At 61.7% G+C, this 117,360-nt stretch overlaps 6 protein-coding genes across 14 annotated transcripts; 2 read left to right on the forward strand and 4 right to left on the reverse strand.

The window, feature by feature from the left end:
• The first annotated feature begins 8,896 nt into the window (after positions 1-8,896).
• SBNO2 (strawberry notch homolog 2) lies at positions 8,897-49,359 on the forward strand. 3 transcript variants are annotated; one of them, XM_027085859.1, is made up of 32 exons: positions 8,897-10,049; positions 17,982-18,173; positions 22,646-22,719; positions 23,314-23,422; positions 35,163-35,324; positions 36,500-36,583; positions 36,875-36,971; positions 37,299-37,453; positions 37,561-37,694; positions 37,775-37,865; positions 37,964-38,107; positions 39,672-39,789; positions 40,077-40,182; positions 40,579-40,732; positions 41,461-41,637; positions 42,126-42,223; positions 42,968-43,050; positions 43,951-44,142; positions 44,389-44,558; positions 45,111-45,242; positions 45,704-45,839; positions 45,913-46,025; positions 46,161-46,232; positions 46,344-46,452; positions 46,558-46,632; positions 46,720-46,866; positions 46,944-47,038; positions 47,111-47,203; positions 47,361-47,492; positions 47,709-47,785; positions 47,886-48,076; positions 48,188-49,359. In XM_027085859.1, exons 2-32 carry the CDS (start codon positions 18,021-18,023, stop codon positions 48,664-48,666), a joined length of 4,152 nt encoding a protein of 1,383 aa, XP_026941660.1. In that variant the 5' UTR covers positions 8,897-10,049; positions 17,982-18,020; the 3' UTR covers positions 48,667-49,359. The 3 variants fall into 3 exon arrangements, with proteins under 3 accessions (XP_026941660.1, XP_026941661.1, XP_026941662.1); XM_027085860.1 differs by having other exon boundaries at positions 46,723-46,866; XM_027085861.1 differs by having other exon boundaries at positions 47,116-47,203; positions 48,188-48,253.
• A 1,114-nt stretch (positions 49,360-50,473) lies between these two features.
• Positions 50,474-52,869, reverse strand: GPX4 (glutathione peroxidase 4). Of its 2 annotated transcripts, none has more exons than XM_027085992.1 (7): positions 52,739-52,869; positions 51,632-51,726; positions 51,410-51,554; positions 51,152-51,303; positions 51,017-51,041; positions 50,798-50,857; positions 50,474-50,725 (listed from the first exon to the last, which is right to left on the reverse strand). In XM_027085992.1, exons 1-7 carry the CDS (start codon positions 52,820-52,822, stop codon positions 50,693-50,695), a joined length of 594 nt encoding a protein of 197 aa, XP_026941793.1. In that variant the 5' UTR covers positions 52,823-52,869; the 3' UTR covers positions 50,474-50,692. The 2 variants fall into 2 exon arrangements, with proteins under 2 accessions (XP_026941793.1, XP_026941792.1); XM_027085991.1 differs by lacking the exon at positions 52,739-52,869 and adding an exon at positions 52,060-52,458.
• A 5,642-nt stretch (positions 52,870-58,511) lies between these two features.
• On the forward strand, positions 58,512-67,236 carry POLR2E (RNA polymerase II, I and III subunit E). Of its 2 annotated transcripts, XM_027085994.1 has the most exons (7): positions 58,924-59,050; positions 60,800-60,974; positions 64,415-64,530; positions 64,964-65,044; positions 65,488-65,546; positions 65,652-65,730; positions 65,857-67,236. In XM_027085994.1, the coding sequence occupies exons 1-7, from the start codon at positions 58,994-58,996 to the stop codon at positions 65,920-65,922; spliced, it is 633 nt and encodes a 210-aa protein (XP_026941795.1). In that variant the 5' UTR covers positions 58,924-58,993; the 3' UTR covers positions 65,923-67,236. The 2 variants fall into 2 exon arrangements, with proteins under 2 accessions (XP_026941797.1, XP_026941795.1); XM_027085996.1 differs by lacking the exon at positions 65,488-65,546 and having other exon boundaries at positions 58,512-59,050; positions 65,593-65,730.
• Positions 67,237-69,518: 2,282 nt separating this feature from the next.
• ARHGAP45 (Rho GTPase activating protein 45) lies at positions 69,519-83,885 on the reverse strand. 4 transcript variants are annotated; one of them, XM_027085873.1, is made up of 23 exons: positions 83,353-83,885; positions 81,142-81,472; positions 77,979-78,122; positions 77,702-77,786; positions 77,553-77,625; positions 77,304-77,370; positions 77,076-77,213; positions 76,871-76,935; positions 76,578-76,688; positions 76,423-76,503; positions 74,577-74,765; positions 74,205-74,342; positions 73,921-74,111; positions 73,677-73,801; positions 73,514-73,597; positions 73,276-73,380; positions 73,000-73,172; positions 72,474-72,662; positions 72,242-72,379; positions 71,783-72,009; positions 71,490-71,700; positions 70,670-70,778; positions 69,519-70,298 (listed from the first exon to the last, which is right to left on the reverse strand). In XM_027085873.1, the coding sequence occupies exons 1-23, from the start codon at positions 83,479-83,481 to the stop codon at positions 69,937-69,939; spliced, it is 3,465 nt and encodes a 1,154-aa protein (XP_026941674.1). In that variant the 5' UTR covers positions 83,482-83,885; the 3' UTR covers positions 69,519-69,936. The 4 variants fall into 4 exon arrangements, with proteins under 4 accessions (XP_026941674.1, XP_026941672.1, XP_026941671.1 ...); XM_027085870.1 differs by lacking the exon at positions 83,353-83,885 and adding an exon at positions 82,323-83,233 and having other exon boundaries at positions 69,937-70,298; XM_027085871.1 differs by lacking the exons at positions 73,514-73,597; positions 83,353-83,885 and adding an exon at positions 82,323-83,232.
• Positions 83,886-84,015: 130 nt separating this feature from the next.
• Positions 84,016-102,307, reverse strand: ABCA7 (ATP binding cassette subfamily A member 7). The gene is given in 47 exon segments (XM_027086030.1): positions 84,016-84,210; positions 84,311-84,551; positions 85,007-85,085; positions 85,394-85,501; positions 85,559-85,718; positions 86,304-86,445; positions 86,669-86,799; positions 87,836-87,898; positions 87,973-88,093; positions 88,165-88,291; positions 89,011-89,152; positions 89,245-89,389; positions 89,671-90,479; positions 90,481-90,657; positions 90,743-90,920; positions 91,034-91,066; positions 91,306-91,593; positions 91,770-91,837; positions 91,839-91,869; positions 91,952-92,076; positions 92,298-92,452; positions 92,529-92,633; positions 92,841-92,901; positions 93,160-93,351; positions 93,652-93,750; positions 94,028-94,212; positions 94,391-94,528; positions 94,702-94,856; positions 94,957-95,088; positions 95,453-95,674; positions 95,857-95,923; positions 95,926-95,961; positions 96,245-96,446; positions 96,538-97,335; positions 97,836-98,507; positions 98,697-98,813; positions 99,067-99,203; positions 99,288-99,317; positions 99,320-99,476; positions 99,706-99,786; positions 100,086-100,162; positions 100,319-100,422; positions 100,508-100,517; positions 100,520-100,648; positions 100,837-100,872; positions 100,875-100,896; positions 100,975-102,307. Coding segments are annotated over 47 exon segments (7,515 nt in total). The 5' UTR covers positions 101,056-102,307; the 3' UTR covers positions 84,016-84,063.
• A 1,276-nt stretch (positions 102,308-103,583) lies between these two features.
• On the reverse strand, positions 103,584-113,088 carry CNN2 (calponin 2). Of its 2 annotated transcripts, none has more exons than XM_027085956.1 (7): positions 113,062-113,088; positions 107,314-107,435; positions 106,728-106,794; positions 106,487-106,624; positions 105,443-105,559; positions 105,144-105,290; positions 103,584-104,586 (listed from the first exon to the last, which is right to left on the reverse strand). In XM_027085956.1, the coding sequence occupies exons 1-7, from the start codon at positions 113,071-113,073 to the stop codon at positions 104,311-104,313; spliced, it is 879 nt and encodes a 292-aa protein (XP_026941757.1). In that variant the 5' UTR covers positions 113,074-113,088; the 3' UTR covers positions 103,584-104,310. The 2 variants fall into 2 exon arrangements, with proteins under 2 accessions (XP_026941757.1, XP_026941756.1); XM_027085955.1 differs by lacking the exon at positions 113,062-113,088 and adding an exon at positions 111,174-111,307.
• Positions 113,089-117,360: the final 4,272 nt, after the last annotated feature.

Below are 117,360 nucleotides of genomic sequence, written 5' to 3' on the forward strand. Positions count from 1 at the left end.
TTCTCACGGTCCGTCCACGTTGTAGCGAGTGTCGGGGCTTCACCCCTTTTCAGGGCTGAGTGATGGTCCCGTGTGTAGAGGGACACATCATGTGTATCCATTCATCAGCTGAAGTACATTGGGTTTGTTTCCACTTCTTGGCTGTGATGAATCGTGTTGCTGTGAATTTGTTTTTTTAAACAATTTTTACCATAAAGTCCCCAAGCTCATACTGGTTCATGACAAATTCTCACAAAAACCCTCCAAGGGAGGTACCATGATTTTTCCCATTTTATAGGTGGGGAAACCGAAGCATGTAGAGATTAAGTAACCTGCCTGGGGTGACCCAGCCACTGGCAGAGCTGGATTTGAACCCAGGAAGTGTTAACCTCATGGTCTGCTGCTGGACCTCCACTCCATTCTGCTGGTCATTTTTGCAGCCCTGGGGACATGACACGACCATCAGAGAAGGACAAACACCCCAGACCAGCTCCAATAGCCACCCCCAAATTCTCACCCATTGGAACCCAGATTCCTGGCCTCACCCTGCAGATTCTGATGGGGACACCTGACCCAGGGCTGGGGAGTCTGGCTTCTCCTTCAACTTAGGGGATGCAGGAGGGTGGGATTCCACAAAGTTTTACAAATGCCCCCAGTGCCCCTCAGCAGCCTGGCCGCTCACGTGCCACTGGGGCCTGGACGTGAGTCAGCTTGGCCCCGGCTGGTTTGGAATTTCCCCGTGGGTCCGGGCAGATCCAAGGTGAAGGTTCAGAAAGTTCCAGCGCAGGTGACATCAGTGTGCAGGGCTGGCTGTGGTCTACACCCGAGAGGACGGGCCGGGGCAAGGAGAGGTTTGGTCCACCTGCTCAGACCCTCCTCTGGCCCTTGTGTTGCAGGGACTTGCCGGGAAAGGCCAGCATAGCCGTGCCCTGTGCTGCAAGGGTGTCCTGTTCCCTTGTGACCCAGGAGCATAACGGGCGTGCCCTGCTCTCTGTTCCATCCCTTGTGCCTGGCCCAGGATGATAAATGTTTAATGGATGAACATGTGGCCTCAAACTTGCGGTCAGCCTCGTCTCTGTGCCCTGCGGCAGCCCACCCACCTCCCTCCCGGGGCCCTCTCCCCTTCCTATGTCCACCCTTGCCCTAGCTGCCTTTCTGCTGGTGCTCTAAATCCTCCTATTTTCCTACTGCCCTGGGGATAAAGCCAAGCCGAGTCCCCCTCTGAAGTGGGGTTGGGGGTGAGAGCACATCCTGAGGGTCCTCACCTCTCTCCAGCTCAGGCCTAGCTCACTGCTGGCCTTTGATAAAAAGAAATTCAAAGTTCGGCTCCTTTGGCTTTGGGACAGCAGCTGCACCTCCTCCAGTCTCCATCTTTCCACCAGATGAGCTTTGGAGAGGTGGCCCCTCTGTGCCGCCCTGTCCAACATATGTGGCAGATGGAGTGACCTCCAGCCCCACCCTGACCATACCACACCATTGCTCCATAACCTTCAATAGCTCCCTAGTGTCCCCAGGATAAAGGCCTCGCCCTAGCTTTCCACGCCCCCCACCATGCCACCTCTCCCTTCCCAGCCTCGCTGCCTGTCCCCCGCCCCCCCCCCCCGGGGGGGGGGTTCCTAGTCAGGTGTCACATTTAACCCCTGCTGCCCTTGTGTCCCAGGCTCCGTGCAGAGGCAGGAAGCCCTGTCTGGGGCGGATCTCAAACCCGTTAGACAGGTTTGCTGTTCCCTGAAGTGGCTCTGGCTCAGAGGCAGCCCTGCCCAGGCCTGGCAGGATCCCGCTCTGGGCTCAGGCCAGGCAGGAGGGAGCCGTAGGGCCCTGGAAATCGCCAGCCGGCGCCACCTGAGGACACCTCCGGGCAAGTGGCAGGTGGGCCGGGTACAGGGAGGGCGTGGTGGCTGGACTGGACAGAATAGGCTCCAGGCTGGAGGGCTAGTGAGAGCCGGAGATAGAGGTGGGGACAGCGACAGAGACAGACAGAAAGACAGAGAGAGAGGCGGCAGAAAAGAAGGAAAGTGACCAGAGACAGAGGCCGGGGAGGGCACAGACGTGGCTTGTGGGACCTTGCTGCCTCTGCCTCAGTTTCCTCTTCCACACCCTGGGGAGGCCTGACTGGGACTCGAGAAGGAGAGAAAAGAGGGGAGTGGGACAAGGGATGGGAAAAGATGGGGAGGAGGGGGAGAGGGGAGGGGTGGGGTAGGTGAGAACCCAACCTGCTGAGCCGGGGGGGAAGTGGGTGTGGAAAGGAGAAGTGGTGAGGGACCCAGGCCCTGAGGAACAGGGAGGGAGGAGGTGCTCCGTGGCCCGGGAACGCCGGGGCTTTCCAGAACGTGGAGAAACAGGAAGTGGCTAGTCTCTGCCCCCGCTGGCTGGATGGGCCAGGCAGGGCCCACCTGCCCCGCCTCACCTGCCCGATCCCCCAGGGTTCCTCCTCCCTGGATGGGCCTGGCCCAGGAGTCCTTCCCAGGAGGGAAACAGAGGCTGGTGGGGGGGGGGGGGGGGTTTCTCCTAACTGAGGGTTAGCCCAAGAATCTCCTGACTCACAAGGAAGCCCCCAGGGATCTGACCTCTGTCAATCTGAAGTTTTCTGCTCTTTAAAATAATGACCTGCACAGTAAGCTTGCCTGTATGTTGGTGCTAGCATCTCGCCAATTTAGCAGGCGGAAACACCAAGGCTCGGAGAGAGGGAGCTGCTCGCCCGGCCCCCTCCTGGCTTGGCTCATGGGCCCCATTTCTCTCTGTGGTCTCCCCATGTCGGGTCCCTTAATTTCACTGATAAAAACACTGGACTCCCAAACGAATTAGATGTGAATTTCAGATACATGGAGGCTACTTCTTTAGTATAAGTATATCCCAAATATTGCCTGCGATATACTTGCACTAAAAAGTTATTCTCCGTGTACCTGAAATTCACATTTAAGTGAGTGTCCTGCATTTTATCTGGCGACCCTACTTCCTCGAGCCTGGTCAAAGTGCCTGGGGTACAGTTAGGGGGCCCCTGCATGGGGCGGGGGCAGAGGGAGGGCTTGAAGAGGAGGCTTTTTTACCTCAAACAGCGCTTCACCAGACAGACCTGTGGCCTTCTGTGAGCCCTTTTCTCACCGGACGAGGAGCCTTGGGCATTTCTGCCTATTGAGTGTTCACTTAGGTGACCAGATCCAGATGTTCACCTAGAAATATTCATAATGGCTTAATACTAGGCACTATTCATTTAGCTGTCTGAACAGCCTTGGAGATAGATACTATTATCCGTGGGAAACGGAGACACAGAGAGGTTGACTCACTTTTCAGGGGTCACACAGCACCCAGCCCAGAGCCACGCCTCGAGTTCCAGAGCTGCATCCTTTCTGCTCTCCCAGGCCTCCTCTTGCGATTCCCTGGAAATCCCCAAATCTGACTAATTCCCTAGACATCCCCAGACTTGGCTGTTTCCTCCATGCTGAGATGGCTGGACCCACCCCGGCCTGGGCAAACTGCCCCCATTTCAGGCAGAGTTACCCATAGAGACCCTGTGTTTACCCGAGGTGGACGTGGTGGAGGTCGAGTCCACGCTTCCCTGCAGCTTGCTCCCTGACCTGGGCCAGCTGCGAAACACTTCTGTGCCTCACTTTCCCCACCAGCAAAACGTAGGTAATACGGGTCCCGACCCCAGAGGGCCACAGTGGGAACAGGGCCCGCTTCGGGGGCGTGTGACTCAGGACCTCGCCCAGGCCTGGCGCTGGGGCGGTGGCAGTGGTGCTCTGCTCAGTTGAATGCTCTGCGGTCTCCAACTTGAAGTTCTTAATACTTTTTGAACAAGGGGTCCTGCGTTTTCACGTTTCACTGGGCCCTGCAAATTGCGTGGCTGGTGCTGTGTAAGTGGAAACAGGAAAATGCCACCAGATACCCTGTAAATCAGTTTATCCACCCTTTCAAAGCTTAAGTGTCTGTTGCTCAATTTGATTTCTTCTCATTAGCTGTAAAAAATAGTTCCAAAGTCAAGGTTATAACCCAATTGCCGAAAACTACACATGCCAAAGTGAAGCTTGCTCTGGATAAATCACTTCTCTCTGGGTCTCAGTTTCCCCATCTCCTCCCTTGTGCTTGTGGGTTTGGGCATAGGGGTCCTTGGCCTGAATTTTTTAGGGCAAACAGATTTTAAACAGACCAGGCCTTTGAACAGCTTATAATTTGCCCTTCTTGGGACTTCCCTGGTGGTCCAGTGGTTAAGGCTCGTGCTTCCAATGCGGCGGGTGCGGGTTTGATCCCTGGTTGGGGAACTAAGATCCCACATGCTGCACAGTGTGGCCAAAATAATAATAATAATAATTTCCTAAGTTTAGCTGCCTGGCAAACTCCTACTTGAACTTCAAAGCCCCAGCTTCAACACCCCCTCAACCCCTCCTTCCACGATGCCCTAGGCAGACACTGTACTCCTCCCTGGGCTCTAGGCTTGATCTTGCAGATGGAAGTGTCTGGTCCTGGCCCTATTTCCCCTAGCCTGGGGGCTTCCTGAGGGCGGGGTTGAGAACTGAGTCCTCTCTGGGGCCCCGGATTTGTCTCCAGGCACGTAGCAGCATCCATAAGAATTCACTGAATAGATAAGTAAGTGGAGAGGTGATCTCTAAATTCAAGGGGTACAGGAGGCCTCTGGCTGGTGGTGAGGTGGGTCCAGGGATATGGTGGTATCTTCATTCCTGCACATCCTGCTGGGGAGGGGATGGTGCCTCCTGCCCTGGCTCTGCCTGAACCACCAGGCCCACCCCGTGGTGGGCCCAGTGGGCTCTAGTCGCAGGAACACAGCTTGTCTGTGCCAGGGCTGAGTCCCATCCTGTTCCTGGCAGTAAGGCAAATCCCAGCATCATCTGCATCAGGCCCCTAGAAGCCCTAACAGGGAGGGAGCCAGGAGGGGAGCCACCCAGACCCCGTAGCCCTGCCTGAGAGGATCCAGCTTTTTCTCCTGGTGGCCCCTGGGGCTTATCAGACGCCTTGTGTCAGGCTCCCCGTTGGGGTGGGGGGTGGTCCCAGGACTCCTATTCTGGGGTGGAGACAGATTCATGAGCAGACTACTTTCGGTGGGGAGGCAATAAAGGGAGGGGGCATGACTGGGGGACCCAGGGCCCTTTCAGATGGTTTCGAGGCCAAGATCTGGGTTGTCCAAGAGCCCCAATGGCTGACAGGTCAGGGTCGGAGTGCACCAGGGGAGGGCACAGCCGTGCAAAGGTCTGCAGGTGGGGGTGATTCCTCATGCTACAGAGGAGGAAACTGAGGCTCGCGAGGGTAGCCAGTAACAGTCAGGACGGGATTCAAATCCAGGACCCAAGTAGTCTGAGCCTCTCCCTAAGGCGGAAGGGCCTCAAGGGGCTCAGGGGCCGTCGCGAGATGGCCCCGCCCAAGACCCCGCCCACCAGAGGCTCCGCCCCACGGCATGACCGGAAGTGCGCGGGGCCCCCAAGATGGCGCCCGAAACCCGGAAGTGAGCGGGGCCGCGGCGAAGCTCGGAGGAACGGAGGCGCCGCGGGCTCCGCGCCCGGCCGGACCCGGGTCCGAGGTGAGGTGCGCCCGGCCCCACCCCCCGGCCCGTCCCCGCCGTCCCCGCCCGGCTGAGCCGCGCTCCCCGGCCTGCGCGGGCCCTGGCACCCCGCGGCCGCCAGCGCCCCGTGCCGGGGGTTCCGGGGTTCCGGGGTTCCGGGGCAGCGGGCGCGGGGAGCGCGGTGGCGTGTCCCCGCCCTCCTGGGCGACCCCCGACAACGTCCTCCGCCGCGATCCTGCGACCGCGTCGTCCGTCGTGAACTCTCTCTAACCGCGTCCTCCTCGGCGACCCTCGACCTTGCGCTGCTCCGTGACCCCCGCCCGACACTCGCCTTGGCGTGAACCCTGAACCCAGGCGACTCCCCAGCCTTTTCCTCTCGCCCTCCTCGGCGATTCCCTGACCCCTCCCGTCTTGGTGATCCCCGGACTTTACTTTGGTGACCCTTGACCCCGCACTTCTCTGTGACGCTCCTGCAGTTGGTGACCCCCTCCTGACTGCTCCTCCGTCATTCCCCGATCCCTCTGTTCTTGTGACTTTCCAGCTCCATTACCTTAGCCCCCCTTTTCTGGGTGACCCCTGACCCCAGGCTGCTTGCAGATTCCTGCCCTTCCTCCTCAGTGTCCCCTCTCCCAGGACCCCTCCTGTCCTGGCTTCTCCACCCTGGGGCTGTTGTTCCCTGTGTTTCCACTGGTGGGATCCTGTGGCCTTGGGATGGGGGCCTTGCTGGTATTAGCTGAGCTGGCAGAGCGTGTTGGGTGGGAGTGTCTCCTGGAGCTGGCACTGGAAACAGCCCCCAAGGATGTGCCGGGGGAGGTGGTGGGCAGAGGGCTGCCGGGGCTTGGAGTGGGTGGAGGAGCAGACTGTGACGGTGGATGGGGACAGTGAGGCCCCCTCCCAGCACCCCAGCACTGGCCGGGAGAGGCCGGGGTGGGGGAGCAGAGGCGTGGACAGCCAGGCAGGAGTGTCTCATAGCATCGTGTTGTTAACGTCCTGGGAAAGGAAAAAGAACCGAGCGTGTGAAGTGTGTCTGCCCCCCCTCGGCTTCTGCTTCCCGGAATGCGCCTTGGTCCCGCCTGCCCTGGACATCCTTTCTGCCTGTCCACTGCCTGGCCCGGCCAGGTTTGTTACCATCTGTTTGCACGAGGGGCGGGCCTGGATGTGGCCTGGGATGGAGCTGCTGGCAGTCGCGGGGTGGGGGTGGGGGGGTGCGAGTGAGTGTTCCACGTGTGGCGAGGGGGCTGGTGTCGGACGGACTTTAGGTGGGAACCTGCCTACCTGCTGCCGGGCCAGGTGATCCAGCCCCGAGCCCACCATGGTGGGTCTGTCCCAGTACGAAAGGTTCGAGGGATCTGGGGCTGGTCCCCAGGGGCTGGAGAGCCCGGAGGGAAGAAAGGCCACCTGTCAGAGGCGTGAGACTCCAGACAAGTCAGTGGATGTGAGGCCCGCCCTTCCTCCAGGCTGGGCGGCCAGGGCTGGACCTGACCCTGTGTTTCCGGTCCCTGCCCTGGGCTCTTCGTGCTTGGCTGTGTGGGGAGCTCTGCCCTCAGGGACCCTTGTGAACAGAGGAGAAGCTGCGGGCTCCTGTCCTTGGGGCTGAGACCTGGGGCTCTTGGGCAGTCTGGAGAAGCCACCGCCAGCCCAGCTGCACCTTTTCTTCCAAGCACCCTGGATTTTCCCAGGGGAGTCCCCACAGATGGGTAATGGATGTTTAGGGCTGTCTGCTTGGACCCTGGGTGGGTGGTCTGGGGAAGGGTGGTCCTGGGACACCCCAGGGCCGGGGAGATTCAGGCAGGCACCTGACAGACCCTGGGGAGCCTGGCGAGTGTGAGACACTGTCCCCAGGGACAGCCAATGGGGACCCAGGGGAAGGCTCTCTGGGATTTTGGAGGGCTGGAGGGCCCTTAGTTTAACTCTGTGAGATGTCTACTCACACCTGCCTGGAGCGGACCCACCCTGTGTGTGTGTGTGTGAGCGCACGTGCACGCACACACTGGGGAGGTGTTTACACTTTGGCGGCAGGATGGTGGGCCCCGGGGCCCAGATGAGGGGCCTGATTTCCAGGGGAGCCTCACGGCACAGCACAGAAGAGGCAGTTGGCTTTGAAGTCCAGGTGGGGTGGGCCTCAGGTGTGCAGCCCAGGGCCAGTGCTCTCCGGCTGCCTGACCACCTCGACCTGGGTGGGGTGGGGGAACGGAGCTGGCCCCCACTGGGAACATGACCAGCCCAGCTGGCCCAGCTTGGTTCTAGCAAAGTCTCAGACACCCCTCCAGCAGGGGCTGGGCCGGAAACGCTGACCCAGCACAGGGCTCTGGCCACGTGAACAGCTGGGCTGGGAATAAAGAGGCAACTGTGCCCAGTCTCCAGAGGCCGCCTCCCTCCCAGGACGGCCTCCACCCTTGAGGCTTTTACAGAGGCTGCTGGGGGCGGGGATCTGCTTGTTCTCCGTGCAGGGGGGTCTTGTCATCAAAAAGAGGCATCTGGAGGCTGACACACAGAGTGGGGAGACAGGCCCCCGGGGTGTCAGCACAGTTCCAGGGGGTGCGTGTGTGTCTGTGCACGTGTGCGAGTGCATGTGTGCAGATTCGTGTGCAGCAGTGCACATACATGCCAGAGTGTGCACGCGTCACGTGTGAGTGCCACGTGCACACGTGTGCATGCGTGTTGCACGTGTGCGTGTGTGTGTGTGTGTGTGTGTGTGTGTGTGTGTTGAGTATGTGCAATCCGTCAGTGGGCAGGCTTGGAGCCTCTCCAGCCACTTTTCCACAGCCAAGGGCCGTGTGTTCAGATGCGGGGAGGGCTGGTTACGGAAGGCTGCCTGGAGTAGCCGAGAGCGAGGTCATTCAGGCCCGGTCCAGGCCTGGCCAGCCCTGCTCACCCACCATCTCCCCATCTGCCCAGCTTGGGTGCGGCCTGGTGTCCGTGGGCCCCCTCTCCCCTGAGTGGAACCCCAGTCCCCATCCCTTGGAACTACCCTCTCCTCTGCTGCTGGCAGGTCAGTCCCACATGGGTGACCTGAGCTGGGCTGGGGAGGACAGCAAACTTCCTTCATCTTCCTGCCATGGTGACAGCCACCAGCTTCCTCACTGGGAGGTGGGGCCGCCCTGCCCTCAGGCAGGTGACTCAGGTGAGGGCGATTTCTGAGGCTCTGGGCTTGCCAGCCCCCTGGGGTGGGGGGCAGAACTAAGGACTGTCATTTATGTACAGCAACAGGGACTGACTTTGAGAACCAGATGCTCAGTGAGAGAAGCCACACACAGAAGGACACACAGTGTGTGATTCCATTGGTGGGAAACGTCCAATCCAGAGAGACAGGGTTAGTGGTTGTCAGGGGCTGGGGAGGGGGTGGGGGGGGCCGCTGATGGGAGTGAGGTTTCTTTTTGGGGTGGCGGAATGTTCTGAAACTAGATGGAGGTGGTGGTTGCGGAAGTCTGGATGTACTAAAGGCCACTGAATTGTTCACTTTAAATTGGTGAAGGTATGGCGTATGAATCGCGTCTCCATAAAGCAAAGAAGTGTTAAAAAAAAAGAGAGAGAGCAGGGCCTGACTGAGCCTTCAGATGCCCAGTGCTGCGGCCTGGGGTGAGCGGGCGTCAGCCGGCCCAGAGCGTGGAGGTCTGTCTTCTCCCAGCCCCACAAGGAGGGCAGGGGAGGTGCCATCTGCCCATCTTATGGTGGGTGAACGAGGCTCCCCTGGGAGCCCCCAAGCCCCAGCTCTGCCCTGACTGCCACCGGCAGGAAGCGGTCTTGAGGGGACGTGGGCTCTGGTGTCTGGGCCTTGGTGCCTGGGCCTTGGTGCCTGGGCTGTGGTGGGAGGCCTGGGAGCCCCTCCCTGAAGCCCGGCCCTGTAGGAGGTGGCAGGCCCTCCTGTAGGTTCCCCTGATTGGCAAGGACACCCCCCCCCCCGCCCCTGCCTTCACCTGTTAGGTGACTTGTCCCCTCCTGGGTCAGCTCGGCGCTCCCCCCGTGCAGCCCACGGGGCAGAAAGGGTGTCCCCCGCACGGCAGGCAGGGACACCACCAGGGAAGGCATTGAACTTGGCCCCGCTGTGTGCCGGGGGCGGGGGGGGGGCGGGAGTGGGGGCAGCGGTCACCCCGCGCCTCCCTGGGTCCTCAGGCACCCGCTCCCTCCAGGCAGCGACCGCCCCGCCTTCCCCGCTGGCGCCTTCCCCCGCTGGCCTCGCCCCCGGGCTGCGCCCTCTCTCTGCGGGCAGGTACCTCCCTCCGGGTTGGCCTCCGTCCCCATTGCAGCCAGTCCCCAAGTGAAACCGAAAGAGGTCTCGCCGGCCTCGCTGCCAGGTCCGCAGCTGGCGCGGGAGCCGGGCCACATTCCGGAAGGCCGGCGCCTGGCATTTCCCGGGAGCCGGGGTGGGAGTTGCAGCCCCTGGGTCAGAGGCTGACACAGGAAGCGGGATGGAGGAGGACGGGAGGAGGGAGCGTCCTGGGGCTGCTGGCGCAGTGAGCCTGTATGGCTGTGACTCATCGCCGGATGGAGATGGGGTGAGAATCCTGCGTGGAGTTGGCCGGGAGGCGCCAGGAGCGGGTGTCCCCCAGCACCTGAGGTACGGTGAGGAGAGGCTGGCGCAGGAGCTGGGACAGTGGTGGGGGCAGGGCGAGCCTGAGGGATTGGCCCCTCAGCCCTCAGCCCTCACCTCTCGCGGACCGGACGAGGGACCGGACGACGCAGCCCTGTGGCGTTGGGGGGCTCGGAGCTCGGCAGGGGCCGCCAGCAGAGCCGCTCAGAGTGTCTGCAAAGCTCTGCGTGGCCTGCACGGCTTGGGGGCGGGGCTCGGCCCTGGAAGCTTCACAGTGGGGGCGTGAGACCCTCCCCACCACCCACTCCTTGGCCGGCCATGGTGCCACAGGGCGTGGGGGCCCTCCTGGTGTTGCCTGGGGTATGTCTGCGGGCCGGGGCATTTGGGGGCAGTTCCGTGAGATTCAGGCCCTCCAGAGGCCCAGCCACCGTCCTGGGCGCCGGGCTCAGGGTAAGTGAGCCTGCAGGTGGGCGTCGGGTGGCGCTCAGGAGGACCCTGGGTTGGGGGGGAGCTGGGTTGTAACTGGAGAGTCTGACAGCTCTGCCCCCAGCACCGTGGGCACCAGGAGGAAGGCACCCCATGCTGGGACTGCACCCCAAAATCCAGACCTGCCACTCCCCTTGCAAAACCACCCCATCTGGAAGCCCCGGGCCGCATCCCTGCGCAGAGGAGGCCCCGCAGCCCCTTTGTGGCCCTGAGGAGGTTCCCTGGCGGCGTCACCACCTCCAACACCTGTGGGGTGGTACTATGCACAGGGTCAGGCCAGTCCCAACCAGGCTGCCTGTCCACTCGTGGGCTGTGTCCTAGCTGGGTTCAGGACTCTGCTCAGTAACGGCCCCAGAGATGCCCCCGTCCTGGCCCCAGGACCTGCAGACGTGTCACCCCACACACAAAGGCACTTTGCTGGTGGGGTTAAATTAGGGGCCCTGAGATGGGGAGGACCCTGGATTCCCTGGGGGGCCCAGTGTCATCACACAGTCCTTATAAGCAGAGGACTTTCTCCATGGAGGCTGAAGGGGACTGAGTCGGAGCTCAAGGGGCCTCCATATGCTGCTGCTGAAGCTGGGCCGCAGCCCCACCTTGCCGACAGGATCAGCACCAAGCCGGGCCTCCGGAGACCCAGAGGCGAGGGCCAGCGAGCTCGCCTGGGCTTCTGACCTGCAGGCCTGGGAGAGGGCCTGAGTTTGTGGTCCTTCATCTCGACAGGAGAAGGGGACGTAGGCTCCATCTGCTGTGATTTGGGGGCGGGTGCCCTTTGGCTTGGGCAAAGGTCTCTTAGGATGTTCTTGGGACCAGGCTGGACCTAAGGAGCCCAAGGAGGGTACTGACAGGTCTGACCACTCGCCTGGGACTAGTGCGACTTGGCTGTGGGCAGCACCAGCCACTGTCTCGCTCCGGACTCTCTGAGGAGCTGGGTGGAGAGACCTGGCATGCCAGCGGGCCTGAGACACTCCTGTCATCAAGCAGCAAGCGACAGGAGGGACAAACCCTTCTCCCCACAGAGCTTGGACAGACTGGGGCACGTCAGTGTCAAAGGACTAGGAAGTTGGGCCTGCTGAGATTTGGCTTTAACATCCACTCAGGGGAAGAAGACCTGGGGGTCAGAGGAGACCACAAGCTCAGTGTGTCTAAAGCCTTTTATTTTAATTATTTTTTATTTTTGGCAGTGTTGGGTCTTCCGTTGCTGTGTGCGGGCTTTCTCTAGTTGCGGCGAGTGGGGGCTACTCTTTGTTGCGGTGCGCGGGCTTCTCGTCGCAGTGGCTTCTCTTGCGGAGCACGGGCTCTAGGCGTGCGGGCTTCAGTAATTGTGGCTCGCGGTCTCTAGAGCACAGGCTCAGTAGTTGTGGCTCATGGGCTTAGCTGCTCCGTGGCATGTGGTATCTTCCCAGACCAGGGATCGAACCCATGTTCCCTGCATTGGCAGGTGGATTCCCAACCACTGTGCCACCAGGGAAGTCCTTCTAAAGCCTTTTTTTTTTTTTTTTTTTTTTTGCGGTATGCGGACCTCTCACTGTTGTGGCCTCTCCCGTCGCGGAGCACAGGCTCCGGACGCGCAGGCTCAGCGGCCATGGCTCACGGGCCCAGCCGCTCCGTGGCATGTGGGATCTTCCCGGACCGGGGCACGAACCTGTGTCCCCTGCATCCCAACCACTGCGCCACCAGGGAAGCCCCCTCTAAAGCCTTTTAAAGACCACGAGTAATCACAGGCCCTGAGCACGCGCTTCCCAGTGGAGGAAGCCCGCGTGAAGATGCCCTGCCGTTGTGGGCAGCCGCTCCACACATGTCCACGTGGACGTAGGTTGGAAGGTCCGCCACCAGCAACGGTGGGCCAGTAGGCACCACAGCGGGAGCTTCATCCTGTGGGCTCTCCCCTGGTAAGGCTGGACCACACCTGGGAGTGGGGACCAGTGGTCGGGGCCCCAAGACCCAGGCACAGTGTCCCCAGCTGTGACTAAGGAAGCTCCCGGTCTTCAACCCCATTCCCCACTTGGCCCTCGGGTGGATACAAAGGGCTACGTGCCTCCAAGCTGTGCCGTGAGGGCTGGCGGGGGCGCTGACTGTCCTTCTGAGGGCTGTAAGGCAACGACAGGCCCTTATGGATGCGGGGCGGCCGCTCTGGGTGTGTGAGTTGCTTTGTGAAGCACCCGCCCTGCCGTGGGCCATCAGAGCACCCCAGGCCGGCTCTTCTGTGCCCACACGCGGATGGGTCTGTGGGCGCGGACACAGCCAGTGCAGGTGAGCCCGGGTTGGTGCCTCTGGGACTCAGCCTGAGGGTCTCCTTTTCTGCATAAACATTCAGCAAATACCGTTCTGTCACCTGGATCTGGGGTCGGTTCTGCATCCCAGGGTGCAGTTTCTCCTAATGGCTGGCCTTGCCCTCCTGGCCTCTGGTCTGTCCGAGACGCGTGGGGGGAGCCCTGACACCCGCCACCTGCTTTTCTGGCCGGGGCCTATCCTCAGGCATGTGCCTGCCCCCGTGGTGGCTCCTGGGGTAGCGGCACCGTCCCTGGGTTGGTGTCCGGGGTCACCGTACGTGTGCCCTGTGGCCGGCGCCCATGTGGTCTGGCTCTGCTGTGGTTGCCCTCCCCCCAGGGCCTCCTGCGTGCGGCCTGGTGTTGACTGTACCAGGCCGGGACCGAGGCTCTGATGCTGTGGCCCCATGATGGGGGTGGGGGCCGGCGGGGGGTGGTCTGTGTCCCAGTAGGCCGGGAGGTTTTGCAAGAGACTGCTTGTCACTTCAGCCACCTGCTGGCAGTGAAGTGTGGGCGCTGGGGAGCCTGCAGGTCCTCCCCCCACTGGCAGCAGAACTGGAAGTTGGACCCCTGGCCTTCTCCGCGGGCCCACCTCGTCCTCTTTGTTCCAGACCATGGGGCTCCCCGTCCCGCCCGATGGGCGTGTGCTCAGTGGCTGGGCCCTTCCCACCGCTGGCATCCCAGGGCTGCTGTGTTCCACAGGCCTCCTGGGAACCCGTGGAGGTCCTGGGTCGCACGCTTGGTGCCAGCCTCGCCCTGGTCAGCAGTGCGCCCAGCCCCGGGTGGCAGGAATTAGAGCCCAGTGTCAGGGTGGCTCCTTGGCTCTGCTGAATGAAGCGACCGAAGGAAGCCCCCCCCCGTCCTGTCCGAGTGTCCGGGGGTGGCCGTAACAGCTGACTGCACACTTGGCTTAAACCAGAGATTTATCCTCTCCTGGCTCTGGAGGCCAGCCATCTGAGATCAAGGTGCAGCAGGGCTGTGCTCCCTCCAGAGGCTGGGGTGGGGGGCGGCTGGGGGGTGGGGATCCTTCCCGCCTCTTCCAGCTCCTGGGGCTCCAGGTATCCTAGGCCTGTGGCTGCATCACCCCAGCCTCTGCCTCTGTCTTCCTGTGGCTTCTCCCTGTGTCTCTGTGTCCAAATTTCCCTCTTATAAAGGCACAGTCTTTGTGTTAGGACCACCCTGCTGCAGTACGACCCCATCTTAACTGATTTCATCTGTGAAGACCCTATTTCTAAATGAGGGCCTATTCCCAGGTTCCTGGTGGACATGAACTTGGGGGACACCAGTCTCTCCAGCACACCTCCTCTGTCCCACCACCTCCCTCCTGCACACTGGGTTCTGTCCACCAAATCCCCATACCCCCATCGCTCACCAGCTGACCCTGTGTCCCCATGCGTCCCACCCGAGTACCGGGCCTGGTCAGTTGGTGGGGAGGCCCCTGAGGCTTCCCTCCCTTTCCGGCCTGTCCATGGAGGTGACTGTCCAGTGGCACGTGCCCTCCTGGGGGTCCTGACACAGCCGAGCGGTGCCAGCCAGCCCAGGTGGGACCTCAGAGCGTGGCCGGTGCCCGCAGGACAGGGCCCCATCCCCTTGCCCGAGCATCCCTGTCCCTCCATCCCTCCGACTTCAGCACGGAGCCTCTCCGGGCGCCCCCACTGGGGACTGACCCCAGGCTGGCTCTGATCAGCAGGGCGAGGAGGGAGCTCCCCACTCCGGCCCTCCCCCAGATACCCCGTTCAGCCCAGTTGGGGCCTGGCCAGGCCTCCCGATTCCACCAGGGCCTCTGTCCCCACGCGCCCCCAACTCTTCCCCCCGTCCCAGGATCCCAGGGCTGTTGCTCAGACCCCAGTGGAGGGGTGACCAGAGGGCTGCCGTCCTGTGGCCTGGAGGAGGCCGGCAGGTCCCTGATGCCTGGAGACGCAGTTCCTGGGGGGCCGGATAACAAGTGGCCAGCGGGGCCAGGCACCACCCGGCGGCCGGTTCTGAGAGTGCTTGGGGGGCTGAGCCAGTAGCACGCATCGTGGGTGAGATCCAGCGGCCTGCCCTGGGGACACCGGCCCCGCGGTGAGGTCTGGCCAGGGTGATGGGGTGAAGTGGGCTCAGGCAAGAGGCAGGGGTGGCCGCGGTCACCTGCCAGCTGGGCGCATCCTAGGGGTCCGGCTGTCCCAGATCTCACCTCTTCCCACATCCCCCCCCCCCCCCCCGCCCCCCCCCCCCTCGCGCCCCGTGGCCCCCCCGGGGGGGGGCCCTGTGCTGGTCGTCTGGTCTGGGCCACCAATTCTTTGATCTTTCTCTTTTACAATGACTCATTCGAAACCTGATCTCAAAAGGAAATCCTGCAACTCAAAGCTGGGTGAAGCGTGGGCCCTTCCCTGAGAGCACCTTGTGGGCACCCACGTGGCACGTGTCATGGGGCTCACGTCTAAAAATACACTCTGACCCGGCCTCCTTCAGCCCCAAGGCCCCGCCTGGTGGGGTCGATCCTAGGCGGCTGGAAGCCCCCCAGGGACGTGGTGAGGTCACCCTCTGCAGCTCTGGGGCTGGCGACAGGGTCTTGAGCCCGGGCCGGGGCGGGGCTGGTGGGGCTGCTTAGCAGAGGTCAGAAAGTGAGGGGATGGGTGGGGGGACTGTGTTTGGGGGCTGCCCCAGTGCCAGCACTGGTGGGACGGGGGAGCAGGAAGCCAAGACTGTGGAGGTGGGGGCGGGGAGATGACCTTGGGCCTGGGCATCGAAGGACAGGGACACCATAGGGGTGGCCCTTGGGGGCATGGGGATGGCGGTGGGCACAGTGTCGACCCCTCCCCAGCCCCCGACAACTGCTCTCTGTCTGTGGATCTGCCTGTTCTGGACGTTTCCCATCAGTGGAATCACACCCTGTGGGTCCTTCTGTGTCTGGCTTCTCTCACTGAGCACCACATTCTCAGGGTCCGTCCACGTGGTAGCGAGTGTCAGGGCTTCACCCCTTTGCGTGGCTGTGTGATGACCCCGTGTGTGGAGGGACCACGTGGTGTTTATCCATCATCTGCTGGTGGGTACTTGGGCTGTGTCCACGTTTTGGCTGCCATGGTGACCGTTTAACCGTGTGAGGAGCTGCCGACCCCCAGGTGGCACCACGTTCATTCCCACCCACCGCGTCCCCCCTGCCCCATCCCGGATAATGGTGCCCTGCAGACGCCTTGACTCGCAGGCACATCGCTCCCCTCCCCACACCCCCCTCCGGGTCCTGGTCTGAACCCCCGCTTGGCGGGGTCCCCAAGGCATGCCCCCTGCCCCGTGTCTTTGAGAGGACAGGATGTACAGGCTCCGTTACAGGAACTCCCACCCAGTCATGGAGCCTTCGCTGCGGGGACAGACCTCTTGCTGGGGGAACGTGATGCCCTGGATGGCAGGTGACGGCGTGGGGCCTGAGCCTGCTGGGGCTGCTACTCAGAATGGGGGCCATGGGGGCGCGCAAGCCTGGCCTACAGCTGGGGGGTTCCTCGGGCGCAGCGCACCCTGGGGACGGCCTGGGGTCCCCCTCCCATGCTTTTTGGCCGTGGGCTCTGGATGGTGCTTCCCAAGAAAGCAGCCCCGCCCTCCGCGGCTGCAGAGCCTGGAAGTGCCCGCGAGTGGGACGGGGTCGGTGGTGCTCGGGGTGTGGCTGCCGAGAGAGGGACGCTGTGGCAGCAGGGGTGTCAGTGGGGTTAGTGGGGGTCTCAGGCAGAGACACATGCCCTGCACTTGCTGCAGACAAGTGACCCAAGGGACACAGCGAGCCAGCCCGCCTTCCATCCCAGAGGGATCCGCTGAGGGGTCCCATGAATCGAGGAGCTTCCCGGGGCCTCCGCGGAGGCAGCGGTCACTGGAGTGGCTTGGGATCGCGGAGGCTCTGGGCTCCACTGCGCGCCAGGTGAGCCTTGTGCTCACACCCGAGCAGCCCATCCTCCCGATGACCAAACCGAAGCTCAGAGGAGCTCAGGCGCCCCGAGTTGTGGGAGGTTCTCCGACCCTTAGACGCGGAGCTGGGCTTTGACCGTCCTCCTGACCGAGACCGTGGGTCCCAGAGCAGCCTCGCATTCCTCCTCCTCCCGCCGGGTCTGGCCTGCAGGAGGCTGGGGGCCGTGGCACTGGCGGCCGGCCAGCAGCTGGAGCCCAAGGCCTGAGCAGAGCGGGGCGGCCCGGCCTCCACTCCCTTCCTGAAGGGCTGGACGCAGCTGTGGGCTGTGGCCCGGCCCCCGGGCCCCTTTCCTTCTGGGTCGCAGGGTGAGGCGCGCACGGGCCGCCCAGCCGGTGCAGGCGGCCCTCCCCGCCCCCACGGGATTGCACAAGCTGCCGGTGTGCGGCAGTGATTACTGGAAGTCCCGAGGATTTCTTCACTCTGGGCTTGGCCGGGAGTGCCAGCCGCCTCCCCTTCCTGCCTCCCTGGGTGATTAACGTCCTGGGGCTGCTTCCCAAGGTGTGCTCCGCCAGCCTGGGGTCCCTGCTATCGGAGGCGGGCGATGGGGCCTGGGGACTGGGGTCCCAGGCCACAGGCGGGTGCGAATCGGGGGGATCGCGTGGGGCTAGGTTGGCCCCTGCAGCTTTTCCCGGCTGGGTGTCTGCCCTCCTTCTCAGTGGGGACCCTGTGTGACGTTAGCCCCATCTGGGTCTGGGAGCTCTTCCCCACTCAGCTTGGCCCCAACCACCCGGAGACCCTCGGCAAGCCTGACCTGGTTGCAGAGGTGTGGGGCTTCCCAGCCCCGGTGGGCCCCCCAGCTCAGAGCTGCTGGCTGGTCGGGCTTCCTCTCTGCCAGACATGCTAGGTACAGAGAGCCAGGGGTGCGCCCCCCCGCGGCTCATGCTGGGCTCGCTGGGCTCCCAGGGCTCGAGGCCCACTTTGTGGGTGGAGGGAGCAGCCCCTGGCCAGCATTATTCAGGGGCCTGAGAACGAGGGTGGGAGAGCGGTGGGGCCTGGCCACCCGGAAGGGGTTACCCTCACCCTGGCGGTCCCAGCCCGGGTCCCCAGGAGGGGGTGGCCGGACAGCAGGAGGGCCACCCCGGCAGCACTGCGATGCTGGGAGCATCAGCTTGCCCCCTGCGTGGATGGGGCAGTCAGAGGGGCTGGGGGGACATCTACGGGGTCCCCTGGGGGTCCCGCCACCCCCTAGCCTGCTGACCCTGTCCCTGGAGGGCGCCCTCCCCTGTCGGGATCAGAGGGCAACCTCAGGACATGCGTGTCTTTCCCCAGGTCATGATGCCACCACCACGGAGCAAGAAGCCCAGATAGATGCCCCTGCGGCCCGGCGTGTGGAGCCCCCCGATGCTGGCAGTGGGGCCCACCATGGATGGGGAGTTCCCTCCGCACGAGCCTCCACCAGCCGGCAGCGTCCTGTACAGCCCGCCGCCCCTGCAGACCCCACTGTGCGGGCCCAGCGTCCAGGTGAGCCCCAGCCCTCAGGGTCTCCTCCCGGCCCCTCGGCGCTTCTCTGGTGCCTCAAGCCCATATCCCAGCTCCCAGGTTTGCAGGCAGGACCCTCCAGGGGCTCCCGTCACCCCCAAGTCCCTCACGTGTTAGCCGTGAGGTTTCTCCTGCCAAGGCCTCGGCTGGCCCTCGGGACGCTCGGCCCAGGCGGCTGCCCTCACCTGCGGGACGTTGAGGGCTTGGACCACTGTGGCAGGTCACACTCGTCTGCTCTGCTTCATCACTTCTTTCTTCTTACTTTATGAGACTTTATTTCTTAAGCAGTTCTAGGTTTACAGGAAAATGGCACAGCAAATTCCCGTACACCTCTCCCCCCCGCCACTTCCCCACTGTTAACATTCTCACACTCGTGGGTGTGCTGTGTTCCAACCTGGGAGCCGGTGCTGACCCAGCATCGTTACCTGAGGGCCACGGTGACGTTCGGTTCACTCTTAGTGTTGGATGTTCTGTGGGTTTTGACAGATGTCAAGATGACCCGCATCCACCATTACGGCGTCACACAGCGTAGTTTCACTGCCCTAAAACCCCTCTGGTCCCCACCTGTCCATCCCTCCTCCCCTCAACCCCCGCATTGCTGATCCTTCCCCTGGCTCCAGAGACCTGCCTTTTCCAGAATGTCCCAGAGTTGGAATCACAGTGTGTAGCCTTTTCAGATCTGCTTCTTCCGCTTAGCGATGTGTATTTAAGGTTCCTCCGAGACTTCCTGGCTTCACAGCCCATTTCTTTTTAGCACTAAACAACTTTCCATTGTCCACATGTCCCATGGTTGCTTCCACCCACTGAGGGACATCTCGCTTGCTTCCGAGCTCTGATGACTGCAATAAAAGTACCACGAGTGGTAAAACGACCCTAGGGGCCAGGCCTCCTCATATCACAAAAGGTACAAGAGGCCTCGTGAAGAGAAGTGTCCAGAGTCCTCCAGCGAGTCAGGCCTAGAGCCAAACAGGGGCTCTTTCCCTGCAGAAAAGAAAAGAAGCCGAGTTTCTCTGTGTGGAGACTCGAGCTGCCGGGTGGGGAGACCAGATGGGGTGCGGGCACCAGGGGGCCGCGTGGGCTGCGGCAGTGATGCGCACACCTGCGTGGGGAGAGAGAGCAAGGATCCAGCTTGGGGTTGGGAGAAGCCGGGCCCTGGGCCTCGGGACCCAAGTGGAGCTCCAGGTTGAGGGTCCAGAGCTGTCATGAGGCATCCCAGACCCCAGAGTGTAGCATCAGATGGGGCTGGGAGGTGCGCGCGAACCCAGGACTCACTCCGTGCCTGGCTGTGCCCACAAGGCACCCTAACGGGGCAGAGCACAGTGCCAAGCCACACTGAGCGGGCCTTGCCAGTCGGCAGGGAGGGAGCAAAAACGGGTCACAGCTGCAGACCCGCCCGCAGCTTCCAAGCCTCGGCTGATGGCCAGAGCCTCCGGCCAGGGCCCCGGGCACACGTGTGCCAGGCCAGCTGTACCCACGGGGCCCCTGCCCTCCTCAGCCCCCACCTCCCTCCAAGCCTCTGGCCGCCCGCGCCCACCCTGAGGCTCTCGGATGCCCCGGTGCCATCCCACACGCGGCACAAAGCGTGCTCCTTCCTTGGGTGCTATGTCGCCCTGTTTTGCAGGCTCGGAGCACGCGCCTGTCATTCTTGTCTTTGTTTTTTTTTTTTTTGCGGTACGGGGGCCTCTCACTGCTGTGGCCTCTTGCGTTGCAGAGCACAGGCTCTGGACGCGCAGGCTCAGCGGCCATGGCTCACGGGCCCAGCCGCTCCGCGGCATGTGGGATCTTCCCGGACCGGGGCACGAACCCGCGTCCCCTGCATCGGCAGGCGGACTCTCAACCACTGCACCACCAGGGAAGCCCGCGCCTGTCATTCTTATAACGCCTCAGGGTTCCTTCTTCTCAGCATCCCATCATTTGCCTAATTATTTTCCTGTTGTTGGGCCTTTGGGGTGACTCCAGTTTTTTCTGCTGCTATAAATAGCGCCACTGCGTTTTCCTCCCCCCTCCTGGATGAGTCCCTGGGGGTGTGTTTCTGGAATAGAATTCCTGGGTCAGAGCGAGCCCCAGCTTGGGCGGGTTTGCAGAGGATGGAGCTGTTCCACAGGGAATGGGCTCCTGCCACGTCCCGTGGTGTTGACCCAGGAAGCTGACTGAGGGCCAGGACATGAGCTCTGTCTGGACAGCCCGTGTGGACCAGAGGGGCTCAGATACTGGAATTGGGGGAGGGATGTTTGGAATAAGACAGAGACCCTTTTACAAGGGAGGTGCCGCGTGGAGCCCGACCTTGGCTCCGAGCCCCACTCCGGGCAGTCAGAGCCAGCAGGGCAGGCTCCTCAGTGCCCTCCAGGGCTCAGGCTGTTCACAGAGCCTGTTCCTCTTGGGCCACCGAATGTGGGGGTTGCCCCTCAGACCACACTGGGCCTGGCCCAAGAGTGACCAGAAGCCCGCGCAGCCCGTGGAGGCTGGGGCATCAGTGTTGGCACTGTGCTCCTTACTTCTCTCATGTGTCCTGGCCGAACCAAGCTTGTAAGGAGGATCCCAGGGTGGAGCAGGCAGGGAGTGGAGCTGGCCCAGGACTGCCTGGCAGGAACATGCCCCCAGGACTGTCAGTGTCCCTAAGGTGGCCAGATTTAGCAAATAAAAATATAGAGCCCGGTGAAATTTAAGTTTCACATAAACACAAATAAAATTTTAGTATGTGGGTGTTCCATACAGTATTTACACTAAAAATTACCTTTTGTTTATCAGAAATTCCAATTCCTGTTTTTTATCTGGCAGCCCTATGTTATCTGCCGCCCTTGCTGCCCTAGCAGGAATGTCATCTTCCTTCATCAGTTTGCACATGGCCTAGTAAGCTTCTGGCTAATCTCCCAGGGCCTGCTCCTTCCCAGAAGAGGGCCAGCCTCTCTGTCTCCAGGCAGGCTCTGATTGGCTAGCTGGGGTAAGGGCCCATCTTTGGACCAATGTGGTCCCACAGGCCTGCCCTCTGAAGGTGGAGTCACCCCTCTGGCTGCAAGTGTAAAATCCCGAGGAAGGCTCTGATTGGCTGGCCATGCTGTACCACCCCTGTGAGATGGGGCTGGATGTCCTTGGTTGGCAGCCTTGCCAGAGCAACATGCTGGGGGAGGAGGTTGGGGTGCTGGGTAGACAAAGTCATGAGGGACCCTCCCCAGCCTGAGGCCTCCCCAGCTTGAGGCCTCAAACTCCTCAAGGACCTGGGGGTCCCCTGGTCTGGGAGCTCCACAGGGACTGCCCCAGGTCCAGTCTGGGTGCAGGTGGAGAAGGTTGGTGAGCAAGGGGCCCCTTGGACCCCTTCTCCCTGGCTGCCCCCTTCTGGGCCCAAACTACATCCTGGACTGGCCTCTAGTTTGGAGGCCAAGGGGCCTCTACCAGTTGATACCATCTCACCACATCTCCTTCATGCCTCTTCTCTGAGCTGGACCGTGGGGAAGCAGGCGGGGCCCTGTGGGCAGCCCAGGGCTGGGGGCACAGTGATGGAAAGTGGGGCTGGCAATCCCCTTGGTAGAGAGGGGCGGTCCCGGCCCCGCAGGCTGGTTCTGGGCCGGTACTAGGTCAGTGAGTCCCGAGGGGTGGGCCTTGTGTGGCCAGGGCTGGCACAAGCGGGCACGGCAGCTGCAGCCAGCGGGCCTCCCTGATGGAGCTTCATGTGGCCAGCGGCCCGTTTAGGGCAGGGACGCAGCACCCCGATTCTACAGAGGGTGTGAGTGTCCACAGCCCTACCCCTCAAGCCAGTCCTGGCACGTGCTGCCCCTGCTGACCTCAGGCTCAGCTTCCAGCCATCCTCCCTCCTCCTGGTGTTTCCTAAAGCAGGTTCTCCAGAACCCCTGCCTGTGCCTCACTCTTGGGCCACACGGGCCTGGCCTCTGGGAGCTCTGAGAAGGCTGGGCTTCAGACCTGCCTGGAGTGGTTGGGCTGCGAGAGTCTGGCTGGGACAGGGCCATCCACGGTGCTGGTGGGAGCCCTTCACCCTGACCTCAGCCCCCGCCCCTCTGAGAAGTCCCCTGCCCCTCTCCCCCACCCACCCGCTGGCAGGCTGCGCGTCTCGCTTATGGGTGCTGGCTCACGAGGGACTCTTACTGTCTTGCTTTACACAGGGTCCCCTCCTCCACTTTCTAGAATGCAGGTGTCCAGCCTGGGCTCCCCAGGCCCTGCAGGGATTCTGGGGGCCCTGCCAGTCCAGAGTCACAGCCATGCCCGCCATCCCCTCCCCGGCTGGTCCCCAGACCTGCTTGTGTACTGACCAAAGCCTTCCTCTTCACCACAGCCCTCTGGGTGGGTTCTTCTGTGCACACGGGGAAGCTCCTGGGCAGGTGGGCTCAGTGCTCTCTGGAGCCTGCCCCAGGGCAGTGCAGTGGTGGGGGGGGATGGGGGGGAGGAGGGCCAGGGACCCTGCCCTCCTGTCCTCTCCCCTGACGCCTGCCACTCTGTCTCAGAATGCCATGCTGCATTATCCCTGGTGGAGCAGCTTCTCGCCCACGCCATACCCAGCCTTCTCCAGCGAGAGCCAGTAAGTGCCCAGCCCCACTGTGTCCTGCTGGGGGGTCCCCCCTCGCAGGGGCTTCGCTATGCGTCCTCATCCCGCAGTCATGGGCTAAAGAAAACTAGAGCTCTCAGTCACGGGGGCTGTGGGCCCGGCCCTGGCCACATGGGGAGAGCTGAGACTGACCTACTGTGGTCTGTCTAGCGAGAACTCTCCAGGGAAGAGGGCAGAGGTAGTGGGGACGAGGGGGCCAGGAAGGGCTATACTGTGGGGGGCACACCAGGTGGTGGTGAGAAACTTAAGGGGTGAAAGGAGCTGGGAGGACAGTTTCCCCATGGAGGGCATCAGCAAGCTGGGTTTTGAAGGGTAAGTAGGAGTTTGCCAAGAGAGCACGCCTGGTACCAGGCCAAGGAATGGCCCATGCAAAGGGCACGGAAGCACATGTAGCCAGAGCCTTGAGGTTCTTCTGGGGCGCCATGTCCCGAGACATGGGTGCGTGGGCCCCTCCTGAGCGGAGTTTCTGAGGCGCCGGAGTTGTTTCTGCTGGCCTGTCCTGCACCTGTGGTGGGCAGGCAGCACCCCCATCACGCCTGCTGGCTCAGCTTCCTTCTCCGCCTCCAGCCAGTTCATGAACTCCTCCTTCATTGTGGGCCAGCCCTGCGTGGACACCAGCTATGGTCCTGCAGCCGCCACCCCCAGCTTCCCGCCAAAGAACAGCGACTTTCCTCAGGTAGGAGACCTCGGCTGGGCTGTGCCCCACGTGGGGTGTCAGTGCTGGGGGACTGGGCTTGTTTGGGGGACGGGCTGGTGTGACTTCCCCGCAGCAGACGGGGGTGCCGGGTCGGAGGTCACGAAACCGAGGCTGGGGGCCCAGCTGCGCTTCTGCTCGTCTGCGGGTTATGGGGCCACATCTCGAGCGTCCGATTTCCTCGCCCACTTGCTCCATCTGGGTGCCCTAGCGCCTTGGCGGGGTCCACGTTCCCGGCGCCCCCCCAGGCCGGAGTGACGCCCCATCAGGTCGAAACAGCATAGTGAGCATTTATGTCCCCGAAACGGTAGCCGCTTGACGAACGTGAGCCCCTCGAGTTGGAGGAAGGGAGGACGTCTGACCTCGATCTTTTGGGGGATGCCAGGCAGCTCAGCCCCCAGGGAGTCAGGCGGACCCCGCCTTGTAGCCTTGTCCGCGGGGTTCACAAGTGGGTCCCACACCTCTGTCCCGCACGGCAGCTGTCGAACCTGAGAGCCTCAGAGGGGGTTTGCGGGAAGGAGCCCAGCAGTGTCGTGGGGTGACCCCAACAGGGGCCAGGTGGCGCCGAGTTTCCCTTGGGAAGCTGAAACCGTTGGCAGCTTCCGTGCTGGCCTCTGGGTCTGGGCTGCCTCGGCGCTCAGTTAGGGAAGCATCCATGTGGGCCTGCCAGGGAGTGGGGTGTCAGGTGCTCAGCTCCCCTGAGCCTCAGTTTCCTTCTGTAAAGTGGGGGCTCATGGGCCCCACCAGGTGACAGGCCGAGGGAGGCCACGGCACACACGGGCCGGTGCAGACCTGCTGGACTCACTTGGACCAAGGCCAGGGCCGTTCAGACCGGCCCACACTCACTGGGGCAGCAGCAGGGCCGGGCAGAGAACCGGACCGAAGGGTGTGTGCTGCGGTGACAGCATCCCCCCAAATCCAGGTCCTCCCGAGACCTCAGGACAAGACCCTACTTGGCAGTCAGGTGTTTGCGGGTGTGATTAGGTAGACGGAGCTGAGGTCCTCCCAGTTAGGGTGGCCCTAAACCCTCTGGGGTCCCTGTGGAGATACAGCTGCGGGGGCTGGGGTCGGGGGCAGGCACGTGGCCGGGGAGGTGGAGCTCAGGCGCTGGGGAGGTGGGGGACCCCGGAGCCTGGGGGGCACAGCCCTGCCACACCGTACCCTGGACGTCTGCCCTGAGCTGCCCTGTCAGTGACCCTCTGTGGCCACCCAGGAAACAACACGGCTGGGCCTCGTGGCGATGGGAGCAGAGCCTGCCCCTTGGGAGCCCCAAGTACCCCAGGGTGAGGGCGAGGGCCGTGGGGCAGGAACAGGAGGCCCGTGGACGCAGCCTCCCTGCCTTTACAGAGGCATACGTGGTTTCCTCTGCCCGCCGCCAGCCCGTGAGGAGACCCTTGGCCTCCAGGAGAGGAAGGGCCAGTGGGTTCAGCATCCAGGGCGCCCGGCCGACGGCCCAGGACCTTCTCCCCACCCACTACGGCCCCATGTCTCTGGCTCATCTGCGGGCTGGCGGCTGACGGGCCTCCTGTCCACCGTGTCCTGGGCACTGCTCCATGTCCAGACTTGGTCCCCTGCTGGGGCGTCCCTGCTGGGTGGATGAAGCCTTTGGGGGTGTCCCGGCCCCTGCGGCCACCCGCCTGGCCTCGCTCCGCCCCCCACTCGCCCGCTCCCGCTGCTGCCCCAGCTCTGCGAGGGATCCACGCGGCTTCCGAGCCCAGCAGCCCCCGGGGCGCCGCGTCTGCTCCTTGCTGCAGGTGGGGAAGCGCGCCCCGTGTTGGAGGTTGCCCATCCACCTGACAGATGCTCGCTGAGAGCGGCCGCAGCCCACCCTCTCTCCAGCTGCCCTTGCTGGGGGCGACTTGGACCCAGATCTCCCTTTAGAGCAGCGAAACCTTCTTCAAACGCAATCTCACCTCACTGCCAACCATGGGGTCAGACAGATGTGAGACCACAGTTCAGCCAGGCTGAGGGTCTGAGGCCCTGTGGTCAGCCTCCTCCACCTCCCCCGGGACCCTGGGCCTGTGGGCCAAGCCAGGATGGAGTCCAGAGCGAGCCTGGCATTCAAGGCCCTTCCCAGCTCAGCCCTGGCCCGGTGGGTCCACCACAGCCACCTCTGCTCCTGGTTCAGACTGAGTGACGTCGCACGGGGGCCGGCACAGGGACAGCCCCAAAGACGTCCCTGTCCTGGTCCCGGGACCTGTGGATCTGTTGCCTCACGGGGCAGAGGTGACTTTGCAGGTGGGATTAAATTAAGGCCCCTGAGACGGGGGTGACCCTGGATTCCCTGGGGGGCCCAGTGTCATCACAGGGTCTTTTTTTTAAAAATACGTATATATATTTTTTTCAATTAATTAACGTACGTTTGGCTGCGTTGGGTCTTTGTTGCTGCGCGTAGGCTTTCTCTGGCTGCGGCAAGTGGGGGCTACTCTTCGTTGCGGTGCGCAGGCTTCTCATTGCGGTGGCTTCTCTTTTTGCAGAGCACGGGCTCGAGGTGCGCGGGCTTCAGTAGTTGTGGCATGTGGGCTCAGTAGTTGTGGCTCATGGGCTCTAGAGTGCAGGCTCAGTAGCTGTGGTGCACAGGCTTAGTTGCTCCGCAGCATGTGGGATCTTCCCGGACCAGGGCTTGAACCCGTGTCCCCTGCATTGGCAGGCGGATTCTTAACCACTGCGCCACCACAGAAGTCCACAAGGTCTTTATGAGAGGGAGGCGGGAGGGTCAGAGGCAGAGAGAGACGGGAGATGCTGCGCTGCTGGCTGTGAGGATGCAGGAGGGGCCGCGAGCCAGGGATGCGGCGCCTCTAGGAGCTGGAAAAGGTGGGAACCGCTGCTGCCCTGGAGCCTCTGGTAGGAACCGACTCTGACAACCCATCTCAGACTTCTGATCTCCAGAACCATAAAGTAATAAACGTGTGTTGTTTTAAGCCGCTTCACCATGTGAAGCCTTCTTGAGGCCCATGGCACACCGTTGAAGCGTTCACTCCTGTTTGTACATTAGAAGGAGTTGGAATGGGGAATCCAGACCTGGGCTGGGGGCAGGAAGTGAATAGAAGCCCACAGGCCTTAACACACTTCCTGGTTACTAAACTTGAGCCCTGAGTTTCCTAGCAGCCAAAGCAAAAAGAGAAAGGAGATGGGTTGTGTGACTCTTGCTGCCTAGCAGGAGAAGGCTTCTCCCCGACTTCCGTTTTGGGCCGGGAGCAGTTCCCTGGGGGCTGCACACGAGCCAGCCCAGGCCAGGACCTTTGGTGAGGGTCGAGCTGGCCTCTGTGTGGGGTCCCTCTAGCCAGAGGGACTCTGCCCTGGGGAAAGCGGGAAGCCAGTCCGGTCCCTGCTCTGGGGCAGCTCTGCTTCACTGGACAGTCCTGGCCATCAGACCTGGCACCCATTGAGCCCCCAGAGCCAGGGCCCTGGGTTCCAAGTGTGGGAGGGGAAGCACCCCCAGGGATTACCTGAAAATTTCAGCTCTGACGCTCTTGCCTACACATTACACGTGGCATCTTACGTAGCTGAGACCAGCGTCACAGGGCAGAAATTAGCCCTGGTGCAACACTGGTGACCACACCCATGTACACCCATGGGTGTGCTGAGGCGCCGAAAGAACCGGCCAGGTGTCTGTAGGGTGCCCCACACTGGGAGGGGGTCTGCGTCCCTGGCAGGAGGCCCACAAACACGGCACGTTGTCTTCAAGGCCTTGTCGATGCGTTTCGTTGCTGATGGGTTGACCTTGACCCCTGGTGAGGCAGCTTCCTCTGGGTCCCCCCACTGTGCACTGTCCTTCCCGCCCTCAGGTTGACACAGAGTTGCTCAGGCCCTTATACCCCTTACACCTTGAGGGGCCCCACCTGGGGTCTCCCACTGCAGGGTATGGTACGTGTTGGGGGGGTGTGGACGTGTGGCTTTTATTTCTTAATTGGAATGTGACTTGCATTTCATACGGTTCAGCAGCTTTTGTGCATTCACAGTGTTGTGCAGACATCACCTTTGTCCAAAGTCCAGAACCTTCCATCCCCTAAAAGAAACCCCATCCCCCTTAGCAGTCACCCTTCCCCCTCCTCCATCCCGACACCACAAGTCCCCTCTCTGTGTCTGTGGATCAGCCCGTTCTGGACGTTTCCCGTCAGTGGAATCGCACGCCGTGTGTGCTTCTGTGTCTGGCTTCTCTCACTGAGCGTCGTGTTCTCAGGGTCCGTCCACGTTGCAGCGAGTGTCCGTGCTTCACCCCTTTACGTGGCTGAGGGACGTCCCCGTGTGTTGGGGGACACGTGTGTATGTGTTTGTCCATCGATGGACATTTGGGTCGTTTCCACCTCTCGGCTGCTGTAAATCATGCTGGTGTGGACGTGCGTGTCGACTTCAGTGTGAGCGTGTGTTCCAGGTGTGGCTGACTCTCGCTAGGAGGGCTGTTTGGGGCCTTGTTGGAGTCGGGGTTGGGGGGGTGCCCAGCCTTCCAAATGCCCCCCGAGGCCTTGTGCCTCCAGCTCTTGCTGCCCCTGCCCCTCCAGGCCTTCCCCTGGGTTCTCCCCACCCTGGTTTCTCTGGGGTCCTGGCTGCAGGGGTGGCTGCCCCGCCCTCCTTCACTGCCCCCCAGTGCCGAGCCCCGCTGCAGCCCCCGGGATCAGGTGCTGCCCTGACCCCTCCTCCCAAGGCCCCCTGGACCCTCACGTCTCAGCCGGGCCCCGGGGAGGGGGAGGGCTCTTTTTGGTGGGCTGAGACCCCCTCACGCAGTCGCAGTTGGCAGGGCAGGCGTGCGCCCTGAGGGTCCCTCCAGGCATCTCAGGTGGGCCCCGCGTCCGCCCGATAAGGACACTTTCTGTCTGCCAGCCCAGGCTTCTGGGAAGCAGGATGAGGTGACAGCTCAGAAAAGTGCTTTGCAAACTCTGGGCAGCTCCCCACACGGAGAGGGGTCGGCGACATCCTCTGCTCCGCGAACAGATTTCCACAGGGTCAGAGGCTTGGCCTACCCCGCCAGCAGGCTCCTGGCGATTTCTGGCGCTGGCAGGGCGCGGTGGGGGGGCCGCTTCCCATGGGAAGCCCCTGGGTCACGCGGGGCCACGGCCAAGGTCCCCCGCCCTGGAGTGCGCACTCCCTCCGCAGGCTCCAGGGGAGGGTCCATCATGCTTCTCACAGCTCCTGGGGCCCCAGGCGTCCTGGGCTTGTGGCTGTGTCACCCCACCTCTTCCTCCGTCTCCACGTGGTCTTCTCCTCTCTGTCTGTGTCCAGACCTCCCTCTTGTAAGGGCACCGGCCGTCGGCTTAGGGCCCGCCCTGCTCCAGTGCGACCACATCTTAGCCGACTACATCTGCAGTGACCCCATTTCCAAAGGAGGTCCCGACATGGGCCGCGCCCACCCCTCTGTGGCCAGCCCGGGGGCAGCCTAGGGACCAGCGAGCGTCCTGTTGGCCGGGCAGCCCCACGGATCGGACGCGCTGGCCAGACAGGGCCGACCAGCCATCTGGTGATGAGATACAGGGGGCAGAGAGTCCGAGTTTAGAAACTGCTGGCGACCTGACCAGTTTCCTGCTGCTGAAACCCAATCGCAGAAAGTTTGTGCTTGTCCTTTGTGGGTTTTCTTTTCAAGCCCGTTTCCTAGTAATTCTTTTTAAAATTGAGACAAAATCACACACCTTAAAATTCATCCTTCTAATGTGTATTCACAGAGTTTTACAACCACCACCTTTATGTAATTCCAGAACGTTCCATCACCCCAAAAGGAAGCTCCATCCCCATCAGCGGTCACTCCCTCACCTCCTTCCCAGCCCCTGACAGCCAGGAACCCACTCTCTGTGTCTGTGGATCTGCCTGTCCTGGACGTTTCCCATCAGTGGAATCACACACTGTGCGTCCTTCTGTGTCTGGCTTCTCTCACTGAGCATCGTGTTCTCAGGGTCCATCCACGTGGTAGTGGGTGTCGAGGCTTCACCCCTTTACGTGGCCGAGTGATGCTCCTGTGTGTGGAGGGACCATGTGGTATTTATCCGTCATCCGCTGGTGGACACTTAGGTTGTGTCCACCTTTGGCTGCTGTGGACGTGCGTCTCCATTGCCTCTGGTGGGCACCTGGCAGTGGAATCAGGGTCATGGGGTGACTATGACTGTTTTCCGAGGATGCTGCCCCGTTTCGCGCCCCCACCGGCCGTGTAGGGGCTCTGATTTCTCCAGCTCCTCCCCACACTGGTCCCTGATGGCTTTGTGGGTCCAGCCGTCCGGGTGGGTGTGAAGTGTGTCCCGCTGGTTTCGGGTTGCGTTTCCCCGTTGCCTGACAGTTTGAGTGTCCTTCCTCCCCTTGTTGCCATTTGTATACATTCCTCACCTGCGGCAGTGGCCGCTGGCCATGTTCCCCCCACTTCCTCCGCCGGCTGTGGGCTGGAGGCAGGTGAGGCTTGCAGCATTGGGCCGAGGTCTCCCTGACCCCAGGGACCCTCCCCAGTCAGAGCTCTGGGGTGCTGGGCAACCGCAGGGAGGCCCATGGGCCCGCTTGCTCCTCTCGGCCGCGGATCCGCACAGAACCGTCCTGGAATGGGGGTGATGGAAAGAAACAAGCAGGACGGGCACCAGGCCTCAGGGCTTTGTGCCCCCCGCCACTGGCCCTGTCTGCGTCCTGCCCTCTGTTCTGGGCTGCGGGTTGCAGGGGCTGACGCAACAGGGAAGAGCAGCGTTTTGGGCACAGCCAGGCCGCTTGCCAAGGCTGGAGGAGGAAGAGCAGGGCGGGGCCTGGGGCCCCATGGGGACGGCCCTCCAGGTGTGGCCACAGCACAGGCAAAGGCCCTGGGGCGGGCCCTGTGAGGCACTGGAGGCGGGCTCTGGGACAGTGAAGGTCCAGGCTGAGGAGCTGAGGGCAGGCCCAGGAGGGCGTGGGGGGCACGGAAGGGGCAGCCAGCCTAGGTTTCCTCCCTGCGATGCAGGGGCCTCTGAACCTCGAGTCACTGCTGTGGGCATCCCAGGGACAGCCGTGGTCCCTGCCAGGCCCAGCTGGGCACATGCTCTGGGGGGACAGTGGTCTGGGGGAAACTGAGGCCGGGGCCAGGAGAGCGCCCGGGGCAGGCAGGGGGCGAGCCAGTGGCAGCCCGCGGGCGTTGCTGACAGCCGTCTGTGGTAGATTCCGCCCCGTTCAGTAATTCTCCGCGCTTTGCCAGTAATCGTCCTGACTTACCAGGCAGGCATCATTTCCTGAAAGTCAGCCGGCCTTAGGGGAAGTAGGCGCAGGCGGTGACTAAACCAACATGCAAATGCGGCCGGGCGGGCTGAGGGCTGGGGGCCGGCAGGCTGAGCCGCCCGTGGTCATGAGGCAGCTGCTGCCACCGCCTGCTCGGGACCCGGCGGCCACCATGTCCCAGCTGCGCTTCTGGCTGCAGTTTGCAGCCCTCGGCAAGGTAACCCTGGGCTCCTGCCTTGCGAGGGGGGCCGGGCTGGGAGGGCCCGTGGGAACCGCCCGGAACAGCCGGGCTGGGGGCAGGGGGGAGGGCTCCCCCAGCCTGCTCCGTCTGTCTGTTTTTGGCAGCGAGGATGACCCCGCTGGAGTTTTCCGAGCAGAGCCACGTGGAATGTGGGGACAGCCAGGGAGGGCAGGGGGCTGCAGGGGGCTGAAGCCGTCCCACCTGGAGTCTTGTGGGCGCTCCGTGTCCTGGGATGGTGGCAGTGGCTCTGTGGGGCATGGTTTGAGACGGGCTCTGATTGGACAGGCAGGCTCGGTCCCCATCCCTCCGTCTCTCTGTCCCGCTGTCCCTCCTCAGGGCCCCTGCCCAGGACCAGTGAGAGGACCTGTGTCCGAAGAATGTTTCTGGGGTCACTTTCCTGGCTGGGAGGGGGTGCTGAGCAGACCCAGAGCCAGGTCCAGTCTGGGGGCCATCCTGTCCCAGCCTGCTGGGCGGTGGCAGAGATGAGGTGGGGGGGGGTCACTGCATGGGCAGCTCCTCGCTGGTCCAGGTTCCCCGACATGCTGAGAGGCAGTAAGCACAGTGGGCAACCCTGTGCCCTCCTGGCCCCCCAGAACTGTCGGGGTAACCAGCCAGCTCCCCCGCATTGGGGCCTGCAGTGGGAAGAGCGGGGGCAGGGGGGCCTGGGATCCCGGAGGAGTTCCAGGTGGGGACGCAGGTCGGGAGGTGAGCCCGGGGACGGGTGGACACAGGCTGCCGGGTTGGGGGCTCTGGTGAGGGCCTGGGAGCTGCGGCCCTGCCCTAACTGGGCCCTGGGGACCCAGGGGAGGTGATTCTGGGTTTGGGTCATCTTGGAGGTCTCCTGTGGCTGCTGGGAGTCAGGTCCCAACACTGGCAGGCAGCCCACCAGGGGGGTCCACTCTCACTTCCATCCAGCCACCCGCCCTCCACGGTGGGGAGGGGGAGGGACCTCGGGAGCCCCACCCCCACCCCCTGGGGACCCAAGTGAGGCCCACCTCCCTTTGCCCCCAAGGATCCAGGGGCCCCCAGACGATGCCAGCTGCCCATCAGGGCATCTGGTGGAGACGGTGTCCACAGACTGGGGAGAGAGCACCCACTTTCTTAATAAATTATATTTTTTAGAGCAGTTTTAGATTTACAGAGAGACTGTGAATCAGTTCAGAGGGACCCTGTGTGCCCACGACCAGCCCCTTGGCGCCGCCCTCGTTCCAGCTGATGGGCCCGTGTTCATACGTCGTCCTCAGGGCCCCAGAGTCCACGCTTCCCCACGTCGCCTCTGCCCCAGTAACACTGTGGCACCAGGACCCCCAGGCTGTGCCGGTGTCGCCCGCTCTCCTGGGGTGGGCTGGGGCCCTGGGCAGTCGTGGGGAGCCCGGCCTGGGACTCCTGAAGGACGTCCCCAGTTTGGGTTTGTCCGGTGTTTTCTCATGGTTGCACTGGGGCCATGGGTTCCCCGGGGGAGAACTCAGAGGGGAGGTGCCCTTCCCAACCATCACCCCAGGGGTCTCTGCTGCTGAACTTGACCTGACCTCCTGGCTCCTCCACGGGGGGCTTCTTCACCTGCACGCTGTCCTCCTGGGAAGGGTCTCCGTGCTCAGCCCTCACACAGGGTGGCCCCCGAGCGCCCCTTTCAGCCCCTGCCTCTGCCATCTTCGGGGCTGGCCCCTGAGGTCCTGCCCGGCTCCCTGCCCACTGCCCAGTGACTGTTTCACCTTTGGGAAGCAGGCCCACCTCTCAGGGCTCCAGGGTCATCGTCACCCTGACCAGGCTCGGCGGCGCTCGCTGGGAGGGCCACGCTGGTCCCAGAGGGACTTTAGCAAAGACAGCTTTCCCCGACTGTACGCGGACCCCACCCCAGCCAGCCTTCGGAGTCTCTGGGGGTCCCTACCCCATGTCACTTCATGGGGTCCGGGCGGCCAGCTTCTGCAGCCCACCCTTCCCTGGCATTGTCCACCAGACTCGGGATGTGCCACCTCTGATCCCAGCTGACCGGGGGTGGGGTAGGGAGCAGGCCTCAGGGGCAGCAGAGCCAGACCCACTGCCGCCGCCTCAGTGTCCCCCGAGATGGATGCTCTGGCCTGTTGAGTCGCCGGGCTCTCGCATGGGGGTGCAGCGTGCCCCAAGGAGCATCATGGAGCACCTGTTCCCTGCTCTGGGGTTGGCATCCCCCTCCTGCTTCTTCCCAGGCTGCTGAGCTGGTCCTGCTAGGCACTGTCTGCCACGCCCCCATCTCCTCGCCTGGACTTGCCCAGTCGCCAGGTCCTGCAGCTGCAGGCGGTGGGGGGAGGTTGGGGTCTGCCCCCCTTCCGTGGGACCAGCCCTCCTTGCAAACCGCCAGAGCCAGGGCACCCCGGGCAGTGGGAGGCGTCCACAGGGGGCCCCCAGCCTTATACCAGCTGAGCGGGCCCCACCCCTTCCTGCCAGGCCCACTGTCCTTTTCGCACAGTGCTCTCAAGCCTGCCTGTTGGGGGCTGTGCACGCACCAGCATCTGAGCACGGGGTCCTGGGGAAGCTGGACAGTGTTGCCTGGAGGTCCCTGCACCCCAGGGCGTGGGGGGCTGATTCCCATGCAGATCAGTCGGAGGGGAGCCCCAGAAACACGGCCATGAGGGGCCGTGGGGCAGGACTGGGAACTGGCTGAGATCAGGGGCCTGTTCTCGGTGACCTGGGACTGCAGAGACCTGCCCTCCACCCCCAGAAGCCAGCTCAGCTGTGGCCTCCGGGCCCGAACTGGTCACATCGGGTGGACCCTAGGCCCAGGCCCACCCTTCCTCCCCAGAGTCCACTGATCTGAGCCCCTGGGGCCCCGAGACCCCCACTGGTCAGCCCTGCCCACCCTCCTGGCCTTCTCTCACTGGTTAGTGGGACACCACACCCTCTGTCCCAGCCCGCCCGGCCGCGGCCTTCCAACAGCCCTGATGGGCCGAGATGTGTGAACAGTACACGGGGCTGGGGGCTCCCAGAGGGCCGCTCTCCCTCCTCCTTGGCCCCTGCCCTGCTTGGGAAACGCTCCCGTTGATGGGCACGCTGAGGCCACAGCCCACCTGGCTCCACCCATGGCAGGCAGGCGGGGGTGGGGGGTTCCCTCCCTGGGGGGCTCGGCTGAGGGCTGCCCCGCATCTGAGCCTGGAGGGGCTGAGGGAGGTGGGGGGCCTGCACCTTCCCCAGCTCTGGGCACGGGGAGCTGTGCTGCACTGCCCTCCCCAGGTGGCAGGCGGTGTGGGCACCGTGACCCAGCGGGGCACCGCAGGGGACCCTGGTCCAGAAGCCCCAAGGGGCTGTCTCTGCATGTCCCCACGTCCAGCACAGGCCAGGCACACTCAGGAGCTCCATGCCTGTGACCAGGGCTGGGAGGGAGGGGGGCCGGTACGGGACCCCCCTGCGCTGCACCTGATTCCCTTTGTTTATTTTTATTTATTTATTTTGGCTGCGTTGGGTCTTCGTTGCGGCACGCAGGCTTCTCTCTAGTTGTGATGTGCTGGTTTTCTCTCTCTAGTTGTGGTGTGCGGGCTCCAGGGCGCGTGGGCTCTGTAGCTTGCGGCATGCGGGCTCTCTAGTTAAGGCGCACAAGCTCAGTAGTTGTGGCGTGCAGGCTCAGTTCCCCACCCAGGGATCGAATCCCCGTCCCCTGCATTGGAAGGCGGATTGTTTACCACTGGACCACCAGGGAAGTCCCCCGATTCCCTTTAAATTTAGGTTTAGAAACTGCAGCCTCCACAGCAGCAGATGTCTCCTGAAGCTGTGGCGGTCCGTGCGTCCTGGCATCCCTACACCGGTGTCACCTCCTCCATGGGGATGGGCCAGGGCAGGCACGGGGTGTCCGTCGCCTTCTCCCGGTGTCCTCTGAGTAGAGTCCAGCGCAGCGCCTGTGGGGTCTGGTTTCTCTCACCTCCACTTGCCTTTTTCCTTTTCAAACAGCTTTATTGATACAGTTCACATATTGTAAAACTGACCCATTTGAATTGCATAATTCAGTGTTTCCAGTGCATTCACAGAGTCGGGCAACCATCACCTCTGTTTAGTTCCAGAACATTCTCATGGCCCCAAAGAGAAGCCCCGTCCCCATCAGCAGTCACCCCACACTCTCCCCAGTCCCTGACAACCAGGAACCCCCTCTCTGTCCCTTTGGATCTGCCTGTTCTGGACGTTTCCCATCAGTGGAATCACACACCGTGTGTCCTTCTGTGTCTGGCTTCTCTCACTGGGCATCGTGTTCTCAGGGTCCATCCACGCTGTAGCGAGTGTCAGTGCGTCACCCCTTTCTGTGGCAGAGCAGCATCCACCGTGTGGCTGGGCCTCACAGCTGCCCTCACCCGGCCTGTCTTGCAGGACTCCTCGTACCTCGATGACCTCTCCAATGCCTCCATCTTCTCCTCGTCCGTGGACTCCCTCTCAGACATCGCAGACACACCTGACTTCCTGCCCGCCGACAGCCTCAGCCAGGTGCCCACCATCTGGGACGTGAGCACTGGCCCCTCCACCCACGACAAGGTCAGTGTGCCCCATCCTCGGCCGAACAGACACGGAGGAGGGTGTGGCTCGAGGGTGCTCATGTCTCCCATGTAGGCCAGAAAATGCAGGGGCTCCCCAGGGGGAAGAGGGGCTCCGGGGAGCCCGGCATACACTAGTGGACACTGGTGGGCATATGCCTAGATGCCCTGACGGGTTCAGTGCCCATGAAACCCCCGGGCCCTCGGGAAGCGTCTGGGCCCAGTCTGGGGCTGGCAGGGGGATACGAAGTGCCCAGAGTAGGTGCAGCAGGCGACCCAGGCCCGTCCTCGCCTCGCCAGGGCCCTCCTACCGGTTCCCAGCCTCCCGGGAACCTGAGGCCCAGGCGGGCAGCTGAAACGCCACGCCCACTGCTGCTCGGCCAGCCCTGCCTGCGGGAACCTGAGTCAGCCTTCCAGGAACCTGCGTCTGCAGCTGTTTGTTTGTTTTCGTTAATTCAAAAAAAAAAAAAAGGGAGAGGGAATTGAGAGTAGGTTTCAGACCTCCCTGTGCCTCATTTCCATTTTATTTTCATTTCAAAAAAACTTTGTGTTTTTTTTCCTTTCAGTTTTATTGAGATGTGATTGACAGACAGCAGTAAGTTTAAAGTGTACATACAGAATGGTGATTTGACTTGCATACATCATGAAATGATGACAAGTCAGTGAACATCCATAGTCTCATATAGTTACAGAATTAAAGAAATAGAGGGAATTCCCTGGCGGTCCAGTGGTTAGGACTCGGCACTTTCGCTGCTGAGGGCATGAATTCAGTCCCTGGTCAGGGAACTAAGATCCCACAAGCCACACAGTGTGCCCCAAAAAAAAAAAAAAAAAAAAAAAAATTAAAGAAGTAAAAACCGTATTTTTTCTTTGTGCCGAGAACCCCTAGGGTTTACTTTAAGAACTTTCACATATAACATACAGCAGTGTAAATTCTATTTATCGTGTTGTACATCGCATTCCTAGTACCTATTTATCTAGTACTTTATGTATCCCAAGTACTTATGTATCTATCAAATCTGGGTGGGCGGGCAACAGGAAGGAGGCCGGTGGCCAGCTGAGGGGCTTGAGGACCACAAGGCGAGCCCCCCTGGAGGCCGGGGGGCCCATAGAGGCACTTCCTCCCCACCTGTGGCCTGCAGTCTCATGCCTACTCTCCCTGCCTCTCCCCTCCAGCTGTTCCTGCCCAGCGGGCCATTTACAGGCCTTGAGGACCCTGTGTCCTCTCTCTCCAGCACCCCACTTCTCGTCAGCTACCAGGTGAGCCAGGCCCCTTCCCTACCCCTGCCCATCCCTCCTGGGGACCAGGGAGGGCCACTCACTCAGGCATCTGCTGTATGCGGGCCCTGGGCCGGCTTAGAAGCATGGTCTGACCATTATACAGATGGGGAAACTGAGGTCCCAGGGAGGCACCATGCTAGGAGGGGGGACCTCTCCCTATTGCCCCAAGTCACTGGGCTGGCTGGTGGACCAGGCTCCTGATCCGGGCAGGGAGGCTGGCGTGGTGCAGGGGACAGTACTGTCCCCAGCATGACAGCACCTTGCCCTCAGTCTCAGAGTCACCCCGAGGAGGACGACGAAGCTGAGGAGGATGAGGCAGAGGAGCTGGGCCACGCGGAGACCTACGCCGACTACGTGCCATCCAAGTGTGAGTGTGCTGTGGGAAAAGACCCCCAGCAGCGACCACCGGGCTGCACAGCCTCACGGGGTCTGCGTCCTCCGGCCAGGGGCGCCCATCCCCGGGGTCCCTGAAGGTCCCAGGGCCCCTTAAACTGCCAAGGCAGGTGTGGGAGCTGTGGGCGGGCTCCGGAGGGGCGGTTCTGTAATCGGGGTTGTGCTCCTCACTCGGCACATAGGCGGAGGGGGCAGTGGAGAGGTCAGCCGCCTTCCTGCTCTGCATCGATGGACCACGCCCCCAACCCTGTCCAGACCACGCCCCTGACCTACCTCCCCCTCCCACCCCATGCCCCTCTAGCCAAGCTTGGGAAGCAGCACCCAGACCGCGTGGTGGAGACCAGCACTCTGTCCAGCGTTCCGCCGCCGGACATCACCTACACCCTCGCCCTGGCCTCCTCCGACAGCGGAGCCCTTTCCGCCTTGCAGCTAGAGGCCATCACCTACGCCTGCCAGGTGATCCCAGGGTCTCCAGGCAGATCTGCGTCCGGCGTGGGGGGGGTCTCAGTGCCCACCCTGACCCTGCCGCACGCTGACCCCCGTCTCCTCCCCCTCTCCCGCAGCAACACGAGGTCCTGCTCCCCGGTGGGCAGCGCGCGGGCTTCCTTATCGGCGATGGCGCGGGCGTGGGCAAGGGCCGCACGGTGGCCGGCATCATCCTGGAGAACTACCTGCGGGGCAGAAAGAAGGCCTTGTGGTGAGCTGTCCCTCCCTGGGCATGGGGTGGGCCGGCAGGTGGGCAGGGGGTTCCTGAAGCCTACTGGCCCGCACCCGCAGGTTCAGCGTCTCCAATGATCTCAAGTACGATGCGGAGCGCGACCTTCGGGACATCGCCGCCCCTGGCATCGCGGTGCACGCGCTGAGCAAGGTGAGTGGCCCGCAGCCCCTCGCCTGGTAGGGGTGGGGGTCCCGGAGCGCGGGCGTGGCTATGCCCCGGCGCGCACCGATGCCTGGCCCTCTCCCCAGATCAAGTACGGCGACAACACTACCTCAGAGGGCGTCCTCTTTGCCACCTACTCCGCCCTGATCGGGGAGAGCCAGGCAGGCGGGCAGCACCGCACGCGCATCCGGCAGATCCTGGAGTGGTGTGGGGAGGCCTTCGATGGCGTGGTATCCTGGCCGTGATGCGGGGGCGGGGCCGAGCGCAGGGGGCCGGGAGGGGCGGAGCCGAGTGCAGGGGGCCGGGAGGCCTTGGTCCTGGCCGGTGCCGGAGGGTGCGGAAGCGCGGGAGGAATTCCCGGAAGGGAGGGCCTGGTGGCGCAGGCTCGCCCTCAGGGACAGCTGTTACCCGCCCTTGGCCGTCTGGCTCAGCCTCCTGGCTCCAGCTGGCCAGACCCGTAACCACAGGGTCGGGGTGGTGTTTGCTGCGACACCGCGGGCGGCGGGGCCGGAGGTCTGGGGGCGCAGAGCACTTCCTCCCCCGTCGTTGTCCGGCCCCCAAGCTGGTCCCACCCAGGCTCCGTCGGGGCGGGGCGGGAGGCAGTCCAGGAGAGCCAGAGCACAGCTAGACCAGAGGCCCCGCTGCTCTAGCTCTGCCAGCTGCTGTGGGTCCCAGGCCCTTCCTGACTGGGCCAAAGCCCCAGGCGTCTCCCTCCTTTGCTTTTCAGCCTGAGATCACTTTCTTTTTGCTCCCACCAAACTGTAGGAAACAAAGCATAGGAAAGTCCACCAGGGACTGCCCTGGTGGTCCAGTGGTTAGGACTCCCTGCTTCCGATGCAGGGGGCACGGGTTTGACACCTGGTCGGGGAACTGAGATTCCGCAAGCTGCCTGGTGTGGCCAAAAAAAAAAAAGGAATGTCCATCAAGCTGTAGGAAGAAGAAGTTTAGGGGACTATAAGCTAGAGTCTGATGTGTATCTGGTGTTAACGTTTTCTTGTTTCACACATTCCTCTTACCAGTAACAGCCTTCAGGCCAACCCCCCTCGGCCTTCTCCCCAGCTGCTCCCCCCGCCCACACACACACACAGAGGGGCCACAGCTTCCCCTGCGGAGTTCTGCAGGGGCCCTTAGAGGACCCTCGGGCTCTATCTCCCTGGGATTCACCCTTGTTCTCAGAAGTGGGGTGAGTGCACTTTCCCGAAGCTCCCCTCGCTCCCTCCGATGAGACAAGGCCTGTGGGCCCTCTGTTCACGAGGCATAGTCTGTTTAGAGCTCGCATGAGCCAGAAGAAGCAGCAGGGTTACTGATGCTTCTGGGCGCCCGGTGTCAGGTGACAGCTCAGCTCAGCAACAGCAGCATAAAAAAACAGCAATGTTAACCTCACACCTCGGGGGCGGCCACATGGCATCGGGCTAACCTCACTCGCGTTTCCGCTGATCCTCCGTCGAACCCCTGTACATACGTGTGGACACGTGCGCGTGCGTGTGGCACTCACACCTTGCCTTTCAGGTAGGTTCGTGACAGACATACTTGTCTGTAACTTGCGCTTTTTCCCCTGAAAACATTAAGAACTTTCTGTGTCTTTCAATTCCTGTCCACGTTGTTCGGGGCCTAGAGGCTGTTTCCCTCTGGCTTCGGTGGCCTCACACGCCCCAAGGACCACACCCCGTGGCCAGATCCCCCCAGGCCCCTTCCAGAGTTCCCCCCAACCAGGAAGGGACCACCTAGGGTGTTGCGGTGGGTCTGCGGGGCGGCCCGCCTTCCAGCACAGTCCTTAACCCACGCCCACCCCAGATTGTGTTTGACGAGTGCCACAAAGCCAAGAACGCCAGCTCCACCAAGATGGGCAAGGCCGTGCTGGACCTGCAGAACAAGCTGCCCCTGGCCAGGGTGGTCTACGCCAGCGCCACAGGTGAGGGGCCTGGTCACCGGCGAGCGAGCGATGCCTGCCCTGGCGCAGCTGTGTGTGGGAGAGAGTTGGGGGGGGGGGGGCGTCTGGTCTGCAGCCCAGCTCCTGCCAGGCCCTGTTCTTCAGACACCAACCCCTGTCAGGGGCCTCCCTTCTGCCAGCTGGCCGTGGGCACTTTCCCGAGAGCCTCAGGTCCCCATTCCTGGCCCTCGTGCCATTTCTGGGGCCACACCTGAGGCCCCCAACCTTCCCAGGTCGGAGGAGCTGACGGTGGCTCCCCCTTCCCCCAGGTGCCTCTGAGCCCCGGAACATGATCTACATGAGCCGCCTGGGTATCTGGGGCGAGGGCACACCGTTCCGGACCTTCGAGGAATTTCTGCATGCCATCGAGAAGAGGTGTGCGCTTTACCCCGTGCCCATCCCCCACATGATGGGAGCGGGGGCCAGGTGTCACGCTCACCCCTGCCCATGCTCCTCTGGCAAATCCTATCCTTCCTCTGCCTAGTACTTCCCATCGGTCTCAGGGCGAAAGGGCCTCCTCCCCACTTTTCCTGCTCCCGTGCAGGCCCCTCCTTGGTCCAGGCAGACTACCTTCTGTGTGTTTCCAAGGCCCACCAGGCCCTTGGTGACCAAAGGGCCTTTGCAAGTGCTCTCTGCTCCATGCACCTGGCCCTTCCTCGCTCTCCAGGGCTCAGTGCTGGGTGACAGCCCCTCCCCAGGTTGCTCTGCCCCTGGGTGGGACCTAGCATGTGGTCCCAGGCCGTTGCCCAGGCAGCCTGTGTTCACCTGCAGGGGTGTGGGCGCCATGGAGATCGTGGCCATGGACATGAAGGTCAGCGGCATGTACATCGCACGCCAGCTCAGCTTCTCTGGCGTCACCTTCCGCATCGAAGAGATCCCGCTGGCCCCGTCCTTCGAGCACATCTACAACCGGGCGGCCCTGCTGGTGAGCCTCTGACTGAGTGGACAGCCTGCATGTCCCCTTGGAGTTACGCCCCCGTCACCTTCAGCGTCTGCCCTTAAGACACCACAGGGATTAGTCAGACTGGACAGGAGGGAGCACCTGGCCCGCCCGCCTCGGTCTTTGGCAGGAGCCCAGCATCTTGATCCTGTTCAAGTTGGGGATTCTGTACGGACTGTACGCCCGCATCCCTGCCTCCCCTCCCCATGATTTCCTGAGCACGTTGCCCCCAGGACAGAACCCAGAGCTGGTGGCCGTTTTCTGTCTCTCTCCGTGGGGCCGTCCTGGGCGCTGCGGGGTGGGAGCACCTCCCTGGACCCACCTGCTCGATGCCTGGATCCCCCCAGTGTGACAGCCGCAGATGCCCCAGACATGGCCCGGTGTCCCCTGGGGGCAGGACCACCCCAGCGAGACCCTGGTCTGAAGTGTGGAGAGTCAGAGGCCGCTGGCAGGGAGCTGGCAGGGAGGGTATCCCCGCCGCCTCGGGAGGCGGTGTCCACCCGCCCCTGGGCTGCACGAGCACCATTCCACCACGGTCTCACCAGCATCACACTCGTTGTTTCTTAACATTTCCGACCGTCCAGCTATCGCCAGGGCCTCCTTGTTGCTCTACTTACAGCCCCCCTTCCCTGGCCCACATTTCCACGGGGTGGGGGCAGCCAGGGTCCGGGCAGAGACGGTGGTAGTGAGCTCAGCCAGGCGTGTCATTTCAGTGGGCCGAGGCCCTGGGCGTGTTCCAGCAGGCAGCCGACTGGATCGGCCTGGAGTCACGCAAGTCCCTGTGGGGCCAGTTCTGGTCGGCCCACCAGCGCTTCTTCAAGTACCTATGTGTTGCCGCCAAGGTGCGCCGGCTGGTGGAGCTGGCCCGGGAGGAGCTGGCCAGGGACAAGGTGAGCTGGGCTGTGCCGGGCCCCCTGCATCCCTGTGTCAGGGGCGAGTGGGCAGAACCCGGCACGCCGTGTCAGCCTCACGATCGCAAAGGAGCCTGCGTGTGGCTGGGCCGAACCCCCAAGGATGGGGCTGGTGAGGGCGATGCTGAGACCCGGAAGGTTCTGGTCCCGCCGTGCCCCAGGCTACCCGTGTGCAGGCTGGGCTGGCGAGTCCCAAGAAAGAACAGGGCAGAGGATGGGGGTGGGGGTCCGGGAGCTGAGGCTGGCTGTGGGCTGCCAGGTGGACTTTCCAGGTGGATCTGGGCTTGTCGGGGCCTGGCAGCCCGAGGGACACGGGGGTGGGAGGAGGGAGAGACTGAGGCCCGCCCCGGGTTTTGGCTGCTGGGACAGGGCCAGTGTGGGGCCTGGTGCTTCCCTGGGGGCCCCTCTGGGGCCCGCACTCCGGGGCTGGTGGGCAGGCCTCTGCTCACCACCACCCACCCCCGCAGTGCGTGGTTATCGGGCTGCAGTCCACGGGTGAGGCGCGTACCCGGGAGGTGCTGGGCGAGAAGGAGGGCCAGCTTGATGGCTTCGTGTCCGCTGCCGAGTGAGTGATGCCTGCGGCCCGGGGGGGAGGGTGGGGGCTACGCCGGGGACCCCTCCCTCTGCGACCCACCCTGGGGCCGACCTGTGGCCTGGCCCTGCCTGTATTCCCAGCCTAGGGAGCGGCCCCGGTCCTAAGTGACCTTAGGCCCATCTCGCATCGTAAAGCCAGAAAGGGTAACCGTGGGGACCCCAGGACTCGGAGGGCGCTGGCCGAGGGTCCCAGGGCTTTAGAATGAGGCTTCCCGGTGCCTGCACCCACACCCCCACGTGGGAACCGTGCCGTTTCAAGGACGGCACTGATTTTAGGGACTGGCCTTGCTGGTCCCCAAAGCCCCTGGCCTCCCTTCCCACCCTGGGTGAGGGTCCCAGCACGAGGCCCCTTGCCTGGCTCACCTCATCCTGGCCTCTCCCCCTCAGCCCAGCATCACCTCCCTTCCCCTGGGACCCCATCCTGGGAGCCTCCCCCTCGGCCAGTCAGCGCGTGTGGGCAGAGCTGTGGGCCCTTTGACGGCGGGAGCCCCACCCAGCTTCCCACCCACGCTCCGTCCATTGCCCACCACGTGGGACCCCCGCCCCCCTGTCCTTGCAGCTCCTTTCCCCTCCCACGCGCCTTCTCTGAGCCCCTGCGCCCAGACCCACCCGCGGGGCCCCCTGGCGCTGGGTGTCCCCACCAGAGCAAACCCACACACGGGACCCAACCCCTCCAGGTCTCCCAGCGAAAATAAACTCTGCTTCTCACTTTCAGAGGCGTCTTTCTGTCGCTAATTCAGAAGCACTTTCCTTCAACCAAGAGGAAGCGAGAGAGAGGACCGGGCAATAAGCGAAAAAGTAAGCGCCTCCCGCCCGCCTGGACTTCGGGCGCCTTGCGGCCTCCTCCCTTGCTCCTGCCGCCTCCCTCCGGCCTCCCCCCTTTCTGAGCCTTGATCTGGGTCAGGCTGTCACTCCCGCTGCCCCCTCTGCTGCTGGCTGCACAGCCACGCGGCCTGACCCCTGATGCCCTCCCCAGCCCTCCAGGGCAGCTTGCTCAGTCAGCTAAAAACCCCAGCGCTGCAGGATGGGGGTGTGGCTAGCGCACCCCAGGCCTCTAGCCTCACCCCCAGAAGGCGGGGCCTCGCGCTCTCCAGGTGAAAGGAGCCGGAGGCCAGAGCCACACTGGTCCAGGGACTAGGACGGAGCCCTTAAAAGCACCCCGGGATGGGGCAGTGGCCTCCTAGCACCTTCTGGCATGCACTGCCTGCTGCTCTAGGCAAAGGCTGAGCATCCTCGCCCAGGGGGGCGTAGGGCTCAGAGAGGCCAAGCAGCTTACCTGAGGGTACACGGCCAGCCTTGGGGGCCCAGTCCTGCTCCTCCCACTTCCTGGGACCGGCCTCCCGGGTGTCCTGGATGGTAGCTTAGTTACGTAGGCCCCTGGACCATCACCCCATCAGGGCCTGGGCTCATCCTCTGGCCGACCCACCCAGGGCCGCCCTGTGAGGGTGGGCGTGTGGCCTCCCCAGGCACCACCCGAGGACACACTGCCGTGTCAGGAAGTCTGGCAGGGATGTTAGAGGTGCCCCTTTACGCTGTGCCCTGGCCACCAGCAGAGCCCAGACCTGCCAAAGGTGGATGGAGCAGGGGGCTCTGGCCCTGAGCCCTGACCATCCTGGCACCCGGGCCTGTCCCCAGACCGTGCCGCCAGGACAAAGGCGTGGGGCCAGGCGGCAGTGACCCCTGGCTGCTCCCCTGCAGGGCGGCCACGGGGCCGTGGGGCCAAGGTGCCCAGGCTGGCGTGTGACGCAGCGGGCGTGATCCGCGTCAGTGACGACAGCAGCACAGAGTCGGACGGCGGCCTGGACAGCGACTTCCACTCCTCCCCCGAGTCCCTGATGGACGATGACGTGGTCATCGTGGACGCCATCGGGCTCCCGGCCGACGACCGCGGTGAGGGCCGTGGCCACCCCCACGCCCTCCCCCCAGGTCCTCCCCCCACGTCCCTGCTTCTCAGGCTCCGAGTGCGGGCGTTGGGGCGCGCGGCTGGCAAGGGCTGGTGGGGCTTAGGGAGAAGGTTCCGGACCCCTGGCTCAGCCCCGCTCCCCAGAGACCCCCGTCATCCTCAAGGGCCAGGGCTGGGAACAGGGCCGTGGGCAGGCGGCCTGGACAGTCCCCCTTGACCCTCTGGCCCCACAGGCCCCCTGTGTCCCCCACCGCGGGACCTGCACGGCCCCGGTGTCCTGGAGCGGGTGGAGCGGCTGAAGCAGGACCTGCTGGCCAAGGTGCAGGCGCTGGGCCGGGAGCTGCCCGTCAACACCCTGGACGAGCTCATTGACCAGCTGGGGGGTCCAGAGTGCGTGGCGGAGGTGAGCTCTGGTGCTCCCTGGTGGCCAGCTTGGCGGTGGCGGCGGAGCCGGGGGTGGGGGTGGGGGCGTGGGGGGGAGGGGGGCGGCGGTGCTGCGGCTGCTGGGTCCAGCGTCCCGTGTCCTGCACTACCCCTTCAGCCACTGCCGCCCAGCTCCACGCCCACCTCCCCCGCACGCCCCCCTGGGCCGGGGCTCCCAGGCCTGATCCCCGACCCCGTCCCCCACCCTGTCCCCGCTCCCGTCCTTCTTTCCCCCTGTGCTCCTGTGCTCTTTCCTGGGACGTCCCTCTGGTGCCACCTCAGTTTCATCTTGGCTCAGGCGGCTGGGTTGCCATAAAAAAACTTAGGAAGATGGCAGTTAACCATTCCTGCTGATGGCCCCGTGGGCACCCGAGCCTGGCAAGAGGCCGGGTCCTGGCAGCCCCCTGCCACACACACCCAAGAGCCCCAGGGTCCCAGGTGGGGGGACAGGGAAACTGAGGCCCACGGGGACCAGCCCCTGGGCGACCACAGCGGCTGACAGCCTGTCCCCTCGCCCCCACCACGGCCACAGATGACCGGCAGGAAGGGCCGCGTGGTGTCCAGGTCCGACGGGACGGTGGCCTTCGAGTCCCGGGCGGAGCAGGGCCTCTCCATCGACCACGTGAACCTCAGGGAGAAGGAGCGCTTCATGAGCGGAGAGAAGGTGGGGTGCGGGGCTGTGCCTGGAGGGCACCCCTGTGCACCTGCGCATGGGCTGGGAGGCACAGGTGTCCCGAGCGGCTGGCTGGAGGACCACCAGCTGTGTGGGGGTGTGTGTGCTGTGCTCCTGTGCCTGTGTGGGGCCCTCACAGCGCCCCCCGGCCAGCCCCGCCTTCAGCCCAAGTCCCACGCGCCCTGTGTTGGTGCCTGGCCCACCGCTTCTCTGGGCTGCCCCGTGGGAGCTGATGTCCACAGGGCAGGCAGACCCTCCAGGGGTGACCCGGGATGGTCCAGATTCCATTCTAAGCCTTCGGAGACACCTTCACGGACACACACGTCTGAACTTCCTGTGTGGGTCCCCCCAGGTGCAGCCGGTTGAGCCAGGGCACGCAGGGTGCGGGGCGAGGAGGAGCAGGCTGCCCGCCCTGCCGCCCCACAGACCTGTCCCCGTCCACGTCCCTCTAGCTCGTGGCCATCATCTCAGAGGCCTCCAGCTCCGGCATCTCCCTCCAAGCCGACCGCCGGGTACCGAACCAGCGGCGCCGGGTGCACATGACACTGGAGCTGCCCTGGAGCGCCGACCGGGCCATCCAGCAGTTTGGTGAGCCCCGCCCCGCCCCAGGCCGCCCCACCCCGGGGCCTGCCTGGTCCCTAAAAGCCCTCTCTGCCTCCAGGCCGGACCCACCGGTCCAACCAGGTTTCCGCGCCCGAGTACATCTTCCTCATCTCAGAGCTGGCCGGGGAGCGCAGGTTTGCCTCCATCGTGGCCAAGAGGCTGGAAAGCCTGGTGAGCCTGTGGGCGGAGGGGGGCGCTGGGTGTGGGACTCCCTGGGGAGGGCGGGGAGGCTCCCTGGGGAGGGCGGAGGGCGCAGGGAGGAGCACCACGTGGGCAACGTGTGACCGCTTCCCCCATCCCGGGCAGGGGGCTCTGACCCACGGGGACCGCCGAGCCACCGAGTCCCGTGACCTGAGCAAGTACAACTTTGAGAACAAGGTACCCGAAGTGGGAGAGCCCAGGAGAGGAGGGTCCTCGGGGTGCCAGGACCCCGAGACCTGGGGTGCCCCAGCCTCTGACGCGGCCCGCGGCCCTCACCCCTCCCCACAGTACGGCGCCCGGGCGCTCAGCTGCGTCCTCACCACCATCCTAAGCCAGACAGAGAGCAAGGTGCCGCTGCCCCAGGGCTACCCTGGAGGGGACGCCGCCTTCTTCCGTGGTGAGTTGGTGGACCCTCCCCACACACCCCAGGGGGACACGGGTCATGAGGGGGAGCCCCCGTGGGCTGGGGCGGGCAGGCGTGCGAGACTCTCCCTCCCCACAGACATGAAGCAGGGGCTGCTGTCCGTCGGCATCGGCGGGCGCGAGTCCCGGTCCGGCTGCCTGGACGTGGAGAAGGGTGAGTCCCACGCCCCCGGCCCCACACCTCCTGGGTGGGTGGACAGGGAGGGCCGGCTGGACGCAGCCTGAGGCCCCCTGTCGCCAGCAGACTGCTCCATCAGCAAGTTCCTCAACCGCATCCTGGGGCTGGAGGTGCACAAGCAGAACACGCTCTTCCAGTACTTCTCCGACACCTTCGACCACCTCATCGCCGCCGACAAGAAGGAGGGCAAATACGACATGGGCATCCTGGGTGAGCCCCGCTGGGGATGCCCTTCCCCCCGGGCCCGGGCCCCCAGACCCGCCGCTGACCCCGCTTGCCCTCCCCAGACCTGGCCCCTGGCATTGACGAGATCTACGAGGAGAGCCAGCAGGTGTTCCTGGCCCCCGGCCACCCGCAGGATGGGCAGGTGGTCTTCTACAAGGTGAGCGGCTGCACCCGCCCGCCCCACCCCCTCCCCTTACCCCCACCCCCCCTGATGCCTGCGTGTCCGCAGATCAGCGTGGACCGCGGCCTGAAGTGGGAGGAGGCCTATGCCCGGTCGCTGGAGCTGATGGGCACCCACGACGGCTTCTACCTCTCCTACAAGGTGGGCCCCCCAGCAAGCCCCCGGCGCACCCCCACGGGCAGGACCCTGGCTGGTGGGCCGGGAGGGGAGGGCAGCGGGCTGCACGGGCCCGCACACCGTGGGGACCCCTGCCCAGCACGTGCGGCGCAGCCCCAGCCTCACGCACGCCCCCACCCAGGTCCGCGGCAACAAGCCCAGCTGCCTGCTGGCCCAGCAGAACCGCGGCAAGCTCTTCACCGTGTACAAGCCCAACATCGGGCGGCAGAGCCAGCTGGAGACCTTAGACAGCCTGTGCCGGAGGTTTCACCGGGTAGGCCCCGACGGCCCCGCAGTGCGCCCCCACTGTACCCCTGGCGCGCCCGTCTTCTGCAGCCCCCAGGCTGGCCCTCCACCTCCATGCTCCGCTGCCCTGGCCGCCAGGCGCAGGATGAGCGGGCCTGGGGCCTTCGGACCTCCTGTTCCCCACCTGCGCGCTGGGGAGCATGGACAGGCCGCGGTCCAGGGGCTCAACCGGCTGTGTCCACAGGTGACAGCGGAGGAGGCCAGAGAGCACTGGGAGAGCAGCTACACCTTCTCTCTGACTCACTGCAGCCACACCACATGGTGAGGGCCCAGGGCAGCCCGGGGGGAGTGGGGGGGGGTGTTGGGAGGGGCTCGCCCACGCCCCGTGCCGCAGCTGGTCTGAGCCGTGGTCCCCGCGCAGGAACCGGCACTGCCGGCTGGTGCAGGAGGGCAAGGACTGCGCGCAGGGCCTGAGGCTGCGACACCACTACATGCTGTGCGGGGCCCTGCTGCGCGTGTGGGGTCGCATCGCCGCCGTCATGGCCGACGTCACCAGCAGCAGCTACCTGCAGATCGTGCGCCTCAAGACCAAGGACAAGAAGAAGCAAGTTGGTGAGCAGTGGGCACAGGAGGGGTGGGGGAGGGCGGTGTCCCGCCGGGAGGGGGCGCCCCCCCCCCCCCGCCCCTCGGGCCCTGACCGCCGGCCCCGCCCCCACCCTGCAGGCATCAAGATCCCTGAGGCCTGCGTGCGCCGCGTCCTGCAGGAGCTGCAGCTCATGGACGCCGATGTGAAGCGCAAGCAGGCACGCGCCCGGGGTCTCCCCGCGCTGCCGCCCGCCCCACGCCCGCTCGCGCTGCCCTGCGGCCCCGGCGAGGTCCTGGACCTCACGTACAGTCCGCCGGCCCAGGCCTTCCCGCCGCCCTCGCCCTTCGCCTTCCCGGCCCCGGCCCCCGGCCCCGGCGGCCTGCTGCTGGGTGTTCCCGACGCCCCAGCTGACCCCGCGGCACTCCTGCACCAGGGTTGCGACATCAACTTCAAGGAGGTGCTGGAGGATATGCTGCGCTCCCTCAACGCCGCGCCGCCCCCTGAGCCCCCCGGCCTGCTGGGCGCCGGCGGGGGGGCAGCAGGCGCGCCGGAGGGCAGCGGGGGCCCCGAGCGGCAGAGCGTCATCCAGTTCAGCCCCCCCTTCCCCAACTCCTAGGCCCCGGGGCATCCTTCCCGCACGAAACTTATTTATCTATAATAGGCGCCCTGTCTACACCGGGGAAGCGGGTGGTGAGCAGGGCCAACAGCCCTGCGGACTACTGAGAGGAGCAGGCGGGGCCAGGAGCCCTTCGAGGCGGGGACAGGGGCCCTTCGTCCGGCCTCCCGAGGCCTCCACTGCAGTGCCTTCCCACCGGTGCCTGGGCAGACGCTCGAGACGCTGCCGGCCCTGGGGGTGCCCTCCAAGCCCTGCCTGGTGGGCAGTGGCCATGCGCAGGCCCCACTCAGGACACTCAGGGGCCAGGCAGGGCCTGGGGGTGGGGGGCCTCCTCTGTCCTCTGCTGCCCCCTTCCAGGCCGGGGTTGGGGCTCCCACCCCACCCACCTTACCAGGCCCGGTCAGCCCTGAAATCCACAAAACTGGGTGGCCCCAAGAGCTGGAAACTCAGGAAACCCCAGGTGCTCAGGGCCCCACCGCCTCTGGGGGGCTCCGTGGGGCAGATCTTCTATTAATATATGCAACCCCCTCCCTGCTCTCTGTGCCCTAAATTATTGCCCAGCCACCTCTCCCAGGGCCTGGAATCTCCTGCGGAGCTGGTGGGTGGCCCCCTGGTTTCTATGTGTATTTATAATGAATTCAAGTGTATATATGTAAAGAGATCTTTTTTAAATATATGTGCCTTTTCACTACTTCCCAGGCTGTCTGCTGCTCTGGCCTGCAGGGACGGCGGGGAGGGGCCGTACGGTGGTCCGGGGAGGCTGCTGGCGCTCCCTCTGCTGCCTCACCCCACCCACAGCGCCTGGCCTTCTGGATGACCGGGGCCAGGCTCGGGGAGACACCCGCCCCAGGAGGCTGTTTGTCCACTGCATGGTCCTGGCACCAGGGTAGCAGGCCAGCTGCCTCTGCACTGGCCGTACCAGGCCCCAGGCGTCTTGGAGCAGACACTGCTGCCTCCTGCCCACCGAGACGTGAGCCGCCTGGGCTCGTTCAGAACCCCATGTTCAGGACTGCGGGCTCTGCCTTGGTTTCTTTCCAGGTCTTCCTCGGGGTGTTTGTTGGTTGAGGCAGGCAGGGCAGCCTAGGGACAGGAGAGCCCAAGAGCTGGGCCCAGTCGGGAAGGCAGGATTGGACGCCAGGCCCTTCCTGGAAGCTGTGGGGAGCATGCCCGGCCTCTGGCCGGGAAGTGGGAGGGGACTGCCCCCAGCCAGGAGGCCGACTGGTGGGTGGGAGTCGGGAGGCCCTGGTAGAAGCAGGCCCTGGTAGAGCAGCTCAGCCACTCTACAGCTGTGCCCCCCCCCAACTCTCACCAGGATGGCTCTCCTGAGGTGCAGGCAGGCAGGCTGTGCCCACCAGCCCTCCTGGGGGGGCTCCCTCTGCCAGGTGAAGCCCGTGGGCAGGCCTGGTGCAGACTCCGCGTCCTCACCGCGAGGCGGGCTTGGTGCCCAGCTGGGCCCGACGCCCAGCTCAGGTGCAATGGGCCTCCAGTAGGCAGGCCCACAAGGCCCAGGTCGCCTGACCCTCCCACCTGGGTACACTGGAGGAGACCAAGGCCCCCCCCGCGGGCCTAGAGCAGCGGGCCAGTCAGGAGGCGGCATCTCTGCCAGGATCAGCTCTGCCCTGGCTGGGCTGAGGAGATTAGCAGCTGGGGCAGCAGGGCAGGTGCAGCCCTCTGAACCCCGAGGGAACTCCACCTCCCACATCCCCCGCCCCCCAGCCTGGGGAGCTGACTACACCTGCACCTGAGCCCAGAGGGGCCTGGGACAAGACACCCCCCACCCCGCAAGTAAGCAAAAGCAACAAGCAAGTCAGTTTGTATTGTGTGTTTTATTCCCACAAGGCAGCAGGGGGTGGGGTTGCCGAGCCGTGAGCCGGGCCGAGGAACCTTCCTCCGGCAAGGGTGCACGCCGGGTTCTCGGGTCTGCCCCACCAGGGGCTGGTTTTCAGGCAGACCATCATGGACGCCGGGTGGAAGGCTCCGAGGGGCACAGGCGGCAGGCTCGGGTCGGGGGAGCACACTTGTGGAGCTAGAGGTAGCACGGCAGGTCCTTCTCTATCACCTGCGGGGGAAAGGGGGTCAGGGGCAGCTCTTCCCAGGGCCCTCCCGGGCAGGCTCCCCAACAGACACCTACCAGGGGCTCTTCCATGGGACCGTACCGCTTCACCACACAGCCGTTCTTGTCAATGAGGAACTGCGGGGGAGGCCGTGTCAGGACCCGAGGCCACCATGGGGCTGGGGCGAGCCAGCAGTCCCCATGCACCGCCCCATTTAGGTCAGGGCCAGGGACCCTCGAAGCAGCCCAGCTGTGGCTGGGTCTGTCCCCGTCCCCCAGGCCCCCAGCATGCCTTACCTTGGTGAAGTTCCATTTGATGGCACTAGAAAAGAAGCGTGAGATCGTGAGGAATCCCGTGGCAGCTGCAGACCCCCCATTGCCCCGGGGGAGCCATCCTGACCCCCCCGCTCCCCGCCTCGGCCCCCAACTCACTTTCCCAGCATGCCCCTCCCATTGGGCTGGACTTTCATCCACTTCCACAGTGGGTGGGCATCATCCCCATTCACACAGATCTTGCTGAACATGTCGAATTTGACGTTATGGCCAGCAGCGAACTCTTTGATCTCGGCGTTACTCCCTGGCTCCTGTGCAGACAGGGGTGCTGGGGTGAGTAGGGAGGAGCCTGTACCCCTTTGGCTCCCACGCCTGCACACAGGGACACAGGGACATCCAGGGCCAGCCATGACGCACCTGCTTCCCGAACTGGTTGCAAGGGAAGGCCAGGATCCGTAAACCACGCTCAGCGAATCGGGCGTGCAGGTCGACCAGCTGAGTGTAGTTTACCTCCGTCTTGCCTCATTGCGAGGCCACATTGGTGATGATGCACACGTAGCCCCTGGAGGCAGGACAAGGCGGTCAGGTCATGGCCGCGACCTTCCCCCTGCTCCCTCCACCAAGTGGGCAGGTACCCACCGGTACTTGTCCAGGTTAACCATGTGCCCGTCGATGTCCTTAGCTGAGAATTCGTGCATGGAGCGAGCACTGCGCCAGTCGTCGCGGGACGCGCACTGCAAGGCAAGGGCATAACGAGTGGCCGGCGGACCTCGGGGCCTGGAGCCCGCGGCCGCCCGGCCCGCTCGCCCAGCCCGCTCGCCCAGCTCGCCGAGGGAGGAAAACCGGAGTCCTGGGGCAAGTAAAAGGGGAGGCTCCATCTCCTCAAAGGCGCACGCTCCCCTTCACAGCAGGGCACATTTGACCGTAGACACTGAGACCCAGGAAGTGTTCGGAACCCCGCCAGGTACCCCAGCGGGTGGGGACGCCGCCCGCGGGTGTGGGGGCCCCGCGCGCACCGGGTCTGGGGACTCGCTGCCGCAGCCTCTTTCCCCGGCCGCGGGCCCCACCTGTCCAGGGCTCTTGGAAGTCGGCGGAAGCCGGGGGCGCGCCCTCCTGCGACAGCACGCTCGAGCCCTCCGCCTCCGGGGGGCTCGGCGCCGCCGCCCGGCCAGCAACCGGCGCCGCTGCCTGCGACGACCCGGGGAGCCGGCGGCTGCGCGGCCCATGCCCGCCCGTCTCCGGCCGCACCTGTGCCCACCGAGCGCCGCGCCCAGGGGACAAAGGGCCGGTAGCCAAGGGCGCTGGGCCGCTCCTCTGTGACGCCACCGCGCGGGACCCCGGGGCGCGCAGGGCGGGGGAGGGGCAGTGACGCCCCGTGGCGCGTGATCCCGGATTTCCACCCCGTCGGACACCCCCGCTCTCCGGGCCGCAGGCGGGGCTCCAGTGGCCAACGACGCCTCCCCCAGCTGCCCTGACGCTGCAGCTTCTGTGCGTCTGGGGCGCCCACCCGGGGGTCTCGACCGCCCAGCCCTGTCCCTGGCTCCCCCGGACGCGGCCCCCGCCCCCCACCGAGACTCGGACCGTGATCCCGGCCCGCGCGCTACCCACGGCCCCGACGGCCGCGGACGGGGCGCCGAGCGCTGTCCGCGCGCCCGAGGCCGGCGCCCCGCGTCCAAGGTCGCCGCGGCCCCACGCGCCGTAAGGCAGGCCGCGCGCCCGCCCAACGGCCAGTGGCGCCGCGCTCACCATGGTGCTGGCCAGGCCGGGCACGGCCAGGGCCCCGCAAAGAAGCGTCGGCTTCAGCAGACGACACAGGCGGTTGAAACTCATCGCGGCGGCACCGGGGGCTCCCCGGGAGGCAGCGCTCCTCCCCTCGCCGAGCCGACCAATGGACGCGCGCCGGCGCGCCTTGCCTCCCTGCCCTAGGCCACGCCTTCCAGCTCCCTCATTGGTTGGATGCGTCGGCTCTGTAGACGCGTGCCGGCGCCAGCCAATACGGGGCCGGGGTGTGTTGGCGGGGGGGGCGGCTGGGCGGGGCCGGGGCCCGACGGCGGTTTTCGTCACTGTGACTGCGCATGCTCATCGGCGGGCGGGTGGCAAGGTAGACGCCAGCGGTGCGGTGAAGGCTTGCGAACAGTTATCTGCACTGAGGGATGCCCGACAACTTGAGATACTACTGGAAACCCGTGGCGGGGGGGGAGGGGTGGGTGGGCTGGCTCGAACTCTCAGAAAACTCGCTCCAGCTCATTGAAAACTGTTTTTTTGGGTTTTTTTTTTGCGGTACGCGGGCCTCTCACTGTTGTGGCCTCTCCCGTTGCGGAGCACAGGCTCCGGACGCGCAGGCTCAGCGGCCATGGCTCACGGGCCCAGCCGCTCCGCGGCACGTGGGATCATCCCAGACCGGGGCACGAACCCGCGTCCCCTGCATCGGCAGGCGGACTCTCAACCACTGCGCCACCAGGGAAGCCCGTGGTTTTTGTTTTTAATGTAAATAAAACCACGCTGGTTGTCGGAGAACCCCCCACTCGGGCTGCGGTGTCGCTGCGAGGGCCTGGGGGTCACCTAAGGCGACAGCCCCGGACGGCGGCGTCCCTGCTGCAGGGTGCGCCGTCAGCACAGAGCCGAGTGTCGCCGCCCTTGGACACCGCCGCCTTAGCTGCTTGTATAAGTGACACGTGAGCCCTGGGGAGGGCCGTTAGCAATTTACCCTGTGGTCCCGCCCCCCTTTCTCCTGGAGGACGCGCAGGTGTGTGCTTAGCAAGGAAAGCGCCAGCCCAGAGGGATCTGTTGTCATTTGCAACGTGACACAGCGTGCGGTTCGGGATGGGGCTCCCGCTGGCTTGGTTCCAAGCTCATTTCCACTCGAGGCTCAGGCGTTTGGCCACTGCCCAAACCCACCCCATTCTCGGGACCTGAGTCACAGAATTCCACACTGGCCTGGCTGCCCCCACCCCCAGTCGTAGCTGGACGTTGACCTGCGGCCAGGAGGGTGTTGTGCTGCCCGTGAACTTCTCTCTCTCCTTCTTGGACCCTCCCGGTGAACGTTTCTGCAGAGGCTTTGGGGGCAGGACTTTCGGGGCTGGGGTCCTTTGGGGGAGAAAACGAGCCCCCTCCCTCTGCCCCAACCCAGGCCAACCCAGGGCTTAGACGGCCGAGTTTGGTGGCAAAGGGGACAGGATCCCCGGGACCAGGTTGCTACATTCCTTCCTTGCCCAATAGCCTTCACGTGCTTCTCCCTCTCAGCCTGGTCACGAGGGGCCGGCAACTTCTGAAGTCGTTTCTTGGCTGGGAGCTCCCATTATCTCAACTGGGTGCCTCACTTCTCAGGAAACCCCCTCCTCACTTCCGCCCCCGGCAGCACTGGGTGTCAGGCCACCCTGGTGAGTCTGAGTGGCCCTTGGGAAGCCTCAGCTGTTCCCAGTTTCCCTTCAGCTGGTATCTGAAACTTTGTCGTGAAGATGGCCACCGGCTTGCTATTTACTTGAGGGTTTCCAGAAAAACAGCTCAGGGCGACCTTCCCTCCCCTTGGAGCCCACCGAGGGGGAGAGATGGAGCAAGGCCTCAGCCCATTCCTGACTTCAGGCCAGTTAAAATAAGAGCAGAACTGGGCAGGATGAGCTGCCCACTGTGGTCCCACTTGCTCTGAGGTTTGTGCCTGGGTTTCACCGCTTTTCCACACTTTCCCCACTTTACAGAGGAGCAGTGGAATCCTGGGGAAGTCTCAAGGCTCCAGCGAGGCTCCCCTGTGGTGACCAAAGTGCCTGTGTCCCCCAGTGGGGACGCTGAGTTGCTTACCAACCAGAGGCCTTTCCGGAACCAGCGCCTGATTTCTTCTTAGAAAAAAAAATGTTTTTAATTGAGTTGAAATCCACATAACATAAATTCACCATTTTAACCAAAGTGTACAATTAAGTCATTTCTAGTATATTCACAACATTGTGGAACCATCACCACTATCTAATTCTGGAACATTCTCATCACCCCAGAAAGAAACCCCGTCTGCATTTGTAGTCAACCCCCCAGCCCCTGGCCCCCACCGTCTACTTCCTGTCTCTATGAAAACTTCTCTAGGGACCTCATATGAGTGGAATCAGACAGTACTTCACTTTCTGTGACTGGCTTATATCATTCAGCACCCCAAAAAGTAACCCCCTGTCCCCATTACCAGTCTCCTCCAGCCCCCTCCCCCAGCCCCTGACAACCATGAATCCACTCTTTGTGGATTTGCCTGTTCTAGACGTTTCACATCATGTACTGTGTGGCCTCTTGCGTCTGGTGTCTCTCACTGAACATCACGTCTTCAGGGTTCATCCACGTTGTAGTGTGAGTCAGTGCTTCTCTCCTTTTCATGCGGAGTAATATCCTATTATATGAATGGACCATATTGCGTTTATCCATTTGTCCATTGATGGGTTGTTCCACCTTTTGGCTTTGTAACGCTGTACAAGTTTTTGTGTGGGCATATGTGTTCATTTCTGCTGGGTATGCACCTCAGAGTGGAACTTCCGGGTCACATGGTAACTCTGTGTAACTATCTGAGGATCTGCCAGACTTTCCCACAGCCACTGGTCCATCTCACATCCCCACTCAGGAGTGTGAGGGTAGTGGCCTGATTTTTTTTTTTCTGATTTCTTTTTTGTTTAAACATTTATTTTATTGAAGTATAGTTGATTTACAAAGTTGTGTTAATTTCTGCTGTACAGCAAAGTGATTCAGTTATACATATATAACTTTTTTTTTTAATGTTATTTATTTTATTTATTTATTTATGGCTGCATTGGGTCCTGGTTGGTGTGCGCGGGTTTTCTCTAGTTGTGGCGAGCGGGGGCTACTCTTCGTTGCGGTGTGTGGGCTTCTCAGTGCAGTGGCTTCTCTTGTTGCGGAGCACGGGCTCTAGTAGTGCCCGAGCCGGGCACTGTGCCCAAGCCGGGCACTGAATGTGGTCAAGGAAGTTTCCAGCAAAAACCCAAAGGGTGAGAGGGTAGGAGCCGTGGGGATGTCTGGAGGAAAGTGTATCAGGCAGGGGTGCAGTGTGTGCAAAGGCCCTGAAGCTGGACCTTGCCTGGTTGTGTTGGCAGCAAGGAGGCCGGTGGGGGGGGAGGGGTGGGAGAAGAGGTCAGAGGTCAGGTGGGGCAGATCCTGGGAGGCCTTGCTGGTTGGGTGGAAAAGTTCAGGTTTGCAGCCATTTTCAGCATCTCCGCGGGGCAGAAGCAGGGAGACCAGGGAGGGGGCTGAGGAAGACCGTTCTGGCCAGAGATAGGTATGGCTCCAAGGGAAGGGTGAGCAGCGGGCAGGTCCAGGGTGTCCGGAGGGCAGTGCCCACAGGATCTGCAGGTGGACAGGACGTGGAGATGAGAGACGCAGAGGCGGGCAGAGGAGGGAGAGCGACTGGGGTGGGAAGGTGTGGGGCGGCTCGGGAGGGGGTCTTGGACGTGGTCAGCTTGGGGTTCCCAGGGGACCCTAAGGGGAGACATCCAGGGGGCAGTGGGATACAAGTCTGGAACTCGGGATGAGCTTGGAGTGGAGACAGACGTGGGTGTTGTGGGTGTACAGTGGAGCCAGGAGCTGGGAGCCTGGATGAGATCACTGAGCAGATCGGAGGCTAGGCGCGAGGCTTGCCTACCTTGTTCAGAGGCCGGGAGAAGGGGAGGAAAGAGCAGAAGGTAGAGGGGTGTGGCCACCTGGGCTCCAGTCCTGACTGTGTGACCCGGGCACATTACTTAACCTCTCTGTGCCTCGATGTCCCCCCCCAACTTGTAGAACAGGGACAAGAACAGCGCCCACTGCATAGGTACGTGGCTGATGATTGCAGCGCTGGCAATACTTAAGTGCTTCTTAAATAGAATAGAGGGACTTCCCTGGCAGTGCAGTGGTTAAGAATCTGCCTGCCAACACAGGGACACAGGTTCGAGCAACTAAGCCCGTGCACCCCATCTGCTGAGCCTGAGCTCTAGAGCCCGTGAGCCACAAATACTGAAGCCCGTGCGTCTAGAGCCCATGCTCCGCAGCAAGAGAAGCCACCACGATGAGAAGCCCACGCAATGCAACAAGAGTAGCCCCCGCTCGCCGCAACTAGAGAAAGCCCAGGCACAGCAACAAGACCCAACGCAACCAAATATAAATAAGTAAATAAACATTAAAAAAAAAGAGAGGGTGGGTGGAAGCCAGGTGTCCAGGAGCCCAGTGAAGCAGCTGTTGGAAGGAGGAGGGACAGAGGAGCCGTCAAAGCAGATCTGAGGATTGAGCAGGGGATTGGCCAAGGGGACACTGTTTGTGACCGCAGAGGGCAGATCCAAGGATGGGGCCCAGCTGGGGGAGGCATTTATGAGAGGAAAGATATTGGAGATGTGGATGTAGCAGGGGAACAGGGAGAGGGTCCAGAGTGGGTTTAAGACAGGACAAAGGGTGTCTGCCTAGGTGATGGGCAAATCTGGGTGGGGGAGGGGGCAGAACTGCTGGAGGATCCAGAGGGTGGCCTAGATGGTAAGGGCGGAGGGCCCAGGTGCGAGTGACAGGGGACATTAGGTACCCTTGCTGTTCTTGGGGGCAGGGAAGAGAGAGGAGAAAGGGCTCACAGTAGCAGGCGGGCCCAACCCCAAGGCCCATGACTCAGAATCCTGCCTGTGACCGTGTGACCTCAGCAACAGCACATGGAGTGTTAACTTTCTCCTTGGAACCTCGCCACCATGCAGCCCAACTGGCAGAGCCCAAGGTTCAGAAATCAGGCCACTGGGCTTCCCTGGTGGCGCAGTGGTTAAGAATCCCGCCAGTGAAGGGGACACGGGTTCGAGCCCTGGTCTGGGAAGATCCCACATGCCACGGAGTAACTAAGCCCGTGCGCCACAACTACTGAGCCTGCATGCCACAACTACTGAATTTTTTTTTCTTGTTTTTCTTGTTTTTTTCTGGCCGAGCGGCTTGTGGGATCTTAGTTTCCCCCACCAGGGATTAAACCTGGGCCCTCGGCACTGAAAGCACGGAGTCCTAACTACTGGACCACCAGGGAATTCCCTTCCCTGACCACATTTGGGACTGCAAACCTCCCGTCTCCCTCAGCCTGGTATATTTCTTCTTCCACAGCATTGTCACCTTCTAACATACTTTATCATTTACTTATTATATTCACTGTTTCTGTCCTGTCTCTCCCTGGCATGTAAGGGTGCTTGGCCTGTTTTGTTCACTGTCGCTGTGGTTGCTCATTAAACATTGAATCATTGAATGAATGCATTACTGAATGAGAAGTTACCAATGCAGAGGCACTGGGCTTGGCAAGCGTGGGCAAACCTCCTGTACGAACTCGGGGGCAGGGGCAGATGCGGACTGTAAAAACATGCAGTCTTGGGGGCTGTGGGGTATCCAGGCAGGGGCTGGGCTGGGGCTCACGGGACAGGAGAGGGGGAAGACAGAGGTGGAAGCATTTCATAAGCACCAGGAACTATTCCAAGCTCCTCCCAAGTACGACCATCTCCTTAGATCCCCAGCTAACCCTCTAAAATGGGGACACTTTATTTCCATTGTACAGAGGGGAAACTGAGGCTCGGGGGCATTAAGTTGTACGTAGCCCTGAGCCAACTGAGAAAACCCCCCACAATTGGACGCACAAACACTCATGGAGCGCCTCTTAGGCCGCCCGACGGTCCCCGGGAGCTGAGCAGACCCCTGACCCAGTCAAGGCCTCAGTTTCCCCGCCCACACTTCGCCTCTGTTCTCTGGATTCTGAACGGCCCTCCCACACCACCATTGAGCGGAAACTACAACTCCCGAGGGGCCTTGCGGTCAAAGCCTCGCGAGAACTTCCGAGGCGCCGGTGGCGGTGCTGGTCGCACGCTTCTCGCGCAGCCAACCGTCGCTTTAGTAAGGCTCGGGCTGCCTTTGGCGCTGCCGCTCCCGAAGGTCGCTTCATTCAGGCATTCGCCGGCGACAGCCCTGCAAGGGGAGGGCGACGTGAGGGGGCCTGACCGGGGCTCAGCGCAGGCGCAGTGAGTGCAAGCGGCGGCAGCCATGGACGACGAGGAGGAGACGTACCGGCTGTGGAAAATCCGCAAGACCATCATGCAGGTGAGCAGCGCGCTTGGGGAACGCGGTGAGAACGAGCCTCGCTCCCCCAGGCGAGACGGGCACGCAGCAGCCGGAGCGCGGACGGCGGGTGCGAGGCCCGGAGGTAGAAATGAGCCTCCCCACCCCCGGCCGCGCGGCTGGAGCGGAGGGGTCGGGCTCAGGCTGGGCCCCCGGGGCGGGGGTTTGCGGGGGACGGAGTCGCGAGTCCAAGAGCCCCCCGGGAGGGGGTCAGGGTCTCGCTCGAGCTGGAGAGAGGGAGGACGGCAGACGCTAGGCCGGCGCGTGTTTGTGTCCATGGAAGGTTCTGATGTTACCTGCCGGGGTTCTTGAATTCGTTAATCAGTAGAAATTGATAGCAGGCCAGACGAGAAATTTAAGCCAGGCTTTATTGGAGTTTGTGCTGCAGCGTGAAGTAGCGAAAACAAGCAACAGGTGCCGTTGCTCCAAGGAGGACGAGTTGGTGTCTTAAATGGGGTGAGGGTGGGGACGGGTCCAGGGGTCAGGCCGGAGGGGTGGCTTGGAGGGGTCTGCCCACCCCCTTGGTGGTGCTGTGTGCAGGGATCATGCCCAGTACCCTGCTTTTGCTCCTGGCTCCTCAGAAGTGGCAGTTAGGTTCTTGGCCTTTTGTTTGTTTGTTTGTTTTTTTGTTTTGCGGTACGTGGGCCTCTCACTGCTGGGGCCTCTCCCTCCGGACGCTCAGGCTCAGCGGCCATGGCTCACGGGCCCAGACGCTCCGCGGCATGTGGGATCTTCCCGGACCGGAGCACGAACCCGTGTCTCCTGCATCGGCAGACGGACTCTCAACCACTGCGCCACCAGGGGAAGCCCTTATGGGTTTTTTTGTTGTTGTTTCTCGGCCTTTTTATATCTTGGTCCTTGTTTGCCCGAACTGCGCATGTGCCTAGTTATTTCTAGTCCCTTAGATATAGTTTCTGGGTGTTTTGTTGCTGGAGGAGACATTTGCCCAGGTGCAAGGGCTACAGCAAAAGGTCCCAGGTCCCAGACTGCCTTATCGGCACCACCTCAAGTGCATATCGCAGAATCCCGGGGTCGTGGGGGTGGAAGGAACCCTGGTGGGCTTGTCTGACCGCTGTCTGGTGGCTACTTAGATGTCCCAGCCACCAACTTTGAATTACTCGGGCCGGGGCCGGGTCATACCAGCGTTCTCTGTGTGCCTCGTTCTTTAATCCACCCCGTGGGAGGGGACCAGTGTGATGCCACGGAGGCTTGCGGCCTTGATCAAGAGCACCCACTCTCCTGGGAATCCTGCTGGGCTAAGGCCGGGTGGTGGCCCCCAGCCTCTCTGCCACTTTGCAAAGCTGCCCAAAGACAGGGCCGGAGCAACTGTGCTTCTGGCTGACAGTATCAGGGGTCCCTGGGAGAGGAGACCCAGGGCTCTGGAGGGAGACTTGGCCGAGGAAAGTGGGTGCGGGCAGGGCTGGGCTGGGTAGCGATTCCAACCTTCCTTTCTTTGTCTGGGTCCTCATCTAGTGCACGCACTCAGAGCCCCAGTTTCTGAGGCAGGACCTAGAACTGCTGACCCTCAGGTCTTTGCCTGGGTTTCCAACCACCGTCTGCCCAGCCAGCCGTCCCTGTCTGCCCCAGACCCTGGGGCCTGGCTCTGCATTCAACAGCCCTCCTCACGTCCCAGCTCTGTCCCGGTCTTCCTCCGCAGTGGCTTCGCCTACCCCGAGCTCTTGCTGCCGTCCCCCCTCCGCCCTGGGGTCATCTGGTCCTTTCTCTTTGCAGCTGTGCCACGATCGTGGCTACCTGGTGACCCAGGACGAGCTGGACCAGACGCTGGAGGAGTTCAAGGCCCAGTTTGGGGACAAGCCCAGTGAAGGGAGGCCTCGGCGCACAGACCTCACGGTGCTGGTGGCCCACAACGATGACCCCACTGACCAGATGTTCGTCTTCTTCCCAGGTGAGGGGCAGCTCAGGGCCAGCTCTTAGCAGCCACCTGCCTTGTGACCCAGAGTCTGCCTGCTCTCATCCTTCTGCCCCCTTGCCCTCCTTGCTGTGGGGACTCCTTTTCCAGCTTCCTCTTCTTGGTCACCTTCCCCATTCTCTCTTCCTCAACCCTTTTCTCTGACCAAGGTTATCACAGGCCTCCCAGCTGGGCCCCTGGGTCCTCCCTGCCCTCACCCGTCAGCCCAGCTTCTGCTCCCAGCGCTTGCCCTTCCTGCGCTGCTGCAGGACTCCTGCCCTGTCTCGTCCCTGCCGGTTCCCCCCTCGCCTGCCTGGTCAGTGTCCATCCATCGTCCCTGGTGACCGAGCTCAAGTGCCTCCTCTTTGGGAACCCCCTCTGAGCCCTGGGTTGAGTGAAGACAACCCCCCCAGCACCAAGGGTGTCCCAGGACCCCTGTGTTCCTCTGTCTTTGCACGTCCTACACTGAGGCAGCCTGGCTCTAGAGGCCCAAAGGTTAGGGGGCCTTGTTGGGTCATGAGCACCTTGGGGGCCTACCCCAGCGCCGTGAATCAGAGGGGTGGGCAGAAAATGCTCGTTCAACAGACCCAGGTGGCACTTTTTAAAAAAATTCATTTTATTGAGGTACAGTTGATTTACAATGTTGTGTTAATTTCTGCCGTACAGCAAAGTGACTGAGTTATAAATATATATACATACATATATATATGTTCTTTTTCATATTCTATTTTACTATGGTGTAATCCCAGGATACTGAATATAGTTCTCTATGCTGTATAGTAGGACCTTGTTTATCCATCTTACAAATAATAGTTTGTATTTGCTAACCCCAAACTCCCAATCCATCCCTCCCCCAGCCCCCTCCCCGTTGGCATCCACACATCTGTTCTCTATGTCTGGGAGTCTCTTTCTGTTTTGTAAATAAGCTCATTTGTATCATCTTTTTAGATTCCACATATAAGTGATATATGATATTTGTCTTTCTTTTTCTGACTTACTTGGCATAGTTTGGTAATCTCTAGGTCCATCCATGTTGCTGCAAATGGCAGTATTTCATTCTTTTTGATGGCTGAGTAGTATTCCATGGTATATATGTACCACATCTTCTTTATCCATTCATCTGGACATTTAGGTTGTTTGCGTGTCTCGGCAATGGTGAATGGTGCTGTTGTGAACACTGGGGTGCATGTATCTTTTTGAATTATAGTTTTGTCTGGATATATGCCCAGGAGTGGGCTTGTTGGGTCATATGGCAACACTGTTTTTAGTTGGTTTTTTTTGTTTGTTTGTTTTTAAGATTTGTTTGTTTATTTATTTATTTATGGCTGCGTCGGGTCTTAGTTGTAGCATGTGGGATCTTCATTGAGGCATGCGGGATCTTCCGTTGCAGTGCACAGGCTCTTCAGTGCGGCACGTGGGCTTCTCTCTAGTTGTGGCATGCGGGTTTTCTTTTCTGTAGTTATGACATGCAGGGTCCAGGGCACGTGGGCTCTGTAGTTGTGGCATGTAGGCTACAGAGTGCTCTGTGGCACTGTGGTTTGCGGCACGCAGGCTCTCTAGCTAAGGTGCGTGAGGCCTCTGTTGTGGCGCACGGGTTTAGTTGCCCCACGGCATGTGGGATCTTACTCCCCTGACTGGGGATCAAACCCACGTTCTCTGCATTGGAAGGTAGATTCTTAACCACTGGACCACCAGGGAAGTCCCCTCATGTTTTGCATTTAAATCTTTGAGCCATTTTGAGTTTATTTTTGTATATGATGTGAGGGAGTGTCTAACTTCATGGATTTACATGTGGCTGTCCAGCTTTCCCAACACCACTTGCTGAAGAGACTGTCTTTTCCCCAGTGTACATTCTTGCTTCCTTTGTCGAAGATTAATTGACCGTAGCTGTGTGGGTTTATTTCTGGGTTCTCTATTCTGTTCCATTGATCCATGTCTGTTTATGTGTCAATACCATGCTGTTTTGAAAACTGTAGCTTTGTAGTATTATTGTAAGTTTGGGTGAGTTATGCCTCCTGCTTTTTTCTTTTTCCTGAGGATTGCTTTGGCAATTCTGGGTCTTCTATGGTTCCATGTAAATTTTAAGAGTATTTGTTCTAGTTCTGTGAAAAATGTCATGGGTAATTTGTGCTGGGTTTTAGCTGCGGATCCATGAATTGCTTTTTTTATGTTGAGATATATTCCCTCTATACCCACTTTCATAAGAATTTTTATCATGAATGGATGCTGAATTTTATCAAATGCTTTTTCTGCATCTGTTGAGACAGTCGTGTGGTTTTTGTCTTTCCTTTCGTTGATGTGGTGTATCACATTGATTTGCATATATTGAAGCATCCTTGTGACCCTGGGATGAATCTAGGTGGCACTTTTAAGAAGAGTGTCCCTTGTGTGTGAAACGTATTTATTGTAGACTTTGGTGCCTAAGCACGTGCCTCCCGTGGTGCCATCTCGGGGGTGGGGCCACCTCACTTCCTGGTCTTTACTGACAGTGGGGGTGTCCTGCTGTCTCAGATGGGCCGTGGCACAGGGTTGAGGTCCCTGCCTGTGTTAGTTTGCACGGCTGCTATAACAAAACCCCACAGACCAGGGGCATAAACAGACAGTGCTTCTCTCCCAGTGCTGGGGGCCTCTTCACTGGTGTGTAGACCTCTGTCTTCTCCCTGTGTCCTCACGTGCTCGTCCCTTCCTGTGTGTCTGTGTCCTGATCTCTTAAGGACCCCAGCCTCACAACCTTGTGTAATTACTTTTTTAAAGACCCCATTTCCAAACACAGTCTCATTCTGAGGTTCCTGGGGGTCAGGACTCCAACAGAGGGACTTCGGGGACAGGGCACTGCCGGTCGGTGGAGTGGGGTGTGAGGAGAATGGCGAGAGGCAGCGGACGTGCTGCACGCGGACTCCGGGGCTGCCCCAGCCGCCAACCTGCTGGGCTACTAGGGTCCAGCGTTCTCTCGTGTCAGGCCCCAGGCCCCGCGTGCTGCCGAGACCGTGAGGACCCCCGGTGCTGGCAGCGAGGAGCTGGGTGGGCTGTCGCTGTGCTGGGACCGTGCTCCCCGGGTCATCTTGCCTCCACTCAACTCTGAACACTCCAGCCCTTGTCTCGTGGGCCCCTGGACTAAACAAACTGCTTAGTCTGGGACTTCCCGAACCTCAGAACCGCTGAGGCACTGCGCAGACCCAGACTCCCAGACCCCACTTCCAGAAAGAGGTCCCTTAGGTCCGGGGCCCAGGGCACCTTTCAGCTCCCACGTGACATGCAGGCAGCCAGCACCCCGTTCTGGGACTGGCAGCCGGATTCTCACTCTGCAAACAGGAGGCCGAGGCCCCAGTGGGGGAGCGGCACTGCAGCGCCTTGGCAGGGGTGGGCTAGAACCCAGGTGCCGTGCAGAGGGCCGGGGGGGGGCGGCCAGCGTCCACCAGCCTGTACTTGGTCTGCAGAGGAGCCCAAGGTGGGCATCAAGACCATCAAGGTGTACTGCCAGCGGATGCAGGAGGAGAACATCACACGGGCCCTCATTGTGGTACAGCAGGGCATGACACCCTCCGCCAAGCAGGTGGGTGCCCGCTGACTCTGGTCCCCGGCTGTGGGTTGGACTGGCCTAAGTGGAGGCTGGTGGTTGGGATGGGCAGCTGGCGAGCACCTTTGTCCCCGTGTGAACAAGGGGACACAGGCTGTGGGGTCCAGGGAGGGGTTGCTGCACCAGCTCCCGGCAACCGTGGGAGCATTTTGACAGACGGGCCCTCACCCTTTTTGCAATGAGACCGAGGCCTCGGTAATGTGCTGAATGCCTGGGAGGGGCAGGGTGGGCCTCTCCCCAAGTGGAAACCCTACCCACTGAGGTGGGTTTTTCTGATGTGTGACACAGGACCCGCGCAGCTTCCCGGGTGCCAGGTGCCTGCGAGGAAGGGCGTGGTGGGTGGGCCCGGGGCCAACGCAGGGGGCGGGTGGCCGCCTCAGCTGTGCCTGAGGGTCGGTGTCTCTTCCAGTCCCTGGTCGACATGGCCCCCAAGTACATCCTGGAGCAGTTTCTGCAGCAGGAGCTGCTCATCAACATCACGGAGCATGAGGTAGGGGTGGAGGATGAGACTGGAGACCCGCCTCCTGCCCCCCAGGCCCCTCACCTGTTCGGGGTTGGCGGACATCCAGGTCTTGGGGAGGCGAGTCCGGGAGCCCCTTCATGGTGGAAAAAAGGTGGGCCGGGGTCTCAGTGTGTGGCCCTTGGGCCAGGAGCAGCTGGGGCCTTGCTAGGAGGGCAGGTTCCCAGGCCCACCCAGCCTGCAGAGTCAGGAGCTTGGGGTGGGTGGAATCTGCATGTCCCCAGGAGCCTCGGAGCTCCGGGATTGTGCCCTGCGGCCCATCTGCATGTCTAGGGGTGTAGGCTCTAGGACCCCCGTCCCAGTGTGGAGTCAGGACTTGTGCAGATGCCTGGGGCCCCCACGCTGCACCCCTCCTCTGGAGGGCCTGTGGGGTCTGTGGCAGCCCTGCGGAGACCCAGGTTCTCTTCTCACAGCTGGTCCCAGAGCACGTTGTCATGACCAAGGAGGAGGTGACGGAGTTGCTGGCCCGGTAGTATCCTTTCTGGCCCCCGGCCGGGCCCGGCTCCTCTCCCCTACAGCTCTTCCCACAACGCCCCCAGTCAGTCCAGCAAGACCTTTTCCCTGACCTGCTTCTCAGTAAACTCCGAGAGAACCAGCTGCCCAGGATCCAGGCGGGAGACCCCGTGGCACGTTACTTTGGGATAAAGCGAGGGCAGGTGAGAAGCCCCTCCCAGGGAGGAGCTGGGCCCACCTCCAGCCCCCTTCAGAGCCCAGGCTTCTGAGCAGGGCAGGAGAGACCCCGGGTCCCGGGAGCCAGCCCACCTGCTTTCCTGCCTCTGCAGGTGGTGAAGATCATCCGGCCCAGCGAGACTGCAGGCAGGTACATCACCTACCGGCTGGTGCAGTAGCGGCCCGACAGACAGACGAGGCGAGAGGGCGCCGAGGGCCGGGTGTGGGCGGCCGTCCCAGCCCTGTGAGTGAGCCCCGCCTGTTACGTGCTCTGGAGGGAGCTCACATCCAGCCTGTGCGCCCAGCTCATGCGACAGACAGGTCACACTGCTGGCTGCCCCCTCTCTCTTGGCAAGTCCCCCGGGGGATGGAAAGATGGGCTGTGACGACCCACCAGGCTGGGATTGTGGTGGCTGGCTGCCCGGGGGAGTCCGCTCCTCCTGGGAACCTTGCCTCTGCTCCCCTGGGCCGCAGGGCGGCCCGCCTTGGGCCTGCCTTTCCTGGCCTGAGGGTCCCCGTGGCCTCTCCTGGGCTCCTGGACGCTGAGCCCCACCCTGGATCCCACCTGATGGTGCTTTGGGAGGGGACAGGATACCGCCCGGGCTTCTGTCGCCGTGTCCCCCACACAGTGGCCCTGATGCTGCTTGTCTGGGTGCTCCGAGGGCAGCGGGGAGTGAGACCGATTGCTACGGAATGCTGGATATCTTAACGAATTAAAAATATCTTGAGTAAATAAGTTCACTTGTCTGAAAGACCAAGGCGGAATGTCTACCCGGTTTGCTGTGAGCAGCCTTGCGCGGGCTTCTGTCCCCTCAGCAGGGTCTCGGCCCACTTCCCCCTGGTGGAGCTGTGAGGGAGGGGCTCCAGTGCCGCCTTCAGCTTTGCTGCTGCTTGGTGCTTTTCTTGCATAGAAGTTTGGGATCAAACTACCCCCTTTTCCCTCTACTAATTTCAGAGGCCTCCTACCCAGGCTAAGTGCAGTTGTCTGTGTTTTTGTTTAATAGCTTCATTGAAGTACGATTTATATACCATACAGTTCACCCATTTAAAGTGTATGGTTCCATGATTCTTAGTATATGCACAATCGGGCACCCGTCACCACAGTCAATTTTGGAACATTCCACCCTTCTAAAAAGAAAGCCTGTCCCTGTCAGCAGTCCCCCCCCCTGCCCCCAGCCCCTGACAGCCACGAATCTGTGTCTGTGGATCTGCCTGTTCTGGACGTTTCCCATCAGTGGAATCACACACCGTGGGTCCTTCTGTGTCTGGCTTCTCTTATGGAGCATCGTGTTCTCACGGTTTGTCCACGTTGTAGGAGTGTCGGGGCTTCACCCCTTTTCACGGCCGAGTGATGCTCTTGTGTGTGGAGGGACACGTGTTCATTCTTCAGTTGATGGACTGTTTCCATTTGTTGGCGACTGTGCGTCATGTTGCTGTAGGCGTCCAGGTACGAGGTGGTGTGGTTGTGTTTATTTCTCTGGCTGTGGGTGTGCCTCGGAGTAGAATTGCTGGGTCCTGCAGAAGCTCTTGTTTCCTTTGGAGAGACAGGCTGTCTCCGCCGCGGCTGCCCCGGTTCCTGTTCGCGTCTCCACCTCCTCACCAAATCGTGGCCGGGGGTGAGTCGCTGTGGTTCAGATTCACTTGCCTGGTGCTGAGGGTGGTGAGCACCTTTCCCCGGCTCGCCGGCCACCCGCCGGTCATCTCGGAGACGTGTCTGTGCACAGGTCCTTTGCCCCTTGTTTAACTGGGTTGTCTCTGCTGAGTTTTAGGGGTTCTTTATATATTCTAGGCTCAGGTCCCTTATTAGATATACGCTTTACAAAAATGTTTTCCCACCTTTTGTATTTCTTAGCTAGCCCCTTGTAGCCTTTATACATAAGACTCGAATCCTGGGATTTACTTCTGGGCATCATATGACTTGGGGCTGTCACTCTCCCCCAGACAGCGGTCTTGACGCTGTTTGGTGAAGAACCAAAGGTGCTCTCCTCACTGCCTTGAGTTGCCACTCTCGTAGCATGTGGGTTCATGTGGGTCTGTGTTGAGATCCTCTTCTTTTCCATTGATGAATTTAGGTTTTAAAATCTTAGTTTTATAGTACATCTGATAGGAGAACAGGTCTCCCTTTCCCCCAGATAGACATATATCGTTTTCCAAAACGATGTTGGCCAAAAGGAGCCAGACACGGACGGATGAATCCTGTCTGATTCCACTCACAGGGGTCCCTAGAGGAATCAGGTCCACAGAGACAGGAAGCAGGTGGGGGGGAGGGGATGGGGAGTCAGGTTGCACGGGGACAGAGTCTCCCTTTGAGAAGATGAGAAAGTTCTGGAGGTGATGGTGAAGATGGTTGCACGACAATGTGAAGTTGCTTAGTGCCTGTGAAGTTGCTTAGTGCCACTGAACTGTGCGGTTTAAAGTGGCAAAAATGGTAAATATGTATAATTTACAGTTTTAAAAAATTGTCTTGGCTGTTCTTGAGTATTAATTCTTTCTGCTCCTGGTTAGGGTGCTTGTTCTCCCGGCTGGGCACAGACCTGTCCCCGGGTGCGGGGTCTCAGGTGCGAGGTGTGGATGCCCCTTACGCCCTCCATCCAGTGGCACCAGCTCCCCTTTGGGGTCCCCTGCTTGTTGCTGGGGCACCGGTTCTGCCTGCCTGCGCCACCACGCACAGCCTGTTCTGAGTCCCTGAGATTGGGCCTCGGGGCTTCAGGAAGTGGGCCCCCCCGGGCCTGGAGGCAGGGGCTGGCTTTCACACAGCACCCCCAGTCCCCCACTCCGGCCACCAGGACATGTTGTGAGCCTGGGCCAGGCTTGTCTGAAGGCGGTGCAACCTGTGAAGTTGTGTGGCATGATCCGCCAGGCTCCTTAGAGATGCTTTGGCCCCTGACAGTGGGGCGCTTTCTTGCCGTTACCTGTCCTGCTGAGCACTCTGAAATGTTAATAGATTTGCTCATTCTTCTGAGCATTTTTTTTAAAAACATAGATGGGGTCAGCAAAGTTTTGCTGTAAAGGGCAAGACGGTCAATATGTTGGCTTTGCTGGCCAGGTGGCCCTGCTACAGTTGCTCAACTCTACAGGGCAGAAGTGGCCACAGGCCACGTGTAACCGAGAGGGTGTGCCCCCCCCCCCCCCGGGCCCATTATCTCTGTTTGCAAAACACATTGGTAGTTTGCTGGCTGCTTCCCCCCCGCTCCACCCCGCTCACTCTTAGGAAGCGTGTGCAGGGGCAAAGCGCCCTGACTGCCACAGTGGGTCTTATCTAAGCGTGGGTGGGGGACTGAAGTTTGGGGTGAGCTGTTCTGTATCAGGAATGGAGGCCCAGCAGCTTTTACCATGACTGGGTGTGAATTCCATCTAATTCCTCAAATGAATAGTTGTGTCTCTGCTGAGCCGGCCCCAGCCCTCTGGGATAAACCCGACTGGGGCCTCTGAGCTGGGTGAGGGGTGTTCGCCTCTTCCTCGCTGTGCCGTTCCACGTGGTGGCCGCTGTCTTCCAGAGGCCTTTGGTGCAAGTAGATTTCAGCTGCGGCTCCTCAGCACAGCAGCCACACCTCAGTGCTCGGGAGCCACCGGGGGCTGGCGGCCCGAGTCAGGAGTCAATGGGACTTGGGCCCCATGGCCACCTGGGCTCCCGCGCCTGACGGGGCTGCCTTGTGGTGGAATTTCTTCTTCACAGCTCCCTGCCCTGCCCCTCAAGCCCAGCGAGGAGCTGGGGATGGCGCTTAGTGCCCTGTGTGTCTGGGTCGCTAGGCCACTGCTGCCAGAGAAGACAGGCTGAGGTTAAAGACTTTATTTTATGCAAAAGGAATGTGCCTGTCAAAGAACTCCATCATGGAACTTCACTGCATCCTCAGCCCCAGGTATCCAAACCCAGTTTTCCGTAAAAGCCAGGGCATCCCAAGGCCACCCGCCCACCATCCACAAAGGCGTCCAGCCCTCCTCCCAGCTGCCGTGTGGCCTCCACGGCCCAGCGCCAGGGTGGGCAGGGTCCCTCCATCACAGCCGGGGCGACTCCAAGAGCAGAATCCCCCAGCTCAGAGGAGTGGGGCCTGGTGGGCGTGCGGAGCAGCGCGGGCAGAAGCTTCTGTAAAAGTTGGCCAGTGATGCCCTCGCTGCTGTGGGCGGAAGGAGAGGCCTCTCGGTGACGTGTCCACAGGGACAGGAGCCTGGAGCAGACCTGCCCGCTGCCCCAGCTACACGAACTCTGGCCGCCTCTCCCAGCCCGCGCCCCCTGCCAGCCGCCCGCCACGGAGCCTCACGGCTGGCAGGCGGGCCACAGCCACATTGTTGCACTGGTTGGTATTGTGCTCGGCGAGCCGCCGGGCCGGCTCCTCCCCGAGGTCCTCCCAGACCCCAGGCCCGGGCCCATCCTCCTCCTCCCCGGTAGCAGTGCCCAGCTGCTCCTCACTGCCACTGCGGCTGTCCCGGCCACCCTCCACGCCGCCCAACTTCTCCAGGAAGCTGAGGCGGTGCAGGGCCGCCCCACCCGCTGGGGATGGCAGGTCCGAGGCCTCCTCCAGTTCTGAGTCGGAGTCATTGGAGGCAACGTGGGGTTCTGGAAAGTCCAAGGGAGAGGGACAGGGACAGAGAGAGAGAAAAAGATGGACAACCTGTGAGCAGGGTGGGGGGCACTGGGCGGAGGACTGGGCGTCCGCCTCCCCGCAGCAGGCCCAGCTCCCCCTTTAGAACCCTCCCGGGTCAGGCGGAGGTGCAGGGTCTCAGACACTGGGGTCGTTTCCACTTCGGGGTGCCCATTTCTCGGCGTTGGAAAAAACACCTCGAAAGGGTGTCTCTTTCCAAGAGTTTGTAACACTTTAAAGACAGTGCAAAAGCAGGTGATACTCATGGTCTCCATGGGAGACAAATCGGGATGCAGCCCTTGAGGTGGACCCACTGTGTCATCCGCCGCCTGGGCCCACTGCTCACCAAGGCCCCCATCCTCAGCTTCCTCCGGCAGGGGTGAGGCCATGCCCCCGCTGGCCTCCGGATACGGCTCCTGGACCACCACCTCGGCCCCCTGGTTGGACGTCACATCCTGCAGAGGCGGAATGGAGGTCAGGGAGCGCCACAGTTCCGGCCATCCCACATTCCATTTTTCTGTCTTGTTAAACCCTAAAAACTTAACACCCGCTGCAGCTGAGCAGGTGAGGCCCCCAGATCCCAAGTCACGAGCAGGCTGAGCTCGTCCAAAGCGGGCAGAGGCCCTGGCCAGAAAGGCTGAGGCAGGCCCTGCATGGACACCAGCGTGGGAGCCACTGTCCTGAGGCCACACCCAGGCGTGTCACCTCCACAGCCAGAGATGCCAGATGAGGGGTTAAAGACGCACAGTGGGGACTGAGCGTGGGAGCTGATGCTGCCTGGAAGCGAACAGAAACAAGGCCTGTCGGCTGAGGAGAGCAGCAGGCTGGACCCAGAGGATGTGCTGTAGGCAGCACAGAGATGGGAAATGGGAGAAGGGGCAGGACGGTGGGTCTAGTGCGTTCTGATGTGAGCTCCACGGGACGTGGGGGAAGGCCGAAGGGCCTCTGCACTGCCTGGGGCTCCGTCCGCAGATCTGAACCCACACTTCATCCAGTTCTTTGCTTAAAAGATGCCTTGGGTGCCCCTGACAGGGCTCTGGCCCCGTCCGAGCCAGACATCTCCCAGCCCTTCTTTCTGTCTAATCCTGCTGTGGGTGAGTGAGATTCCCGGCCCCCATGATATTCACAGAGTCCTACACCCCCCGCCCAGGGTGGACAACCCTCACCTGGCACCCAGATGCCACCTCGGGCTCCTCCTCAAAGACCAGGCTGTAGTGGGTGATGAGCGTCTCCAAGATGCAGGCCTGGTGTGGGTAGTCCACCAGGGAGGAGAGGGACACGGTGGCCTCAGTGGGCCGGGGCCGCAGCAGCGTGGGCCCAAACACAATGCCCAGGTTCCCCGGTGTCATCTTGTTGTCCTGCTCCACCTCCACGATCCTGGGGGTCAGAGGGTGCAGGAGCAGGTGTGAGCGCCTCCCGGGACCCCGCCGCCCTTGACCCCGGCCTGGTCAGCCATCACCTGCGCAGGTGCCGCATCAGGTACTGCAGCGTGGCCCAGTTCTCTGGCGGCAGGTCCCGCAGGAGCTCCCGCAGCCGGCCCGCCATGGCCACGGCCACAGCCTCTCTCTCGGTGACATCCGGCCGGCCTCGGGTTGCCGCCTTGGCCTCGGCCTCTGCCTTCAGACTGTCCTTGGCCAGCCCCACAAGCTCATGGTAGAGGCGGAAGGAGATGAGCGGCTCAGGCAGCTGCAGGGTGACGGTTAGGTGTGGGGGTCAATGGGCCTGGCCCCACGCCATCCATCCTGCACTGGCCCCGCCCCTAACAGCAGCCCCGCCCCTGACAGCCACCGGTCCCGCCCACCCTGTACTGACCACGCCCCTGGCCTAGCAACCACAACCCTGCTTAGATCTGGCCACGCCCCCCACCAAGCTCAGGTCCAGCCCAGGATCTGCTCTGCTCTGTCCCCATCTGTCTCACCTGGCGCAGGTAGAGCTTGAGGACGTTGCTGATGTCGTGGGGCGAGGCCTGCGACAGCTCCACCAGCTCTTTGCCGTTCTCGAAGGCCTGGCACAGCTTCTCCACACGCGTTTTCACCCCATTGACCCGGTAGATGCCCTGTGGGAGCCCGCAGTCAGCCTGGGCCCACACCCCTCCCCTCCCTGCATGGCCCCTCGGCTGGAGCCCCCGCAGCTGTGCCCGCGTCGGTCACCTTGGTGCGCAGCGCCCGCTGCTCGATCTCGAAGACACACTTCTTGACGATGAAGGGCACGCCGTCCGGGGTGCTGCGGGCGGCCTGGCTGAAGTCCTGGCCAAAGAGCTGCAGGCGGCCCTGCAGCTTCTTGTGGCCACACTGGATGGCCAGGGTCTCCAGGCACTTCTTGTGGCAGGCCAGGCAGCACTGGGAGCAGGTGAGGAGTGAGCAGACCTTCCTGGTGCCCCAGCTCCGCACAGACACCCGCGGCTCCCCCTTCCACCGCGACCCCCGCCGCTCTCATCACCCCCCTACAGGGCAGCTTTCACCCCTCCTGGTTGGGAAACGTGCCCCTGGCACCAGTGCAGCCTGGGCTGCTCCCACGGCCCTCTGGTTCCCTCAGCACTGGCTGAGCCCTCCACCTGGGATGCTCTCCCCCCGGAGACTGCAAGTGCTCCTGGCTTCACTTCCCTCCAGCGCTCTGCATGGCACCGTCCTGAGGGCGCACATGCAGGTGCCTGGCTCCCCCGGGACCGCCACTCACCTCCTCACACTCGGCGCCCTGGAAGTACACGTAGCTGTTGCACTCCCGGCACTTGGCCGGCGAGCGGAGCTTCCGGAGCCGGTGGGTACGGGCTGCCTTGGACAGCCCCACATGGCGGAAGGGCCCGCTGGGCATGGCCACAGGCAGCTCCGGGGCCATGCCATTGAGGTCATCTGGTGGGGGTGGGGGGCAGGTGGTCAGTGTTACCGAGGCAGGTCAGGGCCAGGCGCACAGAGAGTCCAAACCCCCCTCTCCCCCGCCCAGGGGTCCCCTCACCCTGGTCAAAGGCTGATGCGCCTGTGCTGCTCTCCTGGTCGGCCAGCTCCTCGCTGGACGACATGGTGCCACTGGAAGACATGCGCTCGAACTTCTTAAAGTCCCCTGAGCAGGAAACGGGTTGTCAGAGACTCCCCCAAGGGCCCCCGGCTGCACAATGAGCCCGCTGAAACCTGGGGGCGGGGGCGGCAGCTCCGTGAGCCCCCCACCCCCCCACCTGCCGGCCAGGCCCCTTCACCTGAGCCAGGGCTGGGGTCCAGACTGGCGTCAGAGTCTGAGATGGCGATCGGCCACGACTTGTGCACCTGGTGTCCGCGCCCACCTGCCAAGTTGTCCCCAGTGAAGGGCTGAAGGGGGCTGCAGGGGGCCCGCGCCCGCCCCTGCCCCTGCTGGACACTCACCCCTGCGCTCCTTGGCAAGCTCCCCGTCGCCAGGCCCACCTTCCTCTGGGGGGCAGCCCGCAGCCTCCGCCACCGCAGCATCGCTGACGTTGAAGCTGCCCTTTCGGGCGCGCAAGACTGGGGACCTGGTGGGACCAACAGCCAAAATAAGGGGCCACGATGGGGGTCACTGAGGCTCACTGCCCCCTCCCCCACCTCAGGAGGGAAGTCCGGCTCCCCCAGGCATGCGCAGACGGCAGGGTACCAGGCGTTGGCGGAGACGTGGGGCTCAAAGTCGTAGTGCACGTCTGGCTCCTCGCCGCGCTGCAGCTGGCGCACGTGGGAGGCGTACTGCTGGCCCGGGTCGTACAGCTTGCTGCTCTCGCACAGCATGTGGAAGTGCACAGGCAGCGGGGCCGTCTGCATGTGCATCATCTGGTAATAGGAGATGGTGGCCTACGGGCAGGCAGGTGGGAGGGGCCCTAAGTGCTGGAGGTCCTGAGGGGCAGCGACAGGGGCGGGGGCTGGGGGTGGGAGCACGGTGCTCACCGACTTGATGGTCTGGTCGCTCTGCCGGATGACCTCCTGGATCTGCCGGAGTGCCGTCACCTTGGTGTCCTCAAGCTCCTGCTTCTGCGTCTTAGCATCCGCCACGCACGTGCGGTACGTGGCCATGGCTTCCTCCGCCTGGGGTGGGGGTGGGGGCGGGGCAGGGTGCCCAGAGAGGCCTCAGTCTGGGGTTCAGCCCTCAGGGCATCTTCAGGCCCCACATGGAAATCAGCCAGGCACAAAAGGACAGGAAGGCATTCCTGGCAGGAGGCACAGCCCAGACAAAGGCCCGGCGGTGGGCAATCCTGCACAGGTCAGGCCCTGACACCATGGGTCTTGTCCCGCACCTCCTGCCCCCTGACCCGCCCTCACCTTGTTTTTGGCCTCCTCCTCCAGGCGCCGCCTCTTGTCCAGGGTCTTGGAGGCCACGCCCCCTGCACCCGGGCCAGCGCCCACCTGCTCTTCCTCTGCCTTGGCCACTAGGAAGCGGGCCTTGTCGTGGTCTTCGCAGCGCTGAACGTAGCCCTGCTTGGCCTTGCGCAGATTGGACTCTGCTTCTTGCTGTGGACATGGGAAGGACCAGACCAGCACCATCAGCCAGAGACCGCGTTAGGGACCTCTGCCACCCCCATCCCTTGGGCCAGAATCCCATGGCCAGTCAAGCAAACAGAGGCCCCCGCCCAAGAACCAGTGGTGGAAGGACAGGAGGTGACACCTACAGGGCGACCCAGGGAGGAGCCAGTATCTGGCATGCCCCTTTCACAGCCAGGGAAGCTGAGGCACAGCTAAGCTCTGAAGGAGACACCAACTACATCATCCTCTCGACACCTACACCCACACCTGCCAGAGCGACTTGTGCTTCTATCTCTTTCATTTCCTGTCTCAGAGATGAGAACAGTGAGGCTGCTCAGACAGGAAGTCAGGCACCCTCAGGGTTGGCAGGAAGAGCACTTAGTCAAAACCCAGTGGGCCTTCTGGGGGCCACACCTCACAGTCTACACGATCAGAAGCTTAAACATAAAGAAAAGAGCTCACATGAGTACTAGGAGAAACCTTGAGAGAATTTCTTAAACATAGCATGGGGAAGGCCTTTCCATACGTGACACAGAACCCAGAAACCATAAAAGACTGCTACTAACAATCATGGGTTTCAACTGGGAAAACAGGCAACAGGTTAAATCAAAAGTCAAAACAATAAACTGGGGGTGGGGGAGTTTGTAACACATGTCATCAAGGGCTGGGTTCTCTAATATGTAAAGAGCTCTAGCAAGTCAATAAGAAACAGGCTACTGTCCAATCCAAGGTGAGCAAAGGATATGAACTTAGAGCTCACAGAAGAGGAAAAGCATGGCTGTGGCTCAGGAGGTCAGCTTCTATGCTCATGACATCTGTGACCCAGCCATTACCTTTCGGGCACTGATCTGAGATAAATGCTAGGTCACATGTCTGAGAACAGGGGCACAAGCTCGTCACAGCCGTGGTGTTTGAAACAGCAACAGCTCAACAACAACTAAACTGTTCATCAATAGGGATTTAGTGAACTAAGCCCTATGGCTCTGCAGCTGAGCACTTGTAGCTGAGAAAAAGGGAGGAGGAGTTTCACATGGAGTGAGATGGGGCCAGTCCCTGGATATGGAGGTGACTGTAAAAGGCCAGAAGCAGAACAGGGTACTCGGCAAGCTGTCATCAGGTGTAGAAAAGGGGGGAGAGGCTCATTTGCCAGATGTGCCACAGGATACCACTAGCTGGAGCAGGGGCCGTGGGGGCTCTTTGCACCGCAGACCCTGTTAGCAGGCCTAAAGAGCAGTGCAAAAGATTGCTAGTGCCTTTGGAACAGCCCAAAAGAGAGGTGGGAAAAGAGCAACACAGAGGAACCTGGAGCATCCACCAGACCTGAGAGAGCCTCAGCTTCCCTCTAACCCAGACCTGCTCCTGGCGGCCACGGGTGATCCGGTCCCTCCGGACATCTGACCCGTGACAGTGATGGGGGCCCCGGGCCAGGGCCTCTCCTGCTGCAGCTGCAGGTAATGGGGCTGGAGCAGTTGGGAGGCAGGACCCGCTCCAACCTGTGACGCCACAGCGAGCCCCACGCGGGCACAGGGCACTCTGCCAGGTGTCCGCAAAACTCGGGAAAGGACCACCCGGGAGTGCACCAGGGGACTGCGCATGCGCGAGCCGGCCCACCCTGCCCCCTCCCAGCCCCGCCGCCCCGCGGTACCAGCTTCCTCTGGGCGCGGTGCCAAGACTCCTTGATCTCCTTCCTGCGCTTCTCGTGCTCGAGCCGCCGCAGGTTCAGGGGCTGGGGGTGGGGAGACGGGTGTGATGGAGACCCGGGCACCCTTCACCCCACCCACCCTCCAGGGCGAAGCCTACCTGCACGAAGGTCTGGGTCTGCAGAGTGCCCACCGCCTGTACCAGGCCGTGGCCGAACTCCAGGTCCTGCTCCAGGGCCAGCGAGTAGATGGACAGGAGGGGCATGTGCGGCTGTGGGGGCGGGGCCGGCAGTCACAGGGGTGGGACAGGCGCCCTCGTGGAAGCCCTGCCGCCTCCCCAGCGCCCTCAGCTGCCCTTGCAGAGATGGGAAACCCCTTTCCTTTGGCCCATCTTTGAGGGGCGAAACACACCTAGGCCTGAGGGACCCCGACCCGTTCCTTCGAGTTCCCTACCTCCTGCATGACGCTCTGTCTGCAGTTCTGGACGATCTTCTGCAGGCCTTTGGCAAAGTCCATCTCTGCAGGCGGGGAGGGATGTGAGCGCAGGGGGGAGGGGAGGGGAGGGGTGTGAGCGCAGGGGGGAGGGGAGGGATGTGAGCGCAGGGGTGAGGGGAGGGGCCTTCCAGCCAGACCCCGCCCCGCGGGCCCCAGCTCGCACCCAGCGCGTTCCGCTTCTCCAGGTAGCCGATGAGGTCCTTCATGTACTTGGCCATGTTCTTGGCGTACTGCAGCGCGGCATGCACACCCCCCTCACAGCGCTGCAGCAGCGTGTCCACCGCCTCCGGGGAGAGGCAGCCTGCGGGACAGACACCTCTCAGCCCGGGCTCCTCCCCAGCCCACCATTCCTTCCGTCCTCAGCCCTCCACCCCTAGGCTCAGAGACTCACCCTCATCACAGTCCTCACTGCTGAGGGGGGCACCCTCACTCCCCTGTCCATACAGGTTCTCCATTGACTGTACCAGAGGGAGACAGGTGAGTCCAGTCCGGGCTGGGTACTGTTTGATGCCCACCCTGCAGGAGACAGTCACCGCCCCCCCTGGACAGAGCGAGAGACCACGGTCCACAGAGCGGGCAGGGGGTACTCATCCGCCCTGCCAGCCTGACCCCGTGCAGCACCCAGGCCATCCCTTCTCACCTGGCCCGGGTCCCCAGGGGGCACTGAGAGGAGGATGCTGCTGTCCACTTCACCCATGAGGAACTCGGACACACTGCAGGGCAGGGGGCAAGTGTCAAGAGGCACATGGGTCCCCACCCTCTGCCACCCTTCCCCACCCCCACACTCACGTGCTGCTGAAGGAGACTGCGATGGTCTCCAAGGCCTTCTCAAACTCCTGCTTGTCCGAATCATTGTTGCACTCATAATGGAAGGCTAGGGACAGACAAGGACGAGAGGGGTTGGCCCAGTCTGGGAGGTGACCACCCGTGCAACTAACTGAAGGGGGAGCATTGGAGTTGTTGTGCCCATCAAACTCCTATGCATCCTTCAAAACCCACTTCAAACATCCCCTCCTTCAGGAAGCCCGCCCAGACGGAAAGCCCTTGCTGCCCTGTCCTGGCTGACCTTTGACCTTGGCAATGAGGGTGCCGGCAGCTGTGAGCGACTCCACGGTGTTCAGCAGTGGGTACTTGGAGATGACCTGGTGCATCACGCGGAGGGCCTCACCCAGGCACTCATGGGCAAGCGGCCGGCGGGCCTCTAGGAGGTCTGCCGGGCAGAGGGGGTATGAGCAGGGAGGGAAGGAAAAGCCTGCCCATCTAACCACCTAATCCTAACCCTCCTCAGAGCTCCTGTCCCCGGGTAGGGAAATTGAGGCCAAGGTGGGAGAAGATAACTGCCTGAGGCTCAGTGTGTGACCTCGTTGGGAGGTGTGTGTGTGTGTGTGTGTGTGTGAGGAACTGTCCCTCTCTCGACTGCTGGCCAGGTCATCAAAGGTCAGATGTCAGTCTAGGCAGTCCTGCTCAGAACACCCTTTCCTCGTCCCTCCAGAAAACACTCCCAGTGACCTTCAAGTTGCAGTCCTGGTGCCTCTTCCTCCAGGCAACCCACCCGGCCCCTTCCCTGCCCCAAACTCTCAGGGCTCTGTCCAGCTCTTTCCCAGCCCTGCCTGCCTGGGCACTGGGGCTTAAACACCCCGTTACCTCACTCTCTCCCGACCAGCCACCCCATGAGGCAGGTGCTGTCATCACCCCCATTCTGCAGATGAGGAAACTGAGGCATACAGGGGAGAAGTCATTTCTCAAGGATCACGCAGCTTTTCCATCTCCACTAGCTTTGAAGGCATGAGAATGCCAGGCAGAAGGACACTGCCTGGCTTTACCATAAGGGCAATGGGGAGCCACAGAAGGTGTTAGGGCAAAGGAGAGTCAAGATCAGATCTGCATCTTCAAACATGGCTTTAAATGCCCTCCTCAGATGTTCTTAATTGGAAAAAAGCGCTGTGTGTGGGCAGAACACGCACCATCTAGTGGAAACAAAGCCGAAGGAATGTATGGATGGGGAAGGAATGAGCCGACCCTGAGACCCAGGAGGGACCTGGCCACCAGCTGGGAGTATATCTCCCTCACCTGTGTGCCTCTGACTCTGTGCCTGGAACCTGATGCTCAAAAATAAATAAATAATAAATTTAAAATTTTAAAAACGGAATCTGAAAATAGGTGTCTGATCCCTTTTCAGCACTGAGGACCCCCACTGAATGCCACCGACAGGGAGACCCCCACGGAGTCCCTGGCCCCAAATTCCTCCGAGTGCAGCCCAGTGCCTCAGCACCGGGTAGGATTTTGAATCCGAGGCCAAGTCAGGGAGGTGGGAAGGAGCTTACGGAATCCATAAAAGGCCGGCTGAGGAAAGGCCGGGCCACGCCCCTTCCCGGGACATTCCTCCCACACACCAGGCCCCTCATGTCGCCTGGGCCTCGGCCACCTGGGTCCCCGCAGCACACTCACCTGGGCAGGTGGGACTCTGGAGAAGCCTGGACATGCCCAGCTCAGCACTGGCCAAGGCAAGCGCTGGGCAGCAAATGCCCCGAGTGCCACGTGCTCCTGGCCAGGCCCTGCACCCCGCACCCCGCACGGTCCCCTCACCTCGGGGCCCCGCCTGGCAGCGCACCAGCGCCTGCTCCAGCGCCGGGTGCACTGTCCCGCAGATACACATGGCGCAGCCGTCAGGGCGCAGGGACCGTGAATGCGCAGGCCGGGCTAGGCAACTGGCTGGTCCGGGGTCTTTGGTGCCAGGTCCTCTGCAAGCAAACCGGCTCTGGCTGGTCCGAAGACCCGCCCCCCTCCGAGGAAAGCTCCGCCCCGGCGTCCTGCTAGCTCCCCAGCCTCAGGTAGCAGGAGCCTGGGACCCAGGGAGATGCAACTTGATTCGGGATGGGACCGGCCAAGGGCAGGCAGGGAAACAGGCCCAGGTACAGGGCGTGGGGAGGTGTGAGGAGACCCTGCCCACCTAGATCCCGCCGCCCACTGCTTCCTAGGTAGACAGCACGGGGTCCCCAAGCCCTCTCACTGTCCCCACAACAAACACTGTGAGCCGAGGACATCTGGTTACAGTCAGCAACTCCCCAGGGCATATCATTGCCCCGTTTCACGGATGAAATGCCAGAGGCTTAGAGAAGGGACAGCTGATCCAGTCTCACAGCCTGGCAGGGGCAGCAGCAGGATGCAAACCCACATGCTCTCTGCTCCAGACCCTTCCCCTGGCCCAGGGCTGCCCCAATGCTCAAAGAAGGGTGCCCCTGCCCTGGCCCATCCTCCTGCAGGACGCCTACTGGCTCAACCCTGCCCAGGCCTGGCCTCCAAGGAAGCACCAGGATCGGACAGGAACCGAGATTAGAGAGAGTTTCCCCAGGAAACAACTCCAGCCCCATCCCAGGACCAGATAATCCTGGGGGCTGACACCCCCCGACCCAGCAGAGGCCCGGCCAGCAGAGCCCATTAGCTCCTACAAAGCTGAGGTCTCTCCAGTCTGAGGTCGAATCCGGGCTCTGGCCCCTCCTTGGCTGGTTGAGCCAGGAGTCAGAGCCCCTCTCTGGGCCTCAGTTTCCTCATCTGTAAAATGGGCACCTGTGGGGAGCAGGCCAGTGTTTAGCATGGCCCTGGCACTGCGGTTTCTGGCAGGAGAGATCATAGTGCCCTCCTTGGCGGCCAAAGACAAACAGGAAGCAGATGAAAATAACTCGGCAGGAAGCTGGGCTGTCAGCAGACGCGTGGAGAAAACGGAACTGCCATCCCACAGGCCGCTCACTCCTGCAGCTTATGTGCTGGTCCTGCCCCTTGTCCGTCCTGAATCTCTCTCTGTCCAGACCTCAGCCTGCCTCCAGTCCATTCCAGTCCAACGTGCAGATCTGACCTTGTTCCACCTCTGCTCTAACACCTTCTACGGCTCCCCACCACCCTCAGGATAACATCCAGGGTCCCTCTGCTTGCCATTCTCAATGCCTCCACCCTCACACATTTCATACACCCGAAACTTGTTCCCCCAAATGCACCTCCACTCCATGTTTCTGAGCCTGTGCATGTGACATTCCCTCTTCCTGGTTGCCGCCAAAGTCCTATACATCCCTCAGAACCCTAGCTGCAATGACTTATTCCGTGAAGCCCTCCCTACAACTCTCTTTGGAGCCTCCCCAAATCCCTCCCTCCATCCTGCGTCAACCCCACAGGGTTTGGGATATCTGTGTCCAACTGCCTTCCACCCAGGCCGCGGTGTCCCTGCCACTTCTCACCTTCACGCAGAACACACTCCTTCAGCTTCTCAAGGCCCTCGGCAAAGCGGGCCACGTCAGCCAGCAGGTGGGAGATGTCCTCCACAGTGTCGGGGCAGGGTCCCTGGATGGGTCCCTCGGCTGGGCTGGCTGTTGACAGTGGGCTGCGGTGGCCACGGCCCAGCGTCCAGGTGCTGGCTCCGGACAGTGGGAAGCCGGCAGCGCTGGCATGGCGGCTTAGGCTGGTGGGCCTCTTGAGTGTGCCTGTGGCCTTGGCATTCAAGGCCACACTTGGTGGTTCCAGGCTGGGCGCCAGGGACACTGCATCAGCCCCATCTCTCCTGGGCAGCTCCTGGGAGGGTGGGGGGAGCCACTAGAGCAGGTGCCCCCCCTGGGCCCTGCCTCAGTTTTCCCAGAAGTGAAGTGGGGCTCTGGAGGGTCTTCAGCCTGACCCCACAGGGGATCAAAGGCCACAGGTCAGAGGGCTGAGATTTGGTATTGTGCCCCTCCCGCACCTGTTACCCAACATCCTCTTCCCCAGAGCTTTCACAAACAACGGCCTCTACCCAAACCACAGCCGGGGTGTGGGGGAGGGGCAACCCACTTCCTGGGAGGGGGGCGGGGTAGGGAGGGCCAGGGTCTCCTTAGCTCCCCTCAGGGGAGGCCACTGCAGACACACCTACTCACTGGTGAAGACACCTCCTCGATTCTTTTACTCTGAGGGTCCGCTAGGCCCCTCAGTCTTGCGGACACCACAGGCCTGCTTCGTACGAGGCCCACCCCATGGATCTCGCCGCACACTCTGCTTGCTCTAAACATTCCCCCGGTGGCTGGGCTGTAGCTCTCACATCTAACTGTGCCTGGAGGCCCCAAGTTCCCTAAGCCCTCACCCTAGAGTCCCGGACCCAGAGCACCCACACTCCCTGGACCCCACAGGCAGCCCCGGACGGGGTGGGGTGTGCAGTGGCCATCCCAAGGGCTCCTACTGTGAACTAGACGTGGGGATCCCAGCCCGTCCTGCGTGGCCCCTGCAGTCCAGCCTGGGGCCGTAGCTGGCTCCAGCCCCGCGCCGCCGGCCCAGCATGGCACTGCCCGGCCCTGCCCCGCCAGGCCCGAGCGCAGGGTGTTCCCCGGTCCCCCTGCTGCCCGGGTGTCGCTCCAAGATCCCCGCCCGCTCCGGCTCCCAGCAGAGGCTCACTCACCCCCGAAGGCTGCGGACAGGGGCTTCCCGCCCGGTTCTTTTTCGAGATAGAAGGGGTTTTCATGAGCTCCCGCTTCTTCCTGGAGAACATGTTGTGGCCAGGCCAAGTGGCCCGAGGGGCCCGAGGCGGGGCGGGCCGGGGGTCTCAGCGCTGCAGCTCCTAGTGTCAGTGGCCTCGGGACCACATTGTCGCTGGCCACCACCCCCCCCAGCTGTCAGGCCCACGTGACAGGCCCAGCCCTCATTGGCGGGCGCTTCCCCCCACAGGAAAAGGCCTCCGGAGGCGGTGACTCAGACCCACCCCTGACCCTCCGCAGCCTCAGCCTGCCCCTCCGCTCAGTGGGCTTGAAGGTGGGGTCCCAGGCTCCGCCCCCAGCTTCCGCTTTCAGGAGCTCTGCGCACGCACGCACGTTGGTTGAGGTGCCCCTGCCTGGCACTGGCGTCCCGGGCAAGGCCCTGGCGGGCACATGGGGATGGCAAAGACGTTGACCCCCCCACTCGGCCACACCCAGATGCACCCAGGAGTGCAGACACGGGAGCACGATGACACGCAGGGACATAGGCTTGGACACATGCTGAGAAGCCACCCAGCTCCGCAGATGTAACGGATACCCCTGGACACAGACACCTGCCCTCCAGTCCTCCTACCTTTCATGAGTGTGCCTGCCCTATGTCCTCTGGCGACTCCCCTGCAGACCCCAGGGCCCAGGCGGCGCTGGGCATAGTGGGTCTCCTCCCCTCAGCCCAGCTCCCACCCCTCACTCCCCATTCTACATTCCAGGGACATGCACCGACCACGACCACGGGACAGCTGGCCAGCAGCAGGGCTGCTAACACTTCTGAGGCCACCACGCTGCCTCCTCCCTTCCCTGGTGGGGCTCCCCGATCTGGAGCGCTGGCGGTGTGTACAGCTTCCTGCCCCCTCCCCCCATGACCACCTCTTCTCTTCGAGCCCCCCAGTCTGAGCCTTCTCCCCTCCCCAGATCTTCCTCCCCCACCCCTCCAGAGTCCCAACACTGGCCCCCACTGACCTCAGGTGTGATCTCTGGGCACGGGGCATGCAGGCCACAGCCCCTCATGGCAAACCCGACTCTCCAGGCCCGAGTCCATCCACAGACCCCTCCCAGAAGCCCCTTAAGGAACCTCTGCCCACCACTCATTGCTCTGGAGACCAGGAGCAGGCAGCGAGGGCCGGCTGGTGGGCTTCTGACCTGGTCGGGAGGCCTGAGGTCTGGGTCGCCCCTGCTGGGCTCCTCCAGCTGCCCCAGACATTCCTGAGCCCTGACCGCAGGCCCATTTCACGACCAGCCACTCACAGGTACCGCCCTCAGACGCCAGAACCACGTGGGCACTTAGGGGCCCCGGGACCATTGTCCAGGCTCTTATGAAGGGCAAACCTGCAGAGAGACACGCCACAGCCCACCACAGAGGGCTTCAGAGCTGGGAGTCCAGTCGGCTGCAGCTGGACTCTCACCTGCCCCCTAGAGATTGCATCTGTCTCCACAGACTAACTCCTGCACACACTCGGGTGCCAGGCCCGATATCCAGACATGGAGAGCCATTTTTGGACAAGCATGCAGCCTGACGCATGGACACACGTGCGGAGGGCTTCACACCATGACTTCTCTGCATTCCCTCCAGGGCAGCAACCCCTCAGGGAGCCTGGGTCCCGGCTCCAACCCCTCTGCCCTGCCTTGGTCACTCCCAGGGCCCCCCACCAGCTCCACGGAGGAGAGGGAGGCTCAGAGCACCGTCCCGGCCATGCTGTGGTCCTCGAGGAACTGGGTGATGAGTCTGGGGGTCTGTGGGCCTGGCACAGGGTCCGCCCCCACTTCTGCGTCCTTCTTGTCCTCCTCCTTCCCCTGATCCTTGGAGAGTTACAGGAATACCTAGTGCTGGGCAGCCCAAGGAAACAGAAGGGAGGTCAGCTGAAGGGTCTGGCCCCCAGCCCCACCTTTACCACCAGCCCCGTCCTGGCGCTGAGGTCACCTCCTCCAGCGTGGTCTGGCTCACAGAAAAGTCCTCCACACCGTGCTCTGCGCCACGTGCCGCCAGCTCTCCAAAGAGGTACCCCAAGGCGCAGCGCGCTCCCGGAAGCAGCTGGAAGCGCAGGCGGCCACCGTGCACCTCCCGTAGCTCGGCCCCCGGGAACGTGGCCGCCACGAAGGCTGCCACCGACTCGGACTGAGACTCGGACACCCGCAGGGTCAGCGTGTGGCCAGCCCTGAACCTAGGGTAGGGTAGGGTGGGGTGGGGTGGAGTCCCGCAGCCCGCTCTTCCCTAAGACCCACCCACACCACCCTCCAGCTCTCTCCTAGCCCCACCCCTATACCTGGCTCCTGTTGACCCCCTGCCCAACACACCTGACCCCAACCCCTGCTCGTCCTCACCCCTCCTACATGCTCATCCCTTCTCTAACCCTGCTTCTCCCAGGCCCCGCCCACGCAATGCCACGCCCCAGTCCAACCTCTGGGCCACACCCACTTGCAGACCTTCTTGTGTCTCCGCCCATGGACCCACCCTCAGCCATCAGACCTCATCACCCCTCTCATCCTGGACAGTCCATAATGCTTGTCTCTTCCCCGCTGAGAGCCAACCTGACCCCGCTTGATCTCCCCTCCGGCCCCACCTACACCCCCACCCGGATCTGCCCGCACCCAGGCCTTGAAGCCTCACCCCACTCACCGGCCCTGGAGGTGCTGCGTGCTGACCAGGCAGCGGAACCGCCCGTTCACCATGATGGCCAGGTGCGTGCAGAGCGCCTCTCTCCCCCATGCTGTGGGAGCCCGGAGCCGTGAGCTCTGGCCAGGCCTGGACGGGCGGTGCCGGTCACTGGGCTGCTCCTGCTGGGGACCCTCAGCCTCCAGCTCTGGACCACCCTGTGCTCTGAACACTTCCTGTCAGGCCCAGACTGCTCTGTTCCCTGGGCCGGGTACCACCTCCGTGTGTTCTCCCACTCAGGCCTGGCACCCTCCCCCAAGCGAGGACCATGCCATCCCCTGTGACCCTGTGCTCTGATAGCCTCTAGCTCGGGCCTGGTCCACCTTTCTCCCCAGGATGGAACACCTGGACCCGCAGACCCAGCCGTCCGGTTCAGGGCCCACATGTGTGAGGTGGGCACCACGGCCAGAAGGCTGTTCGAGAGAAAACGCCGTGCGCCAGGGTCCGTGCCAGTGGTGGCTCGTCCTGGGAGCAGGGAGATGCTTAAGCGGGGCCCCGCCCCTACTCTGCGCACACGCCCCCTGCCCTCCCCCTCACATACCAGAGAGACCACAGCTGGATCCCCCACCAGAGCCACGGCTGTCGCCAGTTTCCGCTTGTTGCCCCGGCTGTAGGTGCCCACGGGGCTGTCCGCACATTGAGGGAGGCCCAGGCGCCCCAGGCCCGAGCTTGCTGTCTGTGGCGGGACGAAGTGGGAGGAGCAGAGTGAGCACTGGGGGGGGACCGGGTCAGAGTAGGGGGACCAGAGTGAGCAGGGGGGCCAGGATAGCGGGGGTCAGAGAATGGGGGGCCAGAGTGAGGAGGAGGGCCAGAATGAGGGGGGGCAGAGTGAGCATGGGGGAGCAGGGTGAGTGGGAGGGGCTAGGGCGAGGAAGGGGGTGGAAGGTAACTAAAGAGGGTGGGGCCAGAGCGAGTACAGGGGCAGGACTGCTACCTGAGGGCGGGGCCAGAGTAAGGGAGAGGCAGGACCTGGCCCAGGGCAGGAAGCCACCAGGAAGCCCTAAGCAGGAAGTGAGTAGGCGGGGCCATAGCCAGAAGGGTCAAGGAGGGAAGGGGCGGGTCCCTAAGCAGGGAGGACAGTGGGAAAGGGAGGTAGACCCAAGTGAGTATGTAGGAGCTGGGGGAGGGCAGGGGCGGGGCCAGAGGACCAAGCGTGGGTGGACCTGGACTCAGGGTGTGGCCAAGGAGCACCAGGGTAGGCTACGGTCCAGGGGCGGGGTTGGGGGCGGAGACCGGAGGGGTTGGTTGTGGGGAGTGTCACCTGGGCAACCTGGGCCTCCGGGACACCGCGCAGGCGTGCAAACAGCTCCAGGTGCTCGCGGCCGGTCAGCAGCTCGAAGATGGCATCCAACTGAGGGCAGTAGCCCATGCGGCAGTGAGCTACGGCCGGTTCCCGAGCCACGCTGGGGATGGGGAACAGAGAACTTCAGGAACTAGCTGGGCCCCGGCCATACTGGGGGCAAGCAGGGGTCTCAGGGCCCGCCCACCCACCCTGGTAAGGGACAGAAGGTGTCTCAGGGCCAAGTCAACCCTGCAGAGGTGTGGGGGTCAGGGACTCAAGCCCCACCCGATCCGTGCATGCAAAGGCGGGGGGTGGGGAGGAACAAAGGCTCCAGAGCCCCTCACCTGTGGCCTGCCAGCACCACCTCGCCCCCGCTGGGCACCGTGTCCCCAGTCACCATGTGGAACGTGGACGTTTTCCCCGCTCCGTTCACGCCCAGCAGCCCAAAACAGTGTGGGTACACCCAGAGACGGTACTCACAGAGGCCTGGACACTTGTCCCAGCATCTCTGATTTCTGGGGGTGGGTTACTCAGTTTCCACGTGGAGGGCTGTGGACAAAGGGACCCCTGGGGCAGATACTGGGGTGTGTGGGTAGGCATACAGCTGTCACACAGCAGGAATTCTGGTTGGCACACAGCATGTGTTTAATCAATCCTGGCACGCAGTACGTATCCTATAAAGGTCACACACAGCCAGTGCTCCATAAATATCGAGGCAGGAGATTTCAGAATGTTTCCTGCCATGCAGTGGGTACCTGATGGCAATGGCACCTGCTGAGAATTCATGCTGGGTGTGCAGTCAGCCCACAGTGGAGAGGTTGGCTGCACACAGTAGGCACTTGCTAAAGAGTGACGACGACACTAACACACCACACATATGCACAGGTATGTGCCAGCCCCTAGCAGGTGGCCAGTAAACGGCCCACAGCAGAAAAGTTTGCACAAAGCAATTGCTTGAATGTGAACTGGTACAAAGCACGTGCCTACTAAATACTGGTTGTTAGCAAATGCTTGACACATATATAGTAGGGGCTCAACAAATGCTGTTAACTTGATAAAAGTTGATCATCACAAAGGTGATGTTCAATACACTTTTGGTACACACAGGGGGGCTCAATAATGCTTTAGTATATACAACTGGTACTCAATAAGTGCTAGCACATAGTATAGGTGCTTGATTAAGGTAGCAGGCCTATGTATGGGAGCCCAATAGATGCTCAATAATAAATCCGTCCTCACTAGGATCTTATTCATACCTTATTGCACACAGTAGGGATCAATAAATGTAAGCATGCAGTAGGTGCTTAATGAGATTCGCTGGCTCAAAATAGGACTTCAGATATTGGCAGGCAGTAGGTACTCAATAAAAGTGCACAGTAGGTGCTCAATAAAGGGAAACAGGCTCACAGTAGGTGTTCAGTAGAAGGAGGTAGGCACAAACAGTACAGAGCACTGGGTGCACAGTAGGGCAGCCTCTCACCCCTGCACCAGGACCTCCACCCTGGACTTACCTCACCAGGGGAGATCCCAAGACACAGGAGGTCGACAGCCAGTGTCCTCTGCCCAGGGCACACCTGGGAGGGATGCAGGTCCGTGAGAAAGGTGGGTGGGCCAGTGGGAGCCACCCAACCCAGCACTCTGCACCCACCTTGGTCAGGTCCCTCAGCACCAACACGTCCCTCTCGGTGGCTCCTTGTACCACCCGCCCCCGCTCACGGGCCACATCCTCATCCTCCTCTCCCAGGGCAGGCAGCAGCCTCAGCTTGGGTCTGAGGGCAGAGACATGAGTGGGCCCAAAGCCAGATCCCAGCCCCTACCACCCTCCGTGGTCCCCACTGACTGTGGCAGGAGGCAGTTGTGGTGCTGCAGCAGGAGTGTAAAGAGGAGGAAGATGGGCCCCTGTATCAACATGGCCAAAAGGTTCTTGCTGACAACCTCCCAGCGCAGGGGTGACTGGAACTGCCCATCTCCTGTGAGGACATGAAGGAGGGATTGGGTCATTTTAGGGGTTTGGTTTCTGGGCCTCTCCCCATTCAGGTCACCCTGGGTTCTTAACGGAAAGGACCAAGCTGAATAGGCCACTCAACTGGGGTCTAATTGGCATGGAAAACAGCAGCATCGGGGCTTCCCTGGTGCCGCAGTGATTAAGAATCCACCTGCCAATGCAGACGACATGGGTTCGAGCCCTAGTCCGGGAAGATCCCACATGCCGCAGAGCAATGAGGCCCATGTGCCACAACTACTGAGCCTGCGCTCTGGAGCTCGTGAGTCACAACGGCTGAGCCCGTGCATCTACAGCCCGTGCTCCGCAACAAGAGAAGCCACCACAGTGAGAAGCCCGCACACTGCAACGAAGAGTAGCCCCCGCTCGCCGCAACTAGAGAAACCCCTCGCGCAGCACTGAAGACCCAACGCAGCCAATAAATAAATTAAATTAATCTATTAAAACATATATATAAGAAAAAAAGAAAAGAAAAAGAAAACAGCGGTATCACCACCTCCCTTATTTAGTGCCTTAGACCTTTTACGATGTGACCAAATGGAATTAGATTTTTATGGCTGCTTTGCTGTACGTCTAACTTGGCCTTCAAGCCCTTGGGGGCCACCTAAGACCTCCAGGTCTCTTCCTGGGGGCTACTGTTTGTCCCTACCCTATAGAATTGACTCTCATCTGGCACTTCCCCACCTGGAGGGAAGTTCTCTCCCAAGCGCTCAAAAGCGTCAGCCATGGCCTGGTTCCTCACCATGTCAATGAGCGCCCAGCCCAGGCAGAAGTGAGGAAAGATAAGGAAGACCCACTTCAGGATCCAGCTCACCTCCTGTAACTTCTACTCAGGGGCAGGAAGAAGGAGGTGGGTAAGGGGCCAAGGCCGATGCCCAGTCCAACCCCAGCCCGAGGCCCAACCTTGTCGGGTCCCACCTGATCAGAGAAGAGCTCGAGCACAAAGGTGGCCATGCTGCCGTTGATGCCGATAAAGAGGTTGATGCAGGTGAGCACCATGTAGGCCATGCTGGGCATGGAGAAGAAGGAGGAGGGTGGGTACGTGAGCGGTGTGATGGACCAGCTGAGGGGTAACAGGAGCCACTGTTACTGCCAGACAGGGGCTGAGCAGCCCTAAAAGTAATACAGATCTCCCTTCCTACTTCTGTGTTTTAGGCCCTTATAACACGGATCAAGCCAAGATGAGCTTTTAAGGCCACCTCGGCACACCACTGAATTAGATCACACTTGGGGTCACTTCAGAGCTCCATACCCTCTCCTTAGGAGCTGCTACAGAGCCCCATCTCCCTCAACAGTGTTGGGGGGAGTCAGTAAGAACAAGCCCTGAAGGGCTAGGGGCCTCACTCATACAGTAGTAGCAACAACAGGAGGGCAGGCAGGTTGGCAGAGGCCACGTACGCCCTCTGCTGGAAGGCCAGAAAGATGAGCACCACGATGGACACTGGCACCAAGTAGTTACACTGCATCGGAGGTGGCAGTTTCCCCCCTCGGTGTGCAGGGGTGGGAACTGGCACCCTCGGCACTGTGCCCCACCCTGACCTCCTCCCTGTGCTTTGGGTAGCAGGACATGAGGTCTCCCACAATCCCCAAGACTTTACTTGGGCCATCCTAGACAAGTCCCTGCCCAGAAAGGGCCAGAAGGGACAGTGGCAAGTGGTGGCGGGGCCCCCACCCCTCCAGGCAGTCCCCGCACCATGTCCCAGAGAAAGTTCAAGGGTGAAGCTGGCCGAGACAAAGGACATGGTGAAGACCACACAGATGGAGACAAGCACGTCCACTGAGGAGGCCATTCTGGGGGCGAGGGTACGTGAGATGTTCAGAGGGGAACTGTGCACACCACTGATGGGACAGAGGTCCTCAGGGCTGGGTATGGATGGGGGAGATGGCTTGAGCCATTTCGGGTCATTAGGCAGGGAGAGGTTTTCCAGGTCTCTAGTAGAATAAAAGTTGATGTGACGAGAATGTGCAGGCAGCTGGGGGAGACTGGAGCCCATGGAGCCTGATGATGTCCCATTACCCTGGCCTAGGGAGTGGAGAGGAGCAGTTCCTGTTCCCCATTTACACAGCAAGAGCGTAGCAGAGCGTAAATCCAACTCCCATCGCCCCAAACAACAGAGAAACCAACTGATGCTGGGGGGATACACAGAGCTGGGGGACTCACAGCGTGGCCTCAGACAGCTGCTCCTTGATGAGGTTCAGGGGGTGATTGAGCGTGGTGATGCTGTGGGCACGGTGGGCGGGGCTTAGCGGCAGGCGGGCAAGTAGGAGAGCGTTGTTGGCTCGGTTGACAAAGGCCACCACGGCATGCCAGCCCTTGTTGTTGAACCAGATCTGTGGTAGGGTCAGGGCCAAGGGGTCAGCGTGCGGGGGTCAGACCTACGCCCAGCAGCGCCAGCCCACCACTCCCAGTTCCCACCTTGAAGCCATCCTGAATGTCCAGACCAAGAGCCCATGCTGTGAGGTTGTTCAGGATGTGGTCGAGGGCCCCTCCCAGTTGGGGGTTCAGCAGTGCCCGCAGCTCCTCCACAGAGCGGCCCACCTCAAGCCCCGAGGGCAGGCCCGGGTCTCGGCCCCCCAGGGAGAAGCCCCCATACCTGTGAGGCAGTGGAGGAGGGGCAGCTGAGGGTCGGGGAGGATGGGGTGGCAGGTCTCCCAGCAGGCAGGCAGAGGGCACAGGAATGGAGCCCAGGCAGAGGACACTCCTCACCTGACCTCGTTCACCCACTTCTTGGTCTTCAGGCTGTGATAGAGACAAACACACAGACACAAAGATGAGTGAGACAGAGACAGAGAGATTCTGGGGAGTTGAGTTGGGTGAGATAAATAGAAACGATGAGGTATGGAAGGCTCCTAGGAAGCCCCAGCTGGGAACCCCAGGCTGGACATCACCCTCTCCCCAACCTCCCCCAGGAACAGAACACTTCCTCCACCTGAGGACCCTGCTACAGCCGGGCACGCCAAGTCCAGGGCAGTGCTCACCCTTGGCGCACCAGGCGTGGGTAGGTCTTGACCAGGAAGTCAGACAGTTTCCGGCCTGTTAGGTCCTGGACCACCTTGCCCGAGCTGGTCGGTGCCTGGGGAGGCGGGGGGCAGCCGGCCACAGCAGGGCAGTTGGGCAGCAGGCGGTGGGCACCAGGCTGGCTGCACTGGCAGGCAGGGGACGGAGACTCCGGAGTCCAGTTGCCGCTGGCCAGGACCTTAGCCACATCTGCAGGAACCTCGGGCACCGAGAACTGGCAGACGGCAGGCTGTGTGCACTCAGGTGCCCTGCGGGGGTGGGTGCAGGGCTGGGGCACCCGGCTTCCAGGGTTCCTGGAATGTGGGGGCGCCCAGCTCCCAAGCAGGCATGGGGGATACCCGAGGCACCTGAGGCCCACTGGCCAGAGCCCAGATAGGGAAACTGAGACCAGAGAGGAGAAAGGTCCAGGCTGGCGGGCCCTCACCTGTTGGAGTTATTTTTCAGGTAAGCCTCCTCCAATCCGGCCTCTTCCAGCAGCACCTCGAGCAGGCGGGGCACATTCAGGGTCCCCTGGGGCATCCTCGCTGCGCAAAGGGGGCGCAAGTCAGGGCTGTACCCACAGGCTCCTGGCGCTCCCACCACCAGGCCCCTCTCCTCTGCACTCACCTGAAGAAGGACACTTGGGAGCCATACATGCTGGGACTGAGCTGCAGAGCTGGGTAGTATCCGAAAGGAGGCATGATGAGGCTGAACACCAGTGCCCAGCCCACGAAGAGGGCAGGCAGCACAATCTGAAGGACCAGCCCATCAGCTGCCCTCCTGGTCTGCCCTCCAAGCTTGCCTGCACCCTTCCCTGATCCCGCTCTAGAACCATCCATGGCTCCCCAGTGCTCTCAAAAAGTGTTCAGAGTAGGGGATACACCTGGGATTAGGCTGTTGAATTAGGTCACAGAGTTGAGAACAGGCACTCAGGGTCCCCCACACGCCCTCCCTCGTGCCTAGCCCCCCTCACCTGTGCGAACAGGCCACAGCGGCTGCAGCAGGCAAGCAGGAAGCGCTTGAGAAGCAAGGCCCGGAGCTGCTGGTGGGCCAGCACCCAGCCATGTACACAGCCTGCGGCGTCTGGCCCAGAGCTCTGCAAGGCCTGTGTCTCGGGGGCAGAGCCCGCTGTGAGGGATAGGAGGGTCAGTGCTCATGCCCCGGGGACCAGGAGGGGCCACAGGGCCGGGTGGGGACAACTCACCCAGCCCCCCATTCTCCAGGGCTGATTCCTCTAGCAGAATCTGCAGCCTTGCAGTCGCGTCCAGATGAGCAATGCCTGAGCACGGGTGCTGCCTGGGCCTACCATCTGTGGAGTTACCAGTGTTGGGGTCAGGTTCAGGGTCAGGGTTAGTGTTCAGCCTGGGGTCTGGGCTAACGTCAAGGTTCACAGTGGAGGGGTCAGGAATCAGGGGTGGAGGTCAGGGCTATGCCTTGGGCCACGTCAGCCAGGGATGGGGACTTGGTCTAAAGTCAGGTCTAACTCTGGACCAGGTTGAGGGATCAAGACAGAGACCTGCGGCCGCACCCCCTGGGCCTGTGTCCACAGCACAGTCCTCCACCACCTTCAGGAAGATCTGGGGAGACGAAGCAGGGCGCTCAGAGCCTGGGGACACAGGGGAGGGAGGGGGACTTGGGAGCCACCACCCCTCATACACTGGGGGTCCCCAGGCCTCCCGGAGGGCCCCTGAGTCTCCAGGCTTCTGTGTGTGCCGACTCCACCCTGGGACACCCAGCTGTCAATAGGCAGACGTCTTCCTCTTCATCCTTCCAAGCACCACCTCCTCCAGGCAGCCCTCCTCCCGGCACCCCCACACCTCCCCCAGGAGCCACACCTCCTCCAGGCTGGTGTCGGAGATCCCGAAGCCGGCCAGTCCCAGCTTCCCCAACCGCTGGTCCAGCTCGCAGAAGAGCTCAGCGAAGCTACTGTCCGGGGCGCCCTGGTAGGGCAGCACCAGCACCAGCTCGTGTGGCAGCTCTTTGACCATCCGTGCCCCGGGCACGTGGCTCTGCACCAGGGCCAGCAGCTGAGCATGTCAGGGGCCCTGGAGGCGTGGGCAGCCGTGGCTCCTGCCCCGCCCCCCCATCCCTGCCCCCCTGGAGAAGGGGCTTGGGTGACCCATGAGGGACCTGTCCCTGAGGGCAGAGGACGTCAGGATTAGGTACCCAAGGGCAGGACTTGACCCGGGGTCAGAGCCAGAGTCCACCCAGGGTCAGAGTCCAGGAGTAGGTCCATGTGTCGGCTCAGCCTGGTGTCAGGAGTCAAGCCCGGGGTTGTGAAGCCCTGTTGCCCTGAACCAAGCCACTGTCACCCAACAGCCCCTCACTCTGGCTCTCCCACCCCGGCCCTCACCGGCAGTGCTGGCCTGGCTGCCTGGCTCCCTTTCCTGCCCAGGATCCATGTTGTCCTTCAAGTCAGTGTCACCCTGCGGGCAGGGCTGGCCAGAGCCTTGAGAGACAGTGGATGGAGGTCAGCTCCAGCCCTCACTTTTTTTTTTTTTTGCGGTACGCGGGCCTCTCACCGCTGTGGCCTCTCCCGTTGTGGAGCACAGGCTCCGGACGCGCAGGCTCAGCGGCCATGGCTCACGGGCCCAGCCGCTCCGCGGCATGTGGGATCTTCCCAGACCGGGGCACGAACCCGTGTCCCCTGCATCGGCAGGCGGACTCTCCACCACTGCGCCACCAGGGAAGCCCAGCCCTCACCTTTTTGCTGGTGGCCAGGGCTGGGGGACACTTCACCAGTGTCAGGTAGTATCTGGAGACCAAATGACACCACAGGAAGAGCGGGGAGCCACAGCAGCACAAGCAGCCGCCCGCCACCACTGCCACACGATCTCCCAACAGCTCTGCCTCATCCAGGTGGTGGGTGGAGAGGATCAATGTGCGATCTGGGCATGGGACCCAACCCACTCATGCCATCAGGCTGCCGAAGCTGTGGTCTCTGCCCCATGCAGTGAACTCCTACTCATCCCTCAAAACCCCATCCCCCAACACCTCTTTGTCAGAAACATCTTCTGGTCTCTCAAGCAGAATCCAGGGGAACCTCAGGCCACCCTCAATTCTTACCATCCTGGTATTTGAGCAGCAGCTCCCGAATGCCTCGACGGGAAGCAGGGTCCACACCAGCTGTGGGCTCATCCAAGATAACGACTTGGGAGCCACCCACAAAGGCAATGGCCACTGAAAGCTTCCACTGAATCCCACCTGGGTTGGGACAGGGGTTGGGATCTCAACAGGACCCACAGGCTTGGGCAGGGCTACCTCCCTTCTTCCTGCGCCTCTCCCTACCCACCTGGACCTCAGTTCCTGTCTCCTCTGACATCCCCCCATCCTCAGGATAAAGCCCTAGCCCCCTCCCCATCCTCATCTCTGCAGACCCAAAGGCTCCTCCCCAGAGAGGTGGCAAGTCTGTGCATGCCGCTTGGAGACCAGTCCCACATCCTGCATCAGACGGTCCTGCTCGGGGCCCACGGCAGCTGCACTCAGACTCTTTAACCGCCCATAGAACCAGACGTGCTCATCCACGGTCAGCCTGTGGCCATGGGCAAAAGACAGGGTGGCTACCATGGTGGGCAGGGGCCCAGAGAGCACCCAGCCCCCCATTGCCATGCCCCAGGCCCACTGAGACGCACATGTCAAACAGCACACTGTACTGTGGGCAGACTCCCAGGTGGGGCCGGATGGCTGCCATGTTGGATCGGACATCGTGGCCCAGGACACAGGCGGAGCCAGCAGTGGGTGGGAAGAGGCCGGTTAGGATGGACCTGGGGGTGCAGGGATCGCAGAGCAGCTGCTCCTTCAGAGGGGGAAACTGAGGTTCCCAGAGAAGAGGCACCAGCACATATAGGGCACCTACTGTATGCCCAGACCGAAGGAGTATTATGTTCCCATTTTACAGGGGAGGGAAAGTGAGGCTCAGAGAATATACTTATCGCCTACCTATTGTGTATCCAAAGTGAACTTGCAGGGGGGACCCAAAGTGAACTGGGGAGGGGGGTGTCCTGCCCTCACTGTACAGACAGGGACCTTCTGACCCCAGATGTCCTTCCCCTTGAACAGGTGTGCAAGCTGAGGCCCTGGGGGGCGGGGAGAGAGGAACTGGGGGGGAGGGGAGCGACGGCTGCTCACAGAGTGGTCGTCTTGCCAGCCCCATTGTGGCCCAGGAAGGCGGTGATGAGGCCCTGGTAGAAGTCCAGGCTGAGCCCGTGCAGGGCCGGCTGTGGGTTACCAGGAAAGCGCTTTTCCAGGCTCCGTATGGAGACTCCTGGAATCAGGCCAGGGGGTGCCTCTTCCACCAGCATTGGGGAAGGAGGGCAGACTCAGCCATGGGAGCCCCCGGGGTCCTGGGGGCTGTTCAAGCTGGTTTGTGGAGTCGGGGACTTGTGGGGCAGGGTTCTGTAGGAGTTAGGGGAGCCTCAGGGGGCCTGGAGAACTAGGGGTGTCCAGAGGATTGGAATCCGCGGGAACCTGGGCTTTGGGGGGGCCTGGGAATCCAGACAGGGAAGTGGCTGCTAAGGTCTGTCGGGCCTCACCCTTGGGGTCCTGTGGGGCAGGGGGCTGGGCACTTGGAGGTCTGAGGCCCAAACCAGTAGCTCCTCCGAAGGGAACGTTCCACGGTTCGGGGATCCCGTACTCGCCTGTGGGGAGTGGTACTCAGTTACCGCTTGAACCCATTCCCCTGGTGTGTGCCGGCTGCTGGCCATACCCCTGGGATTAGGGCATCCAGGTAGGAAGTAATCAGGAAGCCCCGCCCACCCGCCCCAGACCATCCCTCAAACGCAGCCACCTGTGCGCATGTGCTCAGGTGCCAGGAATCCCCACCCTCTCACCTCCGGCTTCCAGACCCCTAAGCCCCGCCCCATCCTGGGCCCCGCCCCTCAGCCCAGCCTCCCTGGCGCCTGTGCACCTCTTACGGCCCACCTGGGCACACAGCCTCCAGGTACCAAGTGGCGAGGCCGTAGAGCGCAGCGTCGAGCAGCAGAAGACCCGAGACCTGGGCCAGGCTGAAGACATCGGCTATAGGCCCAGTGCCCACGTTGTGCCACTGCGCGCCCTCGCCCTGCTCCTCCAGCAGTGCCAGGCTCTCGCAGCCGAAGCCGAAGGCCACGGGCAACAGAAGGCTCTGCGGGTTAGGGCAGGTAGGTAGGTGGGTGGAAAGCAAGGGCAGCTAAGGGTGCCTTGCACCCCCGCACCCCACCCGACCCGGCTCTCACCGCGGCCACACGGCCGCCCACGGGCAGTTGGTCCCGCCAGGCCACGCACAGCACGTAGGGCAGATAGAGCACGAAGTAGGCGAGGCCCCCGCAGGCGGCTGCCAGGTTGGCTCGGGAGAAGCAGGCGCTCAGAAAGAAGCTCTGGACCACCGTGGCCACCTTGAAAGCCGCCAAGGACGGGAAGGGCACCACCGCGTGGCTGTAGGGGAGGATGTCCCCGACTGCAGGGAGGCAAAGGCAGCTGGAGGGAGCGCACGGATTCGCCCCGGGACGCGCAACCCTGCGAGGCGCCCCCTGCCTGTTACCCTCCCGCGTACACGCGCACCCATTCTGGAGCCGGGAAGGCCGGGGTGCGCCCACCTTGAGCACCAGCACGAGCAACGCGGTGCTGAGAAGGAAGGGCCCGAGACAGCTGAGGAACCAGCCCAGCCAAAGCACGGCGCCACTGAGCCCCATGGCGCACATCGTGCAGCACAGCCTCGTCTCCTTCTCACGCACCACAGCCTTCACGGTCAGCGCCACCGAATAGATCCAGGCCAGCATCAGGAAGAGCGGCAGTGACCGGCTCAGCACGCGCAGGAACCTGGGGCAGTGGGCAGCTGGGGTGGAGGCCGGAGACGCCGCGCTGCCCCCATCTGGCACGAGGGTGCGCGCACTGGGATCCCAAGGTGAGGCCAGCGGGGACATTTGTCCTCTCTTATCATCAGACCCTTGATGGCGCCTCAGGGTTCTGGCTGTTAGGCCACGTTCTCCCAGCTCCCGGAGACCCCCGACCCTCAGGAATCCCTCCTCCTCCCGCTACAAGTCACGGAGAGTGGTCCCTCTAAACTGTAGTTCTCAGCCTTGACTGCGTGAATATTCCAAACGGAACCCTGGCCGCACCCTGAGACCCGGGATCTGGCATCTGAGTGAATGAGTGAGGAGGGGGCGCTCACGCGTCGTCCACGTAGCAGGTACACGAAGCCGCACCGGGGTCCCAAAATCTGAGGCGAGTATGGGAGTGGCTGGGACCTGCCCATCACAACTTTAGTTCCGCCCTCACCTGCCTCCTCAATTATGCACGTAGCCCCACCTGCCAAGCGCTCTTTTTTTTTTTTTTTTTTTTTTCTGTACGTGGGCCTCTCACTGTTGTGGCTTCTCCCGTTGCACAGCAGGATCAGCAGCCATGGCTCACGGGCCCAGCAGCTCCGCGGCATGTGGGATCTTACCGGACCGGGGCACGAACCCGTCTCCCCTGCATCGGCAGGCGGACTCTCAACCACTGCGCCATCAGGGGAGCCCCAAGCGCTCTAATCTTATCCCAGAAGCCGAGGGTTGAGCCCGCGTCTGCCAAGCCCTTGGCCGCGCCCCTCACACCATAGGCTCCGCCTACCGCAGGCCCCAGTTGGTCTAAGGAGTCTTGGGCTCCACCTACCAAGGTCTACGGTAGGTGGGATGCTCCCTGGCATCCCCATTCCCTCGGCCCCGCCCCACAAGGCCCCCCACCTGTCCCTGATCTTATTGGCTCTTGTGACGTCATCGATGTCCATGCGGATCTTGATGCGCACATGGCCAGGGCCTGGGGACTGCGAAGAGTCCGGGAAGTCCTCGGGCTCGGAGAGCAGCTCCAGGGCCCGCTCCACCAGGGCAGCCTCTGAGGGCGCAGCCTCCAGCTCGTCCAGAGTCACGCACTGGGAGGGGCTTGGGCGTGGGTCCGAGGTCCCAGGGTCGTCCTCTGGACCTGAGGGTGGAGCCGCGTTTCCTCCTAGGAGTCCCACAGCAGGGCTGCCCCTCCCCTCAGAGAGATTTCCCCAGGTGGGCGGCCCCTCACCTCCATCACGGCCCAGTGTGCCCACCAGGTGTCCCATATCAGCATGGGCCTCATGCCAGCTGCAGCCACCACTTCGGGGGTTCAGAAAGGCACGAAGAGCCTCTCCCCGGTCCTGGCCTCCAGCTCCTGGCTGCCTTCTTCCTGTGACCTGCAGGAGCCTCTGGGGGGTGTCGGGGAAGGTGGGAGTCTGTTTCGGGCATTCAGGGCCTGTCACCCCTCTTCCCATCCCTGCGGCCGGAGCTCACCGTGGATACCACTTCCCAGCTCCACACCCTTGCCCAGAAGGCCCTGCCCTTTTGCTCAAATCCTCAGCAGGGCATGACTCTGCTGCCCGGCGTCCTGGCCCCACCTGCAGCCGTGCGACGCCGGCGCTGTCGTTCGCGAAGTTCAAGAGCGGGGCGCCCAGCAGCTCCCACACCTCCTGGATGCCCTTGAACAGCGCCAGCCCCTGGAAGGTTTGGTTCACCTGCAGGAGGCGGGCGCCGAGGTCTATGCCGGCCTTGCCTGTTCACGACCCTTCCCCTCCTCTGAGGACCCCTGCCCACCCCTCCTGCTTCCCCCCCTCTGCTCCATCCTGTGCCTCTGAGCGCTGTCTGTAACCTGGCAAACTCTTACCCCTTCTAGACCCCGCTTCCCGGACCCAGCCCAGGGGCCGCCCGTCTCCTGGTCAGGGCCCTCCCTCTGGCCTGGCCCTCCCCGCCCTGATCTGAGGCCGGGACGTGGGACCCCTCCCACCGTCACCTGGGCCGTGAGCTGAACACTACTTTCCCCAGGACCAGCGGCTTCAGGCGCCTCCAGAGCCGGTGGGACAGGGGGTGGGCGTCCAGGGCCCCCACCAGCTCAGTGCGGGTGGAGCCTAGCGCCGAGGGGTGCACCATGAGGCCCTGCGCCCGCCCACATCCTGGCCCCACCTCCCCGGCTGGGAAGCCAGCTCAGCCACTCAGGCTGTGGTGTGGCAGGGCCCGTGCCGCTCCTGCCACACCAGCTCCTTCAGGTCACTGGCCTCATACCGGCTTGCTGGGCCCCCGGCACTGCACAGGGCTTCTGCCACCGCCTCCAGGGGGCCACCTGGCCCTTGGGGTCTCCACAGCAGTGCCCACAGCTCCACCAGGCCAGGTGGCACCAGGAGCTGGAGACGGGTCACCAGAGGGCCCGGGCAGGCTTCCCTTCCACGTGGTCCTACCGCCAAGCCTTAACCAGGGCAGGGGACTCCGCCAGGAGCACCCTCTCCCTCTCTTTCTGCCCAAGTGCCCCCCAAAACCTACCAAAGATAGGTGCCTGGGGCTGCCCTGTCACCTCCCCTTCCAGGCAGCCCACCCAATTTCCTGGCTGGGGTAGAGGCTGCGCGGGCCTCTTACCTCCTGGGCCAGGTCTTCTGCTGCTTCCACAAGGCTGTCTAAGGAATCCTGGGCCTGGCCCAGCACAAACGCCAGGGATTCCTGGGGAGAAAGATGACAAGGTGACAACGACGTTCACTGCTGTCTCACCAGGGGTCCAGTACCTTGCCAAGTTCCCAGGGGGTCCATACTATCATAGGCCCCATTTTACAAACAGGGAAACTGAGGCTGCTAGAGGCAAATGGGCTTGTTCAAGGTCTCAGGGCTGGAGTATCTCAGGCCCTCCCAGGCACCAAGGAGGGCCCAGGCAAAGGCCTGGAGGCTGGCTCACGAGGGGCAGGGCGGGACTCCACGAGAACAGCGTCCAGGGCTCCAGCTGGCCTTGCCCTGCCCCACCTCACCCCTTGCATCAGTGTCCCCAGCAGCTCCGTGGCCAGGGACGGTCCCTCCTTGGGCTAGGCACTCAGCTGAGCCCAGGCTGAGGGAGTAAAGCACAGAAGCCCAGGGTTAGGCAAAGCTTAAACCGAGACACGCCCCATCCCGTGCTTCACAGCCCAGCAAGTGGAGGCAGGCCCGTGCTCAGAGCCCGGCCCCGCCCTGCCTGCCATGGGCCCTGCCTTCTCACCTGCTCCACGTGCAGCCCTCAGCGTAGGCATCAGCTGCCTCAGGCTAGCCAGCATCCTGTGGGCCCTGGGGGCCCCCAGGACAGTGTGGGCATCTGCCAGGAGCCGGGAGACCCTGGGGACAGAGAGAGGGCGGGAGGCGGTGGCTGGGCGGCCCTCCACCCACACACACCCGGCCGCCCCCGCTGCCGCTGGCTTACAGGGAGTCCTGAAGGTGCTGAGGACGCCAGGCTCCTCGGTGAGCATGGGCCGTGGGAAACAGGTGTTGCTCATGTTGCAGATGAGGCCCTAGAGTCCAGGGACGGTACCCGCTGACGGCAGCGGCTTGTTGGGGAAATGGCCTGCGGGGACGCCGGACGTGGGCTTCTCGTCTGAGTCCCCAGCGTGATGACAGCCCCGGCGACAGAGTGCCCCCTCTCAGCCATGATTCGGGTGCCCGGCCTGTGCTCCGGACTCTCCCTGGGGCCCCTGTGCACGGGGTGACCACTGCTAACCCTAACCCCAAAGTGCTGGACGTTGGGAGGCTTACATTCATGCTGCCCAAGTTGGGGGTGGGAATGGCGTGCGGCCACATCAGCTCCACCAAGAGCTGAAACGGCGGGGGCAGAACGGGCGGGGGGGAGTGGGGAACCGTGGGGGGCGCCCGGGCCGCCCCTCCCTGGCCCACCCGACCAGACATTACCGGCTGCCTCCTGCGGTACAGGAAATTCTTCCAAAGCAGCAGCATCAGCTGCGTCCAGGAGGCCATGGTGGGAATGGACGGGAGACAGGACTGAGGGGCCAGGCTGAAGACGTACTGTGCGGCTGCGGGCAACTCCCCGTTCCTCTCTGAACCTCATCATCTCTCTATCGCTCTTCTATTCCTGGAAGCTCTGCTTAGAGCCCAGCAAACAGTCCACGCTAATTAAAGGGGCTCCTGTCTCCCCAGAGGGGCGGAGTAAGCCAATGGGAGCCCTGCCCGAATCCATCCTCGCATCTCATTGGTTGAGGGGCCCAGGGCTGCAGCTGGGGGCCCAAAGGCGATCAATTAATCCTGCAGGTGGTGGAGCCTAGGCTTAACTCTCTCCTCACCAGGCTCCACCCTAAGCCCTACTGGTGGGGCCTCCAGGTCCCGTCCCCCAGCCTCATCCCTAACCCGGGGAAGGATTCCCTTCCCCCACCCCACCCCACCCCGCGCTCTTCTCCAATGATAATAGCAACGAGTATTTTACACGACTGGCTGGAAGAGGGGCCACCCCAGGCCCCCAGAGAGACAGGCAAGTTACCCAGCTGGAGGCAGGGCCCCAGATCTGCCCTCCCCTCACGTAGTATTCTTCAGCTCAGAAGACCCACAAGATCCAGAAAATGAGTAAAGAGCAGGGGCGGCGCCTGGAACCAGCGATTCCTGATCCTGTTCTTGCTTGGAACTGTCCAGCCTGGCCTACTTCATCATTGTACAGATGGGGAAACTGAGGCCGCCAGAGGGGCAGGGAGTGGACCCAGGACCCCTGACTCTCACTCCAGGACTCTCCTTTACAAGTGGGACCTGCGGGGAACAGCCTCTGTTTCTGTATTGGTAAAACGGGGCAGAGAGCTTAGCGGCGTACTAATGGGGAGAGGGGCTGCAGGTGTAGGTTGGTGAGTCTGATGCTCATACCTCCCCGTGGAGACTTAGTGATCAATTCTGCCGCACCCAACACTCCCCGGCAGGGTGTGAGGGTGAGTAACAGTCTGGAGTCGGGCCTCACCCCTGATTTCCCACGGAATCTGCCTCCTTCCCACCCATCCGCACCCCTGCATCCTCGAGTCTCAGGGCCTTCCTCTCTCTCCGGGACACTCCCACCGTTCCAGCCCCCAACTCTTTCCTCCTTCCCTCCGCCCGACAGCGGCTGGGGAGAGCGGCTCCTTTAAGAGGAGCCCTCGGGGCTTCCTTGGTGGCGCAGTGGTTGAGAGTCCGCCTGCCGATTCAGGAGACTCGGGTTCGTGCCCCGGTCCGGGAAGATCCCACATGCTGCGGAGCGGCTGGGCCCGTGAGCCATGGACGCTGAGCCTGCGCGTCCGGAGCCTGTGCTCCGCAACGGGAGAGGCCACAACAGTGAGAGGCCCGCGTACCACAAAAAAAAAAAAAAGAGAAGACCTCGCAGCGGGCGCGGCACCGCGGCAGCGACCTGTACCTGGCGTCCCGCGTCCCGGCCAGGCCCCGCCCCATCCGCTCCCATTGGCTTCCATAGCCGCCACTCAGAGGCCGGGCCAACCGGAGCCGCGCGCGCCGACGGGGGAGGCGGGGTCACAGCCGGGCCGCGCCGAGCCGGGTTTCTTAAAGGGATCGCTCGCCTCTTGCTGCAGCACCCCAAGGAGGGGCGCCCGGCTCACCCCACGCGGGTTGGCCTCCGAACACACCGGCCAGGCCCACGTTGCATAGCCGCCTGCAATACCGCAGCTCCTGGTCTCAGGAGGTCCCTTTCTCCCCACTCTCCCTCCAGCCCTAGCCAAACTCGCCCTAATACTCTGGGACTCTATTTGCCCATCCAGAAAATGGGGGTTCGACTAGAGTCATCATTTGTTCATTCATTCATTCCACAAACATTCCTCGGTCCTTACAGTGGGCCAGGCGATGGCAGAAGGGGGAGGGGGCCCTCAACATCCTAAGATTAGAATCTTGGGTCACGATGGTGACCCTGATTTGGAAGAAACCTCCAGATGTTTCCCTCTCCAGAAAATTGGGTATATTTCACAAGGTCCTAATGAAACAAGTGTGTGGATCCACAGCTCTGGAGGTGCTGGGAAAGGTGAGAAGGGTGGGAAGGGCTCCATGAAAGGAGAGTTTGGGGGCTTCCCTGGTGGCGCAGTGGTTGAGAGTCCGCCTGCCGATGCAGGGAACACGGGTTCGTGCCCCGGTCCGGGAAGATCCCACATGCCGCGGAGCGGCTGGGCCCGTGAGCCATGGCCGCTGAGCCTGCGCATCCCGAGCCTGTGCTCCGCAACAGGAGAGACCACAACAGTGAGAGGCCCGCGTACCACAAAAAATAATAATAATAAATTTAAAAAAAGAAAGGAGAGTGTTGTTGTTGGCACTGGGGCTTTAAGGATGAATAGGAGTTTGCCAGGAGGGTACTCCGGGACGAGTAAATGCACAAAGGCCTGGAGGCTGGATGAAGCCACCGTCCTGAGGACCTACTTACAGGTTTGCCCTTTGCCCCACCCCCAGGTCCCCCCCACCCCCAGATCCCAGGACCCCAGAAGGTATCCAAGCCAGGCACCGCCCCCCAGGCTGTCTGGGGCACCAACTCCAGCACCTTCATTTCCGAAAAAGAGGTTTTATTTCCTTTGGTCCACAGTCGGTATTTCACATTATTTCTTGGTCCCAGGGCTCCTGGGCAGGGGCTGGTCCCCGGGAGGGCCTCTGGGTGGGGGTCCCTGTGCAGTATTTGGTGGGGTGTGGGGACAAGTATGGGGGTTTCTGGCTTTGCCTCAACCACTCAGAACTGCACTATCCTGCCTGGGCCTCAGTATCCCAACTGGGCCCCTGGCAAGGGACAGGGCCGGTGGTCTGAGGGTTCTAGGGAAATCCAGTACCTCACGAGGCCTACAATATTTTGGGACTGTGGCCTGACCTTCTCCCAGTAGCCCCCTCCACCATCCCCCTACCATTCCCCTGAAAAAAAAAAGTATTTTCATTTCACTAAAACGGCCTGAAACTTCTGTGGGTACAGAAACCACAAACTGATCGGCAGAGAAAAGAGAAGAAGGGAAGAAGCAACCGGAAACCACTTGGGGTTGGTCCCCCTCCCTGCCCGGGTTTCGTCTTTCTCCCCTGCAACTTGGCCCAAAGCCTGTTAGGAAACATGCCTGGAGGTGCCCTGGCGGGGACCCCCACCCCACATGCATCTGGATATGGCCTTCACCTCTTCTCCCCAGACCTTCAGCTGGCAGCACTCAGACATGTAAGAAAAACAAGACAAAAACACAGAAAAACCCGAAAACCCGGATGGGGCAATGATGGGAGACAGCCCGCATGGGCGCCTCAGTAGCCTGCCTCCTCCTGGTAGTAGGGGGGGTACCCTGGGGCCTCCCCCGGGTCTGGGACATCTCCGGCAGCCGCTGGAGCCCCATCGGCCGCTGGGCCTTGCGGGCAGTACTTGGGGTCGTATATCTGCCGGCCCAGGCCAAATACCTGGCCGCTCTGATTGGCGCCCTGCGTGTAACCCATCTGCAGGGACATGGAAGAGTTGTCACATTTGTCCGTCCCCAGCTTGGTGTCGTAGATGTGCCGCCGGGTCCCTGGGGCCGTCATGCCCACCTGGAGAGAGAGAAGCGGCGTCAGGGAGGGAAGAAAAGGGGAAACAGAGGCCCCAGAGAACTTCCCCTAAATTCTCACACCTTTTCCCACCTCCCTGTCTTTGCACTCACAGTGCAAACTCCTACAGATCCTTCCAAGCCCTGCTCAGAACCCTCTCTTTTCTGACTCTGTGCTGAGTTGATCTGGTGTTTGGGTCCAGCTCTCTCTCCCTGCCAGCCAGGAAGCTCCCCAGGCTGGGGCTCAGGCCTGCCAGGACCTGAATGCTCCAAAGGCATCACACTGATACACCAACATAGCAGGAAAAGTGACAACTGCAGGGTCTAAAAATATCAGAGCTGGATGGGCCTCTGGGCAAAACTTTGAGGGAAACTGAGGCACAGAACTGGTAACTTCCCCTGGGACACACAGCAGGCTGAGGCAGAGTCAGAGCAGGCACGGCCAGAGGGGTAGGAGGGAAACCCAGAGTGGGTTTCGGCGGGAGATGCTCTCAGCAACAGGGATGAGCCCTCAGGGTTTGGTAAGGTGGGTGGGGGCCCGGGGGGACTGGGGAGGCCCACCTGGCTGGCACACTTGTTTGTGCCCATCTGGAGGCTGATAGTCGAGTGGTCCATGGGGGGCAGGATATGGTTCTTGGGGTCGTACAGATGCCTTCTGGTGCCATAAGCCGTCATGCCTGACTGGCTGGCACATTTGTTGGTGCCCATCTGCAGGGATGCAGGTGGGAGAGGTCAGGCTGCCCCCACCAGGCCTCCAGACCCTGCCCCGAACTTGAGGGGCTACCAGGCTGGACAGGGCCTGGGTCGCATCACAAGCCCACCACCCACGCACCCTGGGGCTGGAGCAGCCGCGCACCCACCTGGAGCCCGATGACACACTGGCCCGCCTTCATGGTGGCATCATCAAAGTTCCGCTCCTGCTTTTCCGAGTATTTGACGCCGATGTCCACGCCACTCTGCATCCCCTTTGTCTTGGCCTGGGGAGAAAGAGGGGGTGGGAGTATCAGGGAGGGGCAGCCGGGTCCCCCCAGCCAGGCCCGGGGTGTGTGAGCCCAGGGGAGGCCCAGGTATCTGGCTGCAACCTGCCCCCCACACCAGCAGCCCAACACCTCGGGCTCAGCAGCCCTGTGGCCCCCAGCCTTCCCTCCCTAGGCAATGGCAGCCCCAGCCTTACAGCTGCACAGGCCAAGAATTTTAGGGGGCGTCATCACCTCCTATCTCTCTCACCTTCCATCACCTCCTTCTACCGAGCCCCAGCCACTCGGCCAGGCCACGGCCATTGTCTCTCCCCTGGACGCCTGTCCCCCACTCCTCCCTGGTCTCCCCACCTCACTACCCACGTGGCAATCACAGGGGGCTTCTGAAAGCACCGTTCAGAACACAATTCCCTAACATGAAAACCTCCTCCTCCTGAAACATTGTTCCAGCCCGTCTTGGTCTCTGTTTTAGACCCTAGACATCGGCCTAACGCTTTCTTCTCCTTCAAGGCACTTCTCACGATTTATAATTTGTAAAACAATGATTTGAAGAGCAAACCCTAATGGGAACTCTGGGTGTTAAGGAGATGCCCACGGAGGTTCACTGATTATGTAAAGTAGGGGGGGCTGTGCATGAGTGGGGGCAGGGGGTAGACGGGAAGTCTCTGTACCTTCCACTCTGTTTTGTTGTGAACCTAAAAATGCTCTAACATAAAATTTTTTGTAAATAAAAAAGTGGAGATTTGTTCGTTGTCTGCCCATAAAGGGGTTGACTGTGTCTGCCTTGGTCACCCTTGGATCCAAAGTGCCCGGCGCCTCGTGGGTGCTCAGAAATCTTTGTGAAGGAATGAATGAACAGCGTCTGAAAATCCCCGCCTGGCTCGCTGTGTTACTTTGAGCAGATTGCTGCCCCTCTCTGGGCCTCACCTTCCCGGCCAGGGCAAGAAGAGACACCTGCACCTGTGTTAGATTCCCACTCTCAAACAGGTCGTTGGCCTCGAACAGGTCCACAGGGTTCATGCCGTAGCTGACCATGGCCTTGATGAAGTTGGAGAGGTTTTCTAGCTGGGAGGAAGCAGGAAAAGGATAGTGAGGGGCCTCGGTCTTACCCCCCCCCGTCAGATGGGGTCCCCCAGCCCCATCCTCATTCCACCCCCCTGTCCCTCACCTGGTGCCAGTTTTGCATGGAGCGGTTGATCTTAGGGACTGAGCCTGGCTGCAGCTTATTCATGAGTCTGGGGGGGGCATATGGGATGGTGGGGAAAAGGGAACCTCCATTAGTGTAGCAGGACTTCAGAGACCCAAGAGACTAATTCATGCCTTCCTGGCCAACCTCACTGCCTCTCCCTGGGCCTCAGTTTCCCCTCTTGCAATCCAGTCTTCACCCACCAAAGATGCAAAGATGCCAAAGAGTGACAATAACCAGCACTGGGAGTATAGTCCAGAACCACCGAGTTTGGGGAGTGAATCTGGGAATTTCCATTAACATTTTTAAGGTGCAAACCATGGAATGTGAACCACGGCTGAATAGGGTGCAGCAAAGAAGGTCTTCCAGAAATGTTATAGGCTCTCCCAAGAGGATGCTCCACATTAGAGATCCTAGACAAAGCAGTAACACAAGAAAAAGGAAGAAGAGCAAGAAAGACCAGAGACCCATCAGGAAAAGCAAGCAGGCGTGCTTTTCAGCACGTGGAGCGTGACCTCATTGTGCAGAACAGTCAGGGTGATGAGCATATGCGGATACACGCACTCACGTGCATAAGATGATCCCATCCTTCAGACCCTTCTGGAAGTCGGGGCCGATGGAGAGGCCAGTGAGTCCCTCGATCCAGCTTCGGAGCTCTGCCTCCTTCTGAGGGTCATATTTGGATAGGAGCTGGAGGGGCAGAGGGCACAGTGTTGGCGTGAGCACATACCCAGCGGGAGCCCAGTGAAGCTCCTAATGCGGCAGGGCCCAGGGCTCCAGGGGAAGAAAAGACCGAGGGGCCTAGAGGTCCCCACGCCACCCAAGCAGACCCTTTCCCATCAGCACAGATAAACCACCCCAAATCTCTCACTGACAATCGTCGGGGCTAATCTACTTTCACTGGTGTCAAACCCCACAGGGCAGCCAACACGGCCCTGGAGGGATCTGCCCCCACGTCCGCCACCTCCCTGGTCTCCCAGCACTAGAGACACTGGCCTTTCCCTGTTGTTTTTAAATTGTGTTGAGAAACACACGAGGTACCATTTTAAAGCTCATTTTAAAGCTCATAAATCAGTGGCATTTAGTACATTCACCAGGTTGTGCAACCATCCCCTCTGTCTGGTTCCAGAATATTCCGTCATCTCAAAAGGAAGCCCGTCCCTATAAGCTGCCACCTCCCACTCCTCCCTGCCCTCAGTCCCTGACAACCAGGAATCCACTCTCTGTGTCTGTGGATCTGCCTGTTCTGGACGTTTCCCATCAATGGAATCACACCCTGTGTGTCCTTCTGTGTCTGGCTTCTCTCACCGAGCATCATGGTCTCAGGGTCCATCCACGCTGTAGCGAGTGTCAGGCTTCACCCATTTTCATGGCTGAGTGATGTTACCGTGTGTGGAGGGACACGTGTTTAACCATTAACCTGCTGATGGGTATTTGGGCTGTTTCCACCTTTTGGCTCTTGTGAATCAAGCTGCTATAGACATCCATTTACCAGTTTTATTTGAACACTTGTTTTCAATTCTTTGGGGTATATACCAGGGAGTAGAATTGATGGGTCACAAGATAATCCTAAGCTTAACTTACTAAGGAACCACCAAACCTTTCTCTGCCCCTTGAACTGGCCACAGGGCCAGTTACTGCCTCAGGGCCTTTGCACATGCTGTCACTTTGGACTCAGATGTCTGCACAGCTGGGTCCCTCCCTTCACTCCAGCTGTAGCTTGGAGAGGACCTCCCTGACTACCTGGCTATGACAGCCCTCCTCATCCCCTCCACCCCCAGCCCTCCTTTATTTTCTTTCTAGCTTTTCTCCACCTTCTGCCATATGATCTATCTCCTAGCTTACGTTCCATCCTCACTACGAGCCGCGCCATCCAGCTCAGGCTGTCTCTGGATAAAGATGCTCATGGTCCTGCATCAGCGCTCACTGCTGTCCACAGACACAACACTCCCTGCTCCCCACGACAGCATCTCACAGCACCCAGGGAGACCCAGGACGGTGTGGTGTGCGGGCAGCCCCAGGGCGGCTCCCTGGAGGGGTGGGAAGAAGCTGAGGACCTGGCTGCCCAGCTGGGTGGGCTTCGACCCCAGACCCCTGCCCACCTTTACTCACGCCATCCCTGCCCGTCTCTTTTCCTCTCCTCTACACAGCTGGAGGGCACAGGGACCCAGAGCTGCCTTTGCAGCCCCAAGTCCTCCTCCCAGCTCTGCCCCCAGCTCCCCGTGACCATGGAAAGTTTTCACCCTGTGCCTCCGTTTCCCCATTTATGTTTGAATTGTTTTCATAAGGCTTTCCAAACTTGGGCGCCGCTTCCTGCTTCCTGCATATAAAGCCCCAGATGCAGGACCAGGGCTGAGCTGCCCAGAGCACAGGGGACACAAAGGCGGGAGGTTGGCCTGCTAACCCCATCTGCCCGGTCTCTGGCTCCCGCGGGTCTCTAGTTCCCGCGGGTCTCCTCTAGTTCCCGCAGGCCGGGGAGCAGCAGGGCTGGAGGAAGCAGAGGGTGTCATTATGAGAGCCGAGCTTGAAGCAGGCAGGCTGGTCTGGACGCCTGGCCCGCCTGCCCAGCTGGGCCCCGTCCCCAACGGCTCGCAGGGCCCAGCCCCGCCCGCAGTGGCTGCCCAGCCAGCCTTCAGCACATTCCTCCCCACCGCAAACTGCCAGGAATGCAGCCGCTGCCTCCCTGCTAAATCGGGACCAGCTGTTCCCAGTGGTCTAGGCCCCCCAGCCGGCCAGGGATCTCAGAGGGATACACTGGACCTCAGCCTGCCTCCGGACCATGGGGGGGTGGGGGACTGAGGCCTGGGGGGCTGGGCAGAGAGGGCCCCGGGTCTCCCTCCTCCTCTCAAGCAGCTGGTAAAGTGGATGGGGCGTGGCTGAGAAGCCACAGGAACCTGGTTTCCAATTCGGGGGTGGCCCACCCATTCTCCAGACCTGCAAACACAGGGAGCCTTCTGACCTCATCCCCGACAAGGCAGCTGTCAATCTGGCTCCACAGACTCCATTGCAGGAAGCGGCCCCCACCCCGCTGGGGTGCTGTACTCACCCACTTCCTGCTGCCTCAGGGGAGATGCCTGGACTGCCAGGAGGACCGGTGGCCATGGGGCAGTGGCTGCGGCAGGTCTGGGTTCGAGTCCTGACTGACTCTGCCTCTGGCCAGCTGTGTGCTTCTGGGCAGTTTGAGCAATGTCTCTGAACCCCGTGTGCAAACCAGGGGTCTTAGACCATCCTGGCGCTGGGTGGGGCCCGTAAACACCCCCCTCCTCACCATGGCATTATTGCTGGAGTGGGGAATTGTGTGTTTAAGGGGGAATCATGGGGAGCTTGCCCAGGGACCATGCTCAGTCCCTCGACTTCCCAAACGGGCTGGAAGGAGGCTCCTTGGGGCTCACAGAGGTGATGCGGAAATTCTCCCTCGTGTCTGCAGGCCCTGGAGTGCCGACCGGGCAGGGGCCTGGGAGCTGGCAGGGCTGTGTCCCCGGCGTGCCCAGGCAGGCTCCCGGCGGGGCGGCTGCCGCAGTGGGACCACACTCCCAGGTGTCGGTGTGTGCGTGTCGGGTGGACAGGGATGACACACTCCCCTTCCCCCTTCCGGCTGGATGACCCTTGCGGGTCAGGCTTAGGACCTCCCTCAGGGCTGGGATCATCCTCTGCTCCTCTCTCCCTAGGTGCGCTGACCCTGCTGTGTGGCCTTGCAGACGTGCCTGCCCCTCTCTCTGAGCCAGAACCACAAGTGCTTTCTTTAAAAGTGTGTCCCCAGGTCCCAGCCCGCATTTGCAAGTTACAAAACCCACATCTTAGGGTCACATTCAGGGGATCCCACGGGTCCTGCGGACGCCTTAGCTATCCCTTTAAAGTTTGTCAGACGGGGACAAAGAGAATGTGGAAAGGAACAGCAGGGGGTGCGAGGTGGAAGGCAGGCCCCCTCAACTCCACCTTCCCCCTGGGTGCCCCGCCTCCAGGTGTAAGAGGTCGGGGAATTCCTGGGGGGGGCAACGGGCTTCTCACAAACACTCGGCCCGCCCCCTTCCCCTCCCCTCCCCTAAGCTTAAGTGGCCCCAAAAGCAGAAGTGGGGGAGGGGGATGAGAAGGGGGCCGCTGGGGTTCCCTCGGGCCTTCTCAGGCCTTGAAGCTCTGGAGGGGCCCAGGGCTGGGGGGTTGAGAGCGGTGGACGGGGGGCTTCAGGCGGGGGAGGGCTGGAGGCGCAGGGCTGGGGAAGGGGTTAGACCCAACCGCTCCCAGATGTTGGGGGCTGCCAGAGCACAGACCTCACTGCTTCCGCCGAGTTGGGGGAGCTTCGGGGGCACCCCCCAGAGGTTAGGAAGGAGGGCCGCCCCCGACGCTGGGGATCCGGCGGGTCGCCCGCCCTGCAGCAGCGGAGGGTGCGACGGGCTGGGCTGGCGGGGCGGGGGTGCGCCCCTCACTCACCCGGTTCTTGACCTCGGCCGAGAGCCCGTACGAGGGCCCCTTGTTGAACTGCGTGGAGCTCATGGCTGGCGGGCGCGGCGCCGCGGGAAGGGACGGGAAGGGACGGGACGGGACGGACGGACGGCCGGGCTGGCAGGCGAGCCGGCGGGGGACGCGGACCCGGCGCCCCGCCCCCGCCGCTGATTGGCGCCCGGCGCACATGTCCTTATAAGGCCGCTCGGCGCCGGATTCCTGCGGCTGCGGGCTTCCTGAGCCCCTCAACCGCCCGACCCCCGCCCCGGCGCAGCACCCCGTCACCAGAAGCCCGGAGGGCCCCGCCCTCTCTGAACCCACGGGAGACTGAGGCAGGGAGGGACCGGGGCCCCGCACCGCCGAGACCCGGCACCCCTGCCCTCTCCCTGCTGGGAGCCCCAAGGCGGCTCTCTCACCCTTTCTGGGTCTCAGTTTACTCTTTTGCACGATGATGGCAGGGGGGAATGGTTGGGTGGGACCCTAATTCCCTTGGGACACTAATGAGGAACCCCCTCTCTGCCACTTAGAGGCGCCTCCCAGTCTAGGTCCCCTTCTGGGAACTCTCCTAGCTGGGTGGTTAGCAAGGGAACTAGGGCAGGCTCTTCAGAGGAGGGGCCATTGGTGCTGGGGCTTCGGTGGATGAGTCGGAGTTCGCCAGTCCAAAAGGGATTAGTGTTCCTGGCAGAACATGCAAAGACCTGGAGGGACCGTCGGTGGTTGAAAGCGTGTAGAGATCAATCTGATAGGTCGGGGAAGTAGGGGATGTGAAGGGGCCTTCAATTCTGGGCTGAGGGATGGTGGGGAATAGGGAAGGGGGTGAAACAACAGAGAGTTGAAGTCAGGAGATGCCTTGGGGGTAGGGCTGAGGCTGCCAAGGGAACCAGGCCAGGCACACACTTGGCACTCAACAGGAGCTGCCTGCTTGTACAGATAAATCAATAAATTAATAATAGAATAAATAAATTCATTTCTTCAGTAACTCACTCCTTCATTCACACACCTATTCATTCATTCATTGAAAGCTCCCTGATGGGGCCTCTGGGCCAGCCCCTTGTTAGGCGATACTGGCTCCCAGGAGACCTTGGCTCTGGCCCTGTCCGTCCCTGGGAAGACAAACCCAGGCATAGGCACCCCTGCTCCATGCAAGCAGGTACAGGACAGAAGGAGGGACCTGCGGTGGAGGAAATAGGGGAGGGAGTGGGTGCTCCACTGGAGGGGTGAAGGAAAGAGGCATGTAAGAGGGGATGTGGGGTGTGGGGTTTTGAAGCATAAGTAGGAGTTTGACACATTTGACAAGTGGCTGGTTGGGCTCTGTGAGGGCTTAGAGATGACTCACCCTGTCCTTCCCTGGGAGCACTCCTCCCTGGCACCCCACTCCCCGGATAGCTACTGACTTTCCCTGACTGTACGTCTCCCATTCCATCTATCTGAAGGCTTTCTTCAGGGTCCAAGTCCTAGCCAGGTGGTCTTGGGTGAGTCCCTTCCCTGCTGGGTGTGTTTCTTCATGTGTGAAATGGGAACCAGTGGTCAACAATGAGAGAGTGAGGTGGAGTGTGGGAACGGGTGGTTCATCAGTGTCTAGGTGGGGAGTTGTGGGGGCAGAGGGCGGTTTGAGTGGACCCCTTGCAGGTCCTGCTGGGGCACGGGGGTGGGCAGGACACAGGGTACTGTGGGGAAGGAGGCTCGAGCCAGTCCCCTGAGTACCTACTCCAGCCTGGGGTGGTCAGTGGCTGCCGGCAACACGCCCATGGTCCTCCTGTCATGCCCCGACCCCTGGTGCTTGTCCAGGGGGGCCACCAGTGACTCTCTAGGGACACCATCCAGAGCTGGGGGCCTCTGGACAGGGAAGTTGCACGTGACACCCGCTGATACTCACCGAGGCAGGCATACTCCAGTGCAGGGGCCGGCCATGTCTGGGGCGCCGGGCGGCTGTGGGGCCTCTGCAGGGCTGGACAGGAGCTAAACCACAGAAGACTGAGCCTGGATGATTCCAAACTTTAGAACCACCTGCCTGCCTTCCCTCTGGTGAACTGGACAAGCCCCCCAATGCCGTCAGGCCTCAGTCTCTCGCCTGAGAAATGGGCTTACCTCCCAGGCATTGACATTCACCAGGTGCCCAGAAAAATGCCTGGGACATTGTAGGTACCACATAAGTGCTGGGTGACGCAAATCTTGGCATTTAGACCAGTGGTGACCAATGGGACCGAGATGGCACCGAGAATGCCCTCCTGGGCCCTGTCCCGCCGGCTGCGCGGCTCCTGAGTCCTGGAGGTGTGGCTGGCAAGGCCAAGGAAGGGAAACCTTCACTTTCCTTGATTTTAACTGATTCCAATCTAAAAGTGCAAACCAACACCGGATCCAGTTTTTGGAAAATGTCTGAGTATACGTGAAACCATTTGGGTGTGCACGCGTTTTCCTTTTCAGCGTCAGTTTTACGCAGTCGGGCTACATATGAGTGTCTCCGAGGAAACGTCAGTGTCGGGAAACAGGCCAGATTTCAGACACGGGACAGAAACAGGTGTGAAATACCTCATACATCATTTTTCATATCGATTACCTGTTGCAATGATCATATTTCCCAGATATCAAGTGAAATGAAATATATGACCAAAAACTATTCTCTTTTAGTTCTTTAACATGAGCCAACATTTAAAATTCTGTGTATGGTTTGTCTTATTTTTCTACTGCCCAACGCTGTTCTGGACTGTGGGTCAAATTCAGATGCTATTTTTTTTTTTTTTCCGGTATAGCCCGCGCGCTAGGAATGGTGTTTACATTTTTAAGAGGTTTTTAAAGAATCAAAAGAAGAATACTATTCCATGACACATGGAAATCATATAATATCCAAATGTCCATGTTTGGACAGAGATTTATTGGCGCCCAGCTGTTTGTGTACAGACTGCTTGTGGCTGAGTAGTCCCTGGGCTGCAAAGCTGAAAATATTAACTTTTTGGCCTTTTACAGAAAAAAGCTTAAAAAAGAAAAAAAGAAAGAAAAAAGCTTATTGACCCATGGTCTAGATTCTCAGCCTCCTGGAACTCAAGAAATTCAGATCAGACATCCCAGATTTTGAAACCCTGGGGTCCCAAAAGCTTGTCATATTATAATTTGAGAAACTCCCCCAGGACCTAAAACTTACAGAATTATGTGGTTCTGTATGATCCTATGACCTCAGCGGCCCCCATCTGGGCCTGGGTTCCAATCCCCAGTCAGCTGAGGTAAGGGCATGTTGACTCAACACATATCAAAATCTTAGGAATTTTGGCTTAGCCTCAGAACGTGGCAGGGAGGTCTGGGGCCTCTGCAGCTGTCCTCCGCCCTTGACAAGCCACCCTCTCCCCGCCCCCCCCCCCCCCCCGCACTCACCTCTTTGTCCTAGACTGATCCCGGGGAGACTGCGGTGGGGGTAGGGGAGGTGTGGAATGATGCAGGCTCACTGGGGGCGGATGCAGGTATTCTGGGGCAGGATCTCCTCCGCGATGCCAGAGGGACGTGGGCCAGGGGCTGGAGGACCTGGAGTTGCAGGAAACCCCAGAGCCTCAGCCTCCGGTGCTGGGCTATGGGGGTGGGGCCTGGCAGTCTGGGTGGCTGCGCACAGGGGCTGCAGGTGTGGTGAGGGGCTTGGGCCCCTTCCCTGCAGTGTCAGGGCTCTAAGTGAGACCCCGGAGGGTCCTATGGCCCCAACGATGCAGCGAAAACAAAATAACAGTAACAACAGGGACTTCCCTGGTGGTCCAGTGGGTAAGATTTCGTGCAATGCAGGGGGCCCGGGTTCCATCCCTGGTCGGGGAACTGGAGCCCGCATGCATGCCGCAACTAAGAGTTCGCGTGCCTCAACTAAAGATCCTGCATGCCACGACTAAGAGCCGGCGCAGCCAAAATTTAAAAAAAAAGTAACAATAAAATCTCAAGCCTGTTAGGTCAGGAACCTCCCTTGCTCCCAGTCCTCCATGGCTGCCCACTGCCCCCTCAACAAAGGTGTCCTCCAGGCCCCACGCTCTCCCTTGCTCACTCTGCTCCAGACACGGGGGCTTCTCCTCGCTCTGCCGCTAATGATCAGCGCCAGGCCTGCCTCAGGGCCTTTGTCCTGGCTGCGCCCTCTGCCTGACACTCTTTCCACCTGGCCTGTTCACTGTCCACCTTCCAGCACCTTCTCAGTGAGCCCCAGCCCAGGCTCCAGGTCCCAATGCCACCCACACATCCCAAACAGGTACCACATGATGACCACAGCATCCTCCGAAATCCAGCCCATCTTCTAAATTCCCGACTGTGCCCAGAAGGGCGGGCCTGGGGTCTGGTCCTTCCTTGTGTCTTTGGCTTAGATTTGGAACTCTCTCCGCCCCCACCTCCCGCTATACTCCTTTTCTGTGACCATGACTTTCACTTGCTCTCCAGGGCCGCATGTTTCCCTATGTGGGAGTGAGCACTAGACGGCGCTGCCCAACACAGCAGCTGCTTGCCACACGGGCCCATTTCCACACAAATTACACCAATAAAAGTAAAGTTTACGGGTTTCCCTGGTGGCGCAGTGGTTAAGAATCTGCCCGCCAATGTAGGAGATATGGGTTTGAGCTCTGGTCTGGGAAGATCCCACATGCTGCGGAGCAACTAAGCCCGTGTGCCACAACTAGTGAACCTGCGTGCTACAACTACTGAAGCCTGCACGCCTAGAGCCTATGCTCCGCAACAAGAGAAGCCACGGCAATGAGAAGCCCACGCAAGGGAGAGTAGCCCCCGCTCTCCACAACTAGAGAAAGCCTGCGCACAGCAACAAAGACCCAACGTAGCCAAAAATAAATAAATAAAATGAATAAATTCATTTAAAAAAAATAATTTGCATCGATTGAATGCCTACCGTATGCCAGGCCCTGTGCAGAGCACTCCCTGTGAAACAGGAAGAGAATGATTTTAGCCTCCTGGTTGTGGTAGACCCGTCCACCTCCAGGGAGTGGGGCTCCCAGGATTATGAAAGCCGGCAGGTAGGTCTGGAAGGTTCTCTCAGGCTCCAGGTCATAGCTGAAAAGTCTCCTCCCTCCCTGACCACCCAGTGCAATTCAGAATAGGACCCCCCCCCCCAGGAACCAACACCCCCACCCCAATGCTCTGGGCTTTCTCAGAGGCCCTGACTGTGCCCTTCAGTGGGATTGTCACCATCGGGAACCAGACCAGATATCCACTCGGCGGTCTGCCTGTCTCCTGTTGGTCCCTGAGCTCTGCTAGGGCAGGAACCGGTACTGCATTGGCCGCCGCTGTGTCCCTAACACCCAGTGCAGGCCCTGGGACACGAACGTGTCCTTCCCCAGGGTCAGGCATCCTCTCCCAGGCCCCTCGCCTCCGGCTCCTCCTGCCCTTCCACACTTCCTGCCGCAGCCCACCCCGCCTTGCTTTGGAGCAGGAGGTGGAAGCACCTGGCATACCGTAGGTACTCAACGAATGTTAGGTCCTATTACTACCATGGCTGCTGGGAGGCGCCGAGACGTTTCAAAGATGAGTGAGCGTGTATGTGGTCCAGACGAGGGACCCCAGGCCTGGGACACCGCGGGCGGGCACCCGGTGGCAGCCAAGAGGAAGGCAGGGCCAGGTACGGACCTTTCGTGACCCCACTTTAGCTGGAGGAGGCCTGTCCACTCCGTCATCCCCGAATGGCCGGGACAGGGGCCTGGCGGCCAGGGAGCAGGAGAGAGATGGGGAGGTGACCCACCTGAGCGGCCCGGTTCTCAGAAGGAAGAGCTAAAGTCACTAGGGCAGGGGTCCCCAACCCCTGGGCCGCGGACCGGTAGCAGTCCGCGGCCGGTTAGGAACCGGGCCGCACAGCAAGAGGTGAGCAGCTGGCCAGCGAGCGAAGCTTCATCTGCCACCCCCCTTCGCTCGCATTACCGCCTGAACAATCCTACCCCCGCTCCGTGGAAAAATTGTTTTCCACGTGCCGGAAAGGTCGGGGAATCGCAGCTGGGAGGTGGAAGAACAAAGAAAACGACCTTCTTTAACCTGTTTTGCTTGCGGCCAGGCGCTCAGGTAAACGCCCCAACCGACCCCAAGAGCGGAGAAAGAGAGAAGTTATATTGCTTTTTACCGTTCGGCGGAAGACAGGGATAAAACTGCAACCTTTAAGAAAACCCAGTACGCGCTCTGCCTGGGTGGGGAAGGGAGGTTCCTAAAAAACTCAAACCAAATT

The sequence above is a fragment of the Aethalodelphis obliquidens genome, unplaced genomic scaffold, assembly GCF_003676395.1.
Source record: "Aethalodelphis obliquidens isolate GAN/ISIS:26980383/991018 unplaced genomic scaffold, ASM367639v1 scaffold53, whole genome shotgun sequence".
Classification (NCBI taxonomy): Eukaryota; Metazoa; Chordata; class Mammalia; order Artiodactyla; family Delphinidae; genus Aethalodelphis; species Aethalodelphis obliquidens.

What these genes read in the sequence shown, in the direction of transcription:
- POLR2E (XM_027085996.1), top strand. Translation starts at nt 58,994, where the DNA reads ATGGACGACGAGGAGGAGACGTACCGGCTGTGGAAAATCCGCAAGACC. An exon ending in TGACACCCTCCGCCAAGCAG is followed by an intron (nt 64,531 to 64,963) that starts GTGGGTGCCCGC and finishes TGTCTCTTCCAG; the next exon opens with TCCCTGGTCGACATGGCCCC. An exon ending in TTGGGATAAAGCGAGGGCAG is followed by an intron (nt 65,731 to 65,856) that starts GTGAGAAGCCCC and finishes CTGCCTCTGCAG; the next exon opens with GTGGTGAAGATCATCCGGCC.
- SBNO2 (XM_027085859.1), top strand. Translation starts at nt 18,021, where the DNA reads ATGCCCCTGCGGCCCGGCGTGTGGAGCCCCCCGATGCTGGCAGTGGGG. An exon ending in GCCCCTCCACCCACGACAAG is followed by an intron (nt 35,325 to 36,499) that starts GTCAGTGTGCCC and finishes TCTCCCCTCCAG; the next exon opens with CTGTTCCTGCCCAGCGGGCC. An exon ending in GCTTCATGAGCGGAGAGAAG is followed by an intron (nt 45,243 to 45,703) that starts GTGGGGTGCGGG and finishes ACGTCCCTCTAG; the next exon opens with CTCGTGGCCATCATCTCAGA.
- ARHGAP45 (XM_027085873.1), bottom strand. Translation starts at nt 83,481, where the DNA reads ATGAGTGGTGGGCAGAGGTTCCTTAAGGGGCTTCTGGGAGGGGTCTGT. An exon ending in GCGACCAGACCATCAAGTCG is followed by an intron (nt 74,112 to 74,204) that starts GTGAGCACCGTG and finishes GCCTGCCCGTAG; the next exon opens with GCCACCATCTCCTATTACCA. An exon ending in AGGGCGCCGAGTGTGAGGAG is followed by an intron (nt 72,663 to 72,999) that starts GTGAGTGGCGGT and finishes ACCTGCTCCCAG; the next exon opens with TGCTGCCTGGCCTGCCACAA.
- CNN2 (XM_027085955.1), bottom strand. Translation starts at nt 111,236, where the DNA reads ATGAGCTCCACGCAGTTCAACAAGGGGCCCTCGTACGGGCTCTCGGCC. An exon ending in CGGCCGAGGTCAAGAACCGG is followed by an intron (nt 107,436 to 111,173) that starts GTGAGTGAGGGG and finishes CTGCCCCTCCAG; the next exon opens with CTCCTATCCAAATATGACCC. An exon ending in TTCTTGCCCTGGCCGGGAAG is followed by an intron (nt 105,560 to 106,486) that starts GTGAGGCCCAGA and finishes CTTTCTCCCCAG; the next exon opens with GCCAAGACAAAGGGGATGCA.